Here is a 142969-nt window from a genome sequence, read left to right on the forward strand (position 1 = left end):
ACCAGTGACATGACTTCAATATGGACTAGAGATTCTGTATCCTATTTAAACTTGTGACTTTTCAGCTGGATAGTTTCTGTTACTTGATCCCTTTCTAATCCATGTGAGTTTTTTTTTGTTCCGTCTAATCTTTGTGTATTGCCATGTGGCCAAATGGTGTCATAGATCTCTTTCTGTGCCCCTCATGGAGTTTACATGACTTTCCAAAATAAAATCTCCAGATTTTCTCAGTCAGATCAATCATATGCTCCACATATATGGATGAATACTGTGATACTGTGGCAAGTGATGATATTTGGCGTCATTTGTATAAATTCCAGGAATGACTGGTGTTGGCATGTTATTGATTGTGCTTACTGAAACTCATGTTTTGCAGACAAGAACTGATTTGTTTCTCCAAAGTATCTCTGTGTTCCTGTGCATTGGTGTGAGTGTTGCATGTTTAGGACAGTGATGCTCAGGAATTTATGTCTTTCTGTATTTCTTTCTTCAGGAAATACAAGTTTTTGATGGAACTGGAAAGTGAGAGCTTCATTCCTTGTAGTCAGGCAACTGCAATAAGCTTATATGGTGTTTGTTTCCCATCTGCCTGGGTTAAAGCTAGCTCAGAAATGTTTGCAGTGTAATAATAGCTGCAGAGTTAGCTCTGTGTGGACCAGACACAGAGAAATAACCTCTACAGTCTAGACAGTCTGAAGAAAAACGTGGGGGTTCCTTAAATTAGAATAATGCTGTGCTCTCAGGATAAAATGTGTTCAGCTCTTGCTCCTCCCTTGTGTTACAGAGTGCTGGCCCAGCTCTCCATGGGACTGCTGAGCTGAATTCAGGTTTAAAAAAAAAAAAAGAGGAAAAAATCCAATCTCCTTTGTTCAGACTATTTGTGTGTCGGTATTACACAGTGCAGCCCCAGAAATGCTGTTCCAGCGGGAATGCAGTGAACCTGGATTCACATCCTGCATGTGGAGGTGAACAGCAGCCTGGGGAGCACATGCACACAAGACAAGGTGGAAACTTCCTGGGGGGTCCAGGAAAATGCCCTTTTATACCCTAAAGTAGCATTTTGGGGTTTAAAACAAGCACTTCAGCCCAAGCAGTGCCTGTCTTGTCCTGTTGGTGTCTGGTTTGGGGTAGGTGGGTTTGAGACATGCTCAGCCCACAGCAACTGCCTCAAAGAGAACCAGAGGTTTAGGAGATTTCTCCTCCTTTTTTTGGTGAGATTTCTCTCCCCTTTTTTGGTGAATGAGCATTTCTCCCCCTTTTTGGTGAGTGAGTATTCTCTATTTGTGAGGAGTTTCCAGGATCCAAAGCAGAGCCCAAAGGCTGCAGGATTTGGATTTTTTTTCCATCCTTGTTGCTCCAAAGATGAGGCCAAGGGCCCAATAAAGTGAATCTCCCCTAATGCCAGATATCAGGAAAAATCTGATTCCTCCCCAGTCTAAGCTATTTGTGCTGCCTCAGGGCTTACCCCTTTTGAAAATCGTATTCCCTACTGCTTGTCTTATTCACAGGAAGTTCAGAGCTTTCCAATTAGACAGGTGTAAAAGTCTTTGCAACAAGAAATTTTACATTTCCCACAGCAAGTTCACACTTTCAGAGCAGAACCCAAACTCTCCGTTTGGGGCTCTTTTTTCAAGTGAAGATTTGTGACACTGAATCCCCATCATATCACTGAGTGCTCTTGCCTTGCTTGAGACTGATCTGGCATTTTCTAGGCCAAAGAGGCAAAATATTTTTAATTACTTTGAGCATAACTTGCTCCCCAGAGTTTTGATTTTTCTGATGAGCTTTGTGGTTCTGAATTTTTATATTTTACTCCTGACTGCATGGATATTTGGAGATACCTGCTGGATTAATTTTGCTCTAGCACAGCTCTAGGGAATAAATGCACAAATTCAGACTTCCGATGTTAACATGGCATTGCCAGAACTTCATACCACTATTTGTGTTCAGTTTCACACACAGGGAAGCATCTTGGGTGGAAAGTAGTTTGTGTATGGATGGTGAGCTGCAGGCAAAATTAGGAGTTGATATCTGCTGGCTTCCTGGGAGTAAAACATGTTAGTGAAAAATATTCTTTCTGAAAGAAATTCTGACTAGCACTTTTTTTAAAAATTCTTTTTTAGCTTGTGTATAGCATACTAAGTTCTACTACACCTCTGTTCGGTTTCTTCTCCTCTGCAAACACCCTTTTAATGTTAGCCCTCGGTTAGACACTGCACAATCCCCCTTGGATTGCACTCTATTAAATATTGCAGCAGCATACTTGCTGGACTTTGCTGATGTTAAAGAAGAAAATGTTTGTTCTAGTTTGGTTTTTTTTCCCCCTGTTTATTTCTGTGGGCATTCTGCTTTAAGCACACTTTGTAGAGTTTCTGCCTGGAGCCTGCCTAGAACTGAAGCAGGTATTTCAGGGGTCAGCTGGCTGCTTGCAAAGGTGCTGAATCCTGGAGGAAGCTCCAGCAAGCAGGAGAGGAAGGAAATGATGCCTTGCTGATGTGCAAACAGCACTGAGGGACGCATTTCCCAACAGCAAACCCTCTGGGGACACTGTGGTGAGGTGTCAAAAGTGTTTACAGAATTAATTTGAGCCTCTCGTGGTGGTGAAAGGAAGAAGCCTTTCCACATCTTCACCCTCCCCTTGCCCATTATCCTGATGCAGCTCCCCTGATGTGACACGTTTGTTTATTGCAGAAGTGCTGGAGGTCACAGGGGCACTGGGATTGTACAGACACAGCACAAAACCTGTCCCAGAGGTTTTATTCATTAAGCAAGCATTATTCTCTTTCTCATCTTCTCTCAGCTTTTGGGGCCTTTGGCATTTTGGCAAGCGTGCAGTTCTCTGAACTTGCTTGCTGTCAGTCCTCTTTGAAATATTTGTATTTCAGTTTCATTTGATAATTTTATCTGTGGAATGACTGAGTTTTTAATATATATATGCAACAGGATAACTTCAGAGATAGTTTTAATGAGAGAAGTCTTTGCTCAGAACACAGTTTGGGACGGGGTCACGGATCCAATCCCTTTGTAAAAGGAAAATGAGCAATGGTCTGATTGTGACATGCTCACAGCACAAGTGCAGATTGCTATCTCACTTGGATCATGTTGATAGGGGGCTGGGGGATGTGAAATTTAGCGACTGAATCAAGATGGCTTGGTCTCCAAAAATTTGCTAAAATATATGTGAGTGCTCAGAGTTTCCATTTTCATACCTTCTGCACATATTTCTTGCCACTCTCCCCCCTAAACTGATAAATGCTTTGTGTCAGACAGACTGGGAATCCATCAGGATCTGTTTCAATCCCTCAGGTAAATCCTGAGGAGAACTTTTTTCCCCAACACCCCTCCTAGGCCAGATGAAATTAGGCAATGTGATCTGTCTGTTTCTCTGGACGCTATCATCAGCTGCCCTGGTATTTTTGTAACTTCAAGGGTTTGGCTGGAGGTTTGCAAGGTTTTGGTGTTTGTTTTTTTTTCATTATTAAACACTACTGGGGTTTGTCTTACTGGCACGCAAAGGTTGAGGCTCAGCTGATTGAGGGGAGAAGCTGCTTAAAAATTAAATTACTCTTGTACCACTGTTGAAATCAATAGGGCAGTCTCAGCCTGCAGCACATCAAAGTTTTTCCTTACGGTTAAAAAAAGGTAGGGAGTAATAATTATTTCAAAATAAATCAGTTTCTGTTTCCAGCTAACAAAGGTGGCTTTTTAAAAAAACATTCCTTGTACTGCTCTGAATTGGTGACTGCAATACCACATGGAAACCTGAATTTAAATGTTATTTAGATAATAATTGCTAAAACCATTTCTATCTCTATCTCATTTCTGTGAATAAAACATCTTCATTTTTAATGAAATGCTGTCTACACACACTAATTTACACCCAAATATTCCTTATTTTTCACAATTATTAAGACAAAAGAGTACATATGTGACATTATTAAAGCATCATCAACAAATTAGTTACCTTATCTGTTCTCTATCTGCATAATCCCCATACCCCTGTCACCATGTTTACAAATCCAAATGAATATTATGCAGCCCAGATCTAATTAATTTTGGATTAGTCTCCCAGACACATGTAGTCCTGATCAAAATAATCTGTATTCTCTCTTTTTTTGACCCCTGGAGTGTTCTGTTTGTCGGGGGATGTGCTGGAACACGAATATCAACAAGCAGGTTAATCCTTGGGCTGTCACTTTCTCCCAGATCTGCAGCATCCTGTGTTTTGTTGCTGGAAACCTCAGAGAATCCAGGGGATGTCAGGGAGCAAAATGAGTGTCGTGTGGGGCTTAGGGCAGATTGAGATCTGACTAGACATTTAAGCAATCCAGCATGGTGTGTAATGAAAATAGTCTGCTGCAATGGGTTTTCAAAAAGATCTGGCATCCTGTCATGCTGCTCTTGAAGGGAAAGAGCCAACTGGAAGATATATTTGAAAGGAAAGCTGAGCAGCTATAAATTTCAAAATGGGCAATGAGAAATTTAGGTGATGGTGATTGGGTGATTTATTTGGCTTTGTGCATCCTCTGACAGGGCAGCTATCTGGGACTTCTGTTCCATGTTCATGGCACAATCAAAAGGTTTAAAGGGAAAAATTAGATTCTCCTATCCAAGCTTTCATGGTGACTGAAGGGAAAAAAGTGTAGATATTGTGCATTCTAATAATTAAATGCATTCATTAAATCTAGCAATTATTTACTCTAACATCAGGTTATAGACGGTCTGCAGAGAACTTCCTTTGGAAAGCTGTTATTCAAAACAGGAACTCAATTCCTTTTTCCTTTTCCCAGCAATGTTTGTAACCAAAGCAAGGAGAGAAAAGCTCAATAATGACTATTTTTCAGTGAGTGCAGATAAAATCTGGTTGGGTTTTCCTTTCTGATTTCCCCCCAAACCAGACTCATTGTCACCCTTCATGCTCCCTCAGAGGGCAGAGCCCTTTGGCTTGGGGTCACCCAATGGGTCAGAGCTGCTGGCACGAGCTTGGTGCCAGCTCATGGAGAGCCAATGTCAGTGATTAAATGGCCTTTCCTTCCTCTGTGCCCCGAGGTACCAAGTTTCTGGATCAATGTCAGGCTTTAAACCATTGTCCCAGTTGCACAGAATCTGCTATGACAAGGCAGCTTTATTTATGTATCACTGCAAACACCATTGAGCTGCCTTTTCTTCCGTGCCTCCTTTTAATGAGTTATTCTCCAAGGCTGGAGACTGACTGATTGAGCTGGTGTTACAGAGAGCTTTGATTGGAGATATGCCAGAGCCTCTGTCAAGTGAGACAGTGCAGATCTTTCTCTCTATGCTTCAGTCAGGCTCAGCTTTTGGTAAATATATAGAGGCACCTGGTAGCTGAGATGTTTTACCATCCTGAAATAAAAATCATACACCTTTCCTACAAGGAGAGTTGGAGTTGCTGCAGCAACTTTTTGGTAAATGCATATAAATCTGCATCTACTTAAAGGCTGCCAAAAATGAGGATGGAACAGAGATGCTGAAATAAAGTTTTGGTGAAAACTTGACTCTAAGGCCCAGCTGCTGCAAGTGCTTAAGAACGGGTTTAATTCTGTGTGTGTGATCAGCATTACTGTGAGTTTAACAGAGGTGTTAGCATAAGGAGAAGTGAAAATTGTGTAAATTTTGCTGAGAGAGGGGTTTAATTAATAAAAACTTAAATTCAGCATAAATAGGATAAACCTGGTAATACACTAAAGAATGTGTGCCTCAGAGTTGTTACATGATGAAGTTGGGCTTAGATTATTTTCTTTAGAGCGAAATCTAGAATCAGTCTCTGAAGAGCAACAGTTAGAAAGGACAGGGGGAAACAGTCTTCAAAGTCAGTCTAGAAAACAAAAAGTGAAAAAAAATTATATTGTATATATAATATATAATATATCTAATATATTTAGTATGTAATATATTCTATATAATATATAAATTATATAATATATATATTATATTGTTAATATTATGTTATACTAATGTCTTTAGCGTTCATTTCTTGTTCTGCCTGCCTGACCAGTTATCATTGGAATGAATGGCAGAAAAAATTAGGACTGCGGTAGTTTTATGTATTGCCTTCTGCTGCTCCCTGATGTCAAATGTTCAAAACCAGCCATTTCTTAGGGTCTTTGATGCAAAGCAAGGTGTGCTGATATTTGAATGAATGTGATGATACTTGGACTTCCTGGTGTTCAGATTCTTGGTGGTCTTTAAGAGCAACTTGTCAAGAGTCAGATCTGTTGTGCTAGACACCATATGGTTGCTTTGCTCTGTGATTTTCCATTTCTCACTTAAAAACTGTGAAAAATGCCTTTTACCCCACTGAACTGAGTGCATCAATACAGCTATCTGATTAAAGCTTAAGTTTAGGAAGAAAAATAACAAAAACATGAGGGAAATTAATGAGAGGAATTAACATTAAGTGTTAACTGGCAAATATGCACAAAAGGCAGAACAGGAAGGGAAAAAAGGCAGCAGATATTGATGTTATGACAACTCCTCTTTTAGATTGAAAAAACAACCCCTAGAAAAGATTAATTACATTGTTAAGTAGTGCAACTTTTAGTAGCTAAAAAACCCAGAGGGCTCAATTCATCTTTGTATTTTGTCTTCAGAAGTGAGTGTCAAATGATGATGCAAGATAGGAAACACTGATGGATGGGATTGAGTCCTGTTTCTGAATTATTATGGTGCTGTGACTCTGTGCTGTTCTCCTGACCTTGGGGTAACATCAGCTGGTGGCAGCTGAGAATTTGGTCCCTTGTTGAAGCTGAACTTACACAACCTTTCTCAAGAGAGCAATCAGCATTATTTTGTGTAGGAAAATGAAGAAAAATCTGAAATCCAGACAGGGAGGTAAATGAAATCTCTTGTGTAGAGAACAGAAAGATAAACTAATGTTTCCTGATGGGAAGAAACATGTGCTGCTTTATGTACAAAAGAGGAGTCACATTCCCCCACAAACCAGAATGTGTATTTAACCAGTCTTTTGACAGACATTAACAGAAGAATTTACCTAATTTGGCTTAGATTTTTTTACAGGAATGTACATAACTCCAGGTCAAATACTGCTTGAGTCAGGGAAGACTGAACTGGTGGTGATGGACATGGTGTAGCTTTATTTCTGAGTGGGATGGAGGCCTGTACCCTCAGAAAGAGGGACCTTCTGAATTTACAAAAACTTGCAAAGAGCCTGATGGGTCATGATTTAATCATGGTTAAATAATCAACTCATCTCTGTTGGGTGACAACCACTATTCAGCTTCCTTAAGAGTGTCCAAAACAGAATTGGAGGGATGCTTGGGAGAAGGCTTCTTTCACATTTTTCCATAACATGTAAACTTAAATAACACTTTTTAATATTATAGGAGCTTGAGTAGCTGTTTTGCACAAGGGAGGACAAGTCTTTTTGAGTGGTCCTGTGAGAATATAACTCGTTCTTCCTGTCTAACCAGAGCAGGATGAAAAGACAGAAACATCAAAATATTCCAGTCCCTGATGAATCTCTGTCACTGGTTATACCAGACAGATACTTTATTTTGCAGTAATAATAAAATGTGCTGGGATTGCAGAAGGCTTACAGCTGCTGCTGTCTCAGGAACGACTTTGGGCTCCTTTGAAGCAGTTCATCACCACACCAGAGGAGGTTCCTCCTCCCCTGCGCTGCTGCGTTCCTGTCACAGTGTTCTACAAAGGCTGTGCCTCTCTCCCCTTCCTCTGAGCTGCACGGGGACATTAGCATGAAAACGAGGACTTTGTTCCTTAAGTGTTCATCCATTCCTCCAGCTCATCCTCCCACCTGAAGTTCTCATCTGTGCCATCAATGAGTTTCCCTGGAAATTGGTTTGATGAGGCTGCTTAAGTGCAATCCACTTACGTATTATATGCAATAATCTCTCTGTAATTATAGACCTCCCTTTATTATTATGACATCTTTTAACACTTTTGAAGTTCCCTCAGTCTCATAATTCAGCTTCATTGACCAGAAAACAAAGAAACCCACCAGCTGCAGAGTTAAAATCGTGATGCTGTTGGCTTTAATCTCTCTTTAATCATTAAAATATAAATTAGCGCTTGTACTCGTTACTTCCCAAGCAGCTTTCTCTTCTGGATTTCTTTCATCCTCTGCTCACAACTGCCACCTGCCTTGTACCAGGGAGAAGATTCCTTCCCAGGGTTTGGCAAGAACAAGGCTCAGGGGCCTTAACAGCAAAAAAATCATAGTACAGGAGAGGAGTTGAACAAGTGCAGAAGAGTAGGTCAAGGCTGTGGACATCTCTGCCACAAGGACACTCCTTTAGTACATCCATTTTTAGCTGGGGTGTCTCTCGAGGTAGGAAATTTCTGACACTTCTTTGGGTCAGTGCTGAAGTTTTTAGCCAAAACTGGATGCGTGGCACACACCATTTGTGCTAAATTTCCTTGCAAATCCTCTGGTGGGGCTCAAGGTTGTTTTTGTTTTATAGAAGTACTCTCTAAATTCAGAAGTCTTCTCTGCTTTATTTCTAATGCAGTGAAGTGTGTAAACACTCACTGCTTGCCCACAGTTAGTTGTTGCCTGAGATCCTACACCAGGAGTAGATTTTCTGCCCATTGCTGCATCTCCACCCCAGCCAAGAGCAGCTCTGGAGGAAAGGATGTGTTATCTTGTAATGGGATATTTCAAACATCAGGGTTTGGTACACAGCTCTTAAGGCTGTGTGTCAAAGAGTTTTAGTGTTACATACACAGCTCTGGGTAAAAAGAATTATTTGCTGAGCTGTGAGAAAGGCTGAAGTAATGGAAAAATCATGCAGCACGTCTGATTTAATTGTGTCCCTTATGGGATACCTAAATGATGTGCAAAGGGATGATCCTAATTAAGAAAGGCTCAACCTGTTGGTTAAATCTTAGACAATTTCTGTTCTTCCTTATTATGTGAGCTGCTTTCTACATTTCTTAAATGTACAAGATGAAATTTAAAGCTTAAATCAGGGACAGATATACTGTGTCTGGATTTTGTGTATTCATGATATTTTCCACAAACTTTGAACATGATATGGTTTGGTCCATGGCCAATTCTTAAAACAAAGCCCTTTCTATTATTATTATTTTTTTTTTTTTAAAAAAAAAGAAGTCTATCTTCTATGCTATTGCTCAGGCTATATTAATTGGACATGTGAAGCTGAGGCTCCATTGAAACCAGATTTTTTTCTCTAATAAATGCTGAGGAAGCAGTTTTGTTCTCTGCCAGAATGAGATAGTTATAACATCTCTGAAAATAATCTTCCTAATTCTGACAATACAACGAAAATCCTGGTTTGTTTTACCACTCATAAAAACTGGCTGTACATAATTTGTGATGTCTTAAAAGGATATCCAGGGCTCTATTTATCTTTCACTTCAATAAGCAGAGAATTGGAAAAGAACAACAGAAAGAAGCAACAGATGTGCTTGGGTATTTGAGCATAACCCCATTTAGGAAGACTCAGTGTGGTTTATTGAAATTTCAGTCCTGTAAATCCAAGCACATGTGACTTTGTGGGGACCCCCAAATTTGTCTGATACAACAGGAACATCACTCAAAGTGCCACAGCTCTGTGCCTGGCAGCAAAATGTTCTGTCAAAGGCAAGCAAAAAGTACAAGGAGTAGGTGGAGGCAGAAGGGCCCTGAGCAAAAACCACACAACTGTAGGATTGTGCTTGGAGTTCCACAGCACTGAGAAAGGCCCAGCTCCATTTTATTTGCACCCTCCTGTCAGACATTTATTCACATTGATATTTCTCTGTGCTTAGCAATCCTCCCCAATAACCAAAATTTGGGGTCTGAAGCAGAAAGCAATGTTGCGATGATCAGCCCTACTGTCATTTCTGCTCTCAGCCCACCCTCCCATAAAGGGAGTTCATGCCACACTAGAAAAATTGTTCTGCAAGAGCAGCACACCTGCTTAGTTCTACTTGGTGAATGGTTTTCCTTTCTTTTCTTTTCTTGAGGCACTGCAGGTATTGTTTCAGACAGTGGGATGTTGGAACACTTCCCAGTAACATCTAAAAATATTGAATTGCCAAGACCGTGGTGGTGCCTTTGAAAGAAACAAGTGGAAATGGGTTTGGCTATTGCCAAAGGTTTCAGTGACATTTGGTCAGGTGTGGATTCTTGTATTCCAGACAGCTTTTGTGTAGGTGTTTCAAATAAGTCATCATAAATAAACCCTAAACATCCCCCCCAAATAAACAAAAGACAAGTTAACCAAACAAAAAAATCAAATTGAAGAGTAAATGCAGAGACTTCCTTGTACACAGGCTCATATTTCAGTTGAAATCAATTTTATTTCACACTTTATATTCTTTTGTTTTCAATGTTAATTTTTCTTTGTCCTTTAAATAGTTTGTCTATAAATACTAAATAAGAGGGATGCTGCATGCTGCCACGTGGGACAGTTTCACAGTTACTTGAGTCAAATATAGCATTTTTGTACTGCATTTGTTGAGAATAAATGAGGTGTCACTGAGGTTTGTGTTCTACATGTTTAGTAAAAGCTGCATCATGCAAATAGGGAAGTCTCTAAGAAATGGTAAATAAATAGGATATTACTATTTGAAAATACCAGGGCATGTTTTGAATTTGAAGCTTAACTTGAATGGCTTTCAGTGTGTTATGAAATTGCTGGTTACGTGGGCTTTTTAATAACTTAATTCAGTTAATTCAGTGAATAGTGAGCAATTGGTGAATAACTTCTGTGTTCAGTCAGTTTTCCACAGTAAAATGAGGATGCAGCAGAGGAAATTAGGCACTGACAGCAGGTGGGTGGATATCATTCCCTGAATTCAACATTGACTCCTACAGAGAAAGGGATGTTCCTATCTAACTCCAAGAATTAAAATGTTCCCATTCAGCTCTAATCAGTTTTGACAAGTATCTGTAAACCTTTTTTCTACCACAGAAGTATGGAGGAGAGAATTTTTAAACAACTGACAGCCAATCTTTTGAATCTGAATGGAACTATCAAGTGGGTGTATTTGTTGTGTGTGAATGTGTGATTTATACCTAAAATATGAATTAACACACACAGGCTTGGGTAAGATGGAGGGACTTTTCAAAGCATTTTGTGGGGATTTCGTGTTTAACAAGAAATTCGTTTACCATTCTGCATTTCTTCCAGCTGCCTGTAGTAAGTGATTTATAAGAAAGGATTGTTAAGGTTTGATTTAAAGCAAAGACAGGTGATGAAATAAATTCAGTTTATGGCAGATATTTCTCTTAGCATTGAGGAGAACTCTGCAATAACAGATCTCCATGCCCACCTAGATCTGTTGGAACCTGCTTAAAGACTCTCAAGCAAAATCCCAGGCTCTGATTCCCTTTTATATTCTGCCTTTCCAGCCTTACAAGAGGGAAAATGAGGTACAAGAGGGAGCAGGTGGTGCAGGATTCAGCAGCAAATTAACCATAAACTTGTGGAGAACAATGTAGGTAGAAGCAATTAATTCCATATATTGAAGAAGGCTATTCCTTCCACTAATCTACTCAGGTCTCACTATGAATAAGAATAGAAAGATGATGGGCAGATATTTGTAATGCCAAGAAAAAATACACCTGGTTTACAATTTAAATTGTCTTGTGATAAAGGGTAAAGCCATCTGAATTCCAGCTTTAGGAAAGTATTAACTGTTCTCCGTTAGAAAGTATGTTAATATATAAAATATATCCCTTGTTAGAGGTCTTGGGGACTGGCTCTGGATTTGATTATCAATTCAAGGCGATATTACATTCATGATCTTTTTTTTTCATTTTTTTACTCTTTGAGTTCTGGAACTGAACTGTGTGAAATAAGGGTTCCTACTATTTATTTCAGTGACTTTTATGTCCATCATAATGGTTACAGTGGTTGTTAAATCAGATAGGGAAACAGGGAGGGTTTAGAGCAAATTTTTCTCTGTTACATCACTTAAATAAGGACCAGTTTTGCTGTCTGTTTATTATGGGAGCAGAGAGGTGAAGTTTTTATTCGCATACAGGATTGTTAGAGTCCTTTTGTGTCAGTACTGTGTCCTCACCAGAGCTCACCTCAGTTTTCTGAAGCAGGGCTGGAAGCAAAGGAGTCCCCTTACAACACTAAAAAAAAAATCACCCTTGTGATGAATAAGCAGTGGTGAAATGTGCATTTTTTGGAGTATTTTAGACCATGTTTGGGTGTCCCCTGAGAGAACAGGGGAAGGAGAGCAACTCCTAATTCAATTGTGAGTTTATGGACTGTGAGCAGAAAGTCCTGCATGGAACGGTGTGCTGTGTATTCCAGAGGGGTGGGATTACTCAGGGATCATTTTCAGTCCTCAAGGCTCTTAAAAATCAGTGCAAGTTGAAGACTTTGTGTAACGAGGGAGAATTTCACCCAAGAGTGAGTGAGAGGGGAGTGAGGTCATGGGGCTCACCAAAAGGCCACGAGACAAAAACTCCAAATCACTATGGAGAAAGGAGTGTGTGCTTGCCCCGACTGTTTATGTGGAAATCCTTTGCCTTGGATCAAATATTTCTCTTGGAACCACTCGACCCCCAGAGGCAGCCTCCAAGAAATAAGGTTGGAAGGATTACATCCACTTGGCCTGCCAAAGCTGCTTGAGTCAGACGTTTGGGTTTGTCACTCCCCTCTCTTATATAAAGTCTGGGATGCTCGCTGGGGTTTGCTGGCCAGACTGGGGAGGTTGGTGGTGCTGAGCTCCCTTTCCTGGCTGCTCTGGAGGGGATCTGGTGCTCAGGGTAAGCACAGCAGGCTCCAGCTCCCAGACAATGAGCTGGAAGGAAAATGGATAATGTCCCTGGAAGATGCTGATGTTGGATGACGGAATGCGCAATAACTGTGTAGACCAAACCCAACAGGGAACAAAAGATGAAATTAATAATTTCAAGCTTTGCTGGGCCACTCTAGTTCCCACCAATTTTATCTTGGTTTTTGCTTTTTATGTATTTTTTCTCTACCTCACGTAATAGAATGCAATAAGCTTTTCCATCAGGGTTACCCATTTTGTCCAAACAATAGCCCAGGTGTTACCAAAAAAAAAAAAAGAAGCATCAACATAATAATCCAGGAAAACTTGAAATTACTAAATATGAATCAAAATGGAATTTTTATCCATTTGTTATCTTGTATATTTTTTTATCTTTTACATCATACTGTCTTGTAGTATTTTCCACCCTCTTCAAAGATCTTGCTGTACTTAACCTGTCTTGAGAAAGACCTTTTTCCAATTAGAAAGGCTCTTGTAAAATACAGAACTCAGTTGCAGTTTTGATTGTTTTTGAAGAGAAATATATTCATTTAGCCCAGCCTTTTTGGAAAACAATTGATGTAAACTTCCATAGGTGACCCAACTAACTCCAGCATTGGCCAGACAGGTATTTCAAAATCATCCATGATGTTTAAGCACTAGATTACTTGATGTCCTAGAAAATGTTGATACTTATTTTCTTGCCTTTCTCCGGGTCTTTTGGACTGCATTTGAGCATGAAAGCTGAAACTGTAATATTTTCAAAAAGCCTTATTCTAATCTTTGCCCACCAGAAAGAGGGGGCTTTCAAATAACGTTGGCCATGGAAGCATTGCTAGCCAGGGTGATGGGTGACAAAGCAGCTGCCCCAAGTTGTCTAATTAAAAGGCGTTTTCCTAGCTCTCACACAGGACCTCCCAGAGCTGAATGCAGTGGCAGCATGGAACAGGGCAGGGATAAATCCCTCCTGTTTATGTCTGGCCATTAAACCTGAGCCTAAGCTTATGTGCAGCATGAGATTTACCTCATTTCCTCTTCTGAGAGGATACAGTTGTGGAGATTTGCATGGCGGTTTCTTAAGCTTTGGCCTTCATGTGGGTGGTTTTTAGGGTCAGCTGAGGCCCCCACCTGAGTGGCACTGTGTGGGGCTCTGTCCCTTCCATGCACAAGAGAGAAGCCCCTGACAATTTAGGGAGTGAAGAATGCAGCAGGAGCCAAGGCTACAGCAGTGATTTGTGCAGCTCAACATCTGCTTTCACCCCTTCCCTCTCTCATCTACTGTAATAGCAACTTATTGCTGCCTGTGTTGGGTATTAGCTTCAATTATCAAATTAGTTATCAAAGTAATGCAATTCAGCTAAAGTGGGAGCTGAGACAGCCCTCACTGCCACTCTGATGCTGTAGCATTCCAAGCTCACTGCCAGCTGCCTGGCAAATCAGGCCAGCAGGTCCACACCAGCCTAATGTGTGCTAATTTTGCACATATGCAGGAGGGTGCTCGTGCACAGAAACTGCACAGCTCTGCCCAGAACCACCCAGAGAGGCTGAAATAGTGGAGCCTCAGCATTGGAACAGCTCTGTGTGCTGCTAGACCTCAGCATGTTGTTATACCCAGGAGAAGGCAACTTTAATTTTCATATTGAATAGCAATGCTCGAAGCTCAACATATTGCTTTGAATCTAAGCAGCCCAAACTTGAAAGCATTTATAAAGTGGAAACAGGTGTAGTCAGCTGTTTAAATACTTTGCAAGTTGTTTGACACATTACCACAGTAGTTTGATTCACATTTGAAAGTTAGGCATTTGCATAAGCAGAGTGAGATCATAAATCATTTTGGACAGCGTATTATTATTGTGTTAGTTCCTGGGGATTGATGGAAACAAGTAGCTGGAACAAAGCAATGCAAGCCTGTTCTGAACATATATATACATGTTTATGATTAGCATTAAAGCAAAGTAAGTAATAGAAAATAATTTCTCATAAATAATAAAAATCAGATGAGGGTTGGTTTTTTTTTATTCAGCTGCATTATTGTTGTGCCTCCTTTTAGTAAGATTGGAGTTGCTGAGTGGAAGTAGCTCAAATGACTGTTTAAATAAAATGTCAATCAGGCACCTAAATTCCATGTAAAAGGGAGCTCAGGCGTTGTATTTGCAGGATGGAACTCCAGATACTTCAGAGCACTCCAGATCATGTGCTATCTGCTGTTCCTTCTTGTCTTCTGAATAATTGTTGCATGCCACGACCCGTGATCTTTGTTTCCCTAGAAATTCCTACTACTCCATATTTTATGACATGTTGCAAAATGGATGAAAATATTAATCTTCTAAAAAGAAGTTCATTTAATAGAGGAAGAAGGGAGAGAGCCAGGCTTTATGTTACACTTGTTTGATGAATGTTCTATATTTCATCCTCATGCACTGGAGCCAAGAGAGAGTAACTTGTCTCTTTGCATAAACATATGGTGGCTTTGTTTGGAGGCAGATTTGTGACAGCAGAGAGTGAGTGACTTCCCAGGCTCTGACAGTTGTCATATTCCGGGGTAGCAGAGCTGCCAAAGAGCATGAATATTAACACAGCAATTCAAATTCCCTGTAACACCAGAGCGCTGGATTCACAAACTGCTTCTCCTAAGAAGTTGAGTGTCACTACATTTGTGTGCTCAGGGAGGGGGCTCTAATCGTTTGTTTGGGGCTTTTTGCTTGTTATTTTTGCAGTTTTTGGAAGTCTTTATTTTGGAGCCAGCATATACAATAGAAGCTGATTGCCTTTGATCCAAAGTAGTCAAAGATGCTGGATTTCAGTCTCTTTCTGGGGAGTAGATCTGTTTGTGTTGTTTGTTGATGGGAAGTGACTGGTGTATCTCCTCAACAGACAATAAATATGGGACACTGTGAAATGGAAAGCAAAAGGAACATCATTTCTGTCCTCCCCTTGACAAAGGCCATCTGACAGATGCACTCTTGCTTCCTGAAAATATGTAAAAGAAAATAGTGAAGAAAACAGTCCTGAACAACGAGTTCATACTAAGGATTTTATGGATAAGGCAGAATGTAGATAAGACACTAAAAAGGAACATGGCGTGCTGTGTTGAGAAACATTTATCCAAGCACATTAAAGGAAAACCAGAATGTTTTATTATTAAACAATTCGTGCTTTGTAGCCAATAAAACAATCAGGCAATTGAGGTCAGATCTTAAGAAAGCCAACTCCTCCATTTCTTGAAATCCATCAAAAATCTTCAAAGTAAAACACCATCAGGATCAGAGCAACTTTATTATACAGAAAAGGAAGAGGGGAAAGGGCACAGGGATAAAAATTTGTCTTTCTGTGCTCAGTTGAGTTCTCTGCTTGGCATTGGAGATGGCACGAGCCAGAGAGACACAGCAACTCAAACTTGATTATTACTCTCAAACTTGCTAGTTAGATTTCAAAATAGATGATTTCCCAGGAAAGTGGAGAGTAAAACAATGAAAGCCAATTCAACAGCTAACTCTTATATGTGTTAACTATTTGTAAGTGTTATTTGCTGAAATTTTGATGCTGCCTACTCCAAATCCCACTTTATTCCAAAAGGCTTTACATCCACAATTGGATGTGAGGGGCAAAATTCTCAGCTTCTAACCTCCATGCATCAAATCTTATTTAAATGCAAATAGTAACCTTAAATTCTTTCTCCCAATTTAGTTTTGCAATCTGAGAACACCAAAAGGTCTCGCTGAAGTGATTTTTTTCTATCAGTCTGACATTTGTAGAACCAGATCCAAATCAACTGTGTAATAAACAATAAACTGAGCATTTTTGTGTAATATAAATATCATTGAACATATAAATTAGCAAGCTGGTAGAGAAGCCAAATGTGATAGCAAGAGGTGGCAAAAAGCTCTGTTGTCATATTTCAGATTATTTTGCTCCCAATGTGATGAGGTTATTATAACCCAAAGCTGACAATGAAGCTGTCCAAGCAAAGCACAAAAAGATCATGTTTTGTGTTATATAAATATGTAGATGCTGAGTCAAAAGTAGAAGGAGCAGTCAGTGACAAAGTTTTAATTTCTGGATGCACTTCAACAAACTCTTCAAGTCCTTGATGTATTTAGAGAGCAGCCAACTGTTAATACCTAAATTTACAGGGAGAAAGTGCCCTGTGGAAAACAAAACAAAAATATAATTCTTATTTTTGATACAGCAAGCCACTTAAGCACGTGTTCCATCTCATAATGTGGTTAGCAAAGCGTTGAGGCATTTATTTCAGTGTTCCCTATAGTACTACTTAAAAATTAATTCAACAAGCTGTTGAGAAATCTTGCTTCATCCAGTAAAACACTCAAGCATGAGAAAAGTAAAATTCTGTTACAGATTTTTATTGTCCAAGTCATTTTTCCCAGCCCATTTTATGCATAAATTTGCTCTTTGCTTGGCATCATAGGATGGACTTGCTTTTGTATTAATTGCAAACTTTATCCTGCAATATGGAGTGAAATGATCACAAAGAATCACATGTGAAATAGCAGCAGAAGTGATTAAGTTTTTTATTTCAGGTAAAATTAGGACTGATATTCAGACTGATGAGATCAGCTCTGCAGTTCATAGCTTTCTTCTTAATACAACCATAAAGAATATTGCTCTGGTTTCTTGAGTCTTTGCTTTGCCTATAGTGCATATTTTTGATCTATTATCCATTTTTTCTGATGAGGATTTGGGGTTGAATATAGGGACATACACTAAATTATGGGAGTACAGTCCTTTGGATAGCACTGGATACTTGCAAATTTTCCTGCCACTAAACAAAAATAACATTGCTGAATGGAAATTCACTTCATCTTATCAGGATGTTTTGGAGGCCAACAACATAAATAGGATCAAAAAAGGATTAGGCAAGCCCCCAAAGGAGTCATGAGCTATTAAACACAACCAGGTTGTTGAGAGGAATTCGTGATCTGCTCTTTGAGGATGAGATAAGGAACACTACCTTTGCTTTGATTATTCAATATTTCCTTTAAAGACTCACTGATCATCATTGTGACAGGCAAGATGGGTTGCTGTGTTGCATCTCTTCTCCTGATACACTCTGATGCTTTCATAGGAAAACCTGGCAGATATCAGCAATGGAAAAGCAATTTGTTTTCTTTCCACTTGTGATTGTGGAGAAATAATTTGCCAGCGGTAAGAGGAGGGAGAAGTCCACTTGAAAAATCCAGAGAAGACAAAGAAATGTTCTCTAGAGAATGTTCTGATCCTGTTCTTCTCATCCAAAACATTTTGCTTAAACTTTTGGATCTACTACTTTTGATTTTTCTCAGCCAGTTCCCCCAACTGGCTGCTCCAATAGAGTTATGCCTCCACAGGTGATACCTGAAAAGGGTAATGTGCATTTCAGTCTGTTATTTCTTCTGGAGGAAATTGTTCTGCTTATAGGCAAATATATCCTTTATTTTAATTAATGGTTTCCCAAACAATTGAAGAAAATAGAGATCCAGGAATAAATAAGAGAGTCTGGTTTAGATGTTTCTTCCTCTTAGCCAATGGTCAAATGTGTTTATGAACTTGGGACCACAGATAAGTCCCAAGAAGTATTATTGATGATTGTGAATTTCACATTAGAAAATAACTTCTAGTTTTCTTTCTAAAGAAAAGGAGAAGGAAGGGGTCCTCCTTCTGCAGCCACAGCCAGACAAATACAGTCATTAAGATCTTATTTTGAGCATTGATAAGAATTACCTTCTTTTCCCTGCAAATCTCTTTCATAGTGAAAAAACAGAGCAAGATTCAGCTGAACCTTACAGTTTTTCATTTACAATATTGATACTGGCAGTGTGTGATTTGATTCAGGTTGGGTTTGTTGACTGACCCTTACACAGACAGGAATTACAATCACTGGGCAGTAACTCCCTGGCAATTATGTCCTGTGCTGTGTGAGCTGAGTTGTGCCATCTGAGACAGAATATCCACAGAATTTCCAGGGAAGGTTCTGCTTTCCACGACGTCCGTCAGGCATTTCACGGGCATGAAGATTTGAGAGGTTGTAGGCACTCTGCACCAGGAATTTAAACACTCGGGGTCTGGTGGAAAAAATATCTCTTTTAACATCTTAAATTTGATTGACCCTCTACAAGGGACTGTCTTGCTATCACAAAAGTTATCCACAGCTCTTTGAGGGCTGGAGGAGGAGAAGGTTGGTCTCTCTAAAGCAATGCTTCTAATCATCTCCAGTTTGTGGGAAGAGTTATCCCTGTTCCTTTGAGAAGTTCAATTATGCGAAGATTACAGAAGTAGCTGTTGGATTTATTCTCAAGTGTCTTTGGTAATAATTCAAGGAGGAATGAGTGAAAAAAATAATTTGAAGTCTGACATTAATCTTTGAATTTGTAGAAGAGCAATCGTTAGAAAATTCCCTACTGGTTTATTTTCCCAGTTCAATTCAGAATAGTTTTGAACAGGAGGTTATTCAGCACAGAGTTAGTACTTCTTTTCTGTACAGCTGGCATAAAATATTGCTGTCAAGAGTCAATTTGTGTTGGTAAATATTATTCTCCTGCAGTCTTCCAGTATGTTTTTAAATTCGACAGAGCAGGCTGAAAAGCTGAATCTTGGTAAAAGAACTCTTCCATGGACTTTGATTAACATCACTTGGTTGATGGATCAAAACCAGAATCTGAAATCAAACTTTTTTTTCTTTAATACAGTGAAGCTAAGCGTTAAGTCTGTTCATCATGTTTTTTGACTTTAAAATGAGAATGTTATATTCCATCTGTGTTTGCTAAAAGCCTTATGAAAGAAACTCAGTTTACAACAATTTTCTTCAGATCAAGATCATCAAATTCCATCTGTATGGCCTGATCTCATCAGAATTATCCTATTTTATGTTTCTATCGATGTGACAATAGCATTCAGATCTAGTGCTGAACCTGACCCAAAACTAACCTATATCCTTAGGCAATCTCAGATTGTGAGCATTAAATCTTTCCTAACTGCAAATTGTATTTCTTCCATTAATTTCTAGAATTTCCCAAGTTATCAATTACACAAAGCCAAACGTTCAGTGTTGGAAAAGCCCAGTAGATTTGGATTTTAATTTCTCTTAGCTCTTTATCATTGTTCAGAGATAGTGCATGTGATTTACAGATGCTTCAAAATCCCAGGGAACTCTCAGGATTCAGGGAATCACTCCTCCACAGTTTGCATGAAAGGCAAGGTGAGCACTAGGCTGAAACAGATCTGTGCTTGACTCTGGCCAAGGCAGGCAGCAACAGCTCAGGATAATACAAGAAGTGTATTTTTCTCTGCTTTTCCAGATTACATGAGTCTGTGTGTCTGAGCTGGGACAAAGAGGTTCCTTTAGTTCAGCTGCTTTTAATGTTAAGCAGTTGCCATACTGTGGTGTGCAGCAATGGGGAAAACCAGATTTGTACTTCCAATTACAAAATAAGAGGCAAAAGGGCAGGCACACACAAAGCCTGGCTAGGACACACAGCAGAATATCACATGCCTTGCTCTTAAACCCTTGTTCCTAACGAGGGTTCCCATCAGAACCAAGATCTCTTTGAAGACTTGGAAAATTTCCTGTTAGGTTTGATGAAAAACAGAGCTTTGCATGAGTTATTTTCACAAGCAGAGCACAGGGCAGGAGTCAAATTATTGGGCTCCCCTGGGGATGCTGAGACACTTGGGTTGCTGGATTCAGGGTGTCCTGAAGAGTGTGGGGAGGGCTCAGGCTGAGCTTGCTGATGCCACTGTCCTGTCCCCATGGAGTTTTTGGCTTTTCCCTCTGGAGCGTAAATGAAGGGGACAGTTATAAATCTCACTGTGTTTGCTATTTGACATTTGAGCATGAAAATTTAAACAGAAAGGCAGAGTTATTGCTACCTATGTCTTGGCAAAATGTTTGAGCTCCACTGAGTTCGTACAGAGGGTGCAAATGACTGTGGTGCCCTTTTTGTGCCTTCAGCCTTTGGATCAGGACTCTTTCAGCGTTGGGAAGGTGTTCTTGGCACAGGAAAGGAGGCACAAGGTCACTCCTTGTACCTGTGTGGCTAAATGCAAACCAAGGCTGCACACTGTCTGTCAGGATGCCCTGCCTTAACATTTTTCCATGTTTTCTGGTTTTAATTACTTCCCCTTTGGGATGCATAGGCTGCTTAGCACAAGTGGTTTCCATTAGGAGGCATTTTACCAGGAGTGCCCACACAGGTGCTTTTTAATAACAGATAAGGGATCTCTGCAGAGAACCCTGCAGACCTTCAAACTTGCCAGAGCATTATGGCAACAAATACTGGGAACCTAAATAAAAGCTTTAGTCACATTAGGGGAAAAAAGTAGGGATTTATTCTGGAGTCTTGAGCAAAGTTCAGATGTTCATTTCCATGGTTTTACTGGGGTAGAAGGGTCAGGTTTGCTTTTTACCTAGAGTTTACTTTTTACATAGTGATTTTTACCAGGTTTGCTTTTTACCTACTGCTTGCAACCACTTGTATATACAAGTAACCAGCGATATTTGCACAATCCTTTCTGTGTGTATTTATGAATATAATTTTCATGGTGAGATGACACAGAATAGCCTCTGATCTGCCCATGCTAAGTAACATTCTACTTGACTAATAGCCCTACTGAACTCTGAGGGAAAAAGTTGATTCAATACTAAGGTTTTGGAATCTGACCATAAATAAATGGTGACTTTTTTTTTTAATTTTTATTGCTTCCAATTTCTTATCTCTGAAGTTTCCTGAGGTAGATTCAAGATGTCCAGAATTAAGATCACTGCTCCTCAGTGTAAATTAAAAGCAAAATTAATTATGTCTGAATTTATTTCCCACAACTTTAATGCTTTCAAGATGGTTTGCTCCGCCTCACCCTGAGCTTCACCAAAGTCAGTGGAATCAGGCCAGTGGTAAATATTGTCTAAGATTCCAAGAGGGAAACTTCCTGCACAGAAGATGACTGCTGCAGTTTTTAATTTAAGCTGCAGTTTTTCAAGACAGGGAGATATTTAGAGAGTCAAAGGCACATCTGGGAATATTTTATAAACCCCAGTATTCTCCCAATGAAAATGTAAAGCTTGTCTTAGGTTATATCCAAAATTTCATCTTAATTAGGGTTTGCATTCCCTACATGCAGCTATATTTTATGTTTGTTTTGACATCAGAGACATGCCATTAATTAAATGCCAGGAAAAGTAAAGGTGGTGGAGAAAGAGAGTGACATAAAATATGTACGTATGAAAATATGTATATGTATGTGTGTGCAAGTGAAGCTCAAGAGTTTATTTTGCTCTAGGAGTCAGCATCGAGGTCATTGCTGAGATTTTATTCCTTCCTAGATTTCAGTGGGGAAACAGTACCTTGGGAGTTTAATGGAAGGGCAGATGAGATGAACTGATGGGAACTGATGTTGTTTTTTTTTACTCAGCCCCTGGTAACCAACTTTTCAGTTTTTATTCTGAAGGTGCACTCTGATCACTCCTGCTGTTTGTAGTATAAAGGCCTACTGGGATGTCTTCATGCTTGTTTGGTTTGATGGGGGGTTGTTTTTGCGGTATTTATTTATTTATTTATTATTAGCTTCAGTTATGCTTAACCCAACTGTCAGAAACACAAGAACAAGATGCTGCAGAGAGTTCTTGTTGTGGTTTTAGATAAGTGTGGCCTGAAGCTCACACATACAGCCCCTCCAAGCTTCTCAGCTACAGCTAAATCTGAGTTACAAGTCAGGAATGGGAGCAATAATTGGCTCTTCTCAACCATCCATTGAGTATGGTTTATAATAATGAAGTGACAGGACACAGTCACCATCTCTGCAAATGTTTATCAGATTCTTGGGGATGTCTTCACTTCCCAACAGAGAATGCTGGCTGTGCACTGAAGCCCATGTGGACATTGTGTGTGAAGGCTCCTCTGGATCCCTCCTGTCCTGCAAGGGTCACACAGAGGGAGCCAAACTCATTTCCAGAATCCTGGGCCAGAACACTGGAGCCAATGGAGCTTCTCACACTTGTCCATGTATGGCTTCTTGTTTATCCTTTTATTGCCAATATGTTGGCCCAAGTTATGCCCCAAAGTGTGAAGAGCATAATTTTCCATGTCCTCTGGCATTACAGACTCCTCTGACAGCAAATCTACTCCTCCTCCCCAATGCATACTTGTTTCCTTATACCAGCTTGCAGATTAAGTGAGTAAAAATTCCCTTTTGGAGAGGGAAAACAGTGTCCCACTTGTCCAGCCATGTTATCATCTGCTAAGTTATTCAATACTCCACACGTTAATTTTATGCCATTAATCACTGAATCTGGATGACATATAGATTTTTAAGGTAGGGAAAACATCCTGCCAGAATCAAGCCACAGGGTTTTTATAGAAGTTTTTTTTTTTTTTTTTTTTTTTTGCCTGTGTCTGTATCCTGAGAAGGGAGAGAGGCAAGTTCACTGCAGTATTTCAAATAATCTGATCTTTAGAATGCAAAAAATCACAACAGACATCACATTCAGCACCAGATAAAATCTGAGTGAAAAATTGAATTTAGGAAGGGGGGTTCCTGTTCCAAAGCCTCCTGGAGGCTGCTCCTGGATACCTGAGGAGCTGCTTCCCTCTACAGGAACGTGCCTGACCATGACAGCTGTGCAATAACAGAAAGACTGGAGGAATGATTTTTTCAATTCCTTCAATGGAAGAATGCATGTTGTATTCAAATTATATTGGTGTTTTGCAATTCTCTTATTTAGATGTCTGTCCTGGAGTAAATCTCTGTGTAACAATCCATGGTACTCCTTTGAGAAACCTGTTTGTAATTTTCAAAATTTGTCCCCTCAAAGAAAATTTTCTCAGCTCCTCACGCTCTCTTGCTTGCCTGTAGGTGGAATTGAACTGTAAAATAATTGTATTAAGAGCAGGGTATGAAGTGCTTTTAGGAAAGAATGCTATCTTCAGTTTAAAAATGGGGATAATGTGATGTCATTGGGGTCTGAAAAAAGTTCTTTTGCCTGTAAACTTCATAGTGCTTTGCAATACAGTAATGAGACCAATAAAAGAGTGGAATTTATAAAATAACTTTTGATTAAGTGGTGGATGGTTAACTCTTGCTTAGCTGAAATTTCAGAGGTTAATAAATAGCAGAGTACCCATTTGAGAGGGTGAGGCAAACTTCAGCAGGCTAAATGATGTGAAGTTTGGATTAATATTTGACATTCTGATATTGGATGAGCCAGAATGTCTCTGATTATCCCAGAGTTGTGATCCACATGAGACTGTAGGGCTTCAAGAAGAATCTTATCTCCATAATCTTACATCTGAAATCAATATGTGGAAAGAAAGAGTTGCTGAAGTCTAACTCAGAATATGTGTACTAAAATAGGCAAGAAAAGGCTTTTCAGCTACATAAATAAAGGAGATAGTTTTAAGCTCCAGTCTCAGCATGCGTGTTGCTTTTAAAAAAAAGTCCCAAAAGAAAACAAAAAACCCACAACATTTTGTCTTGATTCCCCCCACTCCCAAAATATAAAAGAGATATTTTAAATGGACAGAGAAAAATGACTCATGTATTTATATACATTGATAGCACTGAAGGATCAAAAAAAATATTGAAGTAAGCATGAAACACATTGGAATAAATAGAAAATGTCTTTTGTTATAGCACAGCTGTAGATCAAATGAGATTAGTCACTCTGATAAATTCATACAGACATGCATCCTTTGTCTAGCACAATGCATCAGCTTGATATTCACACATTTCAGTCATGAAAATGAGTAAAAAATTGGAAAAGGCATGTTTAATATGAGAATTGCAAGAATTTAATGTAAATGAACCATAAACAGATGATATAATGACAGGCACTGATGAAAAGTGGATTACAGTGCAGATTAGAGATGAACTCTGGATTAATTTGGGGATGAATCTTGTTTGCTGTTTTGACAGGAGCTATTCTGGCTGTCTATTATTTCATTTGCTTTAAAACCCTGAGGGGAAAAGGCTCTGTAGGGTGAAAGATCAATGCGCTAAAAGGAATAGACAAAAACTGTCCATAATTATATTTTGACTGAAAACTATAAAAGCAGTGAAATTATGCAGAACCTTCCAGCAGAAGTACTGAGACCAAAGCAGAGATGTATTACTGCTAAAATAAATAAATGTCTGCATCAATAGACTTGCTCTTTTAATCTCTAATTGGCTTTAATGAAGGACAGAGGGCTTTTTTTAAAATATAAATAGACTGAAAGAAGAATTTAAACTGCATGCAATGAAAGCAATGCAGGACTATGTTCGAAACAGCAAGGATACAGGAAAATATCAAATATTCAATCCTCAAAGACACCTTTGGCCTGTGCAATCATATGGGTGGTGTACTATTAGGGGAGAAAATTGAGTATATAATTACAGACTGTATCATAATGCAAATATTGGGAGGTGGAGGGGGGTGATTCAACATTTCAAAGGGCAGCTGTAATTCAGATATTTTGCTTTTAGTTTTAATGCTGTAATGGTAGGTTTGGGTTTTAGGTTTGTTTTTTTTTTTAACATGCCTGCATGTTCAATTCCTATCTGCACTAAGACAGAACACCCAGCAGTGCTTTGATAAAACGCTTAATAATTACTACAGGTTGAAAGTGTTAATTCTAGGATTATCCATCCAAAACAGTACAAGTGATATAAATTCCACCATTCTTTTTTCTTGTTTCTTTTCTTTTTTTCCTTTTCTTTTTTTTTTTTCTTTTTTTCCCCAAGCTGGCAAATATTAGCTTTCTAAGTCAAAAATCACCAAGCAAGTTTCCAAGCATTCCTCAATCTGTCCACACTCCCCGAGTTCCAGGAAACAGAAAGGCTGATACAGCTGCTCGTAGCACTTGGAAAATGCTGAAATCTCTTTCAGTAGCACAAAAAGGATCTTGGACCAGAAGTTTTTCACAGGAAAAAAAATGTTATCAATGTAGAAGTTTCAGCTCCCTTTAAAGGACAAAGTGGCAGAAGTTTTTAGTCCTTAGGAAGGACATAGAAAGCATCCAATTATTTATAAATTTTTAAATGCATGCTTTTGTGAAATGGATGTTAAAGAACAGCTAGACAAGAAATGCTCTGCAATGAAAGGATTAACATTAATTTCTGTCATTTACCCTAGTGGAATTTTTTATGATTATGGAGCCCGTTGCTGGCAGAAACTGCTGCAGCAAAGTCATCTTCAGTAAATTTCAAATAGGAAAAATAATCAGGAAGCACTTGTCCCCCATTAAGCCACTAAAAATAAATTAGAGAAAATACAAGCTTCAGAATTCATAATCTCAATGCATCTCTCATGTTTTCTCATATATATTTGGCAATAGGTATTATGGAGTTGTTTGGCTTTTTCAATTCTGCTGTCTGAAAATTCCTACAGACATGGAAAGTATTTGCAGATTAAAGCCACCAGTTTTCCTACTGGATTTCCAAATTGTCACTTAACCACCCTAATTTCACTTGGGCTTGAAAAGCTGCTCATAATCTCCTCTGACAGTGACTCCCCAAGAGACCTCTTGCAATTAAAACCAGAAGAATTCTGCACTTTTCAGTTAAAAATTTGAATTTATGCTGTTTTCTTGTTGGGAAGCCAGCAAAACAAACAAATCTCAGAAGGGAGCTCTTCCAACGTGCTGGAAATAATTGAAATCAGGCTGTGGCTACTACAGAAACAGAAATGTTCTTTATTTGATGAATGACAACTTCACAAAATCATCAGCTTCTCAGTAAATCTCTGAGGGACTTTATTTTATGCTGAAATCTGTACAACAGTAACAAACAAACAGTTTTGTGCTCCTTGCTTGGTCCCCCTGCTGTCCCCAGGGTTTGTACATCATAAAAATTAATTTAGCAATGCCTCCTCTGTTTTGCCAGAAATTACATTTTTATTGCATTGTGAGCTTGGCTCACAACTCTCCTAATTAAAAAGGGGAAAAAAGAGCGTTCCTGATTCTTCATTTTTAATCCCAGCATAGGTCCACTAGCCCAGACCATAAGGAAGCAAATGTTTGCTGTCAGAAGTGATGTTCTTAAAGATAACAAGGAAAATGCCTTGCTCTATCTAAGGGAAACCTGATCACTTCAAGATATATTTTCTTTTATTTTCATTTTCACCTTGCATCCTCCTAATTTATCACCTTCCTTGCTGAAGCTCCCAGATACTAATTTTGCCTGTTTCGAGATATTTGTTTGCCAGACACCCCAAAATGGTGCATGAGAGGTCTCCCTAAATTTAAAGATTGACTTTGTCACTTGCAAGAGTCAAAAATGTGCAAAACTTTTTTTTTTTTATCTAGGAGCTCAGTGCAAAATAGGTCCTTGAAAGGGTTCCAATTAAAATATAGTTACAATGTCATAATTAAGAAATAGATGCAAGACAGAGCTAAGCATTTTTATTTAGTTCAAGATTTCTAAAAAAAGCAAACAGGATTAAAAGGGTATCATGGGGAGAATTTTTTTTTTTCATGAATGGTTGGAAACTGCTAAAAAATGCTGGAACACCATAATATTGTATCTACTTAAAGTGTTGTCAATGGATAAAAAAATAAAATAGATGGGGAGAAAAATGCACAAAAATCCTCAAAGCATCAAGTGATGCATTCAGGTGATGGCAACCTCTTATCTTAGAGATAAGAGATAAGCAAGCCAGAAGCAGTTTATATTTTCCCATCAGGAAAATCAGTGCAGATTTCCCATCCCATCTATGCAGATTAATTAACAAGAAGGAATTTCTTACTGTGAGGGTGTTGAGACTCTGGAGCAGAAGTTGTGGATGTCCCATCCCTGGAAGTGCTCAAGACCAGGTTGGATTGGGCTTGGAGCAACCTGGGCAAGAGGAAAATGTCCCTGCCTGTGATAGTGAGGCTGGAACTAAATCTTTAAAGTCCCTTCCAACCCAAATAATTTAGGATTGTATCTATTTTTCTGATGAGGATGCTAATAAATCTTCCCTTCTATGTGTTTAATTAAATTTACTACTGTGTTATGCACTTTTGGCATTGCCTTTAGGTTTTTCCCTGTATCCCTGGCACAGCTTGATGGAACTGTCTGGTGGATGCTAAAAGCACTGAACAAATGCTTGGCTTAAAACAAACCATACAGCAGAGGAAACTTAACATGATTTAGTCATGGGATAAGCCTTGGCTGAAGCTCACAATGTGCTCTTAAGCCTTAGAACCAGAGGAATTTTAGGTTACAGACAGAAAAGTTTATGAATAGCATTTGCTATCAAAGGGACTTAGTTAAAAACATCTTTAGTTCATCAGAAACAGAAAAAAATACATGGTTAAACTTTCTTTTTAAAAAAATCACCTTTGGGGGAGTTTTTTCTCTGTTTCTTGCTTTTCAGTGCATCCAGAAACAGCAGGGCAGGGAGACCCACACAGTTTCTGGTATATTTTGCTGTTTCCAAATTCCTCTCTTCTCCTTCCACCTTTGCTATCCTTCCTTTCTCCCACAAGTAGCTTTTAGAACCCCCTACCCTCTCTTCTTGAGCCTGGTACCTCTGGGCATGGATTTCTAGGGCTGTGATGGTGGAAAATAATTTTCATACTGTACAGGGAGCCTGGGGAAGATGATGCCTTGCAGAAGCTGTTCCATAGGATGCTGTGTTGAGTTTTAGGCAGTAGGCAGGAACTGTTCACCCTATAAAGGTGGACAGTCCAGAATTGATGAGCACAGTCTTCCAGCCCAGTGATGTTTCTTGTTTCAAAGCTGAAGGGGATGTGGATGAATGAAATGAGTAATTCCTGAGAGAATCCTGTAAAGTTCTCCATGTATGATTAGAAATGTAAACATGTTGGGAAGGGGTTTGGGGGTCCAAGATTTGGAGGTGTGTCACAGACATCTTTTATGGAAAACCCTTTCCTTAGGATTTTTCCTCCTGGGAATCTGAGAGGCCTCAGGAACAAAATGTAAACAATGGTTATCTGCTGCTGTGGAATAGAACAGGTGCATCTGTGATTGGTCTCATGTGGTTGTTTCTAATTAATGGCCAATCACAGTCAGCTGGCTCGAGCTCTCTGAGCCACAAACCTTTGTTATCATTCCTTCCCATTCTATTCTTAGCTGGAATAGAATGAAGACCTTCTGATGAAATCCTTTCTTCTATTCTTGTAGTATAGTTTTAATGTAATATATATGATAAAATAATAAATCAGCCTTCTGAAACATGGAGTCAGATCCTCATCTCTTCCCTCAGTCTAAGACCCCTGCGAACACGGTCACAGAAGTGTGAGGATATACTTCAGCCTGTTCATAAATCTGAAAAAGTTTAAAATAAAAGCTAAATAAACTAGCTGTAGGTGTAACTGCTTGGTTAGGGATTTTTATTTTAGGGTTTTTTGGCTGGTTGCAGAAACTGCTGGTTCTCCCAGCCTCCTTCTGGAAGAGCAAGGCAGATCAGCAAACAAACTCCTTCCATGAGGCCACAGCTCAGGCAGCAGATGGCAGCTTTGGCCAGCCTCCCACCGGGCTGGCTGGAGTCAGAGATGAGCCCCAGCCCCTTCCAAGTGAGCACAACGCTGGGCTGAGCTGGGGATTGGATCATGTCTAAACATTGTGTCTGGGCTCAGGATGCAGCAGAGCTTTGCTGTACCTGCTCCAAGGGCTCGGCTCCAGCCAAGTTCTAATTAGGGCTCCTACCTTAACAGAGAAATGCCCTGTGTGCTGCCAGCAGCAGCTCTGTGTTACCTGTCTGCTCTGCTGAGGTTTTAGGGCTTTTATAAACTGTCTCCAGGGCACAGCTGGTCTCTGAGGGCTGCTCAAAGCAGTCTGGTTTAACACCTGAAGAGCAAAAAAACACCCAACTTGTTATCTGCTTTGGTAATTTTTTTCATTTTCAGCTGGATTTAGGAGACACATCTATGAATATCCTCCTAAAACATGAAAGCCAGGTAACCTCTGAAGTTATCAGCAGTTTTAAGGAGTTTTCAAATCAGGAACAACTTGCACTTTCCCAACGTAGTGTGTAGATGAGAAGAGGCAATAACTTGAAAATGAACTTCAGAACAGCAAAAGGCAAAGCCTGGAAAACAATTTTGTGGGCAGTTGTTAATAATGTGGATGACAAAAACCAGAGGAGCCTCTCTAATTGGTTTTCTGAGCCCCTCATTCTCAGGCTGGCTGGTTGGAGTTGTGCTGCCTAATGTTACTTTCCACTCTGTAATCCCTTGCTGTGCAGAGAAGGGGAGAAAGTGTTGTGGGGCTGCAGCAAAGGCAGCCCTGTTTTCTCCTCCCTGGCAGCCCATGTGCTCTGTGATAGTGGCTGAGGTTTATTAAATGGCTCTAGTGTCTGCATCCCCTTGTCGGCAATCCCTCTTCACGTGGCTCCTTGTGTGGAGCTGATCTCAGCTGCAGAAGGATCTCAGCACCTCATTCTTTTTAGAGCTCACCCTACCAAAGCCCTGCAGCAGGAACAGAGGTGAGGTTCTGCCTGGCCAGCAGCATGCAAAGAGGCTGCTGATTATATATAATAATTAAATAAATATATGATTATATTATATACAAACCCAGAAAGGCTGGGTCTGTGCACTACACTCAGGGTAACGTGAATCTACTCTTATGTAGCTATGTGTTGTCTCCCTCTTCAATTTTTTTCTTTTTTTAATTTTTTTTTCTTCAAGAAACTATTGTTTCATAGAAAAAAAAAAACAAACAGTTTTATTCAGTGCATATGATCATAACTTATATTACAAGCTAAGAGGAGGTGGAGATCTGATGCTGTGGATTGTTTTGTGATAAGTGCTGTTGGATTTATTTGTACAAGGGCCAGGTCTCAGCCACAGCTCCCCAGCCTGCCCTGGGAAGGGGATTCTGTCTGCCCCAGCTCCCTGTGCTGGGGAAATCACTCTGGGGGAGGCTGAAGGGCAGAATCAAATCTTCCTCATCCCCATCTTATCCAGAGGGAAGCCAAACCCCACAAGGGCTGTGGGTCCTGACTTTCTGCCCGTGAGGCCAAAGGAACAATCTCACATTTACTGCAAATTTAGGGGTTAATATCTTGAAAGTCTGGCATAGCAAAGGCCGTGCAATACTTCAGGCTGCTTTAGCATGCACATCTTGTTAACATGCCAGCCTAATTCCACTCTCTTGCTTCACAGACAAGCACCACTTTATTAGCCCCAAATCCATTATCTTCTCATTTGAAAGGCTCTGAATAGCTTATGGCAACACTCTGCTTTTGTAATACAACAAGTCTTTTCACATCGGTTAAAAATACTTTAAGAAATGAAAAATAAAAATTCAACAGTGACAGACATTCCAGTCGTGCCTTTCATCCTCCCTGTGTGAGCCAGCAGGTGCAACTTGACATTCTTTAAACAAACCTTCCCCCTGCTTTGTGGCTGAATAAAGGCTTTGACAAATGCTTATCCTTTGATATGATGTGTACTTGACAAAATTCACAGGGAGATCTGAACTGCTGCTTTGAAGCAAATACTTATTAGAACACTGGAGCACTAAAGTGCACTGTGATTTGGCTCGCTTGCTAGTAAGACATCAAGTAAAATGTGCCCATTATGTCAATTCAAAGCCAAATCTAAACACTGACTTCTGAGAAATCTGAAGAGAATTTGGGGCTGTGCAGCTCTCCTGCTTTATTGCTTATCTAATTTGCATTTCCTTCTCTGTCTGTCAGCTCCCCTCTGCATTTCGAGCTGAGCAGTTGGTGAATCATCTGGAATTCATTAAATATTTTCCATTACTTTCTTTTGCCTTCCACTTTCAAGCCTTCTCCCCCAAAACGCAATGCACTTCTAGCTGAACAGGAAAGGGGATGGAGACTTCTCCCTCTCTCACAGCTTCAGGGCTGTTGTTCCAGATTTGTGTTTCATCTATGCAGGTATTCAGTGTGGAATATTTGGTCTAGATTACTTGGAAAGGTGCCACAAAGAATGGAACAGCAAGGGTCAAAGAAAGATTCAAGTTGTAGCCCAGGAAAGATTTGTAGGTGAAATGAAATGAATTCATCTCTTTCTGCCCAGAAAAAAAAAAAAAAAAAAAGACTTCTAGAACACCTTTCATCCTTTCTCTCTATTAATGTCTTGAACATTGCTGTGAAATGTCACAGTTCATTGCAAAATCTTCTTTCTTTGTTGCAAGTTAGTAACCCCCAGCCTGCTTTTATCTGTCTGGGCACAAGCAGGCAGCTTCAGACATGATTCCCCAGGTCTAGAGAGCACTCAGAAAATGCCTGAGCTGCCTCTCCCACAGCAGATGGCAGGTGATGCCATCCTGGTAGAGCATCTCTCCTCTGATCCTAGCAAGCTGTCTCATTCAGCAGAGGTATTTCAAGATGCAGTTTCAGGGAGCTTAGGAAATTCAGGTTCAAATTTGAAATTTGGTTTAATTTTTAAATACTGACTGTAAGTAACTACCAGGACAGCCTCCCTGGGTGTGTCATTTACTCAGTTTACCTTGACATATTTATGGCAAGCCTTGAAAACTTTTTGACAGATTTTCTGTAGTCTAATAACCTCTAGAAGAACTGTTTTCTTGCAGTTTGGGGTGAATAAATAAATACATCAAATAACAGCAAGCAAGTAAGGAGAAAGGTGCTCCAGGTATTTGTTTCCCCTGCTGTCACAGAAAAAGTGCTTGGAATTCTTGATTTGTTGATGTGTTCAAGTGGGAAATGACTTGTTTCTTGTTTCTTTTTCTGAAGAACTACCATGTAAACACAACAAATTTTATGTTTTGCTTTGAACATACAGGTTACATCCTAAACATTGCACCTTACAGCACATGTAAACACAGGTATAAATACACAAAAAAAAAATCCACTTGCAAGGTTTGCTGCCTGGGGAATGGTTTTGGAGCATGTGGGTGAGGAGTCAAGGGGGTTTTCCATGGTTTGATGAGCTTGGGCCATTCAGACATGGCACTGGACTGGCCTCAGGTGTGCTCAGCCTCAAGAGGAGCTAATTTTAGAAGAGCTGTAGGTAACTTTGAGGTAATCCTGCTGCAGAGAGTGCTGTGCAGGCTGAGGTTCTCACACAGGGTTTATTTCTATTTTTCTACCTAAACAAACCTAAGGGCTGAATCCCTTGGAAGCAGTGAGGGCTGAAAACAGCAGCTTCTAGCAGACCTGGGCAGGGCAGGTGCCACTCAGTGCCTGGGTTGGCAGGGTTTGTTGTTTGTTCACCTCCTGCCATCACACACATGCTCAGCAAGAAGCCAGGAGCATTTTGCTGGAGCTCAGCAGGACCAGAATGCTGAGCCAGGAGCCGGGCAGGGCTTTGTTAGTCCTGGTTCTGGCACCAGGCGCTAAGGGTGCAGACTGGCTGATGCTGCTGCTCTCGGATTTTGGCTCCTGGACACTGGAGATGCCGAGGCTGTGATATCACAGCACCTAAAGGCTTGGCATCACCTCCTGCAGCCAGAGCTGCCCTGCTGATCACCCCGGGGCTCAGCAGAGGAGCTGTTCGTTAGTGGTGCTAAGCCAGAGCCCTGCTCAATTCACATCGGGGCCAGCCCTCAGAGGGCTTTGCCTCTGTGAAAGAGATTAATGGGAAATGCAGAAAGTGCAAGCCTGCTGCTGCATCTCTGCTCTGGCTGCACCCCTCAGTCCTCCATGTGACAGTGTAAGGGCTGTCATCCCTCTGTCTGAGACGGAAGGAGTCTGCTTTGTCCTTTTTGTACACAGACTTTTTCAGAGGATGTCTTCTTGCATCTGAAATAGATGCAGCTCCTGAATTTGTGTGAGGCATGGGGCACAGGAGCATCCAGGGAAAAGAGTGCATGAGGCTAAATCTAGAATCCCTCAGAGAAATTCACTGTCAGGTTGGAGTAAAAGAAATAAAAATAAGAGCTATCCTTTCCATGTTTGAGTAGTTTTTATGTATGCCAGTGAGACTCCTATTTTCTTCCATGGGAAATACTGGGAAAACCCAAACTGAAATATGATTATGTTCCTCAAACTAGCTATTTGTAAGTAAAATGTACTTCATCTTCTCCAATAGAAACCAGGGGAGTAGGTAAGGTGATTTCTTTCCCTGCCATTTTCCACAAGTTTCAGTCTCTTCCCACGTCTGGTAAATGTTTCTATGAGTCTGTAAAAAGACATCTGGGAGGCTCCCAGACTCCCAATATTCAATTAGCATTTAGTACTACACTCTTCTCTTTGCAAATTAAAAACTATGCAGTTCCCATAGCAACCTAAACAAGATAAGAATCTGAGTGAAGACAAGCTGATTTAAGTGAAGATAAACAGACAGCAGTGTAGATATTTTAAATGACTCTGGGACTTTCTTGATTGGCTGTGGTTTTTGTTTGTTTCTGAGGGGGTTTGTTGGTTGTTTTTTGTGGGGTTTTTTGGTTTTTTTGCCTTTCCTTATCTCAAAGTGTATTTGGAATAATAAACTGTAATCCTCATTTGAAGGATCTCTGGAAATGACTGGGCAAGAGACCCTGGTTTTGCTACAGAAAATACACCCAGCACAAAACCATGGTTTTTCACAAAGTTCCTTGAGCTCTGCTTTTAAAGCTGGTTTTGTTTAGACAACAAGAAGTAGGTGTAGTCATCTCTTTGTTTTGTTTTTTGTTGGGTTTTTTTAATTAGGGGATGAGACTTGGTGTGGCCAAGGAGTGCTGAGTTTTGTTAGGCAAGCAGGAGGGTTTATGCAATGTGACATTTAAATTGCAGTCTAACATCTTTGCACAGAGCTCAGATCAATGGATGTCCCTTTGGACATGGGCAGATCATGATTAACATTTGGTTGTTTGTGCATATGCAGCTGCAGAGTTACAAAAGCACATTAGTTCTGTATTGACTTTGTGAAGATTAACCACAGGTATGAACCTGAACTTAGAGAAATTTCCCCCAGAATGCTCCCCTTTGTCAGGGTGGTGAATGGGACATTTCTAATCCACAGAAAAACCCTGAACAGTCCATAGAAAACCTCTGGCCTTTAGGAACAGTTTTTCTCATGGTTTCTAAGCCATTTTGTTTCAAAATGAGGGTGAGGAGCTAATTCCAAGCTCCCATCCTTCCATCCTGCAGGGTTTGCCTGCTCTGTGCTCCTCCACATAACCCTGTGGTTAAAGCTGAACCTTTAGGGTCTGAGCACTGGCTCTTCTCTGCCAAACATCCTGCTCCCTGTTGCTGTTTAGTGAGAGTTTAACCCCATGATTGGATCCCCTCACCAAGATTTTGGCCAAGTCAGGGCATGTGCAGCTCGCTGAACTTACCCAGAGCTCAGGAAAATGTCATTTATGTGTGACATTTTGTGTCAGTGCAGCACAAAAGCACCTGTAAGAGGTGACTCTCTGCCCTGAAACAGGTTGATCGAGGCAGTTTTTTGTTGCTGTGACCACAATAAAAATGAAGGCAAAATATATTGCAATAGTTAATGTACATTTGTGTTGCCCTGATACCTCTGCGACAGCGTTCTGTGTGAGATTCTATATGGTGTGGATAATAAGACAAATTAGGTATTCCAGCTGCAAAAACACAGTGTGCAGGGAGGGATGTGCAATTCAGCTGCAAAAATAGAGCATTTTTGTGACATTATGTTCAGGCTTCTTCCCCTGAGATGTCTCCTTCCAGGTCAGTGTGGACAAGGCAGCCATTGCCAGCACCATGGAGTCTGTTTGCTTGGCAAGCAGGAATTCTGCCTTTCTGCCAGTTTTGTGCTTCTAGCAAATATCAAAGTCAAATGAAGAAAATTGGACTGTCAGAATCTCTGTTAGCAGAGATATACACAGTTTGATTGGGGTGGGGAGGATTTTGTTAGAGAGAGAATAAAAATATATATGTTTTGAACATTTTGTTTCCATTAAAGAGGCAATTTCACGGCTTAGAACATTTCAATAAGGGTCTTTCCATTTCTGTCTCTTTCAAGTTCAAGTCTATCTTCTATTTGGCTTTATTTATTTCCATAATTGTCATCACCATTTCCACTTTTGATCCTGGTAGATTCACTGAATTGTCCCTGCCAGAGAACTTCATTGATCCAACCCTAATTTTTCAGGTGTTTGTATATATAAAACTGTGCCTTACACACTTGCACCTCTTAGGGATAAGCAGAAACTCAAAATTCCTTGGGAACCACCTCTTGGATTTCCTTTTCTTATGTTCCTGTCCTCATTTCATAGGTGGCTGGATGCTTTAACAACTTTAAACATGGGAGCTCATAAGTGACAGGAAAATCCATGAATTGCCTAAATTCTGTGTTCAATCAAGGTTTATGAGATTTTAAATTCTTCTTATATAATTATAAAAACAGCTTTAAGGATGCACGCTCAGAAAGTCTCAGCTGGTAGGATTAGAGGGAAAAAAGTCCTTTTGCAGCAAATCTACTCAAAGAAACAGCAGAGAAAGAAACAGTTTTTGTGTAGTCTAAGTTTTCTCTAATCCAATACATCCTGTATTCCATGCAAAGCATCACTTCACAGTGTGACTCTCAGCTAGTGTGCCTAATTCATTCACTAATGCAAATTGAATGGCCCAGGAAATAGCTCTTCTTTAAGAAAAAATAAATTAAAAAAATAAAAAGAAAATAAAATCCTCTTGTAGGAAAATGAAAATTTCTTTGCTGAACAGTGAAATTCAGAGCTTTGTACTTTCTGAACTTACATGCGCATCAGCCTATTGCAAACACCTTAGTGGTATTTTATAGCCTAAATTTGAGGTGATTAGGAAAAATCCCAAACTGGACGAAACTGCAAACTGGATTTGCTAAGAGATCCCTCAAGAGCTGATTTTGGTTGTGGCCCACGTGCCAGTGGGACAGGCAGAAGGCTGTGCTCCATTCAGAAATTCAGATTTTTGAGAGTCCCAAATCACAGTGATTTGATACTGAGTCTTGGAGGGATGAGGGAAGTTGATGTATCTGTCAGCTGTAAATATTGAGGCAAAAAGCTTGTTTTTAAGAGGTTGAAAAATGGTGTGGATTGTGCCATCCTTAATGCTGGATGTGGCAGCATCGATGAGATTCGTGTTTGTTTTTTGGTTTGTTTTGTTGTGTTTTTCATTCCCCCCCTTACAGCGGGTCTGTTGCAGCCGCAATAGTTCATGAAGTGCTGGAAATGGAGTTGTTATCCAGCACAGGGGGAAGAGCCTTGCCTCTGCAGGAGTGCCTGGGATGCCTCAAGGGGGGACAGGGCTGGGAGCTGGGCAAACAAACATCTGGGCAAACAAACATCTGGGCAAACAAACATCTGGGCAGCTGCATCCCACCCAGCCTGGGAGGGAGGATGAGCTCAGGGCTGTGCCTGCAGCTCCCCTGAGCTCCTGCCTTTCCTCTGCAGCAAGAGGGGCTGCAAGCACTCTGCTGCAGGCAAAAAGGACCCTCAGTTTAGGGTAAAGCCCTTTGTTTTGGGTTTGTCAGCCGAGGTGTTGACGTTTGGCTTCTTTTGGTTTATTTCATGTAAGGCTCAGCCACAGACATTCTCACAAATAAACAGACATGTAAGACTTTTGCTAGCATATTTACTTTGCCAGTGTGAAGCTAATGAGTGACATATTTCTTTAGCAGCTGCCTCGGTTGTGCAGCCCCTTCCTGCAAAGATCATGCCCTGAGAATGAGGAAAAAAATTAAAAAAAGGAAAGAGTTCAAAACCTGCTAGAATGATAGCAAACATATAAGTATAGCTGAACAATTAATTGAAATAATAAATGACTCACTTCAGCAAGACCCTGAGTGAATCCCAGTCCTGGACTTCCTGTGCTATGTGAAGAGCCCTGATGGTGTTTATTTAAATGGGAAACATTCTCTGCAAGGAAATGGGTAAATAGGGACCTCAGAAGTTCAAAGCTAAGGTCCTGCAGAAGAAATGCCAAAGCTCAGGGCCATGTTCTTAATTTCTGTGCAGCATTGGTCACAATTCATGTCAATCAAAGGTCTGTCTCTCAGTGCTTGTTCACATTATTTGGTCTTATTGAGCTTGCAGGAATTGATCTTGTTTGATTTTAGCCTATAGAAGAGTCTGTCTCTTCCAGCTTTAATGGCAGATGAAGGTAACATCAGATTTACCTGATTTGGACAGTGGCTGTGACTGGTTTTGGTTCTGTATTGAAAAAAAAAAAAAGGAGATGTATGTATTTAAGCATAGAAGAAATTATCAAAGCAGTTACAGTTATTTGAAACCACTTGTCTCATATTCTGGAAGGCTCAGAAGAGACAATTATCCAAAGACATTTTCTGGCTGCAGCAATCAGTGGAGGTCAACCCTTTTATTTGCCAATACCTTCTGCATTGTTTATGTGAGTTAAGTAACATTAATTTCCTTCCGCATGGATGTTTCCAGCATGTGTGAGACAATTTTTGCCAAATAGATGAAAGAGGAAGACGTCTCCAAAATGTGCAAGGGAGGCACAGCATCACATTTACAGCAGGGACAGCTTGTCAATAGAATTGCTCCTCTCCCAGCAGTGTCTGCTGGAGCTGCAGACAGAAAATCCCAAAGAAGTGTCAGAGGTGCCTAAAATAACGATAAAGTTATTTTCAAGTTATTTTCTGAGGAGGTATCTCCTTCTGCCATGGCCTGACAATGAAGCTGTCAGAGATTTGAGCAGGCAGTTGGCCCCAGAGCAGACCTGAGTGTTTGCATAAGGCAGACCCAGGAGTTGTAGCACAAATATCTCTGAGAACAGCTGAAGTGGTCTGCTGTGTTCATCACAGACTGAGTGATGCAGGAAGTACTAAACACAGTGATCAATTCAACTTTCTACTGAAATTCCTGACTTGATCATTGCTTGGACCACCCCCTGTGGGATTCCTGGACCCCACAACACACTGGGATGTATCTAGAGCTGCTCTGGGAGGGTGTGACAGGGTCTGTGCTTAAGGGCCATCCACTAAAACGCTTGGCTTTAACTCTGCAACAGTGTGGATAACTTCAGAGGGCATTGCATTATTGATTTATTTCTGTTATCGGTGGAGTGAGCCCAGGGGGACCCTTTAGACCTGAGTGCAATTCAGTTTTTCTCCTGTCAGTTCATGCTTGGTACCTCTCTTTCAAAATCATGTAATTCCAGAATGTAACAGCAAGCAGTCTGGGTAGGTTTTATTTTGTTGAAAGTGTATGTGTGTGTGTGTGTGGTTTTTGTTGTTATTCTTTCATAGGGTTGCTTGCTTTGTTGGTTTTTTTTTTCTTCTTGTTGTTTGGATTTTTTCCCACTATTTTTAACAGGAGAGTTATTTGTCATCCTCTATTTGTGGAAATGTCTGGGGAAATGGACCACCACACAGACATGGTAAAATTACTTCTATTTAGTGATAATACAGCACCAGATTCTGGCTGTTTATAACAATTCCCAAGGGGTTTTCAGTCCTACTTTCCCCTGCTTTAAACCCAGCCCCTGTTAACCACATCCATGGGACATCCGTTCCCATCAGGAAGTTTGCATTACCTGTACTGGTTTTACAGGGCCTGTCTAAAGTGCCTGGTTAGGTATTGTTTGACAGGACAAAATAGGCATTAAAAATAAAAAAAAAAGAGGGAGGCAAAAGCCTGTGAAAAACAATATGTTGCTTACACTAGCATGAAAGTTACTCAAAGGCACCACTGGTGCTCTTTTGCAGTGCTGAGACAATTTTAGCCCTTGACAAATTTAGAGCCTTGAAAGGGACACAGTAAATGTTAACCAAAGTGCCTCCAGGGTATTGATTTTAAACACCTCAGCTTCACTTTGGTTTTCCATTTTTAGGCAGGAAGTTTGTCAGAAAGGAAAAATAGACACTGCAGGAAAGGAGAGGCCACTGGTAGTTTCCAAGTCAGCATTTACGTGACTCAGGTTCATTTGGAGGAGAATAATTTATGGTGGTGTGAATAAATAATAGCTGTGAGTTCTGACTGTCCAAACATGATGCATAATACCCTGGGAAAGCTTCCTTTGCTGTGTGCTAATGACTGATTGTTGGCTTTTATGTTATGAGTGAGTGTGGCAAGTAAATCATTGGAAAATATCTGACGTGCTCAGGTTTGCTGAAGCAGCACTTGTCAAACTGCATCTCCAATCCAAGTGAGACATGAGTGCAGCCCAGTGCTGCAATCACTGTGGTCTCTGTGCCTGCATTTGTTAGCAACCATGCAAAATCAGCTGCTGAACTTAAAATATCAATGGTTTGGTGTGATTTGCTTTGCATGGAATTGCTGTTGTTATCAGCATCCCTCCTTGAGGAAATAAATTTGTCGAGACATCACGTAAGTGACCATCTCATCTGGGGACATCATCTGTCAGCTAATCCTAAAAGCAGCACAAAAATGTATTCTCTCATGTGTGCATTTTGTGTGTGGAGAAGCATTTTCAAGCTGTTGTTAATCTCACCATGTTGGCTGCTTTTATCAGCATCCACAGTGGGTAACACTTCCTTTTTTTCTTATTGCAGCTTTACTGAAATGGCCCTTTTTCTATTATTTTTTTAAATCATCAAAGAGAAGAGTGTTGCATGCTTTTCTCCCTGCCTGACACTGCTTCTTGACAGAGAACCTTGAAACTTTGTCATGAAAGGAAACTATCTAAAATGTTGCTTTGATTTTCAGTTGCATCTCTTTGTTGTTTCTATTGAGGGACCTTTTAAAAGGCAAAGGGGTTTTTTTTCTCTCTTGCAGAGGAAATAAAATTTTTGGATAAGGAGATAACTGGACAATTCCAGTTTTTTCCCTGCATGTTGAAGCCTACATTTATTGTGCTTTCTACATAAGCAGTTTTCTAAGTTGGGGAGAAAAAATTAGCAAACAGATATAGTGCAAACAGTAGACTCACACCTTACAGGAGCAATAAAAATTTCTGTCTGTTCTGCCACCTCTCTTATCCCAGGTGACAACACATTCATGGAATTTCTCCTTGTAATATCCAGGCACTGAGGTTCACTGTTAGAGCTGTGCAGGAGGGAAGTCTTGGCCTTCTTAATCTCAGGCTTCCGACAAGGACACAATTGCTCTCCATGTCACAAATGAGATTTAGGTTTTTTTCATGTCTTCCAGCCCTCTGAGAGTGCAGGTTTGGGTTTTTAATTGCTTGATATGAACAACAGATCTTAATTGGATTAGGAACATAAAGGCAGGAGGATACCAAGACCTCATCCATGCATTGTGATGCCCGTGGGTCACCATGGGTTTGAAGCCAGTCTTAGGGTGGTGACATGGATTGCAAAGCTTTCATCTCTTATTTAGAGTTCATTGAGCCTGCCAGTTCTACTGCTCAGCAGTCATCTTAGTCAAATCAGCTCTTCTGGCCTTTTTTCTTCTCTTTTTCTCTCTTTTTCATGGCAAGATAAACCTGCCCAGTGATGGATAGGGTGAAACTACCCTACTGACAGTGAATATCAGTGGTTGTACCAATGAGCATGGTTTTCTCTGCTTTAATTTCTCACAAAATATCTGTATTATTTTTAACAGGTTTTGCACTGGGGGCAAGTTGTTCCCTGCCTGCATTTGTGCTCTGTTCTGTTTACTTTGGATCCAGTGCACTCATCTGAATTTAGCATTCAGTGAGCAATTCTCTGTGGCAGTCATATGCATAACTTCTCACCATCTGGCATCACTATGGCTACTACTGGCCCAGTGCAGTTGCCATGGCAGTCAATGGAAATTTCTGAGGGTGACTTCACAAATCCAACACAGGAAAGAAAACCTGTCACTCCAGAAAAGAGCTCAGCACTGAGGCATACCCTTATCCTTTTCCTTTGGCCTATTTTTGTTGTGTGGAAATGAATTCCCCATCTGACAGGTGAGGACCACTGTCTCCTTATTCATCCAGTATTTCTGAAGGGGTGGAGGTGTAAAAACTGATCCAAGAATTGTAAAAATAGATCTTCCAAGCACCAGGTGAGCAGCCTAACTCTGGTGCCATCCTTGAGAAAACAGCTGTGGCATGAAAGCATAAAGGTAGGGGGAAAATCAGCTGTCACAGCATCACATTCACAGATCTGGAAACAGATCTTAGCTGTTACCAAGAAAAAAATCCCTCTAAATCCTTCTATGGCTAAGTTTGTTTTAACAAAGGTATGAGTGTGTTTGATGCCTGATTAATGCAAGTCCTACATTGTTGCTCTGGCTTACTCAGGAATCAGAGAATTAAAAGGTTACATTGAACAAGGTTCTTAAATTAGTTGAATGACTGTAATCAAGGGCAGGATTTGGCCTGGTATCTTGGTTTTATTGATGTCATCTACTTTATGTGTCTCTAATACAATGGAAATACGAGAGTAGTTTCAGTCTCCGTGACCTTCTTATGAGTGAGACCAGAACCTCACTAGGAAAAAGAGAACTACAATATTTCAGAGTTATTTTCATGCAGACTTTCTCACTATTATCTTTTTCCTCTCTCTTCAGTGTATTCTTTTCCTATGTATTATAAACCACTTTCCCTCCTCTGGAGAGATTTTCTCTATCCCATGCCCTCTCTACTCCCAGCTTCCTTGACCCTCTTTTTACCTTTCTTTTCACACGATACACAATTTGGGTTGTTTTCAAACAAACGTGAACTTTTGCTTTGTTCTGATTTTATTTGTGGCCTGAAAAACAAAGCACATTAACTTGAAACAGACTCTGAGTTGCCTATGGGGGTAACTTTGCAAAGTACTGATGCTTGGAGAGCTCCCAAAAGAAAACAAAGCCCAGCAGTCCTGCCTTGTTTGTAGAGCTGATGGAGATCATTGACTCCTAAACCTTTGCCATCTCCTCCCAAGCAGCCCCCTAAAATAACAAATACATGGGTTATGTCAAACAGTTGTGGTCTCCTGAGCCAGGAGTGAGAGTGACACGGAGGCTGTTGCTGCTCATAAACACGAGCAGCTCATTTTGGGGGCAGCTCTGTCGCGCACAGCCAGGCTGGGCTGTTTGCTCCCACTGGGAATCTGGCCTGGCATCCCTGGGAGAGCAATCCGAGGGATGGAGGCAGAGCACAAAGCTCCCTGCCCGTGGCGTGATGTGTCTCTGCAGGGCTTTTGTTTGTGGGGTCCCCATGATGGGCTCGGGGCTCTGCAAGCACAGAAGTCGGTGCTGGATGCCCCAAATCCAACTCAGACAGCAAAGCTGACAGGGAATGGTCCAGGCAGGGAAACACAAAACCAAACTAAAGTGAGATTTTGTGGCTGTGGTCTGCTCACACCTCAGTGGCTCGTAGCACTGAGTGGGATGTGAATCAGCTTGTGGGGCAGTCATGACACATCAGCCTTCATTCAGCTGAGTTCAATATTTTTCTGTGTCTGTGTAAAAATAAGAGAATTAACACAGGCAGGTGCTGTAGTATCAGTGTTATTTAAGAGAGCTTGGAATAAAGCAGCTGCTCACTCAAAATTAAAAAATTCTAAACTTCATTGCTAAAGATGCTTAGCATTTTACACATATCGTAGAAAAGTGTAATTATTTATTGATGTTCATATAGTTCCAAAGTTTTAATAAGGGAAACTTTGCAGCCTTAAGCATGGACCCCATCTAGAACTTGCACACAGAAAGAGAGAAGGAAGAGGACACTTCTAAACACAACTTTGTCTAAAGGCACAAAGGTGAGAGTTATTCTCCTGCTCAGATGGAACCAAAAAAAAGGGCTGTTTTAAGAAATGGCATTTGTTTCTGCTTCTGTTTTGGAAACAGCAGTAGTGTTTGCAAAGCTGCTGCTGGTAAAATGCAGAGGCACAGCTTCTGCCTTTGCAGGGCTCCCAAAACAAAAAAAAGGAGAGAGTGATAGTATGGATTCTTGCTGCTTCCAGTAGGATTTGACACAGGCTAGATGTGTGTTTGCTTCTCAGGCTTGGTGGCCTCACCTTGATCCATGAGAGTGATTCCTGCTCATCCCAGAGCTCTGCAGCCAGAGTGTGCTGTGCCCCAGGGCTGAGCCCTGGAAAGGCAAAGGCTCCCCTGCAAAGGTTGCCATGTGTTTGAGGGGCTGCACGCCACACTTACAGGGCACATTAACGTAATCAGTCTGTGAATTAATGGGAATATTGATCACAGAATACTTTTCTTATTGATTTCCCCCTCATATTTTCCTGTTTCCTCTTTTTGCTTGGGTTTCCTTATCCTTCTTTCTTTCTCCACCCCTTTTACTTTCCTGTGTTTTGGACATGATAAGTTCAACTATATCCAACAAAACCAGCATGTGATAGACAGGCCTACTGAAAGAATTGTGTTATTATCTCTCACTCTTTGTCCACAACAGATGACTTTGGTAAGGAGTGGGGTGCTGAAAACCTCATTTCTCTCTCTCATGGCTCTCTGGAGTGACTCCAGAGCAGGCAATGGACTCACCCTCCTGTAAACACTGATGGGAGGCACCAGCCCTGAGAATTTCCTCTCGCAGCACTCCCTCTTCCAGTGCATTATGCAAATATATTACTTGTGTTCACTGCTCCCAGCATTTCTTTTTCAGGCCCCATTTAGGCAGAATTACTGAAGTCATCTAGGTAATAAGGTGAAAGAAAATAGACTCATTCAGTGACAGATTTTGAAATTGCAACTGGCCCTTGAAAAAGTGGGTGAAGTCAGGGACAGGTAACAGATGGTGGTGGTGGCTAATCTTTCAGCCTATTATTTTACCACATGGGGTTCTGAGCCACAGATTTTCATGCTGAAAATAAAGGAGAAATTAATCACTGTATGACAATACATTGGTTAAATAGTGCAGTGATATTTGCCTCCATCCAGAAACCATATGCAAAGGAAATAGGCTCCCAAACAAGAGTTAGGCTGTTTTTTGTGGTGGCAGATATCACATGACTTCAGAGGAAAGAGCTTCACCATGTAATTTACACAGAGAAAATGAATTTTCTGGCTATGCTAAGGAGTCTGTGAAAGGAAACCTGCATGCAAACAGCCCCATGGACTCTAATAGGAAATTATAGTTTCTCTGTGCAATTGAACTGGGAATTACATCACATGCATAGGACTCTCTAGGATGGTTAAAACCAGAAATTATTTCATTCTGTGTTATTTGACAGTCTCTTAGCTGGCCTTTCATTGCTGAAGGTAGAAATGCTTTGGTTACTGCAGGCCTTTATAAGTAAATTCTATTCAACTATAGTAAACTTCTACAAATATGTGTATTAAATGCTTATTACACTTTGTAAGGTCTTTCTACAAAACAAACACACAAAGAGCACTTCTGTCTATTATATTTCTCTGTGAATGCCTCCTTAAAATGCTGTCCAGGTGAGATATTTTTTCCATTGGTCATCCAGAGCTAGGGTACAAAAATTCCAGTTAACTTTGCTGCTATCCTCATTGTTGTTAACTGTGGTGAGGAGAAGCACCAGCTCCAAAACACTCCTGTCTCTATCTAACTATCAGAATGTGTTCCAGAGCACAATTTAGATGAAGACGACTTGATTTTGAAAACAGATGTTGGGAAATACAGGTTCATGGCTAGAGAGAAGGTGGAGTTAACTTGAGCCTGCAGCAAATCCCACAGCCCTGCCCGTGCATTGGCATGCAGAGAAACTCTGAGAAGAGGTCAGGACTTGGTGCAGTGCTCTATAAATATAAATAACTTTCATTAGTGGCTTTTGGAGGTGCATGGAGTATGGGAGTAGGAGCAATAAGACAGCTGGAGGTGAAAAGCAAGCCATGGAATTTTGAGAGGCTAAAGAAAAGCAGAGGTGAAAGCTGCATCTCTGAAAAAGTTTCCCTTTGTACTTTCCCCAACTCCATCTGTGCAGAAAGGGCCTTTTCCTCTGTGTGTGTGTGTAGCAGGAAATAAACATGCACAATTTGGCGATGTATTTCACACATGAAGTGCTGACAGAATTATTGGAAGTATGTATCACAATTTACCATGCCTCAGTGAACAGGTCCCCTAGAACTTCTCCTGTGTCTCTACATCCAAAGAATATAAATAACCACTAAAAAATGAGAAAATTAGATAATTCTTACAAAATTGTTGCTCAGATTAGCCTGATGTTGTGGTTAGTGGTTGAAACAGCCCTGGTTATACCTTCTTCTCATTTAACTTCCATTTAACACTGACCCCAGTGTAACCCAGGGTGTTTGATCAGATTTTTTTGTTACTAATGAAGCTGTAGAACAGGCCTCTGACACTGTCTTTCAAACCAAGGGGTGCAAGTGAGTTGAACCTTAAAATGACTCCAATTTAAATAGTTTGTAGCAGAAATCCTAAGATTAATCTGAAGAGTTTTTTAGGGTTTCTTTTGTTTTTTCTTGCATCCTCCAGATTAATGTTTTCCTCATTTGGCATTTCTTGAACTTCTCTGTTACCTCTGGTCCTTTTCAAGCATCAGTAGAAACTTTACTCTGTGAATTCAGGTAGTGAGGTAAGTATTTTGTATCTTTTAATACTAAAGAAGCCCCAGTCTTGATAGAGAAACATGAAATAACAAGCTTTAGTTTAAAAAAATATTGTAGCTACAAGACATCATCTTTTCAGTAGTCATCAATCAGATTTTATGGACAGACAGTTCACTGCTTCAATGCATAATATGAAACAGAGAGTCTGATCTGCTCATTACACTGGTGATGTTTTTCCTTTCCCAATGGAGCACTCACATGGTGATGTGAACAATTTCCTTGGATTTTTTAAAAGGCTTGATTGTGCAAACTTGAAAGTGTCCCCACCAAACCTTCCCCCTGGTTCCTAGAGAGCAGGAAGGAAGGATGGAATGTGTTCCCTCAACAGAAGAGTCATGTTTTGCTCACATTTCAGTGTGAGCCTGCCTATTGTGTTTGTGAAACACACTGAGGAGGCAAAAGCTGAAATTACAGTTTATCATCCAGCCAGACTGATTCATGGTTTATCTGCAGCTAATTGCTCACTACTTAACCTACTTTTAGCTGCATCCCCATATGCAGCCTTTTTCAGTCTTTAAATGCCTTCAAGTCAGTTGAGGAATATTAATTTGTTCCTCAGCCCAGAAGGGTGCCCAATTGTTGGGTCAGCTGTTAAGAAAGGGAAAATAGTCATTAGCACCAGGCAACTTGCTTTTCTTCCATTTGATCAGATTACAAATTATTTAATCAGATCTAAAGACTTCCCACAAGCAGGCAGTTCCATGTTTGAGGAGAGTCCACACTGCCCATGCCTTTTGTGAGGCACCATTTGTCATTATTTTGTATAATTTGTCCAGTAGCAGCCCCTGGATGAATTAACTTACACTCTGCTTTAACTGGTGTAGTTCAAACAGGAACACACAGCCCCTGTGTTATTTAGGCAAGGAAAGTTTATTACTTCACATTTATAGAGCCCTGACTCTCCTGTGCCTTATAATCACAGAGCTCCTTTACTAGCACGACCAGGAAATGAACTCACATCCATTTCTTCTGAAGAAATTGAGACTTACAGATTGAACATGAAATCACAGCTTCTGCAGCTCTGTGAGAATATATTGTGACTTACTTTCATCCTGTTGCTCTACAGTGCACTTTAAAGCTGTTCTGGACAGTTTGACAGCTGTTAAAAACCAGTGTATCACTCTCAAAGCCAAATGAGCTTCACTTGTTCACAGTGTGCCAAGGACAAGTGCAAAAGAGCCTGGTCCCTTCCAATTTCTGCAAAGCAAGAAATTCAATGTGCTCCATGATTTTGGAGCTGCCTAAGGTCGCAAATGTGTGCTCCTGAGGTTCTCAGTCCATTTGAAACTCTCAGCTTCTGAATCAAAAATAGATAAAGGAAATTAATGAGCCAGGTTGTGCTTTTTATTATGGCCAAAGTAGAATTATCGCATTGCCAATATTGGATGGATTATAGTGACATTTAGAGAACAGGCCCTTACAGGTGGCTTGGTTGCTCTATAAGGAATCTCTGTGCTTGGAAATTCAGGTTTTCCGTCTCCAGTTACTCCCCACCACTGAGACTCCTCCATCTTGATGCTTCCCTTGATTGCAGCTCTCTGGGAAACTTTGCTTAGTTAAAAGTTCAAATACCTCTTAAGAATTCCACCTGGGCAGGCAATATGCAAATTCTCTGTCATGGGGGCAAAGGTTTAAGGAGAATTTTCTTGCCTGCATCCTCCTCCCCAGTGACTGTGCATGGGTACAATGAGCACTTGTCCCTAATGAGGCTGGAGCTGGGCTGGAGAGAGGGATCCTGCTGGGTGCAAAGCCCAGCATCAGCACCCCCAGAGAGCCCTGGAGCTGCCTTTGCACATCCCCACCCTCCACAGAGGGTGTTTGGAAAGCCCCCAGCCCTTCAGGGCTTCTGAAGCCAGGCACTGTGAAAAGGAAAGGTGAATTTTCTGTCCGCAGAGGGGCAGCTCCGCAGTGCTGTGAGCAGCTGCTCCAGTAAATCAGAATGGTTTCCAAGGGTCTCCAGCTGTGTCACAGCCCTGCTGCTGCTGCTCCTGCAATACAACCACAGGGAAAAGCAGCAACTCACACAAGGGCTGTGATCCTGTAGGTGCTGCAGCTCAGAATGCACCTACATGGAAGAACTTTTTGAGAGAAATAAATTTGGTTTCTGCATCAGTAACCAAAATCTCCAGCTCTCTCTGGGCTGGCTTCACCTGATGTAGAAGATGGGAAGAATGAAGGCTTCACTGCAGGCTGGTGAAGAAATCTGGCTTCTGAGAAGTTCTGGCTGGCCACACAGCTCTTGCTGTCATCCACACATTGCGTCACATTGCCTTGTGCATTCATGGCTTCATGAATTGCATAATATGGGCTGAAATCTGCTTTGCACCTGAGTTGTCTTGGAAAAGAGTTTTTCGCCTCCCATGGATTTTGAAATAAGTGAATTTTATGAACTGTGAGTGCATTGGGAAAATTAAAATCTTAAGCATTTATTGATTTTAGGTTTACTTTTTAGCATGTCTCAGGAACTTTGAGCCTGGACATATAGATGAGGGTTTTTAAAATCCTTTGAGGTGATGGTGGCACATCTTTGGAACTCCTGATACATCACTGAGGAAAAAGCAGGACATGATCCTGCCCTTTGCTTGTGTCTTTTGTTATCTGGAGCCATACTGTGGAAGTAAAAGGGATTTCTTGCGACAAACAGGAGGTGTTCTGCTGGCTTCTGGGTTTGGGAGAGAGTTTCTAAACTCAAATTTCCTTTCTGTCAGCTCATGTAACCATAATTACCAGGCACTGGTCCTTCTTATCCCAATTCCCTGTCTGACATCTGTGCAGAACTCTGAAATCCCAAACATATTGGTGTGAATCTGTGGGAGTACTCTGGTTGTGGGAATTTTATTCTTTTTCCTTTTTTAATTTGAGGGATTTATTTCTCTTTTTCTGATCAGGTGCTCAGCACACTCCTGGTTCCCACACCAGAGAGGAAGCAGCTTCTTGCTGCACACTCTCCTGGGCAGTAATTACAATTTCTCAGGAACTAAGTTTAGTTTGTAATTCAACATTTCCCCATAGCACAATTGTGTAGCACCTATACAAATATTTGTGCCTGTTAAATGCTTGGGGAAAAAAACCCCAACATTATAGCAGAAGTCAGAATAGGTGTAAAGCAGTCACAGGAACAAAACCTTTAATTTCCCTGCCCTTAAATCTTGTACAACATTCACTAAAATTGTTGTAATACTTCCCTTGACTTCTGTAAGAATAATCCCTAAATATCTGTAGCTCCTGGTGGATTCTAGATTGATGTCCTTTAATCTATTTATATATTCATTTGGCATTGTAGAGGCACAACACAACTGTCATCCTTGCCCAGGTATAAATCTTAAGGAGCAGCAGCTGAGCACCAGCAGGGACCCCAATTCTTGTGCTCCTCCAGTCCTGGAGGATTACAGGTCTGATAAAACAATGAAAGTAATTTTTTTCTGGTTAACTTTGTGCTCAATCTTCTTCTGGTGTCAGCCTAGTACAGGTTATACCATCTTTTATTCTGTGTCAAACAGTCACACAGGAGAGGATGACAGGACAGATAAAGCCTCGTGGCTACCACTTTTTGGTCTTTTTTTAAGTCCTTAAGGATGAGCATTTAGAGAATGAGATCTGGAGGTTGCCACACAGGATTTCTTGTGATTATTGAATAGTTTTAGTATTATGCAAGTCCATAGCAAAAGAGATAGAAAATGTAGAAAATGGGAATGTAAAGCAAGCAACTATGAATTTTCCCACATTTTTATTTTAATTTTATATGGAAGGAAAAAAGGCCAGGATAAAAAATATTTTAGAAAAATTTTTTTCTAATTGAATATTCATAGCCTGCTGGTGAGAAATACTGGGTTTATTAAAATATGTGTTTCTCTCATGTGGAAATAAGGCCATCAGATGTCTGTCCCCATCACAAAGAAATGCAATTGAAATGCCTGTCAAAGTATTTACTTAGTGCTGGCTCTTATTTAAGCTGTCACCCTTAACACCCTGCAGCAGCACCCCTCTCTCCCTGCATCAGGGTGCCCCCAAACAGGCAGAGGTGTGGACTCAAAAAAGATTTTTTAAAAAGCAAACTTTCATGGGGGCTGTGGAAGTATGAAAGTTTTATTTTTTAAGAGGGTCTCCTTTATATTTTCCCCATGTGGAGTGAGAGGCCAGGTTAGCTATCCAGATGAAGTGATAGAATGGTGTTATCTTGTTGTGTAGAATGGCAAGAGCAATGAATTCATGATCACAGAGCCATAGAATGGCTTTGGTTGGAAGGGATCTTAAAGCTCATCCAGTGCCACCCCTGCCATGGCAGGGACACTTTCCATTATCCCAGGGTGCTCCAAGCCCTGTCCAGCCTGGCCTTGGGCACTGCCAGGGATCCAGGGGCAGCCACAGCTGCTCTGGGCACCTGTGCCAGGGCCTCACCACCCTTACAGACAAGAATTTCTTCCTAAAATCCAAACAAAACCCATTTTCTTTCCATTTGCAGCCATTCCCCCTTGTCCTGTCACTATGTGATCCTTCCTCTGGTTGACGTCTGAACCAAAGATTGTCCACGGGGTTCCAAGTAAAACAAAAATTGAGACTCGTTTTGGCTTTTTACAATGCAGCTGCAGCTTGATGCTTTTGTGTCCAAAGAGGCCTTAAAGGTAATGGCATGTGAAATTGCTCCTCTGCTCCTCTTTGGGTCCGTGAGAGATGAAGCCACGATCCTTTATCTGTGTCTGTGCACACAGGGCTTGCAGCAAGAAGAAGAAATTAGATTTAGAAAGGTAAGTTTTGGTTAACCTTAACTGGAAAAAGAAGTAACTAAAAATACCATTCTCAAGTGCTCAAAAAAAAAAATTAGTCACAAAAAGTTAGGAAATCAAAGCCAAATCAGAAGTCTTACTGAAATAAAAAGAAGTGCTCTCAGTTTGAATTCCAGTACTAAGCTATTAAGCAGCACGTTTCCAAGTATTGCAACAACCCTGAGGGCGATATGGCAAATACATGTATTTTTTACTATGCTCTGATGGTAATTGTATTTCTGCAAAAGAGATTTGTTCTAGGTTATCTGTTGAAACCCAGCCAGGTCTTTGGTGGAAAAACCCCTGCCTTTTGTCTACATTTCACTTCTGCAGCATCAGCCAGACTGTTTCCATATAAAAGACGTGACTGGAATTTGCAGGTATGTCAGTTATTGGTGATTTCACACCTGCTGAGAAGCCAGACCTTTGACAGCTATAAACAGATGCCTCTGTAACACATTTGGTTCTGCTCAGAAAGTGGAAATGTTGTTTTAGTCTCTATTAAAATAATAATAGTGGAGCCATAGCTTTCCCTGAGTAGTAAAACTTATGCATTCACAGTCAAGAAAAAAAACTCTTCATGATATAACTATTCATATATTCATTCTGAAGAATTATTTTTTGCCCAAATTAATTTTTTAACCTCACTTTATCTGGTGCAAATATTGAGCAGAAGCAAAGTTGGACTGAGGATGTTGAATCTGTGATTATTCATCAAGCATGATCTTCACCTGAGTTTCAGGGCAAATCCAGTGGCTCTGCAGGAAAATATTGCATTACCTGAGAAATATTGCTTTTCCATCCTTTAGGTGTGAAAAAAGAGGTCAGATATTCCATGTAATAACCCCTGGTTAGAAAATTTTAGCTTCTGAGAATTGTTGTGCTGTAGCAATCCAGAATAGAGACACAGATGAGCTTCCAAATTGGAAATGACCCAGACATAGCCCATGAGGCCTCAGTTAACTGCAATCTTAATTAAAGCCTGACTGTGGGCAGAAAAACCAAACAATAAAGTTCTTAAAAAATGCTTAGAGGTTGTTACAGTGGTTGGTAATGCTTTGCAATAATGTGTGTGCCTTTTCAGTAATAAATGGATTGCATAAATGATAGATGTAGAAGCTCCCATAACCTGATGAGTTCATTATGGAATTAGATCTTTAACTCACGTGCAAGACTAATGAGAGAGGAAGAATGTTCATGCTGAAGCTGGTTGAATAGAATGGTAACTTAAAAAGCTTTAGAAGACATCAAAAATCTTTAAAAATCAAGTTACACAGGTAAGAAGACCAGAATGTGCAGAGAAATCTGAGTTTTGATTTATTTATTTTTAATTAGTGAGTGCTCTGTGTAGTGCAGTGAAACAAACCATGTTTGCCAGTGTTTCCCCACTTAATGTACTTTGTGAGAAAAGTCCACGTCCTGAAACATTTAAATCTAATTGCCTCTGACATGCCTGTGTCTATTTTTGTATTTTTTAATTCTATTTTATGTATTTCTCTTCTTGGCATCCAGTTCTTCCTCCATCTCTGTTCTTCCTCACTTTCATGTGACCTTTCTTACTGTTTCAGCTTCCTTTTCCTTTCAGCAGTGGGGATTTCAGTAGGGGGGCACTAAAACCTGCACAGCCTCCTTTGGTGGGATCTTATGCTGTGCTGGCGTTTCGGGAAACCTGAAAGCTAGAAGACACTGCTTTAGGAAAAAGGCAAATCCTCTGCTCTCAGCTGCACAGGTATTTGCACACCTTCCCACCCTGTGTAAATCCTGCAGCAGCTTCCCCTCTCCTGCACTCTCTGTGCTGGGCGAGCTTTGGGTTGAGATCTGGATTCACACTTCACATGAGCGTGGAGATTAATTAAGTGAGGGGTGGATACCCAAGACATTTATAATTACCGCCCTAAGTAAGTCATAAAGCAGGACTCCAAAGATGAAAGCTCCCTGCCTGACTGATTTGCTAAATCACACATTCCCTCTTGACCACTGTTTGAAGGGTCTGCACAGCCTCTGCCAGCCCTGTGCACGTGCTCTGAGAATTACTCACTTCAGAGCTCCCTGCACTATCAACAGCTCAGGGCTTTTTCCAAGGAATGTTAAATCCTTTGAACCTGCATGGCTTCATGAGATCTGATTAAACCTTTCAGACCTGCCAGTGGATATTTTGCATATTGAAGGACTTCATCTCACCCTGAAGTCTTGCTGGCTAATGTGGCTCCCCACATGAAAGGTGTTCTCCCTCAGCTTTGCAGATTCTTCTGTTTTCATCCTGGAAAACTGTGATGACTTTAAGGGGGAGTCTAAGAGGGAGAAAGTTTGAACCTTATTCTCTGCTACAGGGTGAGGACAATTTTCAGTTTCACTGAAAAATCACTATAAAAATAAATAATAATTCTGGCCTCTTTCAAGGAGTTGCATTCTTTTTCATTTCAGAGTGTGTGTTTGGAGTTTATTCCAACACTCCTGAAATCTAAGAGACAAGAAAGGGACAAGAAAGACTGGAAAGGAGCATGGCTAAAAGCAAACTAAGGAGGTTATTAGAAGTATAAAAGACACCCTTCAATAAGTGGAGTCCAAATGGAGATTGCAGAAAAGATAATAAGCCTTCTGGCAAGCTAAACATGAAGCAATAATAAAGCTGGCCAAAAATGATTTTGAGGAGGAAGGGTTCAAAATTTAGCAATAAAACCTTTTTTTTTTTGGATACATCAAAAGCAGGAAGTTTGCCAGCAAGTTGATGGGGACAATATATTACTGAAATGTAGAAAGACCATTCTAGAAGGACAAGTCCATAACAGAGAAGCTGGAAAGTATCACAAGGGGGAATGCTCATTAAGGAGGGTTTCTCTGTTGAAGCTGATTGTTGGGTATTGTCCTGAGGAGCTGCTGGTCCTGGGGCAGTTCGATAGTAAAGCGGATTTGAATAAATCAACACAGAAAAAGGGGTAAGGGCCACATCATTATGATGCAATTTGTGCAAAATTTCTAATAAAACTGAAGGAGCAGCCACCTCTTATGGCACCTTGCCCCTTCAGTCAGCCTTAGTTAAGAGTTTTATGATATTCTGTGTCTGACTCTACTTTTCCAAAATACTTCAGGACAACCAGGCAATGACAAATGTGTGTCTGACTTTCATATTTCCAAAATGATCTAATATTCCTTTGTTACAGTCAAAACAGCAACAAAAAAACCCAACCCAAGCCTCTGCTTACTGCAGAGCAAAGCAGCTCAAATTTACAGCCTCAGTTCTTTTGCATGAATAATTGTTCCAAATCCAGTTGAAAGGTAATATTGAGGTTATATCTTTGCTTGATTTTGACAGGAGACTACTTTCTGTTCCAGCTTGAAGTCCTTTGGTCTGATTCAGATTCATGCACTGCCCAGCTGGAGTGGAGAGGAAGAAACAATTGCACCCAGAAATCAAACAGTGTCTGAGAGGCATTTGGTGGTTTATATTTATGGGAAAAAAAGCTGGTGTTCCCACTTCCATGAGCATCAGTGTGGCTGGTTTGAAGGGCTGGCCTCAGCTCTGTTCCCTGTCCCCAGTGCTCAGGGGGAAGGTAAGGATTAAGTGATATTTTTGGTTAAGAATACAAGAGCCACCTGGTCCCTGCCTGATCACCAGCATAAGCCAGAACAGCCAGCTCATATCCAATTTCCTCTGGTCCCTCTGGAGCTCTGGAAAGCAAGGGAAAAGCCCAGAGCTCTGCACTTCATCTCTTTCCCTCAGCACTCCCATTCCTTGGTACAAAAGCTGCCATCTGCCTGGAGGACTGAAGTACATTTGAGGATAAAAATCCCTTTTGCCCACCTTGTACCTGGCTGAGCTTCTGCACAGAAAATGACTTCATCTGGCCCTTTTTTGCCCTCTGTTTTTACAGTCAGTGCCATAAACAGGCTGTACACACACACTCCCAGGAGCTGTGAGCAGGTAAGGTCTGTGTGGCAGGGCTGTGCTCAGTAACAGCACAAAGCTCCCAATTCTGTGCAGTAAAACCCTTCCTGCCTGTGTGGAACAGGGCTGGGACATTCTGTGTGTGGAGATGATCCCCCAATGCCTGTTGATACAAACCAGATGGGCTCATTGCATCCCAGTGCTTCCTAAATACAGAGAATGTTGGTGGTGGTGGTGTGTGGGCTTGCTACTTTCAGTTTAGGTCAAGGTTTAATTTTACTTTCAAAAAACAGGGTGGTCGTTCCTAGCTGGAAAAGTGTGACCAACTTATCTGAGCAAAAAGATGAGCTTTACCAAAAAGGGGGCATATGAACCCTGTTGTATTTAAAAAGATCTTAAATACTGACTTCTGATCCCTAAACACATCTTACTTGTTTGTTTGTTTGTTGTTTTATTTGAAGTTTTGTTTTGGCTTTACTCTTGCCATGAATGGCACATGGAGAGAGTAACTGTAAATGAGCATCTCCAGGTGGTTGTTGCATTTATTATAATTTGCTCTCCTGCTTTAGGTCCTCTTTACTGTCAGACACAAAACTTCTTGGGTGATGTGGTGCTGGAATTGCCTGCAAAACCTTCAGGAATGAGCAGACTTTTCAGAGAGACTGGAACACATAGCTGGAAAGGATCACTTGCTTACCTGAGAATGCCTTCAGAGTATATTGATGATACTTTTTTGTGAAATATTTTGGGTTTGCTAAAAGAGAAAAGTAAGTAGTTTCTCTCTAATATACTTCAAATATATTATTTTTTTATTTATCATAATCATAGCTGTCTGTACTCATGATTTTTTGCTTTTATCTTTGTTTGCAATTCATAGGGTGAGGTTTTTTCCCCAATTTTATGAAACTAGCATACTTATAAATTTTGTAATTTTTCAAACTGAGAAGACAGAACCATCTTAACTCCCTTTAGTTCACAGACTGTGGAAGGGAGGATGAATTTACTGAGATTTACTTCAGATGTGCCACAGTTACTTCATGAAATCTTCACGTGCCATTTCAGATGTTTGTCTAAACTAAATCTCTACCTTTTACATTGGTGGGGGGAAATCCTCTTTGCCCATCAACTGAAATAAAATTTAAAAAATTATGTCTGTATTTACAGAAATGGCAAATGGCAGGACTTGGTTCATTTGTACCACAGCTATTTTCAAGGATCACTTTATGTTCAGTTTTTCCCAGCAGTGTTTCTGCCAAAAAAAAAAAAATCTTGAAAAAAGCAGAAATTAGCATTTTTGCACTGGTCATTTTCTTGCTTAAAATGCCATGGAGTTGTAGCTGCCCTGGGGGCTGTGGGGGAGGAGGATGAGTAGGAGAATGAGGATGGGGAGGAGGGTTGGGAAGGAGAAGGAAAAGGAGGGTGAGGATGAGAATGAGGATGGGGAGGAAAAGGAAAAGGAGGATGAAGATGTGGATGAGGAGGAGGATGAGAATGAGGAGGACAGTTAGGGTGAGGATGAAGGATGAGGATGCAGATGAATATGAGGATAAAGATGCAGATGAAGATTTGGATGAGGATATGGATGAAGATGAGGATGCAGATGAAGACAAGGATGAGGATGCGGATGAGGATGCATCTGAAGATGAGGATGCAGATGAGGATGAAGATAAGGATTAGTCTGCAGATGAGGATGCAGATGAAGATGAGGATGAGTCTGCAGATGAGGATGAGGATACAGATAAAGATGAGGATGTGGATGAGGGTGCAGATGAGGATGAGGATGCAGATGAAGACGAAGATGAGGATGCGGATGAGGACACAGATGAGGATGAGGATGCAGAGAAGGATGCAGATGAGGATGAGGATGCAGGTGAGGATGAGGATGAAGATGAGAAGGAGGATGAGGATACAGATAAAGATGAAGAGTGGATGAGAACACAGATGAGGATGAAGATGGGGATGAGGATGCAGACGAGGCTGCAGATGCAGATGAGGATACAGATGAAGAGGAGGATGCAGACGAGGACGAGGATGCAGATGAAGATAAGGAAGAGGATGAAGCTGTAGATGAGGATAAAGATGCAGATGAGGATGCAGACGAGGATGAGGATGCAGACGAGGATGAGGACGCAGATAAGGATGAGGATGCGGTCTCTCCCGGTGCCGCAGCGCCACCGCGCGTCCCCGCGCCGCTCGCGCATCCCCGGGAGCATCCCCGGGATCTCGGCATTCCCAGCCCGCGGGGAGCGGGGACACAAACGCTTTGGAACGCCTGAAGAGGCTCGGAGGGGGGCCGGAGCCGGCTTTGACACCAGTTTTGAGCAGCTCTCGGATGCAGAAGCTGTGCTCTCTCCCCCGCTGCCCGCCCTGCTGACGGGCTGCTCCCTTCCCTCCTACAGCTGGAGCTGCCTGGGGATGTCCGGGGAAAAAAAATATAAATCATCACTGGGGAGCATGAGGAAAGATCACCAAACTCCAAGTTGATGTTACTGGACTGGTAACATTATTAGCAAATATTTTACATAAGCCTTGTTGTGTATTTCCAGGTAACTGTGCTAGTTTAACAGCTCACATAAACATAACAAGGTCTGATGTATCACATTCTATCAAAGCCCAGAGTGAGAAACTGGCAATTGCTCATCCAAAATAACGCAGTTTGACATGAAGGGATTTTTGCCAGCCAAAGTAGAAATTCCCCACTGGGAGGGGATGCTGTGTTTTGTCCCTAAAATGTGGGATTCTCCACAAACACAGGCTCCACTTCAGTAGTCAGCCATGTGAGAAGCATCCCTTTCTCGTTGGTTTTGGTATCCTAATTAAACAGATTTGCCCAGGGAGAAGAAGTGGAGTGTCTGAGGGGTCACCTCACCGTGGCTGATCTCAGCAGACACATGGCACACACTCCATCCCCTCTTGTGCTGTGAGCAGGAGCTCCCCTGCCCCACAATCCAGAGTGCTTTGTATGGGATTTTTTTCTTTGTGCTGTCTCAAACATCAAGTGTTTGTGTTCCTTTTCGGATGAACTTTGGTTCTGACCCTGCTGAGGGTGCATTGCTTGTTTTGGAAACACTTGCAATATCCCTGGACTGTTTGTTTTCCACCCCAATATGCTGCTACATTCCTGCAAGCTTTCTCTGGTTGTAATGCAATGTTTGGCCAGGAAACAGAGAATACAAATGGAAAACAGTGCCCCAGTCTTAGGGAAATGTAGTGAAACTGTGACAGAAAGTGTTTTGTTGGAAACAAGACAAAGATTTCCAGAGAATTAATAAACAAGCAGCTGCTCAGCATCTCTGCAAGACCATCAACTCCAGATGTTTATTTCCTGGAAGGATCAGAGTATTTTGTTTAACTCTCTTCCTCTGTCCTCAGCAGGTAGGAGAAACAGAGGTCAGGTCTGGTGCTTGTGTTCCAAAGGAGATAATTAGATATTTAATAAGTGTAGCAACTATACTATTTGCATGACCAGCTACGCATCTACAGATTTTTTTCCAGTGATAGATCCAAACCACTGAGTTTCTCCAGGTATTTGCTGAAGACCAGCACTTAACAGCACATAAAGAAGAGTCAGGCTGCAGAGGGGCAGCAGCAGGAGAACACTTCTCCCCTGCAGAGCTGAGCAGGATCTGTCTCATGTCAATGCTGGGTCTCTTTTGCCAGGGCAGTGGGGTTTTGGGAGGGTCAGGACCTGTCTTTTCAGAAACAAGGGCCCAACTCCTCCACAAAGAAATAGCAGTTTTAAAAACAGTTATGGAGAACATGAAAGCAGACCTTGGTCCCCAGGAAGTCACAGCACCATCAATTTGTACTAGGAGAGGTGGAAGTTCAGCTCCTGAGGTGAGCCCAGGTACTGAATTCACCAGCAGCTGGTTAGGTCACCTCAGAGGGCCAGAGAGGAGTTCTGCTGCTAAAAACGCAGGTTCTCCATGGTAGCTAACACCTTTCCCTTCAAACCTACACCCCAGAGGGATAGAACATCTCAGTACAACCCTGGAAGTGGACATTGCCAGTGGAATGGAGACCACAGGCTGGCCCAGGGGAGCAGCAAGGGAGTCTGTTCTCCCAGAAGTACAACCTGAAGAGCTATTGAACCAAAGCATTAAGACCAAAATATTGTTGGGTGTCACCAGATGCTTTGAATCCCAACAACAGAAGCAGAAGAATAAGTGTGAGGCAAATCAGAGAAGGAGGCTCAGGTAGGCACTGCCTCATCCAGAAGCATGAGGAGACTTGGAGATCTTGGAGCTGAGAAAAACTGAGTGAAAGAGATGAGATTTCACAAAAGTTGAGAAATAGGTAAAGTCCTAAATGACCACCCCAGTTTCTTTCCTGGTTTTTGGAACAGCAAGGGAATTGATAATTCAATAGCAGTGGTGGGCTCTGCAGTACAGATGTGGCTGAGCCTGGCAGAGCCCAGCATGCCTTCTCCACTGCAAACCAAGCTCTTTTATTGCTAAGCTAAGCAGCTCAGGCACAGACGCTCACAGGGATCTCAAAATGCTTCCTTTGCACCCAGGAGAATTTCTTTGGGAGCACTCAGAGAGCAGGAGGACATCCAGGAATCTGCTTTCTCTGGAGCAGATGATGAATGGGTCATCTTGTACATGAAAGGAGGGGACTAACAGAGAGAATTACCCTCAGGGCAGTGTTTGGACAAAATTTTTCTTACAAAGTCAGGAGGCAGGATTGGCTTTTGCCCTGTGAGGTGGGGTAACAAAACTGGCATTGCATTCAGTGAAAAAGTGAACCTTGTGGCCAGCACAAAGGCTTTGAGCAGACAAAGCCTTGCAGGTAATGTGAATTTCTGTAAATACAATTGCAGATGATCACATGAGCATTGCAGTGTCTGTGTAAACAAGGGACAGGACAGCTCCAGGGCCACCTGGGCCTTCTCTCCCTGTAACAAATCAGCACAAATGGGCTGGCAGTGGCAAATAATCCCAGCTGCAGTTTGCAAGAGGCACTGGTGTCATTGCAACTTCCTCCATCCTTAGGAACTGCAAGCCTGGAGGGAAAGTTCCTAGTGGGAGATTAAACTTGGTATTGCTGCAGAAAGCCAGCATGGCTTATGTTCAACACTTTAAAAGGGTTTATGCTGTGCATTTATATATAGCAAAATGTACAGCAGACATGGGAAGTCATCAGATTTCTGCCTTGTCTGGAAAGTTGCTTTCTCACTCTCTGTATACACCACACAGCAGGGACAGCTTAAAGCTGGTGGCCCCATGCAGGATTGCCACAAACATGCTTTATTTTTGTTTGAAGTCAGAGACTCTTTGGACTTACTGCCTTTCTCCTCTGACTGCAAACATAAACCTCTGCAATTGCATCCAGACAGATCTTTGTTCTGGTGAAGAACAGCATATATCCTAAATTTTGGCTTTGAGATCCTCAGTGTAACAAGACAGAATTCCAGAAGCATGAAGGGTGGTTGGGTGGTTGACTTGCTACAGCAAAGGGATGCCTAAATTCCTTCTGTACCCTTCGAGATCATTGCTTTGTATACTGTTCTGCCACTTGCCTAGAAAAGCAGTTTCTGCAATTTAGGCGTTAAACCCAACATTAGCAGCAGAAAAATCTGTGCACATAAGGAAGAAAACCCATTTGGTTCTGGGCAGAGGCACAAAGAGCTTTGGGGCTCTGTTTATTATTCACTGTGCAAACTTCTGAGAAATTAATGCCCACTCTTTTAGTTTCACTGGTTGCATTTTGTTTGTTTGGGGTTTTTTTGGGTTTTGGGTGGGGTGGAGGGATGGAGAATTCTTTTCATATCAAGACCTACAACAGGGTGTAGAGTAAAACTGATTAAATCCATTTCATCCTTCATTAGCAATGAAGGATGATCTCTCTGGGCTTCTGGTAGTAGCTCGACATTTCAAAAACTGGCAAAGTTTGTTCTTACATTCTTACCTTACATTGTTCTTTCTTACATTGTAGATGAACTAAACTACATTTTCACCCCTTGAGATCACAGATCACAGCTCTGCTTCACCAGCTCCAGCTAAGGCTATCACTGACACCCAAAACAGAGCAAGGAACAGCTAAATCCATCCACTGCTAATACTGCTAGTGGTGAGGAACCTGGGACTCCTGGGATCTGCACTTTTTGATGTAAGTCCAAAGCCAATTGAGAAGAAAGGATGCTACAGAGTGCGAAAAGGTGAGAGAGTAACCTTTGAAGTTACCTGCTTTACAGTAGCTCTAAAAACCATTTTATTTTCTGTAGGACAAAATATGGAAAGGTGACTCACATTCACATCAGTGCTTGGGCTTTTCAGTGATGTGTAAAGAGCCCACCAATCCCTCTTAACCCAAATTATTGTTATGAGATTCTGTTCACTTGTCTGAAAAAAAAAAAATCAGCCTGTGTTTCAAATTCTTGTCAGGCTCTTTGTTGAAAGTCTTTTGTGTGTAAATAAAGTTCAGGAAAGTGCAAGGCTTAAAAGAGACTGGCAGTGTGCTTGCCTTCTGTGAAGTGTTTGTTTTTATAGGTTGTGTATTTAAAGAGGAAGACTTTTTTTAAAACAGAGCATGCTTGGAAATGCTGTTCATTTACCTTTGTCTAAAATGCTGAGTGGCTGCAAGAGCTGTGGGGACAGGACACCAGTCCCTCCCCGGACTGTGACCCAGGCTGATTTAATTTCTCCTGTGGGGACAGGACACCAGTCCCTCTCTGGACAGACCCAGACTGATCCCATTCCCCCTGCAGAGAAGGGCACCCCAAGCCCTGGGTTTGAACCCACCCCAGCAGATGCAGGGGCAGTTTGGGGCAGAGCCTGGTGTCAGTTTGGTTCCCATCTGTGGGAAACAGCAAATGCAGCAAAAAATGACTTCACTGGGAGTGTTTTGTGAAGTGGCCAATGGATTACTTAGGAAATTTTGGAAGACTCTGAGAGTTTAAACCTCCAGCAAGACACAAACTCCAGTTCATCTGTACGGCCTGGGTAATGCCTCTGTTGCCCATAGTGCTTGTATAAAGTCAGGAATTACAAGGTGATGGGGTTTGCCTGCTCCAGGCAAATGGATTTGTTAAATCCACACGACCTCCTGTCCTAGGAAAAAAAACCTGTAAGAAAAAGGCTGGATTTTACCCAGGTTTAGAAGAGCAGATTGCTTTTCCATGGGCTGAGTTAGCAGGAATCTGTCACCAGCTGGTGGCAATGATCAGGCACTTTGTGATAGGCCAGGAAAGAGTAAAGCCTTGCTTTAATGACAGCTGTGGCTTGGTGAGGTGTTCTGTGAGCTGAGTTCTGGTTGATGGAAATCAAGAAGGGGGGAAAAAAACATTGCTGGAAAGGTAAGATATTGCTGAGGGGTAGTGAGAAATATTGTTTTATAGGTAAACTGCTCTTTCTTGGAGCATATTTTAAGCAAAGCCACTTTTATTTGGTATTGTAAGTTACCCAAAACTTAAAACAATTCGCGTGTAGCTTAGCATCTGTCTTATGTCCTACTAATGAAGATTTTTAATATTTTAAATATTGAAATATTTAAATATCAAGAATTGTAGATGATGAATCTGATGAATTCTAGAACTATTCCTCCCCAGTTCTGTAGCCCTCACACGTGCTCAGTTTCCTCATGCAGGGTGGTGATGTTGCTGGTGCTTTTTATTGTGTGTTTTGGTTTGGGGGGAGATTGTTTCAAGTTTAGTGTTATTTTTGAATGGTCATTTTGGCTCCTTGTGTGTGTCCCTCCCCTCAGTGCTCAGCTAGAGTGGACAGAAGCCAGTGCACTGAGGTGGGTTGTGTTTCTGACTTTTTTCTTTATGTGTTGAGATACTAGAAATTCCTGGGGAAATAAAAAGCCATAAAAACTTTTTTTTTTCTTAAGTCACGTAATTAAGTGCCGAGTTGCATCAATTTGCACCCACTTAGTAGATCTAAGTGCCTGTAAGCAACACACCCTTACAATTTAGCTGCTTATTCACATATTCCAACTGAAATTTAGCTGCCCTTTGAGCAGAAGGATGTGCCCAGTGTAATAAGGAGGGTACAGTTGTTTTGTGGACTGAAAGCATTTTTCAGAAGCATGAAGATCTCAGTATCTTGGTTCTCTTACTCAGAAAGTGGTGCGTTACTTACTTATCCATTGGGTATTAGCTGTTATGGTTTTCCTTGTATTTTTTTGTTTGTTTAGGGGGCGGGGAGGGATACATAACTTCTATTTCTGGCAGGTGAAATGCAAAATTGTGCCAAAATCAGGGTGGTAATTTTGATATAAAAAGGTTTCTGAGGCAATAAAACACTAAGTGTGTATGTATGATAAATGACATTAAAGGACCAGTATCACCACTGAGTGACAGGCAGGACTAAAATGACAAAAGTGAGTGTGTCCTCCATTTCTTTGAAGATGATCTAGAGCCCATCTTGAGCATCAAGAGCCCCCACTCCACCAGAAAACATGCAGGCATTAAAGCATGTAAACTAAACTGCTGTAGTGTAATTGAGGAGCAATGTCAGGACTGGGTTTCACTTTGAAGGAAATTGGGACATGTGGAGTTGTAGCACAAGTGCACAGGAGCTGAAAATGCAGAGCAGCTCCAGCTGTTCTGAATAAACCCTGAATGGCCCTTGCTGAAATGATTATGCCTTAAAATACAATGAAATACATCTGATGAAGGAGAAAATGCAGGAATTGGTAACTTGCCCTCATCTTCTTTGTTTCCACATGCAGTTTTAAGCAAAGTCTAATTTCCTCAGGTACTATTAAACAATTAATTAACTTAATTATCTAGAGAGTATGGATGTATATTTGGATAGCATGTTAATTGGAGCCAGTTCTTTTCTTTGATGCTGAAGGTGATCACAATCTCCTGAGTAAGGCATTAGACCACTAGAACAAGCCTTGCACAGCAAAAATGAACAAAAATATGCAAATACAACTTCAAATGAAAAGAAACTTGCAAATGCTGCTTTATTTAATTCTTACAATAGGGAGGCACTTTTACATTAAAAAAGAAGTGCAGAGGTTTCATTATTAACTACAAAACCTGGAAGTATTATTCCATGAAAACAAAGAGAAATAGTGTCTGTGTGACAAAGTGATTGGTTTTTCCTTTCATTTCTATACAATTTATTACATTTAAACAAACAAAACCTAAGAAAATCTTTAGAAAACAACAGCAAAAAACCTTTTCTTCTGTTCCTGCAGGCCAGAAGCATTTGGAACATTGATGACACTTTGCTTTTGTGTTCCTCATCTCTTACTTTCTGTGCTTGTTGTATGAGGCAGAGTCTGACCCAGGGGCTTTCCAAGATTAATGGGTGCCACAGAGATATCATAAATAAAGTGATCATGTGTTTATATGATGTCAAAAGTCTCAATTCAGCTCTGCCTTGCATGCCAAACCTGCTTGTTTCAGTCAAGTTATTCTCCAACTAACACCTGCAGGCAGAGTGTGTGTGCTGGTATGGTGGAAGAGCAGGGAAGGGTGACTGCAGGAAAGGATTTCCCCTCCTTGGAGTCAGAATTCCAAGCTTGTTTTCCATGCCATCTCAGAAAAATGGCCTTGTATTAAATGGCAATGAGCCCCTGGGTGTCAGCTTCTTGCTGGGCTGTGCTGGGTGGAAGCTGGGAGCAAATCCTGCATTGCACTACCCAAGTGGGAAGTGAAGTTAGCAATAAGTTCAGCCAAAGCAATAATAACACTGAGAGAGGGCTCAGATCTGCACTGACCCCTGCATTTAACACTGAAAAACCTCTCTGATGTCACTCAGAATATCCCTGGAGAAAGGCAGTCCTCCAAATGAATATTGTCACAATCCATCCTTCTGGACTTCCACTTCAGTGTCTGAAGTGAGGACAGCAGAGCTGGGGTCAGCAATGCTGGCAGATAAATGTCCATGCTTGATGGATGAGAGGATATATTTGTACCTCACAGCAATTCTCTTGCAATTTATTTGGTTTGGGGTTAACAAAACCACCAGGTGAGCTGCACAGGGAGGCTTCTGGTGCTGTGAAAATGAGCTTGGAAGTGGAAAGAACACTCAAAGGATGTTAAAGGAATATTGGAAATGCTCGAAATCAGCACACCTGAGGAAAGCAATACTTTTCTAATTACCTGTTGGTTTATTAAAGTTGGCTGAGCAGAATATGGCTTTACATTCTGAGGTTACTGGCAAAATTCAGGCTTTCAGTGGCAGCAGGGCTCACAAATAAATCTGTTCTGGAGCTCTCTGAAGGCAAGGTTACCCTAAATAAAGGGAATATGATGGATCATCAGACTGTGCTTATGTTGAACAGTGCTAGGTTTGATGGAAGAAGTATTTGCTGCAATTCCTTGGTTTTACTCAGCAAATTCCAGATTGATGTCCTGTGATGCAGAGCTCCTTCCTTCAAGCCATTTCCTCTGTTTTTCAAAATTGCCTAGGGTGTTTTTTAGCCCACTTTGAAAGTAAATGACCTGACCTGATCCAGAACTCTTTTCAAACTCTAAAGCTAGGTTCTAAAGATAGAAAAATTAAAGCTGGTCCAGTATTACCAAAACTGTTTTCAAAAACTGAGCTACTTAAAGAAACACCTCCATTTTGAAGTTGCTTTACCACCATAGATACAACCTGTAAACATATTCACAGAGAGTTTGGGCTATAGATTCCAGGATATTTTTTCCTTTACCAAAAGCACATATTACAAAACCTGTAGGGATTTTTCTTTGCATGTTATGCTTGAAAAAGTTAAGTAAGTCTGGTTTCATTTAGATTCTAATACATTATAATTATTTGCAACTTGTATCTTTGTGCTGATATATGAAATAGAAGATGTAAAATTCTTTCTAAACAGAAATTCCTAAACTTTCTGTCCAAGCTAAATATGTCAAAGGACATAGCATGAACACGAAAGATAAATCTAGCTTTAAGATTTCCCACTGATATAGAAAAGAATGTTTTACAAAATTTTGATCTTGATTGTCTCTTTCCAGCTGAACAGGGACAGTTTTTTCCCTCCATTCTATATTGAAAGGGAGAAAACCACACTGCTGCTTATTTCCCTGGCACATCTTGCATGGAACAATGCAAGCTCCATTATGGCATGAGACTAATTACACAAATTACATCTGAAAGAGAAAAAAGTTAAATTAAGATCTGAACAGTTACTGCATGATCAGTGGGCACGAGTGAGATCTGATGTCGTTGTGTTTGGAAATGGCTTCATCCAGATCCAGCTGTCTGTTGTTGACCTTCACCTCCATGCAGCCATTATAGAAAGCAGTCACTGGTGTAGCACCCAGAGGAACATCTGCACAGAAACACATGCAGGTCATTAGGCCAAGGCATGCAAGTTCCTATGGATTCTTCAGGTCAGTCAAAACATGGGGAATACTCCACTCCCCATCCATTATTCAGTCATGGGAGAAAAGGAGCAGTTTGGCAGGAAACACTTGAGTTCTTCTCCCTTAAGATCAAGATCAAGTCAGCAAAGCTGAGAAAGGCCAGAAAAATGTTAAATATGCATCCAGAAAATGGACTCCAGGAATGTTTTCCATAGTAGCTTTTCCTGTATTAACAAGAGTTTGTTTCCTGGAGCCCACTGTTCCTGCCCTGAGCTACAAACAGCTGTTTCTGGGCTTAGAGGTCACACAAAGAACTGTCCTGCTTCTGCCAGGAAGCTACTCTAGATTTAAATCTGCAGCTTCTCACTTGGGCACCCCTGGGAACTTCACACATTTTCCTGCTTCCTCACTGCTGCTTCCAAGTGAATTCTCTGTGAAAGACTCACTTTATCTGCTGCTCATTTAGGTATTGTTTGGCTTAGGGCAGCATCAGATCATGGATATGTTTGCAGGAAACAATATGTTAAGCACAAGTCTTAGGGTACAAGTGGCTTCTTACAAGGTAGACCTAAGGGATGCAAGAACCTTCAGCAATTAGAATGAGGATGACTACGAGCTGATCTCAAAAGCACCCTCTGTTTTTTCAGGTTAATCACCCTATCCCTCCTTAGGAGATAGATGTTGTTACCTTAGGAACAAGAAACGCTGTTTTCTCCTGATTTTTATTTTGCTGTAAGCTGAGGTATTGTGGAGTCCTGTAGAATTGTTCCCTTCTGCTTTTTTCCCCCAGTGAGGAAAACACTGCTGTCACAGAACCATGGAAGTTTCATTTAACCTGCACTGGTTGTGCTGAAATAACAGGGGAATACTCCCACCACTGTTACTAGTTTGTAGAAAGGGGTATTAAAAACAGGGACTTATGGTCTTCATAAAATGCAGGGGGTTTTGAATACAGAGGCTTGTTTTTTGGAGGGTTTTGTTTGTTTGTTTTATTGTGCTAATTTGCATGTTTAAAATAGCTTTTAAAACTTAAAAACAGAGATGACAGAAAACTGAGATTAAGGAGCAGCAAGTAACCAACACTTGCTTCTTCTTTGAGATGCCTGAATAATGCAAAGCTCTTCATTCTCAAGATGTTGATTTCTCTGTGGCTGGCAGTACTAAAAAAGAATCATTTAAGCATCACAAAGATGAAGAGGTCCAAGAAATGACTGGAATCTTAGTTACTGTGGCTCTGTTAAACTGCTGACTCACCACTACTAAGTAAATACTGACTCATTCCTTGTCAATTCAAGACATGTCAGTCAAATTTGTAGCATTTTCTTAGAAATTGTGGTTCATTCACCATGAAATAATAACAGGATATAGAAAAGCTCTACAAGTAGCAATACTGTAACCATGGCACCTTTCCTCTAGCAATTGTCAAGCTTTAATTCAGGTTTTGACTATTTCTCACCTGGGGCAATGCTCTTTTTCTTCTTGATTCAGCCTGAAGTAAAATTATTTATACAGAAGTATGTGCACACTTCCTGGGCAAAATAATCCTTGTGATAAGGACATAATGTTGACATTATGTTTCAATAATGTTAACTTGAAGCTTGCTTTGAACTAAGCATTTGGTGTTTCAACACATTCTCTGTCTCATAAAGATTACCTGTCATCTCTGCTCTGAGTTTAATTGTTGAAACCATATTCCTGACTTCCTCTTCTGCACTTCTGACACTTGGATTATTTACAAATGCCTGCTTTTCTTACATTTTTGATGCAGTTCCTCAGCTGTGCCAGATGGTGGCATTTCAGAAACGTGCAATGCTCACCCAACTCAAAAATCAAGATATTTTCCAAATTGAAACCTCTAGAGAGCCATGTCTTAATGTCCAAATAATGCTACTATTAAAAAGCTGGCTGCCTCCAAAGCTGGAATGACTGGAGGAGACAAGAGACACTTGAGGGGAAAAAACCTTTTTTTTTTTTTTTTAAATAATTGTAGACTTTAACTAGCATGGGTAAGGCTGAATACAACCAGGCTTGTAGAAATAATGACATTAATGAATAGAAACAGGTCTCACCTGGCAGGCCACCCAGGTAGGTGACAACATTTGCCATCATTGCTTGATGCAGAGTTGAGAGATGCTCAGAGTTGCTTCTGTCAGTGTGTGAATCAACAGCCAGTTCAAGCTCCTGTTTGGTCACTAGAAGTCCAACCTGTACTCTTCTGGGGGTGCATAATTTCTTTGATTCCAGCTGTGCAACAACGCTGTTCCCAATGGTCACAGTGATTTTCTAGATGGAAGAGTGGTAGATCACCAAAGATGTCACATGCAACTTTAATAAATCATTATACTTGGTTTTAGTGCACTTTGTATTTGCAAGTAGAAGAAAATATTAAATACTGATACCTTCAGCTGGAAAAGCTGATGTGTAACCATCACTTCTGATGATGAATGCCATTCTTAAATTTGTACATGAGAATCTTTTACAGGGAACAACTTTGGCTACAGTTCTGAGGTGAAATCCTGTTTCACCTACAGTTTTGAAGGTACCCAAGTGTTCACTACAGGTTTTTATTTGGAGGAAAAAAAATGGATTAACCATGGTGTATAGTTATGCTCTAGCTTGGGATGGCAGATGTAGAGGGATATAAATGGAAACTTAAGGACAACAAAATCAGTTTATAATTTGGAACTAAGATAATGATCTTACTGGATACACTGCTGTCATAGTTCCCTTTCTGCTTTGTGCATTTGGAAGGAAAAGTTAAGGAAAACATGATGGGATGGATCTGAGCTCAGACTGCATAATGTAATCTCCCTGGCATGAGTGATTAGTGCTTAGTCACTGCTGCAGCAATCATTAATAGACAGATATTTTCTGCACATTATTACACAATCTAATTTTCACAATACTGAGGCTACCAGCTGCACTGCAAGTGTGTGAGTAGCTTTTTTTTTAGCTTGATTTTCCACCTGGCAGCTGCTAGGAGAATTGTAAGATCACCTGTGAGTCAGAGGAGTTAGAGTCCACTATGGACAAGGCAAGAGGCACTGTTTCATTAGAAACCAAGGCAAACATAACGCCAGTGTCTGTGGATGGGCGAATACTCAGAGTCACATTTATTAGCCAATCTTCAGCACTGTCAAGATTATCTGTTTTAAAGAGAACAATTGAAATTAGTAAATCCACCTGCTGATGAAAAATTAATATGGGGTTAAAAATTAGTATTTAAATCTCCTCCCTACTGTGGAAAAATTAGTACTAAATTTTTAAACTTATGGAAAGAACTGTAATTCTAAAGAAATGCAAGCAGATAAAAAAATAACCAACCCAACTAACTTTTAATCCTGGATCTTCAATAGAGGCCAACCTTGGCAAATAAACTGCTGAATGTAAAGCACTCCAGAAACTGAACAGATGACACTACTGTGATCAAAATCCTCATTCAAGCAGACTCATAACAGAAGTTAAGGGGATCACTGGTGAAAGCAGAAGTGTATAGCTTAGTTTGTGTGCCTTTTTTATTTTTTTTCTTTTAAATTTTCATCACTCAGTCCAACAAAAAACACAGGAATAGAAAAATACTTACTATAGTTTATCTGGAATGCTGCCATTCCAGTGCCAGGGTAGAAGGATCCTCTCCCCACTGATACTAAACAGTGTTTGCTTTGTTTTTCTTGAATAACTTCATTTACTCCTGAATGTCCCTGGTTCATCAAGTTCCAAGCCCGGATACAACCATCTAGACGAGGGTTTATCTACAGCAGAATGACAGCATTGGGGGTTTGAGCCCAAAGTTTGGTATAAAAAGTCAATAATGAGGCATTATGTTTCATATTAGCTTATTTCCATGTAGGCAATACCAATGTTAACAATGCTATAGGTTACAGCAGTGATGCTGGGAGAAAACCAAGTGGCAGGCATTTGGTACCTCAGCCTTTAAAAGGTATTTATGGTTTAGCTTTTCCCACTTTGCTGCCAGGGATCTGGACAACAAGAGATTGCTAGTGATCATTTTCTTTCAGCTACAGAAAATCTGCTGCCTTTTTGTCTAGGTCACAACACAAGCTTTAAAAGTAGAAGCAATGTTCCTTGTCCAAAGCTTTATACCAAAGTACAAAGAAATGTCTGGAATTGTTTTCTATTGGATAAAGGGATGCTATTGCATTGTTCCATGGTTTTTTCTCTGCTTTGCTTTTGAGCAAAATTGATTTTTTTTAATTTTTTTTTTTTTTTAAATCTAAACTCTCTGTTGAGATTGCCAATTAGTTTGAAGGCTCCAGGACTGTAAAGAAGACAGTTGCAACTATTAGACTGTAGCCATTCTGGAGGCTGGGAGACTGAAAGAATCATGGGCCTTGTCCAGCCTGGGCTGCTGTAAAACCTTGTAAAAATGAAAGCTCGCTGTGCTGCCTGCACACTGAATGCTGCACTCATTTAGAGCTTAGCAAAAGCCAGGAGCAGGACATGAATCACCCTGAAATGCACTCTCAGCAGCAGCAGTGGTGTGATTTAGGGAATCTTAAAGCCATATTAGGAAACAGGCTACAGAATCTTCAAAGATTAGACCAGAAGTGCTGTGTTTTTACAAGTGAAGCCTTACTGAAGGCAGACTGAAAAGCTTCACATATGTTTATTTTCAAAACAGTGGTTTAATAACCACATTTTCATTTTCTAAATGGGTTCCATGCCAGGCTTGCTTCTTCTGTGCCTTCCAGGAGTAAACAACTGAACAGAGCATGATCAATCAAAATTAGTCTCATTATTTAATTACCTGTTTAACAAGAGCACCGCCCACCCTGCGAGGCAATCCTGCAATGTACACCTTGGTTTCCAAGAAACCCTGGGATTGTTTAAACAGAGTTCCTGGGCTGTTAATACTCATCACAGCCTCTTTAGCTATTTTTACACTGATGCTGTGTTCTAATTCTTCAACTGATACCTGGAATAAAATGCAAATAATTACATATACACACATATGGAAATGTAGACTATATTAAAATTTTAAAATATAGTTTTTAATAATTACATAAGCCCTATGAAGCATGACTAATTTTTCTTCAAACCTTGTAAAATACTTTTAGTACAGTCACTATTTAAATTGTATTTAAAGTTGATGCAGGACAGCTGCCCATATCTAGGGACATATACAGGAGGGTAACAAACAAAATCTAACTGACATTACAAATTTGATGTGCTCTATAGATTGTGTGAGAAAGGCTTTTCATCTCAGGTATAAAAGGCTTGAAAAGCAAGATGAATTTTTGGTCTAGAAGATGTAAAACTTGCTCTAAACACAGAGTATCTAATAACTGTGCACTTGACCATGCAATCACAGTTTTGAATATCCTGCCACTTTCCTTTTTATGTTTAAAATTAATAATTGCTATGTTGATAGCTAGAGGTAATTATCTTCTCTTTGATTGTTAAAAGGTAGCAGAATTTCCTGATGCAAGGCATGCCTGTGCATTTCTTGGCTGGTTTTTAAACCTGGGGTTTGAGTGCACCATTTTAAGCCTTTTAGTAGTTTAGTTTAGCTCAGTTTCTCCCTCCTTTATTTATCAGCATCCTCCCACAGTGAGTAAAAGGAAGTGAGTGGGAGAAGGAAATCGAACTTACTATATGCCACAGTCCATCATTAATGGCCTTGCCTCCACTGGTGACTTTTGTTCCAAACTCATTCTTGAATTGGATCTCAATCTTTCCATCCCTAAGAGCAAGCAAGATCCACGCTGAGCTGTCCAGGGATTCTGCATACAGGATCACCCCCTCTGCGTCGTACGTCCGGAAATCAAACTCTGCTGTAAATCTGAGTTGTGAAGAAGGAATCTCAATAAGAACACAGGAAAGGTGAAATATTGTACAGCCTAGGATAACTCATTAGTAGGGTTAGAGAAAGGTTCAGAGATAATAACTTTTGGTGTTTCTATATCTGAGCAGTTGTGATTTTTTTGCACAGGTAGTCAAAAGCAGGATGGAACATAAGCCTTGTTCACTCAAATCCAGTGGGAAGTTTCCAGGTTAACACCTTGACCTGGGACTTGAAACAACCTTGGTGCAGCTCCCAAATTCACTCTGACCTTCACTTGTGAAGGATATCCCAGTCCCCTGAGCAAGAAGAGAGATGTAATATCCCTATTGCATTTTTTATGGATGTGATGCAGACAAAATAGAAGATTTATGATGTGCTTCAGTACAGCTGGGTTGCCAAGTGTTGTCCTGAAAGAATTATAACCTAGAAATTTGCTCATTCTCTCATTTGAGGATTTGTTGGCTGGATCTAGGTTGAGTCTTTGTGTGTAGCAAAGTTAGGATTTACTGTGCAGTAGAGGAAAGTAGAAGTAGAGTAAAAACCGGTTTCTGGGACTAGACAAAACAGATTAAGGGTGAAAGCAAAGCATTTGGAAGGTGGGGTTTGCCAAGGCCGCTCTAACTCAGAACTGGGTCGCTGTCCCTCGCAGTGCTGCTCTGTGTCCCCTAGATGGGGCTGTCCCTCGCCAGACGCACCCAAAGCCGCTCTGTATTATCTTCAAACATTTATCATCTCTGAAAGCTCTTCCAGGGCAGCATCAGTGCCCGGTCAACTTGGAACAGCGGCAGAGGGCAGAGTGCTCAGTATTTATGTCCATCTGTAGGGTTCTGAGGCTCTGGGGATCACCAGCTCCACAGCTGCTGCTGCTGTTACCTTCCAGCTGCTTGGTCACTAAGTCAGGGAACGCTGCAATTTCTGCTGCTGCAGCAAAGAGGTCCAAGAGCAATAAAGGGGTCAGTGCCAAGGGCAATCGCTCTGACAGCTGTAAAGAAAATCATCCAGCTGGTGCCAGACAAGGTACTGGGCTCTGTGAGTGTCCTTGGGACACTCTGTGCGTGAGAGGAAGCCCAGAGAGGGGCAGGGGGCAATGGCCTGACTTTGTGGCCATTCCCATATAAAACTGGAAGCCATACTGTAACTATTTTAATTTAACTTCTGAATTTTATGTTGATAATTCTAAATGCCTTCCTGTTTATTCATTCATCCATGATGTAAAGGTATCTTATCCGAGGGGGAGATGGTGATATAATTTAAGCATGCAATGCATTCTTCCTAAACCCTCAGAAAATTAACGGAAACAAATGTCTGTCATTCCAATGCATACTTTTATCAATAGCAAATGCTTACCTTGTGACATTTGGCAGTTTGAACTTTAAGTAGAGAACAGGAATTCCTATAAATTGCTCTGCCAGGTAAAGCAGTTGATAATTCTTTTCAAGATTCAGTGGGATACACTCAGTAACAGACTGAAAATAGTAAAGAAAAAAAAGCTGTAATGCATTGTGATAGCTTATGAAGCAACTCCTGTTGTTGTCTGCTAGCCTTTTTTATTTTTAAAGTAATAGCTAACCTCTGGGTTTGGGTTTTTTTTTAACTTGAATACCTATGTACAAATGAAATGGTGTGGTTCTGCTTTTGCTTGAAACATCCCTTATTTAAACTGCTGGAGGATAATCCAGGTTGACGCACAGTTCTGGTGGATTGAAACTAATATTTAAATACTTAGTTTTTGAATTAAGAATTCCAATCTTCCATCAAGCACTTTTCTTTCACCAGGGATATAAGACACCCACCTTCTAGGGAGCTACCAAGCTCTGTTATTAAAGTTCTGCAGAACATAAACCTGCTCAGGTGTTAGAAGGGAACAGACAAGAGCTGTACCTGACTTTGTTAAAGAGAAATTACAGAATCACGGTGCTTATGGACAAGTAGAAGCCTCAAAGCCTCTTTGATCAAATTTGAATCCCTCAAAACACTCCATGACTGTCTTCTATTCTGACTTTGCTACGCCTGATGCAGCAGTTCCATTAAATGTACAGGTGCTCTCCTTGAATTTTATGGCTACTCCATTTTATGGCTGCTGGCGTCACTAGTCTTTGGATTGAATGTATTTTCAGCTGACTGAACTTTTTTCCCCAATTAAAAGGCATGAAACTAACTTTCAGATAGAGAATTAATCACTGCTGAACAACAGTAGTGAAAATAAGAGCATCTTCCAGCCTCATTGCATCTCACCATTTCAAGGATGAGCAGAATAAAATAGATTAACTGCCAAGTGCTGTTCATTAAATTTCAGGAAGTAGAAACAAGCCCTAATACACAGATCCTGTAACTTGTGTCAGATCTTGTTCCTGCAGTTTAAGCCAAATTTTGTTATACTCTGTTGGAAGTGTTTTATTGTTGTTAGAAGTGTTTTATTGTTGGCAGTTATCTGAGCTCACTTCATATGACATCTCAGACTGCCTGAACTTTTCAAAGTATACAGAGAGCCACTTACAAAAAAAATCCTTGGACTTCAATCCTTGAATCCCAGTTCTCTGGAGTTTCAAACTTTCTGCTCCTAAGAAGTGTAAGTTTTGAAACTGATCAAGAGCAGCCCATTTTGGCTGCAAGATGTTCTCCAACTGGCAAGTATTACTGAGTGCTTTTCCTTAAGCTGTGGCAGATGAGAACTGTGGAAAACAATCCAGGGTTTTTCAATCCAAACAGAATAATTCTGAAACAGTGAGTGAAAACTTTTGCACAGCCTAAGGAAAACTTGGGAACATATGGACAAAAGGAACATTCTGTCTCTGAGTGGGCTGAGCAGGAATTAGTTGTTTGATAGGAGAAAGCTGAGGCTTATTTTGGAAGCAGCAGGGAATAAAGATGCCTGGCTAAAGCAAGCTGCTTTTGACAGGACTCCTGTAAATGAGCATGCATGAACGGAATGGCATCCAAATCCCTGCTGCTTTGTGAGCCAAACCATAGATCAGAATCCCCAATTTTCTCAGGAATTTTTAATCAGTTCTCAAATAGCTTCCTATTTTCCTTAATCTAAGTTATCATCTCATCAAGAAATACCAAACTTTGTGATTTTCCACATGGAATTTTACATAGCACACTTTTACCTCACAATTCTTCATGTCCTTAGAGAGCTTGAACCCTTTCTTGCCATCACAATAGCAGCTGTAACTTCCTGGTGAGTTCACACAGAGTTGAGCACAAATATTTTCAGCACATTCATCAATATCTAGGGGGAATCAAAGCAGACAGAAGATTTTTTTTTTTTCCATGGCACAGACTGAAAACTAACACAAATTAGTAGACTAACAGATAAGAGAGGTTCTCTGGAATAATATTAATCCAAAAGGTGATTTAGTAATCTGATAGAGGCCTGGAGGGCAGAGCTGGAGACAATTTGGTCTGATTTCTGAGGCACAAGGTGGCTGAACAGTGAGAGATATCATAAATTGCTACCACAGATGGTAACAAATCCCATTCTGGGTCAGATCTTCTGCTTTCCTTGTAAGACATGATAAGAGCTCAGATTATTAAAAGTATATAGGGAAAACATGTGAAGAAAGAATGTGCTTTATTACTATAAACCCCAAATAATCTCAGGGCAAAATACCTTTTAAAATAACATAGAATAATCTCATAATGCCTAAGGTTCAGATAGCATCTACTTGTGGAGAAGAACAGTGTGATTTGAGCTGATTTAAGCTAAATCAATAAAAGAATTTCATTTTTTTATTTAGTAGGTTGTGTAAAATAAGCAATTTAGAAATAAAAGGCTGTTAAAAACAGCCAATGTAAATTTTACATTTCTAATATAGAAACAAAATCTCTCCTTGACAAGAGTCCTCAATGAGGGTGATTTGGGTTTCAGATTACAGCAACTGCAACATTTATTCTGAAACCAATATTTTTTCTAGTGGGAAGAAAAAATTTTGTACCAATGCATGCATTTAAATATGGAGGTTTTGAGGACTAAAATACTTTTTTTTTTTGGCAGTTGCTCGGAGGTAGAGAGGTAATGAAAAATGTAACAAACCCTGTTCTGTTCTTCAGTCTAATAGTATTTGCCATCATAGAGATAGCTGTGCATAAATGTATGTAAATTCAATTTTCCTAATAAGCATAATTGAGTTTAGCCACCTACAAGCAATATGACAATGAAAAGCTCATGTCACTTAGTATTTCTGTGAGGCTACATTCCTGTCAGGCTGCACAATCCTGTCCTTAGACAGGATTTGGTGACTCATTTAATGTGGTTACAACAAGGTCTAACAGCTTAGCAGCATAATCCTCCTGCTAGGGAGGTAAGACTTTCCCTGTTGGAATGTTGTCATCTTGCAACCTCCTGAATCCATGTCCCAGTAGAAACACAACACTTACATGGGCTGCATCAAATTGGATTAATCTGAAGGAAACCCTAAGAGGAGTAAAAATTAATTACTGTGAAGTTTTGCTCACTTTGGTGCATGCAGGAACAGAAAATTGTCAGTAGTGATTTAATCCCATGGTAACTGGACAAAGAGCTGACACCTGGAGATGTAAACACTGCCACTGTGCAGAGCTTTGGCACAAAAGACCTGCAGGAAAAGCCATGGAGCAAAAGATTCGTGGCCATCAGGCAGCTGCCTTTGTGTCCTTCTGACCAGCAATATAAGGCAGCTTTTAAAATTAAAAAAAAAGTGTCACTGATAAGATTTTCCTTAAACTGACAGTGTAGAAGATTCCTCTTCATTGCAGAAATCTAAGAGCTTTTATATCTGTTTACAACTGAAATTTAACTTCTGATGTGCAGTAAACAGCAGCTTTAACAAGCACAAAGAAATAGAACATATTCTAAGACAAATATGCAAACACTTTCAATGCTGTAGAAGTTATGGTCTTTATATGAGTGTCTTCTTGCTACTTCACTGCAAGCTATCAATACTTCTCAGCTTTGCTATAATTGTTACAGAACTTTGTAATTTTTTTTTTCCAGATTGTCAGTTCAGGAAAAAAATCTTTTGGAGCAGCTCCTTTTTTTCACAGTTCTTTCTCTGGGTATTTAGGAATAGTTTTATTTGACATTTGAGATCTTTATAAAAAAAATTAAAAAAAAAACTTTAGAGAACTGCCATGCTGTCATGGAATACAGCTTGACAACAATTAATTTAATAAAGAATATGAAGATTCGGAAATGCACTGCTAGATGAGGAGCTGAGTTTGGTATAGAAGTGGATTAAAAAAGGAAGAGGGAAGGGGAAGATGAAAGATATGAAAAAGGGGGAGCTGGAGCAAAGACCCACCTTCACAGTTCTTGGAAGTTGAATTATATGTGTAGCCTTCTGGACATTCACACTCATATTTCCCCTGGGTGTTTTTACAGGTGGCTGTCCCACAGATGTTTGGATGTAGCACACATTCATTTATATCTAGAAACACAAACAAGTTATTAAAAAACAACTCCCACTCTTGCACACCATTTTTCTTCCCAACCTTATCCAACACTGTGCGAACTGCGTGAGGTTGGCAAAATTTCTTGGTAGCTCTACTATGCTGTCACAGCAGACTAGAGCTACAGCCAGAAAGATTTCCAGAGGGCTGTAAAAAACACTTCTGCATGCCCCCAGTGAAAAAATTGTCTGCCTGCTTATCTTTCCCATCCCTTCATGCCTTCTGTGAGTAACAGGGAAAGAGATGCAGGGCTAGGAAAGCAGAGAGAGAAACAGGCTACAGATTTCCCATAACCTAAACCAGACTGCATAGGAAAATTCCATCTTAGAAAGATACACCCAGAAAGACAAGAGATAATGCAATCAGAGGTTCTTCCATGCTACAATCAGTTCATGTCAGTTTTCTTTTAACTGGCTATTCTGAGAGGTGTTCAAGTCCCTCACTGTCTCTCTCTATCCCTCAAACCATTTTAGTGTCTATCTTCTGTCTTGTTTTCAATTTGTCAATGTCATTTTCCCAATGCAGATGTGACAGTGGGATTCAGGGTATAGTATCAATCTTACTAAGTGTCTTTGAGACAGAAAAATATCAGATCCCTGGCAGCACTTCACTCCCACTCATGGATGCAGGGATAATTCTGGTTTCTCTGTAGTTTTGTAGCAGTTGTGGAAATGGTGCTGAAGAGGGGATTCTGCCACTGGTTTTCCTGGAGTCCTGGAACTGTAGTAAGTCAAAGCTGCCCTGAATTCAGACTACTCTTCTATAGTTAATAAGTGTATTCCAAATTCCTGGTTGTTTAACTCTGTAGTTGCATGTAATAAAATACTTGAGTGCAGTTTATCAAATGATTAAACTAACACTGAAGGCACTAAGGTATATTAGTCTATTTTTATCTTTGATAACTTTTTAACCTGATTTTCCAAGAATTACAGAAGTTCTAACCAATTTATCTGCTTGCCATTTTTCATAAACCCACAGACTTCTGTCATTCTGGCATGTCTTTGGACAAAAGAAAAATCTGACATCATCCAAAACTGTTGTTCCATTAAAATGGAACGAAGTTGTAATTTTTTCTAAAAATGCAGTAAGAACTGCTAATTATGTCAATACACAGTATTTATTTGGAATGGAATGAAGCACGTAGACTGTGGCCAACAGTAGACACAAGCATGCACAGAAAAAATTATGCTGGGTGAATCAAAGAAAAATCTTTCTCTCCATTAAGAGATTTTTTGGATTCATTAATAGTTTCTTCCCCAATGAACTTCAAACTGCAGAAAGAGCAGCATGGCTAATTAGGAGTGATTTAGCCTAAATCGAATTTACCAGAGAGAATTTCTACAGTAACAATATCAGCTATTTGTATCACTTGAGATTTCTGTTTCAGGGCACTTAAAGGATATGTGAAACTGGTGTGAGACCAAAATGAGCTTTATGGAGCTCCAGTAATGAAGCAGAATCTCATCTATAGCCATTCCCCCTTTCTTTCCTTGCTTCTTAATCTGGTTCATTATTTGGCTGCCCAAATGCCTGCAGTGTGTAAGGAATAAGCAGCCAAACCAAACCAGGGCTGGATTTTTCAGAGGCAAGGCAAGAGCATTTATAGAACTATTGGATCAAACCTTTCCCTCTCTCAGGTCACCAGGCACTGTGGTGGCATGGAAAGATGTTCTCCTGAGGTCTCCCTACCTCCACAATCCCTTTTGTTGGAATGCATGAAGTAGCCATCTTCACACAGGCAACGGAAGCTCCCAGGGAAATTGGAACAGCGCTGGCTGCAGCCTCCATTGAAGTCTTCACATTCATTTATGTCTATAAAGAAAAGGGAATCAAACTCTCTGCTGACAGGAGGGCATCAACTGACCAGCTGCAAATACTATTCAACAGTAGAAATGTAGTTGTGCTTCTGAGAACCAGCATGCCATGAAATTGAAGACTGTACCTTCCTCACAGTTCTCTCCTCTCCACCCTGCTTTACAGACACAGGTATACTTGGCTTGTCCATCTATGCAATCCTTATATCCATCCTTATGGCATGGCAGGGGGCTGCACTGGTTTGAAATTTCTGTGGGATGGAAAACATGGAAAATCCTTGTTATTTGGGGTTCTTTCTCCTCAAGAATCACTTTAGTATTTCTTCTTTCTTCTCTTCCTACAGGTCTTGAAATAGGAAAAGTCTTGATGTATAACATGAAGCATCCCCACAACAATCTTGCAACTCATTCTGTCAGCAAAAATTTTTAAGTGAGTGAGAACATACAAAGCCACCAGTACTTCTTCTTTTTCAGGCAGAAAATAACTAGAAGACAAATTACTTGTTAAGGTAATCCCTGCAAGATATGACCAGACTTTTTACTATTATATTTAAAATATGTATTTCAGTTTTTAAAGAACTGTGCTCTGCCCCCATCATACTACCACAAATTTTACTAGAAAGATCAAAGTTTCAAGAATTCAAGATTAGAGAGTTGAATTTCTCTGTTCAAGAGTGGTCAGACGGAGAAACTGGTAATTTATTGCATGATTACAAACTGATCTGGAAAACATATTCAGCCCATGACCATGTGCAGTGTAATTATTAAGGATTTTTTTGCCTTCCATTGCTTTCAATGATAAAAACAGTGTCAGATGGTTAGGGATAAGTATTCTTATTCAACTGAAAGTTGCTTTGATATAACCAGGCTGTAGGAGGTTTAGAGAGATGTTTAAACTGTGACAGTAGGAAATAAGGTAAAAATGTCTTCCTATGAATTTACCAGAAAGAACATAATTCACGCTGGACCAGTGAATGCATAGGCATAAAAACCAAACATTTCAGAAACATCCCAAGTTTCATGCTTTGTGACCTTTTATTGGAGTCAATTACTGTGTTCCAAATAATATTTGGATGATTTTTTTGTTTTGTTTTCTTAAATTTTGAAATTTACAGCTGGTAATGTAACTACAGGCCAAAGAGCAGAGGTAGAAATGGCAATTATCAAGAGACGCTCTTCCTCTGCTTGACAGAACATGACTTGCTAGAGGCAAAGGGTTTGGCATAACTGTTAAATATGTGGTAGAGAACAGAGGACACACTGGGGAATATTGCTGGGTTGGTGTAGGACAATTCTGTTTGCAGAAGAACTCTGCCTTCCGTGTTGCAGTCAATTGCGTTCCTTTATCTTTATAAAGTTAAAAGCAGTCACTTAAACTGCTTTCTCTGGAAATGCCCTGTCTCCCCTCACATTTTTTGGTCAATTTCTGGTTTTGATTATTGAGTTTGCCTGTGTTAAACCGTTTTTTGTCTCTTTTTGTGTCTCTGTGAACTGCTTTTTAGCCACTGTGTGTTCCAACATCAGCACTTACCCTTGACACAAGCCCTCAGGTCAGCTGGAGAGTCTGGAGTGACTGCAGCCACCCTGAACACCCCTGCTCGATGGGAGGCAAGGCAGCCTGCAAATGCAAAGCCACACAATCAGCTCAGGGTCCAAACAACTCATTTGCACTGAAATTACACCACTTGCTGCATGGCATCTTCAAAGAGCCTGTTCTCACAGCCTGAATTGCAAAACTGGTCTGGGCATGTTAAGGACAGCTGATGACAGCCCAACCTTCAGTGCCTCTGTGAGGATCTCAGCACACAGGACATTGTCTGCACTATAATCAGCATGGAAATCATCCCAGTGCTAGGGGCAGAAAAACTAAACCAGTATTACCCAAAGGAGAGCATCACTGACTCATACACTACAGTTGTTTAGGGGTATTTTTGGTACTTACTTAAATATTTGGGATAAAAATATTCCTGCAGAAAGAAAAGAAAAAGAAAGGCTAAGAAAAATTTCAGGTAGATAAAATGACAGCAAAATACATCACTGAATATATTCTGAAGTATACTGGTATTATAACTGCAGAAGAAGAAAAAGTTACTTTGAGTCACAGAATATAAGCCTGGTTTTCTGTATGCCTGTAGTTTGGGCTAAAGCAGATTATTTAATACACACAAAACTCAGTGGAGAGATTAAAATACTGCACTGAGTTGGACACTTGCAAAATGAAGGCAATGCAAATGAATTGAGTGTCAAAACTACTTTGAAAATTGTCTCTTTAAATGGGAGGATCTTGCCCAGTGTTGTTATTGGGAACTGTGAATTCCATGTGCTTCTGTCTTTCCCTCTGCAAAGAACTGCTATCTATATCATAGATACTCATGAAATACTTACAGTTTCAGGATTATTTTCAAAGATTTCCCTGGCTTCTTCCCTATTGCATAATTCTTCAATGCATTCTCTCTCTAGATTTCCCTTCTTACTTTCTTCCATGAAAGAGTTTGCCCGGCGTTTCCTCAGCAGGAACTGAGATGCATACTGCTGGGGTAAAACTTGGGAGAAACAAAGCAAATCGGTTATTATTTATCTCTTTTTGCAACAGCTGAAAAATGCTGTGAACACTGAGCAGATGTGAGAACTTAACACAAAATTCTGAATTAAATGCTTAGTCAGGAGTTGATGCTTGCTGTTGTTTTGAAAAATGCGAGCATGACATTCTAGGATTCTGTATGTGGGGGAGCTGTTTCTGATTTTAAAAAATCTTTAATCTGTGCTATTTATCCCTAATAGCATCCATGCCTGAAGCATAATTTACATGTCATACTCAGGACAAGATTCGTTTTTCTAGATTATGGTTATTACAAAGTGAGATACGTAAGCAACAATTAGATAAAAAAGCTGATTATATTACCAGTTTCAGTGATCTGCAAGTAAATATTCTGACCGTATTAAATTTATGTGGGAACAAAATTATGTCTTAGAAAGTTAGACTACCTGTTATATGTAATTAACATAAATGTCATTTTATTTTTCAGAACAGTGAAGACCAAGACAAAGGTGAGAGTGCTATCCTGGGAATATCAAGGCAGACCATCTATAAATACATCCACATTTTACAAGGTAAAACAATCCTAGCCAGCTTTTATGTTTCAGACCCAGCATGAGTCATTACTTAATATTCATGTATCTGGTTATTGTCATTTTAGTGACTTTTAACAAGTGGTGACCATTGAGAAGTGACACTAAAAATGAAAAGATGTCTGCTTCAATGTTCTCTGCAGAGCACACAACACTCCAGGAACAGCCTCTAAATTAGACTGCCTGGTTTCATTTTTGGAATATAGCTTGTGATCAAGAGAAAAATGGATGAGCACAGCTGGAAGAAGTCCAGCTGACTGGGTGAAAGAGTGCAGATGACAGATGTTGACTGGAGAGCACCACACTTTGCTTTCCTCAGCCTGTGCTCAACTTGACCTGTCAGAGCTGCCCAGCTGTGTGCGGGCTGACACCTGCAGCGCACACCAGCTCTGGTGGCCGTGCATATTCATCCCAGCGCCACAGAAATGAGCCACTCAAGCACACACAGTCCATCCAGCACTGCCTGTGACAATTCCTCAAAACCAGAGGAATAACCAAGTGCCAGAGAAGAGCTCCCAGCTTCGCTGCACTAACAGGAAAGAAAAAACTCAAAGAAGCTGACTAGAAAGAGCAGCTAATGAGGCCCAGAGCATCAGAGGAGACAGATTTAACATTTAACTAAAACCACAGCATCCCAAACACATTAAAGGCCTCTACTGAGTGACAGGGAACATTCTGAAGCGCTTCAACGTTGGGCAATGACCTGAAGAAACCTTTGTGTTACAGCCTCCTGAGTGAATCTGACATGGGCTGAGCTTGTAACTACAAACTAATCTATTTGCTTTCATTCTGGTAAAACTAATCATCCTGGTAAGGCTGTAAATAAGATTTCCTGAGCATAAGGTGGAGGTACAGCTCACCTCCAAGGTTTTACAGCACACCTCTACCTCAGAGAGAAACAAACAAGATGCTTAGAAATGAAATAAGTTCAATTAATTAGACTAAATGCTTTATTTCTCACTGATAAAAAAGATGCAGAAAGACCATGTGTCCTGAGGCAAAAGGAGTGACAACAGAAATAGGAGAATTGTGTATTATAGCTGCTGGGTTTATTTCCATGGGAGATCTCTACCCCCCACAAAGATGTTGACCTTTAGCTACATCATTGTCATTTTCACACAGTTTTACAGTAAATAAAAGACAAGAAATTTTCAGTTGTGTACAAACAGATGTAACACTTTCTACTTCATGTTTTCAGTACAGTGGAGCAATGGGAACAAGTATTTTTCCCTACATCAGAGCAGTTCATCCTTCTCCCAAGCTGATTTCCTGTAACTTCTGACTTTAAATAAAACACGTAACTCAGAGCAAATTCCATGTTTTTTCAGTGCAAATATTTCAATCCCCATGCACAGAATTAGCAGTGTATTTATTCATGTGTGTTTTCATTACAAAGATTATGATAGGACCTTTATTAAAAACAAAAAATCCTGACTGCTGCCAGTCTGATTACAGGAAACTCCAGCCCCTTTCTGACCCTGCCAAACCAAGTTAACCCTTAATGCACTCGGGCTGCTTCATGCGGTGATCACTGAAACCTTGTGCAACTCCAGAGCCTAACAATTTCCAGAGGTGGTGCACAGCCACTGTGTAGTGAATGCTTACCAAGCATCTAAAAGTGATGCTGCTAAAAAAGAAAAAATAAATTGTGGGAGAGGATGAGATTCAGTGGTTTCTTACAGCTGTTCTGTCATGCAGATGTCACCATAAACCTGCTTAAAGTGGGCCACTTAAACATAACTTAGAGCTGCTTACCTAAAACCTCAGCCAAGGAAAGCACTTGAATAAAACTGAATGAAAATCTTGTTTGCACAGCTCTGTAATTTCAGTGACAAGACTATCCTGAAAAGCTCCTCAGTGACATTGTGCAGCCAACAAAATAAAATTGGCCACTAATATTTACCTGCACCTTTTCCAAAATATGTCCCTGACCTGATGTCTGACCAAACCCACCTGCACGGAGGCTTGCAGAGACAACTTTATGGTTATTGAACAGTATGAGCTGCATTTTTAAGCTGTTTTCTCTTCTTCCCCCTCTTCTCCCTTGCCATTCCAGAAATCCCTGGCACTGTTCAGAGCCAGGGACAGGAAACTGGAAATATGGACCACAGAAATTTTGGATGAGCAGGACAGCTCATTTCCTGCTCTTAAGGAAAATGACAAGGTACACAGTGGAGAAGATAAATGGAACCAAAAACGTGATAAAAACAGAAGAAAAGATCATTATGAAATATTTATTAGAAGGTTTATTTTAGGACCTGTTAAAAACATTACAAAATGAACTTTCATCTTTTGATACTGCTGCCTTCCCAAGCCAGATACCCCAGCACCCTGCAGAATAGTAAACATTCAGTTTCTGTTCTGCCAGTTTAATCATTAGTAAAACAGGTCAGAAACAGGCTTACTTTGAGCTGCAATTCTGCTGCTTTCAGCTACACTGTCTTCTTCCACTATTACGCTCAAAGTCTTTTTTGTCAAAGACGGAATACTTTATTTTGTTCCTTTTTTATCTGTATGTGAGAGCACGTAGCTCATAGCCTGAGAGGTCTGAATTTAGAAGCAGGGTGAGCGCGGCTTGCCAGACTGCACACTAAAGCCACTCTTCCGAGCACACCGCGATCTCCCGAGGGCTGTCCTTGCAAGGGAGCCGAGCTCCCTGTGCCGACACCTTCCCGTGGGCGGCTGAGCCGAGATCAGCCCGGAGCCCCGGCTCGGCCGGCCCGCAGGAACCGCTGCGGGGAGCGCCGAACCCCACACACGGCCCGAGCCCCGGGAGAACCGAGGGGCTGCAGGCACCGAGCGCCCCTCGCCCCGCACCCGGCCCCGCGTCCCCCGCCCCGCCTCACTCACAGGTCGCCGCCTGGGCCAGGGCGATGGCGAGCGCCAGCAGCGGGAGGCACCGCGGCCCCATCGCTCCCGGGGGCGGCCGGCACTGCGCGGCTGCGGCTCTGCGGGGCCGGGCGAGGCTGCGGGGGCGGGAGGGAGGGGCGGCGGCGCGGCGGGGGGAGGCTGGGCCGGGGCCGGGCAGCGCTGCCCTCCCTGCGGGAGCGTCACCAGGGCGCCGGGGACAGCGCCGCGGGGGCGCGGGCGGGTCGCGCCTGGCCCGCCCCGCGGAGGCGGCGGCCGCACACGGCGGGCTCGGTGGGCATCCCCGGCGGGAGCGGAGGGCGCTCGGCGGGAGCGGAGCGGGGCAGGACGGGGCGGGCATCGCCCATTGCCCCCCGTGGCTGCGGGGCCGCCCCGGCTACGGTGTTTACTCCCGGACAGCCCGGGGGGGCCGAGGCGCGCATCCTCGCCGCTGATTGGCTAATCCTCCGCCAGCACCGGGCGAACCGCCCCCTCCTATTGGTCGGCAGCGGCACCGCCTCCTAGCGTCTGCGTGCGCGCCATTAAGCGTGTCCCGCGCCGGCCGCCGTCGGCCGTCTCCCGGGGTGACGGGCTTGGTGCGGCGTCCCCGCGGCCGCCGAGTTCCCGGCGCGGCCCCGCCTGAGCAGCGCCTCACCGGGAGCGGCCCAGCGCAGCCCGGAGCTCACGCCGGTCCCCGCCTCACCGGCAGCGGCCCGGAGCTCACCGGGAGCGGCCCAGCCCAGCCCGGAGCTCACGCCGGTCCCCACCGGGAGCCGCCGCCGCGGCGGGGCCGGGCCGAGCGTGGCGGAGCGCTCCGGGCTGCGCGCAGCCGTTGAGCTGCGGGGCCTCGGCGGAGGCAGCGGTGAGCGGGGCGGGGAAGGGCCCGGGGGCTCGGCAGCCTCAGGGCTGGCTCTGTGCTTCGCAGAGAGCGCGTTTTGTACAAAGCCTTGGGTTTATAAACTAAAAAAGTGCCGCCGCAGCGGGAGAGAGGAGCGAGTGACACGGGCGGGGTTTTTGAGTTGCTGTTCTCTTGGAACTAGAAAAGGAATGGTGGGAACGCGGGCGGAAAGTGCAATGAACTGCTGGACTTGCAGTAACAACTCTTTACAGGAAATGTGGCGGTCCTAAAGCTGTTCCGCACAAAGATTTGAGTGCTTCAGGCTTTCAGGACTCACAGTTGTTGCAGCTTATTTAGCTCTCAACTAAGTTTTGGCAGAGAGGATGGTGGTCACAAAGTTGTGCTGAATATGCCCGCTTTCCTGTTCAGTCGCTCTATTAGATTTATTATACCAAAATATAACACAGTCAAGTGCCATTATAACTGATATTCAGACAAGGAACATTACAGCAGGAAGTTAAATAATTAAATTATGTGAGCAGAGTCAGCTCTAAATGATTTGTTTAGCTGTGTTTCCAAGAACGTGAAAGCTTGATGTGGCTGAAATAAGTTCTCTATTGTAGAAGTCTCTAGTGAAGGTGATGTGCTGAATGTACTCCACTGAATGGTGTGCAGGCTTCGCTGATAAGTTTGACACGTTTCTGGGCTTGTTGGTTTTGTTTGACCTCAGCAAGCTGACAGATGTAATATCTGGAACAGGTTTGGGATGTTGTTAGGGCACCCTATTATAGTAGGAGTCCTAGTAAAATCTATGTATTGTATAAGTGGCCTTGCCCCAATCCTGGTTGTTCTAGATGGGCTGCAGCTGTGAAGGCCTTAATTGGGCTGCAGCTGTGGCTAATGAAGATAACTGGGATAAAAGGGGGTGGGCTTGGCCAAGCAGGGAGAGCCTTGGAGAAGAAGCAGGAATAACAGTGCTGTGAAGAGCTGCTTGTGAGAAAACCAGCCAGATGGTATGGGACTCTAGAAATATGATAGCAACAATATGTTAACAACATCCTATAAAACAGCTGATGTATGTTCTGTGCATATTTCAGACGTCCAGTCTCTCCAAACTGGCATAGCAGAATGGGATTTGCCTCCCTACCATAACATGTTCAGCAGTGTTGAATGTCCTTTCCTCCTAGAGTGGTTTGTTTCTGCAAATTTTTGTTAAATTTGTCACTTCCTACCCAACCCTTTAATGGTTTTGTATTTAAGCAAGACTCTTGTGCTAGGGCTTAGCTGCTCTCTGCTTTTCACTCTTGAATAAGTTCTGTTCATCTCATGAATCCCATCTGAGTGCTCTGGGCCATATATGGGCTCAAGAGCAATTTTGTGGCAGTTTGCAAAGATACTCTTTATATAATGGGATGGGAATTGCTCTGTGGAGGTGTTCAGGCACCGAAAGTGTTACATTTATGTCATTTGACACAATTAGAATGGCACATTTGTTCACTGAGCTGTTACATTTTGCTTTCTAGAAATTTGTGTGGCTCTGTTCTCAAAGTGAGCTTTGTTCAGAGTTCCTCATGGGTTGAGGCACTGCAGCCCACTGCATGTGGGCTTTTGTTTTTTTTTTTAGTAGGGATTTTGTGTTCTTCAGAGCTTGATTTAAGACTTGTAACATTTTCAATCATCTTGCTCTTTTTAGAAACTCTCTACTCTTCATGCACTCAGCTCTCCATTGGAGAAGCTGTTCTCAGGTTCTTGAGGATAATGGAATATAAATGTTTAAAGAGTAGCTGTTGTCTCTGCTTTGGATGAAACCTGACCTGTTTCTGACACTGAATGACAGCAGACCCATGCAAAGGCATCCTTGAAAATGAGCTTCATAAGATCAGGAGGAGTTCAGTTCCTACCTCTATAAATTATCTAAGCCATCACAGTTGAGCAGGATTGCTATGACCTTTAATTATTCACTTTTTGCCATCATTTAAAATTACCTTAGTTTGAGGGCAGCTATAATTTAAAATATGAAGGGAAGTTTGAGATACAAGCTTTGGGAGACCTGTTAATGCAATTCTCAAAAAGAGGAATATTCTGTTTCTTTTTGCTTGAAGAGTGGAATGATGGAAGTACTTGGTACTTCTATTTAAATTAGTGACATTTACTAGATATCATTGCCAGTTCCTCAGAATACTCGCTAGAGAGCCCCAGCTTCCTTGCTCTGGGATCTTCTTGTGCAAAAGAAATTGACACTTAAATGAACACACTTAGCAGGGATGTTCTTTGTTTGCTTTTAATGCCTTATCCTGTTATATTCTTGTAAGTTTTACTCATGCTTGAAATTGGTCCTTATTCCCTGTCAGTCAGCAGGGCTGTGGCACTGAAATTGTGTAGCTGGATGTGTCTTGTTCCTCTTAGTTTCCTTCTGTGCTGTGGCCTGGCGCTATTATTTGGGATGAGCAGTGTGGTGGCTGCCCAGATCTGTAAGAGGGGGGTGGATAAAGTGTGTGAGGATGGAAAAGGGAAAGATAACAAGACTGAACATAACACACTGAGCAGGAGGCTGCTGCCTTCTTTCTACAGACTGCCTAACTAATTTTTTTTGTCCTTTTTTTCCTTTCTAGGAGTGACAAGAAAGACCTTGGCTCTGCAGTCTCTCTGCCAGTCTCCTTGGGTTGCTCTGGCCTGCCCACATCGTTCCTGCAGCTCTGGTGGCTCTGGATGGCTGCTGAAGAGGGATGTTCAATCTAATGGCCAATTGCTGCAACTGGTTGAAACGGTGGAGGGAACCTGTCAGGTAAACATGGAAAGTATTTTACATTTCTCACCATCCCAAACAGTGTTTTATTCATTGTTTCATATTTCATCATGTCCAGCCTCTCACCCACCAGCACCCCCAAGTTCTTTCTCCCCAGGGCTCTTCTCCATGTGCTGATAGCCTGACCCAGGGTATCAGCACATGGAGAAGAGCTATCTACCTGCTACTCTATCCACTGAACAAACTCATGATAAACAATATCTGTAATCCTTCCTTTGACCTCTGCTCTGGTCACTCCATCACAGAAAGCTTCTAAGCTGCCCAAAGTAAAGTTTGTTTGGTTCTTGCCTTACTCTTCCAGCTTCTGCGTTTTGAGATTCTAAAGAACAATTTAATTTTTGAGTTCTTTTCTCAGAGGTTTCTTGCTCTTCTGAAAAAACTTGTATAAATTATACTTCATGTTTGTTACTATTACAGTTTCAAGTCTGCAAATAACAATGTTTTTTAGAATTACACTTAAACAGGCATAAAATTGAGCAAATTGATTTGATCACTGAGTCTTTGTGAACAGGAGGAAGAACTGTGGTATACACACATAAATAAGGTTTTCCTGTGCCTTTTAAAATCCTATCCTGGGAAAATATTAACCTGTATACAAGTTTGCTAATAAATTGTGCATTTCTAGCACCACTGGTTTGCACACTTACAGTCTAGAAACAAAGGCATGTTAAGTCCCACATATTTCCAGCACAACACAGGTGTTGTTCAGACACACTGATGGAGACAAAAATAATTATCTAATACAGGAAAAACTCTGAGGCAGAGAGATGGTAAAAATACAGGGGAATGGAACTGCAATAACAGAAACTGCTAAAGGGACCATGACCACACCAAATAAAATTTACAGTACTGTGAAATTAAATTGCAGCAGGCAAGTATCAAGTTGAAAGCAATCATTGTCTCACATGAAACTTAGACCATGACAGGAGACTTTTCATTTCCTCCCTTCTACTGCTGTTCTGTCTAATCAGATGATTGGACATATTAAACACCAGACACACAATAGTAACAGTGCCTTGGTATTTTGCAACCTCTTCTTTCTTTTATTTGATGGTAAATTTGCTGTGCATGTGTTTAAAAAGAGAGAGTAAATGATGTGTAGCTAGAGGAAAAAAAAAATAAATATCTTTGTTTTCTTTTCTCCTTATGGAGGAAGGTGACACTAATAATGGTGGGTCTTGATAATGCTGGGAAAACTGCTACAGTCCGAGGAATTCAGGGAGGTAAGTCATTAATTTATCATCCAAGTGCAGCACTGAGAATATCATTCTGTTATTTAAATCTGAAAATATTGCTTCATCTCTTAATGCATCTTTCCTTCCCATCTTGTCGAAAGAAAATCTTGGTGGTTGTACCATCCAAATCCCATATTTATCACATCTTAATAAAAACTCTACAATGGACAATACAATCAGTGGACTTCATTTTTTTTTCTCATTTTTCCTTGTGTGCATGTGCTAAAGTTGCTTTCAGGTGACCATTCCACTAATGTGCATACAGCAGTAAACTTTATGTAAAAATCTGTGTTGTAAGTAAGTATATACTAAGGTCTAAAAAAAGGAAATTGGTATGTATAACATTAAGGTTCTAGTGTTACATATTGTTTATCATTATTTATAATAAAAAAATGATGATAAATAAAATTGCCACTAAAAGACCACTTGATTTTGAAGGGTACTTTCCCTGGCACATGCAAGCAGGATATAATTTGAGATAAAACTTATGAAAACAAAAATTCTGTATTTTCTTTCCTCTACTTGTGGGATTGTCTTTCTAAACAACTTTCATCTTGTGCAAGAACAAGAGTTTACTTAGTAGTGTTTTGGCAGACTTGGAGACTCCACCTTGAGTTTGTTTACTTGTGTTATGTAAGTTCACAGACTTGCTAAAGCACAGATAAAATAATGAATATTCTCTCCTATTCCTCCATCTTTCCCCTGAAAAAAGGAGTGTTTCATTATTTAGCCTTCCATTCTATTTGAAAATTAACTTTGCCATCTTTACCATCTGAATGTAAAAGTTATTTCTAAAATTCCTATTCTTCAGGGGGAAAAAAGAGATGAAGATATGTATTTCTAAAGGGAAACTCAAGGAAAAGATAGTTCTGATTTCCTTGAGTGTTCCCCAGGGTTTAAATGTCCTGAATGCCCATCTTGGCTCTCTGAAGGCTGGTGGGGACTCAGTTTTTGCACTGCTCTTCAGAGCTCAGTGCTTTTAGCCAGGCCTTCATTTTTTTCCTCTCAACAAGCTGAATTTTCCATGTTTTTCCTGCCTTGTGCTCCCCAGTGCCTAAAACAGAGATCCAATTATCTCAGCCCTGCAGGCACAGCTTAGTGGTGTGAGATTTGTCCAGGCTTTCTTGGCCCTCAGGAAAGGGAGGCAGCAAGCAAAAGTATTAAATAGAAATCTGTCATGTTTTAGCATATTGCATGGCAAATTAGAAAAAAACAGCAAATAAAATAAAGCAAACAAACAAAGGCTAAAACCTGACCTTAAATAAAGGGAATCAAATAATTTACATCTCAGAAGATGGTTTCAGTCATTTCACCTCAGCCCTCAGTTTGAACTTCTGAAGCTGTTTTGGCAGCCATGAAGGATAAAATATAAATTTGGCAGAGCACAAGGCTTCCCAGGTCATAGTGCATTAACTGGTTTGGTTGTTTTCCTTCTCAAAGTTTAATTACTGTCATGGAAATGAGTGGAAGTGGAAATGCAGTACAGTAACCACCACTGCAATGGAACTGGTGTGAAATATTAACATCTGCCTTTAGGGCCCCTCTCTTTTCTTCCCCCTTCCCACTCCCCCAGTGCTCCTATCTAAATTAATGTAAAGTATCTAGTTGAGAGACTAATTATTTAAAAATTCCCTGAGGAGAGAGGAAATCTTCATGTAAGCAAAAATGTGGTCAGCAATATTTACCAAAGCAGTTTCGCTCCCTGTTTTTAAAATCTGAATTTTGCTACTACACAAATCCCACTCTAAAATCCTTTTTAAACTGAAGGATTTCTTCTTTGACAGAGTCTCCTGAAGATGTGGCTCCAACAGTTGGGTTTTCCAAAATTAATCTTAAACAGGGACGCTTTGAAGTCACCATCTTTGATTTAGGAGGTGGAAAACGGATCCGGAATATCTGGAGGAATTATTATGCTGAGTCCTACGGTGTCATATTTGTGGTGGATTCCAGTGACATTGAAAGAATGGAAGAAACAAAACAAGCCATGACAGAAGTGTTAAAAAGCCCGAAGATATCGGGAAAACCTGTGTTAGTGTAAGTAGCTTAATAAATGTTCTCCTAATAATCTGATATTGGGTGAATTTAGACCTAAAGAACTATTTCTGTAACTAATACTGCTGGAACTTTAGCACTAACCAATATTGCAGTTAGTTTTATGGTTTTATGTTTTGTTTTATCCTTCTCAGAGATATTTATTTCTCTCCTTTTTCATTAGCCATAGAAAAATAACAAGGTGAAATTTTTTTTAACACTTGAAAATTCTAATATTACTTGAAATACTAGGTTAAAAGGCTTTATAAATTTGGCATGGCAACATGATGCAAAAATATTGTTGCTACTTATGCCTACATCAATTAATTAAATGGTAAGTGGTTGATTATACTCAGCAATAGGGTGATCTCTCAGCAATAAATGTCTTATTTACTTAATACATGGTGCTGCTGATATATGATCAACAAAATCTCATTAAAGGAGGCTTGCTTTAATTATTTTGGGCACTCTTGTTAATAGAGTTTGTAAAAATATTGGAAAGAACATATTTTTTTTTAATTCCACACCAAAAATATTCACTAACAAATATGCTTTTGAAGTTAAAATATAAACTATTAAAATTTAAAATGGTTTGTCAAGTCAGTATCTGCATATCTGGTGAGCATAAGACCTCCATAATGCAGAAATTGCACAACATCCCCGTGATATGATAAAGAATCTGTTCAGGTAAGAGCAGAGACCTCTTATTTTTAAGAAATAGTGATGCTCTGCTGGTTTGAAGCTGAGCCTGGCTAATTGTGTTGATGAAGTGCAGGGTAGTTCAGCCAAGTAATGGTGTCTATGTTGAAAATAGATTAGATTTTACCTTTCACTGCTCTGCATGTTACTGGCACAGGCAAGGCAATAAAGCCAGCTTAGTTTAACTCAAATGAAAATGCAGCTGGGACTGTGGGAAGCTGTGCTGTGTTCTTTAATTAAATACAACTTTATGGAGGGGTTTTGGTTGTATTTTCATTTTGTTGGTGGTTTTTTTTTGGGTAGAAATCTCTATAATCCTATAATGGAATTATATTTGTGTGGCTGAGTGGAGCTGCAGAGACTTTATTCACTTCCCTGGATCTTGATATTGCTTTTTGATCCTTATCAGTAGCTAATCAGAAGGCAGAGTGTATTTATTAAGTGCTCTAATCAAGTTTGTTGATGTTACTACTTTTTATTAGATTAAACTTCAAGCCTTTGATCAGAATTTGCTTTTGCAGTAGCCCAATTCTGTGGAGGGATCCAGAAGTTCTTTGGTTTATGCTCCTGTGTGACTCTGCCTCTTGAGTTAAGAACTCTCTCCTGTATTGCCAGATTTCCTAATTTATGCTGAAAATTAGCTTTTTAAAATATAAATTTTAATGTTCAGATTTTGTTTGTGGGCTTTTTGGTTTTGTTGGGTTTTTTTTAAAGACATACTTCTACCCATGAAGCAAGAAGTTCCCCAATATCTTGCTACATTTTTTAATTGGTGTATTTTAATCCATGCAGAATAGGCTGAATTGCACAATGTGGACATAAAATTGGTGCTAAATACTCTACCTTACAGAAATATGGAATATGAGAAATCTGATGTTTAGTGTGGTGTTTTCTACAAATTTTAATTGCTGCTCTCCCATGTTGTTATTTATTGCTGCCCATGGAGGTGTCACAGAAGCATTTTAAGACAATTTTCCTCAAATGTGATAGTATTGTCTTTTACTGTTTCTTAGTATAGATTACACAGAGATGTTAAACTTGTCATTTGGGTTTTTTTACTGTTCAGTGTTATCACCTAATTTATGTTTATGGGTAAATTCTTCTGGCAGCATCCTCAAGACTTGTGTACAAGTTTAAATTTTCTTCACTTAGGATTATTTTTATTCTTTCTTTTATCAGAAAGGACCACACAGACATCATATTATGCAGGCAAATCCTGGGTTTTTTTGGGATTAGTTGTGTTTGTTTGGAGTCTTTGTTTTTGTTTAGTTTTTTTTTTTTTAATTTAAGTTGACATGAAGCATGTACAAGAGAAAATGCAAGTCCATGTGCTGTGACTGATATTTTATACCAAGGAGATTTTTGGGCAGGTGTTTTGCTAGGAGAAAGCTACTTTCTACCTGTTATTTTGGTGATAAGGGATTATAGCTATTAATGTTTCACTTCTCTTCATAGAACCCTTGCAGCTGGGCTTTAATTTGTTTGGTTTTCTGTATATTTATGTAACTACTGAAAACACTGGGAAGTTACTTTAGTGATTATTGCAAATTTCAGCTGCTAATCATTTTGAATGCTCAATATCAAATTAAATGTAAACTGTACCTCATACTATTATTTCATGCTATTTATTTTCAGTTAATAGTACCCCCTTACCAAGGAGAAGTTTTCCACAAGTCTTTCTCACTTCCCAGTTCTCCTTCAGTGTGTTTTATCTGTTTTGCCTGTTTCTAACCAATTTACATCTGGAAATTACTTAATCAGGCAGCTCTTTTCCTAAGCATTAAAACTTGAATTTTGAGAACTTGAGTTTTATTCCACTACTGGAAGTACAGCCTGTTTATTGGCTAATTTCTACTGTGCCCTTGGAACATTAAGGCATTTTTAATAGATACATTTAAGAGGAGAGTATTTAATGAAATAGTTTCAGTGATGTCATCATCTAAGTTTATTTTTTGTTGCTACTGTGTAAATAGTATTTTTTACTTTAAGGTTGAGACCTTTGATTATATTTTGATAACCGTTAATTTCAGTTGGAGTTTTACTCTGGGATGGAAGGAATCCAACTATTTCTAAATACCACAATGTGAAAATTACTTTGATAGTAGATTTTTTTTTTCCTGCTACGTGCAACTACAGGCATCCAGTTCACTTGGTGTCTTGCTGAATTGCAGTGCAGTTTTAATCCCTTCTCTGACTATCCAAATAAAAGTGTCTTTGCACAGCACAAAGCAGTTCAGGAATACGTTTCTGGTTTGCTGTTTGGTTTTAATGTGGAAACTTTTTTTTTATTTCTTCCTGGAAAGAACTTTTTTGTCTCAGTTACATTGCTATTGTCTGTTAAATTGCATGGAGAGCTATTTCTCACTCAGTTCCCAAAGGAGTTGGTGGCAGGAGGTTTCTTCCAACCTAAATCATTCTCTGGTTCTAGATTATGGGGGAGGAGTAGGGGGTGTAAGGATGGAATTCTATTTTTTATTGTATTTTTTCATTAATTTTTGTGTTAGCAAGAGTGAGACTGTAAATGTGACTGTGTATTTAGGCAGCATTAAGAATGTGCCTTATGAGAGTGTAATTAAGGATCATATTCCCCTATCCTGGAAGGGCTCTGCCTGTGGAGCTGAATAATATAAGTATCTCTGCATCAATTTATGAAAAGTTTATGAACTTTTCCTATAGATGTAGTATTGAAACATTCCTGGTAAGTTTTCTGACCTCTTGTTTGGTTTAGGCATCCCATTCTGGATTGTTACTAATGGTGTCTGCTTCATGTGTGGAGATTTGTTTTGTAGAATTTTAGACTCCTGAAAAAAACATTTAGAATTTAAGCAAATAAATATACATGGTAAAAAACCACAAGGCAATTAAAAATACTTATTATTAATTTTTGAAAAGTAAGTAAAAGATTTTTATGAATCCTGTCTTTGAGATTAACACTATTTTCAATGCCTCCCAACAGCACAGGGAGTGTGTTGCCACACTGTTTTAGTTTGAAGAACCAAACTAAGCTTTAGAATTTCTAAACTTTGAAGAAGTTTATAAGAACACAAAAAAAGTCACTTTTATCCTTTGATCCTTTCCTGTAGTTCATGTGTTTCTGTGAAAACCATAAAATTCTTTACTCTGTCTTGAAAAACAGATGCAGTTTTTCCTGAGAGCTCTGCTGAAGGGAAATTGGGTAGAAAAGTGAAGCAGTTGAGGGATGCCAAGAGTGCTTTCCAAGATCAGTTTGGTGGGGAGGAACCACTGCTATTTCAAGCAGTTCATTTCTGGTGTCATCTGCAGCACGGACAACACCAGCAGCAAATTGCTTTGCAAGGGTTTCTTCTTTTATACCTGACTGCAAGCCCAAACTTTTCTTTAGATGCTTGAGTATATTCTTGAGCGTTGTTCATGTAGATTTCTATGTTGTTGATCATCTGCCCTTGCTCCTCGACCAGAAGTGAGATCTGGATAAAGAGTTCTTTCACATCTTTGATCTGGTTCTCCAGATTGACCAGTTCTTTGTGTCTCTGCTCAATCTCTGACAGCTGAGCTTTAGTAATCTTGACTTCAGTGAGCAGATTTTCATTGAAAATCTCCCATTTTCCTTGCTGGAGCATGTCATTGACCTCGTCCTCAGCCAGCTCTTTGCCAGCCACCTCGAGCTGGCGGAGGATGAAGGTCCTGCACTTGTCCTGCTTGGCGGTGATGGCCTCGTTGTAGGCGAGCATGGCGTGCAGGTAGCGGTGGGACAGGAAGGCGTGCTGGGCCGCCAGGATCCTCACCGCGGCTCGCGCTGGCCCCTGCTCGCTCTCAGCTCTCCTCACTGCTTTGGCCAGCTCATCCAAACCTCTGCGCACGTGCTCTGCCTGCACTTTGATTTCCCTGGCTATGTTCGACTCCTTTTTGAGAACGCTGAACCTTCTCATGGAGGACACGAGGCTTTTTTGTTGTTGGCTGAATTTATTGACTTCTTCCACCAGGTTATTAATTTCGTTCTGAAGCTTCTGGATTTCGTGCAAGTGCCTTTCAGTGATGGGCTCTTTTTCATAAATAATGGCCTGCTGTTCAAACTCCTCCTGCTCCTCTTCTTGGACAGTTGCACCATTGTTTTCTCCTCCCATCTGTAGTTCCTTAGCCCTCAGTCTGAGCTCTTGCAGACGGTCTCTCATGGTTTTTGTGGTCAGGATTCTTTGCTGCTTTTTTCTTCTCCCCTCTTGCAACACAGGAAGTTAATTCCAGTATCTTTTTTGTTTGGTTTGTTTCATTGCACTGTAATCAAAATGTAACAACAATCAGTGTTAGTGGTTATACATATATATGAAAAGTAGTTTTGGGATCAGAGCTACTTCTCTCTGCACCAAAGTAGCAATGAGTTGGAACGGGGGGTACTCTGAACAAGTTGTGATTTGTAGCCCAAGGCCATTTTTGAGGTATATTTGTGAACTGAGACTGGAGAAGTGTGGAGGGGTAGAATGTTAGAAAATAAAGATAGTGCAGAAGTACCCCGATCATCTCACCCCTGATGAGCTGCAGCTGTAGTAGTTGCTAAAGATTAGGAACAGGCCACAGCTGTAAGGATGAGTGCTGTAAAGGAGTGGGTTAGCTGGAAGAAGAGCTGGAGTTTGTTGGTTGTGCTGTGAAGAGCTGCCTGTGAGACATCACCAAGAAGGTATGGAACTTTTGAAATAAGATAACAACAGAGAAGACTTTTATTTTGGGGAGGAAGAGAGAAGTCACTCCAATTACTTTACTGTTATTCTTTACTTGGTGAAAACGAATCAACTTATAAATCTTTCTGGAAGTAGAAGTGAGTGTGGCTGTGCCATTTTTGGATTCTCAGTAGGAAATATTTCAGTTTTTGAGATTATGAGACAGGGTTTGTAACAAATCAGCATTCTGGCATGAATTAAGATTATTAATTTGGCCACACTCAAAAACCTTTCTCCATTTTCCTTGCCTGGGGAGTTAGATAGTAACTGAAGCAGTTAGCTACAACAAAACAGAAAAACAGATCCCTCATCATTTCAGAACTCTAATTTAGCATGAAAACAAATTAATTTTTTATGTTTGAGCTTTTATGGAGTTGAATCCATATCACTGATGTTGCAGCATGAAGATTTTCTAAGCCTTTTTGAATTATTGTTATCTATGCTTACACTGTCATTTACTTTCTTCATAAAATTGATGCAAATGTGCATTGTGAACCACAGTGAGCCGTAAGTCAGTGCTGCTTCTTATTTAACAGAAAGCACATTTAGTTTTGTTTTGTTCCCTAGCTGTTGTGCAAGCTTTACTGGAGAGATAATTAAGAGCAAGCTATTTTCTAAAACACGCCCAATGGAAACTAAGTTCAGCTATTTTTAATCATAGGGAAGAAGGTATTTCTCTCAAACTCCACAGAAATGATTTCCTTGGACTGTGATCACGAATGGAAGATTTCAGTAAGAAGTAACATGTTCAGGACTAGAAGATTATGGGATTTTTATTTAAGGTCTTCTGGTTCAATCAGATGTGTGGCTTTCAAAGGGCTGTTAAGCATAAAGGTTAAACAGCACAGTAGTGTCTTTTGGCTGTTTCAGAGCTTTTAGGGCTGTTTTCTGAAATAGTAGCATTAAATAGGTAAATCATTTAAATCTTATTAAACCCTGATTCTACAGATTTCATTTTTTCTTAGCAAGCAAATGTAGGATTTCTTAACAGTATCCAAAAGATGCATTTTTAGAAACTGCAAAGGGTTTATCCAGTAACCTGTCAATATGCAAATGATTCTCTTCTATTTGAACAGTTCCAAATGATACTGCTGTGCTGTCTCTGCTCTCCCATGCATATTTCAACTCTCTAAATAGATTTTTCTGCAAGTCATGGAGTTGTGCAGTGTGGACAGGTCTTCACAGACTTAAATCTGACTTTTTGCAGAAGGATTAGCTGAAAAACAAAACTTGAAATGCTTCAGAGGTCAGTCGTGAGAAAGAATGTTGATATTCTACCCTTGTGTGAATTTTCTTTACTGCTTTTTTTTCCCCCAAATGCCTTAATATTTGAATTTAGTGTTTGTTGATTCACATCAAGAGAAGACTTGTGATCAGAATTTACAAGTTATTTATTGGGGAGTGTTATTCTCAGGTGAGGAAAATGCAAAATGTGTTCATTTCATGACAGTACTGCTTCTGCACTGCTGAATTTTTCAGTGGATGTCCCCATGGCAGAAGCAGGCAGTTTCTGCCTGATAACATTCTTCAGGAATGTCCCAGAGCTGCTTGGCACCACCAACAGGGAAAGTTCAGCCTGGGGCATGTGAAAGGACCCAGGGCTGCTAAACAGGGCTTCAGAGAAGTGACCTGAAAATCTGTTCTAGTCCAGCCTCACACATCTGCTGACCCATGCTAATTTAGCAGGGCTGGGCAAACCTGGGATTACAAGCAAGTTCTAAGGGCACCATTAATGCTTATGCTGTGAGGTGACAAGAATTTCTTGTATCCAAGGGAATTGGTGCATTGCTCTTGAAATAGCTGTGCTCCTTGGAGTTGGAGGGAGGAACCTCACAGAACTGCAAAACAAATCTGCAAATATTGTTAAATATCAGAGAAGTGAGCAGAAAATACTGGAGATTTTTTTTTCTTGTTTAAAGATCAGTCTCACAAAAGACTGGAATGCAAGCAATTGAATCTTGGTTTCATATCTTCTCTACTGTTGGGCTTGCCTTCAAAGCCTGCCACTGAACAGGCTTGCCAATAATTGTGCTTGATTATAGTGGCAATTGGAACACATGCTGGTTTCAAAGAAATGAGGATGTCTTCATGACAGAGATAACCTTGGAAATAGTTGGCTTGGCTCCTTGAGTGTTCCACAACAAGCTCTGTTCTTTTACTGAGTCCTTGTTTTGTCCTGTGTTTGTATATAGGGGCACATCCTGTTGTTCTTTTGATTGAGATGAAAGCACTTCACTTTCCTTGAAGTTTTTGTCAGTAAAGGGAGAATATGCCCATTCTTTAGAGTGGAGTAAATGGAATATGTGGACTGAAAGCACTCCAGTGACTTAGTGTGGCCCCTACATTCACTGCCCAGTGCAGTTGTTATCATGCAAAACCCTTGGTAATTAAGTTTGTTCTTCTTGAAGCACCTTTATCTATAGCCATATATAGTTGGCAGGTTCAAAAATGCATTTTTCACATCCTTGTCAAATATATTTTAAGGGTATTGCAAGAGTCTTTGCCTTCTGATAACCTGTGTTGCTTCTCAGAAACAGGGTTGTGTGAATCTCACAATTTAAATGCCAAGTGTGACTGGGGAAGTCTTGATAAATACAATTACCTCAGCACGCTGACTAGGGGAATCATAGATCCTGGTAGCTGGACCACCATTAGAATCTGTCATCATGATAAAATATGTCTAGAACTCAAAGATAATGAGTTTGACAGAAATGAAATTTTTTATATTATCTTCTGCATTTGGAAAAGAAGGTAAGTTGAAATAACCACTTGCTTTATTGCAAAGCAGCCACATAGAATGTTCTTCCACTTGTCTGATAAATTTATCAGTAGACTCAGGAAACATGGAGCCTACATCCAAAAATAAGATTTGGCCTACATTAAGTTAAAAGACATAATTAGGTATGTGAAATAGGAAAGTTAATTATATGGAATTCCCTTGTTTCTGGTTGTACTTGGGTTTATTGTCTTCTAATTTGGCTCTTTTGGATTGTTTTATTTCTTCCCCAGTCCCCAAATTACCAAAGCCTCCTGTTCATTTTAATTTCTTTAATTTTGATTACTATTTCTTAGTTATTCAGCACTTTGATTAAAATGCCTGTCAGCAAAGGCTCTGTTTCTATTTGATCTTTGATACAATTTGGCACCTCACCTTGGTTTTAGTGTATTCTAGAGAAGAGGACTTGCAGGCAATCAAGGAACAGAATCCTCTCTTTAAGAGCTCCTTGATATCTGTGTTCTGGCTCATGCTGCCTTCTTTACCTCTGCTGAAACTGCTGGGTTTTTGTTTGTTAGTGGCTCTTTTTTGGGGGGGAGGGTTTTTTGGTTTGGTTTTTTTTAAATGACTGCCCCAAAAATAAGGGTAGGCTTGTTTTCCCAACCCTTAGCTATGAGTCAGTTAAGGGCACTGGGTAGGCTTTCAGGCAGTGTGTCCCAAGGGAACTTCATGTTACATGTAATCCTAAACATTTTTAAAATTATTATTTCTTATTCATTTCCAAGCTTCAGTGGAATTGCATTACAGCCCTGTCATGTGGTGCCAAGAAACCCATCTAACTTTTTTCTGAGCACAATGGCAATGAGGAAATCTTGGAGTCATACTCTGGAGCTTGATTTCTGCATAAATGTCTTAAGTTAGCAACAAGAAATTAGTGAGACACATATTATTAAAATGGTTCTAGTTTAAAATCCTTACAGTAGTCTTTGGGGAAAGCTGGTGTTTCGAGTTGAAATTCAGTTTGTGCTCTCTCATGTTCTCACAAGGAAAGAAGGCACTTGTTGGGTGGTGTTTTGAAATCCTGCCCTGTTACTCAAAGATGTATCTGAAGTTACTAAAGTAGGACATCTTGTTATAAGTTAGATTTAGTTTCTCCTTTGTTTGTAAAGTTTCCTTTAACTTAAATACCTTGTAAACAAACCTACTTAAACCAAGGATTAAAAGACAAAAGGTGGTTGGATGAAAATATGCTCTTAAGCATCTCTGGTGTAAGATAAGTCCTTGGAAAAACATACTTAAAAATAGTTGTATGTTCAGGTTTCTGTTTGTGGAAAGTGTGGGAGTGGTTTAACAAGAAAATACCAAAGGCAGAGAGCTTTCCCTGCCTAAAAATATGCCACAGATGAGATGATAGTGCACAATCAGTAACAGTTTGAGCAAAGGGGATGATCACAACTCCTCTCTGGGCAACCTCTGCCAGAGCCTCCCCACCCTCACAGTAAAGAATTTTGTCCTAATGTGATGTAAATCTTTTCTCTTGCATATAAAACACTTTTGCCTTGTCCTATCACTGTGTAAAAACTGCCACAAGACTTCCCCAGGGAAACCAAAATTATCAGAACGTGCAAGAATAGAAATGCTGCATCTGAAGCAAGGTAGCTTGGAATTGTCTAATTATTGTGAAATGGATTGTGGGAGGTGGAGAAATGTGGATATTGAGTAAAACCAAGAAATTCAAATACAGTGAAGCAGACGTGAGTATTCAAAGAATTTAGAAGGTGGGGAAGAATTAGGCCAAAGTTCCTGTCCAAGTGTAGCTAAATCATGCTGTTCTGGAGTGAGTTTTCCAAGAGACATGGAGAGAGGGAGAAGAGACTCAAGATGTTCTTGGACCTTTAACCACAAATCTGTAACACAGACTGTTGGAGGAGATATATCTGTCTTGCATTGGTGTTTTGCTATTTTTGAAGTATTCGGTTCAAAAATACCAAAAGTGAATCAGCTGCAAATCTGAGCTTGTTCCTTGGAGTTTTGACATCTTTGTTATGATTGTGTGGCTGCAGATGTAGACTTGGGGAAAAGCATCTGCCAGCATTTCCATGTCTGCAGTCATTCCTGCTGATACTTTGGGTAGTAGAAGGTGAGGAGTTCATGCTTTGGCACTGACATAATTTCCAGTGAGAGTGATGGACACTGCACCTCACTGACAAAACAATGATCTCACTCTGCAAGTCACTTAGTCTGCAGCTAATTCTCTGTAATTGGTAAGAACTTCATGTTTTGATGGTGATTTTTTTCACCTGTTTAACCAGAGATCTGCTGTCAGTGGTGTTCTTTAAGAATCCTCACAAACCTAGAGGTCACAGAAACCTAGAAAGTCATGATCTCCTCTGCCCAAAGATCACTTCATTAAGGTCCAAATATTGATATATTTTAAAGCAGTATTTGCAAGTAAAATAGGAACAAGAGAAAGGGCTGCAGCAGGATAGAGTACAGGTGGGATTGTTTCCATTTAATAGGATATGTAGTTTGAATTCATGCTTAACAGCTTTGTATTGCTCTAAGTGGTGTGAGAGATTTGTCTTCCTGACAGTAGAAATGCAGACTCAGAATCTGTGCTGTGCACCATCCCACCTGCTTTACATTCCCATTTCATCTCTGTCAGACCACAGAGCTGCCTATCACAGCCTTGGAACTCGCCTGAAATAAATGTAAGGCAGTTTTTAAAAAAAAAAAAAACATAGAGGCAATTTTACTATACTTAGTTTGCCTATGGCTTGATATATCAGGGTGAAATAAGAGTATAAGAAATCAATTCACTTCTTTTTTTTTAATCTTGTCCAAAAATATATTGTTATATCACTTACTCATAACAAATATGTTGTTTTGGAATTACACATCTGGAAGCTGAACATAACTTGCTTTAGGTGAGCTCAGCCATCGTTGGCTGCAGCCTGTTTGACTAAGAGGTGGGATTGAACTGATAGCAGAGCAGTGTGTCACCAAACATTTTCAGTAAATAGGAACATGATTCAGACCTGTGGTGAGAATGAGGCCACTTAAGAAAATGAAACTAATTATAATTGCTGTTCTTATGACCAGTTCAAAAGCTAATAGGAGACTAAAGTTGCCTAGAGATATTGTAAACAGGAGTTGTTTAGAATCTTAGTTTTAACTGTTCTCTTATTTAAAAGTGACCTGGAGGAACTGTCTAGGGAAAATGTTGACTTATTGAAATGTCTCCTACAGCTCCCTGAAGTTGCATGAAAGCAGGCCAACAACCTTGTAGCACTTTAATCACCTTTTTCTCATTACAGTTTACCATAATATTCAAAGTATTGTTTTGCATGAGAATTGAAGGCATGAATTGAAATTAAGTCCTTTAATTTGAGAGAGAGCCACGTGTTAACAGTCAAAATTTACTGATAGGCTTCTCATTGTCAGCAACCCAGAAGGAGCAGGGGCTTGAAATGCTAAAGAAGAATGTGCTTGAGGATTCTGTCAACAATTCCATTTGGAAGGCAATCTGCAAAAAATCATCTGATAGAGCAGGCTCAGAATTTCATCAAGAGTGCCTTCCGTGGGCCACTCGAAACTCTTGGTCTGTTCTTCTATTGGTTTGTTAAAAGTATGAAGAATTATATTTTCCATGACTTCCTCAAAAACCTCGTGAACTGCCAATAAATGAAGAAGGAACAAGCAAAACAAGCAGGCACTTATTTTTGCCTGTGTGTGGGTCAGGAGTTTGACTTTCATGGAAGTTAACATAAGCAAAGCATAAAAAGGAAGTTTTTCAGGCTGCATCTGCTGAGGGCTCGCTTCTTTGGAATAAAGCATCCTTGTGATGGCTGTCCACAGGATTGCTCAAGATAAAGGTTAATGGATGAGAGATAAAAATTCCAAAGGGAAAAAGGGTAGAGTGGCATTTTTAAATAGAAGATTCACTGTAGAGTGAAGAATATGGCATTGTTCTTTTCCCGTGTTTAGACTGCTGTTAATTTCAAAGGTTCTGGCTTTGTTTTCCCAGCTAATTCCATCCCTTAAAGCTAGGACTTCTTGAAGTAGCCTTAAAGTCTGATCTTGATCGTAGGTAAACCATTCTCATCAAGTTCATTTTCCTATAGTTGCTCTCAATCGTGGAGGTTGTTCTGATGCTGTAATATTTTGACCTTAGAGATGCTTTGCTCTTCATAAATTTTGATGGACACTCTGCAGATCTGACACAAAATTTTGGGGTTGTGATCACTGCTTCTAAATAAATATAACCCCTAAAGTAGCATATCTGAGACATTTTTACAGATTTTGTATTGCCAAGTAAACTTTTAATACTGCTTTGGTTTCTATTGGGGTTTTTTTCCTCTGTTTGTGCAGTAATTGAGATTTTTATAGGCAGGTACTTCCATAGCATTCAGACTTTGTTTTTCTCTAGCAGAAGTGGCTTCTAAGAGAAATATTGTCACTGAGCTGTAGATGCCAGTTGTGCCAATGCACACATAACACTCCCTTTCCACATTGTTTCCCGTGACTCTTAAAGTTGAAAAGCTCTCCAGTTGCTCAGAAAAATCCCACTTGATCTAAAAGCAGTAGGTGCCAACTTTCTCTTTATTTCTTGCATGAGGTCTGTTTGTTACACTAAGACAATTCATACATACTGTATGTGAAACTGAAATAAGCCAAGCATGATTTTATAGATGAAAGCTTCTTACTGAGCAAACTTAATATGATAAACTAACAGCCACTCGGCTGTGCTTTCAAGTATGTTTTGATATATACCTCCTACAGGTTTTTAAACATGAAAAATTGCTACATATGAAGTTGAGCTGACTTGGAAAATTAAAATCAAGGTCTGTCTTTTAAGATAACTGATATATTCCCTACAGAAGGGGTTTGTTTTGCATAAAACTTGCCTCAAACCCTGGTATTCCTGTGAAAGAGCAACAGAGCTGTGAGTCCATGTTCACCCAGAGAAATACCGAACTCTTTGCAAGGCAGACATGCATTATTTTTATGTCTTGACACTTAGGCACATTTCCATTCTAAATCCCTCTACAAAGACTTTTTCTGGTGTTTGTAAATTTATAAACATTAAATAAGAGAAGAGTGTTTACCTCTGAATCTTGTGCTGGTGGCTTTTACCCTTTACACAGGAACTCCTGAGGTTAAGCTTCAGTATAATCCCAAAAAACATTTTTCCAGAATATTCCCTAGGCAACTTGGCTTGAGTAACATTCCATGAAGTATTTTCTTCATTCCTCCTAATTCTTCTGTCGCCGTCCAAGCGTGATCATCCTCAGGAGCGCTAGGTAGAGTGAGAGAGAAACTGCCTTTTGCAACTGCAGGACAGGCAAATGGATTACTTGGTGCCTGGGGAATCTGGTCGTGCCTGTTTGAAAGCCAGCCCTGCTGGAGGCGGATCCCTCGCAGTGCCAGGAGCAGGAAGTGCCTTGGAGCAGATCCCTTTAGGAGCTGTGAGTGGAGCACTGCTTTCCTTGGAAGCTCCAGTGTCACTGCAGGCTTTGCTTTCTTCTGCACCAAAGCGTGGAGGGAAAAGGAATTACTGAGGGTAGGTGCATCTGTTCATGGGGACAAAAATAGCCCCTACAGATAATGCATTTTACTGCAAAATACTTGAAGTCTGTTTAGAAGTTTGACCTAAAGTCTGAAGTGAGCAGAGGGGTCCATCAGTAGATGGACCTCAGCAAAACCACTTCACTTTCTGGGGAGAATAGGCAGAGAGCTGCTTTTCCAGGTACAGCACCTCAGCCATGGTTTTGTTAGTATTGCTGCAGAGAAAGTGGAAGCTAATTGACCAGAAAGACAAACATGACACCTTTGAAGGTGTTAGAGGTTAAAAATCAGCAGCTACTGCGAGCTGTGGGATGTTAGTGTCAAACTGCCACTGAGCTATGCAGCTTACCAGCATTTCATTCTGCTTCAGCTGTGCTTTGTAGGCTGTGCAGAGCAAACATAGTGCAAATAGTGCAGTTATTTAATCTTCAGGTGAGAGAGGAATAGGCTATGGCAACAAACACTGCTCAGAAATATGTCCTTCAATTAGCTCTAGATGAATTGACAGCACTGCTGAGGAATGCTTTTTGAGTCTAAGAGGCAGCACAGTAGGATTTTCAGACTGGAACAAAAATAGGTTATGTGGGGGAGAAAAAAGTGGAGGTAACTTTTTTCCAGTCTTTAATTACTTTTTTTTTGCATTGCATCTCAGTTTTCCCCTGGTTTAGCTTTGGTTTCATAGCTGAGAGGACAAGTCTTATTCTAGCTGGTTGGTAAAAAGAAGCAGTGCCAGAGTATTATAAACATGCTGAAAGTATCACAGGTTCTGTATCTGCATTGAGCAGCAGTTGGGAAATCCCTGCACTACATCATACAAAGCCCTGCAGAAGTTCTATCTTTAAGAAATGGGAATTCATTATCAAGGAAGGGCAGGGAAGAGCTTTATGCTCTTATCAGCTCTGCAGGCCAAACCATCAAAGTTCTAATTATCATTAAGATGTAGGGATTTTTATCTCCAGGATGATGATAAATAAGTGAATGGTTTGGACCGCAAATAGTTAAGAACGGTGAAGATTGAGAGAGCCTGGACATTTGAGAAGCTGCTTTTCTATGGTCTCCTTCATAAACAAATTCTTCTTGAAAAGGAAGATGAAAGATTAGATAATGAATCGTAGCTCATGAGGGTAATGGTGACAAGGAATGTGGAGTTTTGGGCTGTAGATGCAACACAGCTTTTTTCTAATGTTTTTGATGCTGAGAAATCTCTTGGGAGTGAAACAATTAAGAATTGAAGCTCTCATACTGGGATTCTGGAGAATAGAGACAAGTAAGGTCTTCGATCACATTCAAGTGCTGACAAGTTCTGGTAACTGTGGAGTGAGTTCTTACCACTGTTCCTTCCCAGCAAGGAATTAACATAAATTTGAAGTACAAGCTTTGGCCTAAGTTCCCTAAAAGCCATTTCAGTTAATAAAAATGACTTAAGATTTCAGGAGGAAGGCTATGATGTCTGGTTCCAAGACCTTCTGCCCCTGAGCTCATGGATGCCAAATATTTATTTTCCTATCCAGAAAATGTCGCTAAATTTCAGAGGAACATTATTTTAGTGGAATTCCTTTATTAGAGAGAAGCAAGTACAAATTTTGTATTTTCTAATAGTGCTATGCAGAACTCTAGTTTGGATTATTAATGTTATAAAAAGTGCAAAATAAGGATTGTAAATTGTAAATTAATGTCTGTCTTCTAGAGTACTGTTTCCTATCATATATAATTGACAGGACACTGATCTTCATCTTACAGAATACTTATTTTGTGAGTTACATGGGAGTCTTGCTTTCCTCCATTTAATAAAATATAGTTTTTAGAGCCCTTCATGCAAGCTCTTCCCTCTACACTTTAAGTTTTACTCAGGAAGAGCAAATTCAAAACATTGTTAAGCATCAGAGAGAAATGCTGGGTAGCAGGAAGAGCTGAGATGATCCTGAAGCACTTTTAAACAGGGAAATGCTCACAGTTTGGGAAGTTGCAAAACTGTGAGCTTTCCTCCAGAGACTCCAAGATGTAAAGCAGGATGGTCTTTTATGTCCATTTTCTTAACTGTAAATATAATTGCTTTCTCTAGAAATAATATTAATTTATTACTAAGCAGCTTGGTGATTGTCTAACAGGATCTGATTAAAATGGTGCATAGGCTAACATGCTTATTGAGTAGAAGAAATGATTAAAGCTGAAACAAGGAATTTCATCTTCTCTTTCTCAGTCTTCTTCCTAGTTTTGTCACCAGCTCAGCTTTTGGAGATGTGAGAGCCTCTCTTGTAGCAGGATGCTGAGTGTTTGTTTTGATGTTCCCTCCAGGCTGGCAAATAAGCAGGACAGAGAAGGAGCTCTGTCAGAAGCAGATGTGATCGAGTCCTTATCTCTGGAAAGGCTGGTTAATGAACACAAGTGTCTCTGTCAAATTGTAAGTAGATTTTAAGATACTCTATTTTCTCATATCTGTGTAAAGCTTCCATTAAGGTAGGAAATTAGGCTCCATGGCATAAAACTGAAATTTAGATGTAGTATTCATTGTCCTGTTAAGAAAAAACCTAGCAGGAAGTCATTGTGGGGGGAGCCAAAACCAGGAGTCTTTATGAAAGCTGCTTAATATTGGTCAATATTTCAGATAATATATCCAAATTAGTAGTCCCTGAAGTTTTGCTTTAGGCCTTTGTTTTAATCTCCCAGTGTCTTAGATAGGGCTTTACTTCCACAATCTTTTCCTGACGGCAATAAAAAACATTTTGAAAGATAATGAGGGTTATGGTGTTATTAACCAAGATAAGAAGGCAGTTTTGCAGAACCATTTAAGCTTTGGATTTTAAAATTAAAAAATAATTTTAATTCATTAGGGAGATTTGCAAAATTCATAGAGCACTACATACTGCTATTATTTTCTCTAATAGCTGAGTTAGAGCAGGGCATAGCTCTGTTTATTATGTCATGATTATCTGAGTGTTTTTCTTCTGTTAGGGAGCTTTGCACTATGCACATATAGCAATCATAAAAATTAAATTTGCAAGTTCATCCTTGTTTTTTTTTCCAAGGACCTTCTGTGCCAAAAAATGTTTTCTTGAAAAATATTCAGTAAAAGATGACCTGGAAGATACTAGTGTATTCCAATACATCTGAATTGTTTAATTTCTGACATGCTGTTCTTGTTCTTTATTTATATTTTATGTGTAATTAGGAAAGACACCAGATCACACACTCTTAGGAGTGTTTCATACTCTAATGGACACCTTCTTTACCAGGCTCTTCCAAGATAAACATGGTCCCAAATTCCTTCAGTAGGAGAGCTCCTGGGGTCAGTTTAAACAGAGGCATTGGGAAACAAGATGGAAAGTTAGGCAATGACCAAAAAACCTTTTGTTTCTTCTTGTAGTTAGTTTTCCACTGGATCTTTAAATTTCACCACAAAGTATGAAAGCAAAAGGAAAGAGTAATTTGTCTTGCTGTTGGACAGTGTCAATGAAAATGACCTTCTTCTTTTTCTTATTTAATATGTCTGTATATTCCATTTTTCTGAATTTTTATATTTTGTAACCAAACTGCAGCAACAAAAATTTTGGTGCAAACTGAGAAGAGCATTGCCCCAGTGCTGGCCAGTATTTGATCTCAGTTTTCTGAGAGAAACAAGTTGTATACATCTTCTATACATGTCCTTCCTGAGTAGGTTCTGCTAGAGGGTATTGCAGGGTTCCACAGTGAAAAGGACTCATATTTGAGCCTTAATTTAAACATAACTGGTCAGTTGGTTTTTTTCTGTTCTAAATTGTACATTTCATATCTGACTGTGGTGCCATTTAAATCCTTGTCAGATGGAGAAAGCACTGAGGGTTTTTCAGATGTTGGCATTGGAGAGGCTCTTTTAATCTTCATAAACACAAATCCTGAACACGATCAGTGTGAAATATCATCTCTACATGTCACACACAGTGCTGGTTCTATTCAGTTGTTACTCAGAGAATGTTTTAAAAGACACATACAGTGTTCCAAAACAATCTGGAAAACAGCTCTCAGGAGATTCTGAGAGAGTATTGTTTCCATGTTCCAAGCTTGAGTCAAGTCCTGCCTCTTTTCTCCCAATTAAAGCCTATTTTACTTGTCCTCCTGACATGAAAAATTAAGAGGAAATTATTTTTTTCCTATTTGCAGTTTCACCTTATGTTTTTGAAGGCTATTGTCCTATCTCCCTGAAGTGCTTTAATCTCAAGAGAGGCACTCTTGGTCCTTCAATGTTTTCTTACCAGATGTGTTCTCAGAACAATTTCAGAACTATTTTCTCAATGAGGTTTGTATTTCTCTTTCAACAGATTTGCCTAGATCATGTTTCTCTCACTTGCTACTGAGAGTATAATGACAAAAAGCATTACTCCAATTGAATTGCAGTGCCTGTTCTGATGTAAAAAATTGGTTTGACAACTTTTCTGTCAAATTCACAGGAGATTTTATTTACCCCCGAGGTGCTTATGAACATGTTGAATTTTTTTTCATGAACTGAAGCAAAGCTGATTCTCTTTGATCTCAGATTTTTCCATTTTGATTGATAAATCTAGCATGGACTATTCATAACCCATAATTCAAACCCCAAGTGTTTTACAAGCTTCACAGTCAACAGTCATTGTTCAGCTAATTTCTTGTTTCCAGTCAAGGAATGTGTTCTGAAGTGCAAATGTTTCCCTCCTTTTCCATATATTTACAGGAGCCTTGCTCAGCGATCATGGGCTGTGGGAAAAAAATTGACAAATCAATCAAAAAGGGATTATTTTGGCTTCTCCATATCATAGCAAAAGATTTTGATGCCTTAAGTGAGCGTATCCAGAGAGACACTACAGAGCAGAAGGCACTTGAGGAGCAGAAGAAACTGGAACGAGCTGAGCGAGTCAGGAGGATACGGGAGCAGAGGTATTTCCTGTGATCCCCACTCCATCCCTTCCTCCCTTCTCTGAGATATCTGGGTTGTTCCTGTGCATGGATCTTATGGGAAACAGGCTGTCCAGGATTTAAAGCTCACAAGCTTGAAGTTTTTGCCTCTTCATCCCCTTTATTTGATTTGCTGCATGCTGGAAGTGTACTTTGAGAGTTGTGGGATAAATTTGGCCTTACTAATGTAACTTCACAGAAGGCTAACCTAAAAAATAATTCCTGTGGTTTAATCTGAAGTTATCTTCTAAAATAAAGTATTAAGTTTGACTCTCTAACCCATATGTGAATATCAAAGACTAGATATGAAAATTTATTCAATACTATGGTTAGTAAACTTCAGGATATCCAACAGGTGAGGCATGAAGGAACTAAAGATGATGCAGTGAGGGAAAGCAGGATAACTGATTTATTACTCCCCTTCAAATCCCTTTCTGGTCTTTAGCAGCCTGCTGTGGTGCCTGTGAAGAGGTGATGTGAATAATTTACTGGGGCATTCTTAAAATATTTGCTGAGCACCCCTGTCCTCTCCTCTGCCTTATGTAGGCAGAGAATTTGAGGCTCCGTTACTGTGAGAAGTAGCTGGGAAGTATTTGGCTGTTTTGGTTTGAATAAGCAAGTAAATTACTAAAGTACATTTTAAACAGCTGCAACTTGACATGGTCTTCATATAGATTTCACAAATTTCTAAAAAAATGGTGGGCTCCTAATCTGCCACACACAAAGCCTCCTGACCATGTTGGATTGTGTTGGGTTTATGCCACACTGAGAGATGTAGTGGGGAGGGCAGACATTGTTCTCTATAAAATTTATAGCTTATTCATAATTATTTATTCATTCTCTCTCTTTCCCCTCCCATTGCCCCCAAAAAACACCCCCAAAACCAAACACCAAAACCACTGAAACAACACAAACCCAACAACAATGCTAAAGGGAAAAAGAGGAAGGAAATGCACCTGAGGAGGAAGACCCTGAGCCTGGGAAATGTGGAAACCCCTTCCAGCCTATATCTGCTGTAATCTCTGAGGTAGGAGAAATTGTTGAAATCTGGATCTGGTTAGAACTACCACTAGCAAATGTCTGAGAGGCAATGAGAAAAAGGAGAGAGTTGTTCTAAGTCTGTCTGCACAGCCCTTTTTTAATTCTTGCTTTAATCTTGGCAGCCTTGTTTTCTGTGCATTGAATCAATGTTTTAGTGATAAGAAAACCTCTATTATTGATTAGGGAACAAAAGTTTTGTAGACACAGTAAAATAAATGTAAACACATGACTGAAAACATTTCCTAATTAAACTCCTGGGATTCAGACGTGGAAAATATTCAAGGTCTATTAGTTTCTTCTGAGGTGTTTTAGTGATGTGGTTGAGTCATATCAAATCTTCCTGACTTCTTAATTTATTCAGATTTGTGAGCATAACCTCTTTTCAGTTGAAAATACGCTCTTGAGAATTTTTTATTAATTTTGAAATATGAAAATCACATTCATATTAATGTTTCCTTAACCTACATTTCTGAGTTCATATTTTTTTTTATTCAGTTGCCTGGAGATAACACAATCTAAAGAAACACGTAAACTTTTCCAGGAAGTAATTCAAACATTTGCTTTTTTCCAAGACAAAAGCACCCATATCCACAGAACATGTCAGGGCAGCTACATGCACAGTAATCCATTTAGTAATAACATCAAAAGCAAGAAAATAAAGGTACAGGTGGGAATATTGCAGAGATGGTGATTTAGTGATACAGAATTATGAACCAGCCAGTTGCCACAATAGATATTTATCCAAACTAGGATAGCATTTTCTGGTGTCTTAAGCTCTCTGTATCTGTATTTTTTTTAACTAACACATTAAAAAAAAAAAAAATCTAGTTGAGGAGGAAGAAAGTAGAAGGTTGTTTTGGCTTTTTTTTAATAGGATCAAAAATAAAACAAGAAAACAGGCAATAAATCTAAAGATCCTTTTGTTTTATAATTCTTCCTCTGGATAGGACATTGGAAACCTAATTTCTTCATCTATTTGAAAATAAATTCTATGCTAAATGCATAGAATTTTTGGATATTCTGAGAATATTTTCATTTTTAATAACTTTTCTCTCCTACTAGTCAGTTTACAGCATTAGAAGTCATTTTAAAAAATTCTCGTCCTTTTTTTTGTTAGAATGAAAAACAGCTGGAAAAGGAAAAGAAGAGACAAAAGTTGGAGACTGAAAAGGCTACGATTGTCTTGAAATCCCAAGCAGAGCAGGACCGCTTATCAAGCAGCAGTAGCCAAAACACAAATGACAGCAGGCTAGAAAGGTCCAACTCTACAACTGCCCAGCTTTTGCAGCATGCAGAGGAGAGTGACCAACAAGCCTCAGAATGCCTTGACTCAGGTAAAACTGCTGCCTTTTAAATCATTTCGTGGGATTTTTCACATCCTTCTTCCTTCTGTCCATGTTATTTGTCATGATACCACAGACCCATGGTGTCATCTATTGGAAACATAAAAACACCAGGAGTAGGTTATCTAAGTTGAATTTCTTTATGGAAACATAGATTTTGCATATACTTTATGCCCACAGTTTATTTTCTATAGCAAAATGTTGTGTGATTTACATTTCCCATAATTTTATGTCTAAGTCTGGACTGAAAGCTCTGATGTATCTCCCCAACAATTGTATTAGAATCTTATGTAGGATATTACCTGAATATAACTGTAGGATATATAATGTTTGGGGTTTTGTTTTTTTTTCTGTTGGATGTAGATAACAATAAGAAAAAAAGTAAAAAACCAAAATTAAAAAGGGGTCACAGAGTAGAACCTGTTAATGCAGAGGACTCTCTTCCCAAGAATCCTACACCACCAGCAGCCCTTCCACCAGGTAAGTGTAAAAACAGTAATTCATGTCTCAATTTGTAGTTGGTAATCCTTTAAAAGTCTCATTTGTGAAGGATGAAATGGGACTGATTTTCATACAGAGAGGAGCTACTAAACCTTCCTCTCTAGAAAATCTTTAATGCAGTTTCCCACTTTATGATGTGAACTTCCAGCAGTATTGATTTGGCCTGTTCCATGGAGAAAACATCATTTTCCCAAAAGAAGAGCCAGCAACTTGATTAGTCACTGAAGTGATTAAAAATAGCAATATTTTTAAGATGAAGCATTTTATTTTTTGAAGTATTTCATTGTTCTTCACCATGGATGCAATGTAGTGCATAGCTTGGGCATTTCTAAATGCTTTGAATTCTCCCAGGGAGATGTGGGGTCTGTACAGCTCAGAATAATCCAGAATGCTCTGACAGTTTCTGTTTTCCTGTAGTTGGATGGGGAACTCCCAAACTTAATAGACTTGGAAAACTTGAGCCTCTTGGTGAAACACATCATCCTGGTAATTGAAAGTATTTGGAGCTTTGTACCTTTTTAAACCATTCTCCATTGTCCATTCACTTCTACATTCGTTCTTTGTCTGTTTTTCATTTCTAAATTCCAATTTTCATTGACCAAAAGCTTTCCCTTTCGCTTAGTAGAAAGCATCTTTTTGATTTTTTCAAGTCTGATTTTTTTTATTAGGAAAAACAATGAGTTCTCTCCAATTTCCTCATGAAGTTTCAAGTGGTATGGGATATTAGAAGTTGTCAATAATCTGAAGTTATTTGCACCTAAAAAGTATCAAGTGACACATTGCCAAGAGTAATGGTGCCAGTTACTTGAGTCCAAACGCATACTGCATTTAAAATGATAATTTTTAACTGGAAATACCAAGGTGCAGTAAGCAGTCTTGATTTCTTGCTTTAATAATTACTATTTTCTATTTTTGGAAGATTGTGGAAGACTTTTTCATATGTTGATAGTACATTTTTGAGATGATAGCTTCTTCATTTTTCTTACATTTTTATTCTTCAAATTTTGAAAAGTGAATTTGGAGACATCTGGAACACAAGAACAAGGAGCTTTTCTGCCAGAGAACCAAAAAATGCCTGAAGGGGAAATAAGATTTCTAAACCCAAAATATTTATTTCTCACAGGAAGGAAATTCATGTGCTTAAAATGTGATTTGTAATGTTGATCCTAAACCCATCTTGCTCTTTTTTTTAAAGGCAAATAGAGAGAAGGTGACAAGAAATGAAAGCCAGATGAAGAGGTAGGGAGGGGAAGAAAAGGAACTCAATTTTTATCTGTGCCTAATGGAGGTGTTGCATTCTGTAGGAAGAGCGTGGGTGGGACAAAGAGGAAAGAACCTGCTTAAGCTAGGTGTTAATTTGTAAAATAAGTACAATTATTAAATAATTTTGGAAGCTGAAAATGGCAAATATGTTGGTAGGGAAATTATCTCTTGACTAGAGGTGTAAGAGCAAACTTGAAGTACTCAGAATTTATAGCTAAATTTAAGGCATTGCCTACTCTCTGGGAGATGTTTTCTTATTTCTGGGAATTTTGAACCACTCACAAGATTCACACTTGGAAATCCTAGCAAGAAAACTGCTATTAGGAAAGTGCTATTTATAAATGAGCAAAGTTCTTCACATTCATAGCCCAGCACTGTCACACCTTTAGTTAGGTCCTGATTTCCAAAAACAACATTTATTTATTTATTTCACTTGCTTAAATCAACTGTGGGGTTTTAACTCTGTCAGTTTGAGATCTATAGAATCAGAGAAATATTGAGATTGGAAAGGACCCTTAAGATCCTTGAGTTCCACTGTGAATCCAGCACTGCCAAGTCCATCTTGCACTGAATTAATTTCCTACCTGGCCTTGCCCATTTTCTCTCACACAACAGTGTTTTTCAATGAATTCTTACATATTTTGCACACTGAGAATCTGCTCCTCACTGGAAACTCAAAGTTTCCCTAAGACCAGCGGAGCCTACCTTGGATTCTTTTTTTATAATAATCCCTAAATTACATCTTTCTGAAAATCAACTTATTTTTGGTTGTCCCTTCAGCAAAGAAGTAAATCAGTGTTGATTTTTTTTTTTTGTTCCCCCACCTTTGCCCAAATTAAAGGTGGGTTTAAAAGCTTTTTCAGACATTCAAACTTTGTAATTACACTGAAGATGGCAATTTTTCCAGTCCTGCCAATAATTTTGGCACAACATGAGGTGATGAGTGCCTGCTTATTGTCATTGAGGAGGATACATTTGCAAGAATGTTAAACCTCTTTCATTATAGGAGGCAAAATTCTTTTCCAGTCCTGAAGTGCTCTGCTAGACCTCAAAAAATGGATGAATAAAACCATCCAGTGGACAGATTTTCATTGACCTTTGAATCATTTGTTACAGTTTTCTTGCAGCTGTAATTAGTGCTATTGAAATCGAAATATTTATGACAATAACATAAAAGTGTTCTTATTTTGCTGACCAAATGTAAAGATAATTAAAATCTCAGTCCTACAGACAGCTCCACTTATTCTTGAAGTGGTATAGGCCAGTTTGTTTGCTTTTGTTAATCTTTACAATTCTAACAGAAGTTATTGCATCTGTAGGACAAGTGGGATATATTCTTCTTGCAAAATGATGATTTATTCAAGCTGAATTTTGTGTTGGCAGGCCATCAAGGCTTTCTTGGGGAAGAGGTGGTCTGTATAAACAGAATTGAGATTTGAATGCTTCAAAAAGCTGCTTTTTTTTTCTTGATTTCTGCCTCTTTCCTCTTACCATCTTGCATATTTTTTTGTTTGTGAAGTGCTTTGCATGTTCCAGTCTGCATGGTTTTTTGACTCTACATCCATTACAAATGTTTGAGAACACTTGTTACTGTCTTCTGATGTACTTATGAACTTTGTCTTGTACAATTTTACCACTTTGAATTCCTTTATTGACTAAAGGAAATGCTGCAATTTTATCTACAACTTCTGAAATAGTTATTTTAGAGAGTTATTTTGGCTTGGAAGAAAAATGCTATGCATAAATGGTTCCAAAATTTTCAATTCTGCTCAGTATTACTGTCATTTAAAACTATGTAGTAATGCAGTCTAATATGGAAACATACTAAGTTCAGTGTTTCATTTTTCAGTGTTATTGTACACTTTGAATTTCTCCTTTCCTATTTTTAGGGATGTTTACAGATCCCCTTTGGGCTTGATTTTGCAAATGCTGATGCATGTATAACAAAATGTAATTAAACCCTCATTTGGCCAATCCATCTCTAGACATTAATTAGCACTAGGTTTGAAAGTTTGCTTGGAGGAATTAGCTCTAAACTCATAGAATACCTGGCTTTCATTAAGGAAGTAATGTAGTAAACATTGTTTGAGCCAGAAAGGGGATAGGTGACAGATTGATGTGTTTTTCTGCTCTGGAATTTCTTCCACAGATTTCTATGGCAAGCCTCTGCCTCCGCTGACTCTACGCCAAAGACCCAACAGTGATACCCATGATGTCATTGCTTGACTGGAGCACAGAGAGAATTTTAAAAAAACATAAATTAAAAATCCTTTTTTTTTTTTTTTACCCTTGAAGGAAAATTTTTTATGTGACATTTGATCAGTATGTGGCAACTAAACATGGAGTTCATCCTGTTGTGCTTAATGGTCAGACTTTATCATTTATTTTTCACATCACCAGCTCTTCTTCAGGATTTATTTGGTTTACTTGTGAAAAGACATGGCTGTAAACCTGAAGAAAAACACCTTCAAGATCCCATAATACTGGATTGTACATTCCCACCGAGACCTTTCTCCAGGTGCTGTGCAGGTGTTGGTATTTTTTCAGGGAATAAATTATTCTAAAGCATTTTGTAAGATTCCTGTATGATAGGATGAATATAGAAAGGTTAAACAAATATTGAATATATTTTTCTACCTTTTTATAAAACAAGTTGAAAGTTTGAGTGGAGCTCAGTTCCTGCTACCAAGGGAATGATACCTAGGGAGCATTATAAAGCTGATAGTCAAGTGCATAAAAATAAAGTGTGTTTGACTCTTATATTTCTTTTACAGTACCAATACCTTTTCTTAGGTATTACACTACATATTTAATATTTCTGACAATCTGAAGCAGAGGGTACGATAGAAAAATGAAAATAAATATATTTTATACAAAATAATGCTATTTGAACTATCCGGAGGTTTTCTTACCTGTTGTTTTATTTGTTTTGTTAACTGAGTTTGACATAGGTAATAAATTCTGTGGAAAAATATAGAGTGAATGCTGTATTGTCTACTACAACAAACAGGAAAATTCACATAGAGGGAAATGTGCACTAATCAAATCATCAATTTTGACAGGAAACTGAATCAACCAGTATGCAGATGACCTCCCTCAGTTTTTAATCTCAATAATACTAAAATATCATCTTGCAAACTGAAGAAACTCTGTGTTTTTAAGGATTTCTTTAACACTTCCATGTCATGTGTTGAAAATCACATACCAGTTATACCTAAACAAGAAGGGTTACAATTTGTTATATTCCTGTTTAAATGTTTTTACTGTTTCATGAGAGACAACCAGTGGTGTATTTGTAAAGGTTCATTGTTCTGCCACTTAATGACAGACAGGAGGAAGCCCCCATTTGGGGGTTTTTTGGAGAAGCAGTATTTGGTAATTTTCTATTATGGTCTGTCATCAATAATGTGGTTTTACCAAAGGAGTTTAGATGTTGAAACAATGTGATGTGTTACGTGTTCAGCACTTTGATATTGGAAATCCTCACCGTGCACCCCTTGCAGCAAGGAGTTGCACAAACATCTGCCATATTAAAATGAAATAATGAAGAGTTTTAAAGAGTAAAGTGGAATCAGTCTTAAGGATACTAAGTTTGGAATAGATGGAGAGGTTTATTCCTCTATGTTTGCTAGTGTAGAGAAAGAAGGAAACAATTTCTATGTGACTACCAGCATGAGAATACTTCTGTTGTATTCTAATAGTGGAACATGATTCAGTGGAATTATTCTCAGGATTTGGTCTTTTTCCTTTCAGACAACACAATACGAAGTGGAGGGGAGGTTGCACAAAAATTTATATGTGCAATCTCCACTTTACTAACACTAGTTTTGTTACCACTTAAGTTTTTGGCTTAAAGGCTCTACTTTTGCAGACTTACTTTTTACAGCTTCAATTTCTAGGAATGTATTACAGTTTTGTTTTCCTTCTTTCCTACAATAAATCATGGAAGTCTGTATTAAAAATAAAGCTAAATACTGCTGTGGTAACAAATTTGAGAAACTAAAATGTTGATGCTTATATATGAACTGTGTGTTGTGTGTGTGGACACATGTATCATTTTTGATTTTTGCTTTTAAAAAAAATTTTACCAGTATGTGACCAATGTACTCAAAAAGGTTTTATAAGTTTTTGTTTTATTAATATGCTTTGTAATTATTTACTATGCTGGGGGTTTTTTCAGTAATTTATACTGCTATGACTTTTTATTTGCTCAAGATGACATGTATAGAATAAAACTAATGCAAAGCCTCAACATGTTTCCTGTGTTTACTATTTTGTGGGAGTAAGTCTAGTCTATAAATATTTAAGGGCTACAAGTCTCATGTTCCTAAAATGTATGAAATAGAGTCCTTATAGACAGAATCTTTGCATATTTTTGCAGGAGAAATGTGATCACATTTAGAATATACTGATAGATTGGCAATAAGTTGAGTGTATATGTATACCTATAAAAAGCTTTGATAGTGCACTTAATATTTGAGAGATAAAAATTGTGCAGCTGCAAATTAAAAGCACAAATTAGATTTTGCCAGATATTGTCATCCATAGCATGACTTTCAAAATGTATCAATGCATGCAGCTAAGAGTATTTGTGTTTAAATAGAGGAGTGTTAAGAACACAGAAATTCACTATTTAAGCAGAACATTTTGTATTATCTGCATCTAATGTCTTGAATACATTTTAGACAAAATATTTTAAAGGTAAGTTAAAAAGTATCTTCTAAGAAGGAATAGTAATGTTCATTAACTGAATTAATGTGAGAGACTCAGTGCTTTAAAATAAGTTGTTCAGTTGTCTTCCCTTTTAGTCACATCCTAGAATCCAGAGAAAGACCTTACTCATCGATTTCAAGATTTTTAAATCAAAATTATTAAAAATATACATATTTGGTATCCATTAGGTCTCTGGTGTGAGATTGGAAAGGATTGATGGACCGTAACAAGTTAAACAACACTGATTCTTTTTTTCCCCCTTTAAATAAGATTCAAGCAATATTGTTTCCAGTAATATATTCCAGTATTTTAGTGGGAAGTTTAGTAGTGTAACTTCAGGATGCTTGCCCGATAACTTTGCCATCATGTTAGCTTCTTGGCTCCTGAGATTCATTCAATTTTGAAATAGAACATACCCACTGTATTTCATTTGTAAATGGAATAACTAATGGAGCCTGTTGGAAGTGTAATTTGAAGTAAGTTTATTTGCAGTAGCACATAAGAGAGATACAAGATGCATTTTTGCTGTTTGCAGTTTGGCTGTGATGGTGCTGATGAACTGGAGTCCTCTCTGTGGTGGAAGTCTGGTGTCCATGGCACCATCTATCATACATAGCCATAGATTTAGGGGAAGGTGATTCATTCTGCAGACCTTTTTTTGTACTGTTACAGTGAAGTTCCATTCCTGTGTACATTTTCTGGTGTGGTACTGCCTTGGCAGAATTACAACCACAGAGAACTACTTTTTATACCAGTTTTGTTCTGTGTCTGTCAGAAAAACTCACTTATCAAAAAGCCTTTCAGGTTGTCTTCACATTTGATATGCAAGAGATGTCTATTTTGCCTCCAGGCCTTTTGTCACAACTCTGATAGAAGCATTTTAAATCAACTTTCAAGCTAATCTGCATGAGGTGAGCAAAACCGCTTAGTCTTTATTAGCTGGTGCCTGAAACTCAAATATTTATCCATACAACAGCACTCCTGCCTTTACCTTTGCACCCCTTTCCAGTCTGGATTTCCAGGCTGGGTTCAGCCTGCAGAAGCTTTAATTAAAACCACTCTTAAACAAGTTTGCTGCTTCCACAAGGCTTGATCTTAGCAAGAGAGTTGGCAAATGGGCACAAAAGGGTTTGTTTTTGTTTTGCTAGGACACAGTGATTGCTGGATGCCCTTCCTTGGAGGAGCAGTTTGCAGGTCTCAGTTCTGTCCAGACGAAGGGATCAGATGAGAGCAGCCTCCGATTTTAGTGCTGCTAAACCAGGTACAGCTGAACTGGGGTACAGTGGTCCTCCTGATTCCTGCCCCCAGGGAATGTTTGATCTGAAAGTGTGTGACAGAAATTTCTGTGAATAATTAATTCTCAAGCCTCCAGCAGTTTTTCATAGCAGTAGCAGTGGGTTAAGCTGGAGCTGATCTCCAGTGTGGTTCAGATGAGCTGAGTAGCACTTCTAAAGCCTTGGGCAGATAGGAAAAAAGATCTGGTGAGGCACAAGCAGAGAGCTGATGTTTGGGGGGTGTGGGTGCCATCAGACCCTCCAGCAGGCGCTGGGATGAGGATTTCTTTTGTAAATTGATTTAGGTGAGAGCCCAGCTGCTGTCTAATCCTGTTTGGCTATTGGTGAGGCAGAGGAGTTGGGATGGCAAGTCAGGCTGTCACAGTAAAGAAGAAAAAAAAAAAGAAAAGGCAGCTAAAAATTACGAAGTTTGTTTTGTTTTGTGTTTTGTTTTGCTTTTTTAGTGTAAGAGTAGGAACGAGGTTCCCAGGGAAGTTGTAGGATGCCTCAATCGTGGCAGCGTTCAAAGCCAGGTTCGATGGGGCTTGAGCATCCTCCAGGGGATTGTGTCCGCACCCCTGGCCGAGGGGTTGGGACCAGCTGATCTTTCCGGTCTATTCCTGCCCCTCTACGTTCCGTGGCGCTGTGAAGAGCTCCGATTCCCGGCAGCGGCGGCTCCGAGCGCGGGGGCCGGCCCGCCCCGCCCCGGGCAGTGGGGCCATGCGGGGCCCGGCGCTGCCGCTCGCCCGCCGAGCCGGGGCCGGGCTGGGGCTGGGGCTGGGCCGGGCGGCCGGGCAGGACCCGGGGCAGGTGAGAAGGGACTGGGACTGGGACTGGGACTGGGACTGGAGGCAGAGCCAGGCCGGGAGCGCCGGGGCCGGAAGCGCGGAGGGAGGGCCCGGCCGCTTCCTGCGCGGGCCGTGCGAGCAATAGACAGCAGAGAGCCCGCCCGTCCCGTGTGTGTTGCCCGTGTTTCTCCTCCGCAGCGCCGAGTGTGCTCTGCGTTTCTGTGCCCGCGGCCGGCAGCTGCTCCGGCACTGACAGAGCTTTTCCTGGTGCCCCAGCTCCGTCCCGGTGCTGTTTTGGGAAGGAGCGCCCTGGGACGGGACGGGAGGGCTGCTGGGTGCCCCGAGGGAGGGAAATTCAGCGTTTGCCCTCGGGGTTTGCTTAGACACCAAAAGCTCTTTCCCTTCCTTCGTAGGGTAATCTCTGTCAGAGTGCCAGCCGGCACTGGGTTATCAGCACAGTGGGTATGGAGGGTACTTATTAACCAGCCGAGCTGGGAGGAAGAGTGTGCTGTAGCTTAACTCCTTTGCTCTCTGAAATGTCTATTACATCTTCATCACATAAAGATGTGATATTTAAGCATTGCAATATCACTGATGCTAATATCTAAGCATTCCAATAACACTGATGCTAAATTGATGTAATTAGCAAGATGTTTTTTAATAATTCTAGTGAGAACTAGAGAGGGTTTAATTTGGCTTTACTCCTTTTCTTTTTTTCTTGCTTTCTCTGAAGCTGGAGAAGAAGGCGAAAGGGAAGCTCCAGAAGCAGATCTGCCAGGTGGTTCTGGATCACTTCGAGAAGCAGTACACGGCAGAGCTGGGAGATGCATGGAGCACTGTCAGGTCTGTGGCTTTGGGGACATGGAAGGGAAGGGAGAGATAAGGAATTGAATTAGTAATGACATGGATGGCAAAGGCTGTCACTGAATTTGGGTCTTGATCACACAGCTGCTAAAGAACTTCATTATTAAAAAACAAAAAGTATCCACCCATAGCATTAGTTTAATTGATTCAACTTAAGAGCTCTTCGATTGGATCAATGTGTTTTTCTGCTTTAGACAGTGAATACTTCTGAGAAATATATTTTTTTAAATTTTTTTTTTTGAGATTAAATGAAAAATTGCTAGTAGGAATTCAAACAGATAGGGGGGGAAATCCGTGTAAGAAAGAGCAAACTGAAATACAAACAAGCATGTTTCTATCACATACCACTGCTGTCTTCCAAAAATATCTGTTAAGTTTTGCTGGCCCAGTGTTTGCAGGACACAAAATGTAAAAAAGAAAACTTGTAAAAATGGCATTTTAGTGTTGGCTGGAATGAGCATTGTAAAGCTAATGTCTGTGTGATTATTTTTGTTGTTTACAGCTAATACTACAGTTATTCTTTGTCCCCAGGGGAGTACTTTATAGTCAGGAAAACCATTATGCTTCATCATTTATATCTCCTACATTAAAAAAATGGAGACAGTCTTGTTTCAGAAGAAATTGGTGCTTTAATTGCAATCATTAGAAACAACAGTGGCTTGATTTCCTATTAAAATTATTTTCCTGTGTACTTTTCTAACCAAAATGGTTAATTTCACTCTCAAAACAATGAATTCCTGATGACACCAGAATTATCCAATAGTGAGATTGTATGTAAAGTTTGATGAGTTATTGAATGGCTTTTCCTTTTTCCACCCTAGAGACGTGCTGACCTCGCCGTGGTGCTGGCAGCACGCCGTGCTGCTGAACAGGTTTGTGAAAAAGAGAATGCAGTTTGTAGAATTTTTTAAAGTTTAATAATAATAGGACAAAGAAGGACAGTATTTCTAGCACTGGGGTGCTCCTGGCCAACAGCCAGAGAAACTTCTGTGTATACAAACAGTGTTATCTTTATACTCTTAAATCACTGAGGTACATGCATATTCATGTGTTTCATATATTATTCAAACATTCTTGCTAATTTTCTGATGTTTTGCAACTCCTTTATTTGATTTCTTCACACACTGCCTCGTCTGCATGGCATCCTGGGTGTCAGGTCAATATCTTTTATTTCTTCTTGTGTCTCCATCCTGCTGTTTCACATCCTCTGATAAGGATTTAGTATGTCCTCCTTAAATTTAATGTGGTATCTCTAATTGTCCTCTGGTGCTCTGGTTTGTGTCATGGTTGTTTTATCACTTAGGTTGGTCAGTGGATGGCCTTACACTGTTTTTGGTTACACAAAAGCCTTTTTCACATCTTATGTTTTGCTGAGGTCTATAGTACAATACATTAATCACACTGTTGTTTCCATAAGTGATACATGGATATTCTATTCATTACAGTATTATTTCTGTGAGCAAGAGTGCATACTTAAACTGATAGATTCTATGATATTAAAAGCAGCTAAAAAGAGATATAGTTGATACTATTTCTAAACACTTATACTAATAACTAACTTATCACTAACAACATGCATAAGCTAGTACATAAATGAGAAAGCCAATATTATCTGCTCATTTTTCACAGGTTCAGCCAGAGCCCTGGCCTGGAGAGCAGCCTGGCTGAGCAGGGATACCGTCCTGCCTTCCCAGCAGCCCTGCCCTACCTCCCTGCAGCCTTCAGGTGTTACAGCAGGGCAGCTCCTGGCAGATTCCCTGCCCAGAAGCACCAGCCTGGCAGGCTGAAGGAGTATTACCTGCTCAACGCTGCCTCGCTGCTGCCCGTGCTGGCCTTGGAGGTGAAGGATGGGGAGCGTGTTCTGGATCTCTGTGCTGCACCAGGGGGCAAATCTGTAGCTATGCTGCAGTGTGCCTGCCCAGGTAATGGAGCCAGGTGCTGGTGGAGGGGGAAAAACCAAACAACAGTTTGTGTTCCGCCTAGTGCTGTGCTGTTTCATAAGGATTTTATGAAATCTTTGTTTGCCTTTGAAGCATTAAAAATGCAGTCGTTACTTTAACGTATGTTAGTGCAGAATGACAGGCAACAGTGGGGTAGCTCTGTGGATTTTTTCTCAACTATTACCTCTCCAGAAGTTACTTAAAGCCATATCAATTTGTTGGCACAGGGATGTAAGTAATCTGCAATCTTGTTCTTGTCCTATTTTACTTTTTTTCCTTCTCCTCTGTTACCTCTTTTTTCAATACTGTGCAAACACTACAGGTAAATTTAAGTGTGCTGATGTAAAGCAGAGTTTAAGAAATTATGCAAGATGCAGTCTTTTAATGTGCAAGATCTGGGCAAAGGGAGAAGGTTTATGGTAAGGAATTGGTTGGAGGAGGATTCTGAGATGATCAGGGTGTTTAGAAGGCAGCAGCAAGCAGCAGCTTGGGCCAAGGACTTAAAGCAAGCAGAGATTGCTGTTTCCCAGTTTATTTGTTTGAAAATGCTCACAGCACCTTGTGCTCCTCCTGGTGAGACCATTACTATAACCACTTGCAGCAGCTGATTACAGCTGGTTTCCCTCCTTCCCTCTTCTAGAGGAATGGGGTGATGTTAATGAAGTAATTTAAATAGCAATTGTCCTTTCAGAAGGTTTAGAGAAAAAAAAAAGCAACACTTTACCTTGTGTCTGCTTCTGAAGAGACCAAATTGTTGCTGTATGGGAGATGTGAAGAATTTTATTCTTAATATACCTCAGTGAATGCTAGGATGTTCCTCAAGATAGACAAAATTGATGCTTTATTTATTTAAAAGGCCATTTAATAATGTGGGGCATGCACTTAATTTAGATAGTGGCTGAAGGAGCCCAGGAAGGCACTAAGTATTTGGATATGATTAAAGGGGTTTTGGGTCATGATTAAAGTTTGTTTTACTGTGGAAGTCTGTTGCTACAGCAGGATTTGCTAGTAAATATTTAGGGTTTGCTCTGTAGGAGCATGTTGAAATTTATTTAGGTTTATAAAAATTCAACAGTATTCTAAAAAGTGCAATAACCCAGGCACATAAGGTGTAAACTCCATGGTAGTCATGGCAGTGCAGTGAAACTTCCAAAATGGGTCTAACTCCTCACATTTGTGAAAAAAAAACCCAGAAAAAATATATGGAGACTTATCTTTGGTGTTTACTTTTCTTTGTTTTTCCTTAATTTTCTAAGGTTATTTTCACTGTAATGAATATGATGATTTGAGGTCAAGATGGTTGGAGCAGACAATAGAATCCTTCATCCCAGATCCTGTCATTAACTTGATAACAGTCTCTAAACTGGATGGTAGACAGATTGGAGATCTTCAGCCTGAATTTTATGACAAGGTAACATTATTATTGGAAATTATATTTCTGCATCCTGATTCTTCTTCTTGCTATGCTGCTGTCTTTTTCATTTTCTTTTTTAAATTTTTTTTCTGGTCTCCCACAAAAATACCTGACCTATCAAGGGGAATAAAGTCATGTACAGGATTTGTAGAGCCTTAGGAAACACTTCATGAAATTTGTGGTGCATTTATTCCTGTGTTGGATGATGTTGGGAGTGAATTCTGAAGACCTGGTAACTGTAATTTTTGCATGATGTGTAATTAGGAAGGGGAGGACAACAAGAGGGAGCTGCTCAGATAAATCTTACTTTCAGAGCACTAATTTTTTAATTTTCCCAACTGCTAACCCCATAAAAGCATCTAATATAGTAATGGGATCATTTCACCCCCCAAAATGGAAAATAAAATTTTCTTCATATTGGCGAAAGAAAATTTAATATATTTTGGTGTTCAAAAAGTGACCATCTTTGTTGATTTTTTTAAAAATAATGGTTATTTTATTAATGGTTTAGGTCCTGGTTGATGCTCCTTGTTCAAATGACAGAAGCTGGCTCTTCTCTGCTGACCCTCAGCAAGCTGTGCTCAGGCTCATGCAAAGGAAGGAGCTGTCCTCCCTGCAATTCCAGCTTCTAAGGTGAGAATTGTGCAAAAAGCTAAAGGAACTTCCTGTAATTAATTAATAAAAATTACATGGGAGCAAGATTTTATAAACCAACCCAGGATTCTCCCTCTGGAAATAATGCCAGGAGTATGTGGTTTAGAGTAACCAGTGGGTCAGAGATAACGAGGATGTGGAAATTTGGGTAGGTGATACCAACAGTGAGCCCTTGGTCCTCTTACTTGCAGGAATGTCCATTTGGAGATGACTCACAAGAGCCTGATGTAAAATCAAAATAATTGAGGTATACACAGTTAAAATGGGTTTAGATATATTCCATATTGATTGATTGTAGCACAGAAAGGCTCCCAGTCCTAAGTGGCAGGGTAAAAAAGTAAAACAATGTGAGGTTTGGTGGGGGAAAGAGAGGATTGTTTGTTTTTGAGAACATGCCCCCAGTAATCCAAGGCCAGGCTCTCGTGCATTACACATTTTAATGTTACCAGCTCTGGGCTGATATTTGTGAAGCATTTCAAACTGCACAGTTTTTCTCATGAGGGAAAAAAAAAAAGAGTAAATTTTCAATAAAACCTTCTAAAATAAAACCTTGAATGTTATTTGTGGGGTAACAGTCATGCCTGAAGTCCATCTGTCAAAGCAAATTGAGGGAAAAATAACGTATTATTAAAAAAAAAGGAAAATTTTTATGGAAAGTTCCCATTGCAGTTCAGGATAGTTTAGCAAGACTTCCAGTTGAAAAAGGCCTGGCAGAAGCCTGTGATTTATAGCAGAAATATGAGGATCTTATTGCAGTAATGCATCATGTCATCCATTTCCTTTGAAGAAATCAATCACATTTAAAACACTGACCTGTTCCAGTTTTCCCTTTTCAATATCTGACATGGAAAATCCAATTTGTGAACCTGTAGCAAAAGGAAGCATACATCATGCAGAGAAATTTTGAGAATTTGCATAAATCATTCCACATTGTAATCCTGGAGAACTCATGGCAGCAGAAACCTTGATTAAAAAAAAAAAAAAAATTCCTGTCAGCCCAAATCAGATTTAATTGAATTATTCCTAAATAGAGAGAGAACTTTGTGTTGAAAATGTTCTTTACCTTAGCAACAGTAATAAGAATTTGTAAAGACAAAATACCTTTGCTATATAAATTAGTAAAATACCTTTGCTATATAAATTGTAGTACAAGGATGGTTACTTTCAAGAGTTAGAGTTTATAAGGGTTATTGGTAAAGTACATATGGCCTTTTGATTGGGCTATTTGTGTTATTGGGTAAAATATTTAAAGGATAGCTGTCCACTGACTGGTTATTGTTCTATTCACCTGATCACTTCAGAATGAATTCCCAGTTCTAAAGACATCTCAGATCCCATGTGAAAGGGGAAAAAGGAAATGATAAAGCAAGATCACAAAAGAGTGAATGGATTGTGACAAGTGCATTAGAACTAAAATTCTGGAATGCTTCCCTATGCAAGCCTCTGTTTAATGACTGGAGTGCGTAATTATAAATAAAAAGTGGAGTTTGAATCCCTTCTCTAGTACTTGCAGTAATATTCAGGAGGGCTGAGCCTCCATGAATATTACTGTAAAAAAAAAAAAGGAAAGCTTTTCTGCTTTTTACACAGCCAGCTCATGCAGGGCTCTCTCTGGTTCATTGATTCAGGTTACCTGGTGCTTGATGCTCCCAGGTGTTCCTGACCTTGGTTCTGTATCTGTAACCAAAAACAAGTGTAAGGCTGAATCCCAGCAGTTTCATTGAGGGTAGTGTAAGAAATACATTATAAGAGCATGGAGTGACAGCACCAGGGGAATGGCTTCAAACTGAGAAGGAGTGGGTTTAGATGGGACAAGAGGAAAAAATTGTTTGCTGTCAGAGGGCTGAGGCCCTGGCACAGGTGCCCAGAGGAGCTGCCCCTGGATCCCTGGCAGTGTCCAAGGCCGGGTTGGACAGGGCTTGGAGCAGTTTGGGATAGTTTGGGGGTTGGACTGGAAATGGATGATCATTGGGTCCCTTCCAACCCCAACCATCCTGTGATTTGAAAGTGAAGCTTGAGGGACCAAGCATTATTTCAGTTTAGCAGGAGGATGAAGTGTAACAAAAAAATAAGAGTGAAATGCAGAGTGGAGTTGTATTTTTATGTCTGTCAAGCAACAGCTAAAATTTGAGATTCCCTCCTTTTTAATGAAGGAAGTGCTTCACCTCTAATTTGTTTTTATGGATCTGTTTCTGAGGGAAGCTGGGGTCATCAGAGAGGGAAGTTAAGGAAGGAAAAGTAGGGTTTGCAGTACAATGTAATTAATTAAGTACATAGAGGCTTCAGAGAACGAAGATCTGGAAGGAGCTGATGCAACAATTTTCTCCCTGCAGCCTGCATAAAATCTGAAATGTAAATAAGTGATATAAATGCTGAACTGCAAATGTTCTAAGCAATGAGGGCACTGCTGATTTGAAGGGAATTGAGATTGTAATGATTGTTCATACCCAAACCAAAGCATCCCTGCTGAGTGCTCTAATCCAAGAACACACTGCAAATCTTGTTAGTATTTGGAGTGCTCATGCAGAAAACAAATTGCAAAGTTAAAAAAAAAGAAATATTCAATTCCTGATGCTAAATGCTAACACAAAATACAGTGGTTCCCAAAAGCAAATTTACCAATGTTAGCAGTTCTCAGAGAGAAATTAAATTTTGGGCTAAGCTTGAATGCCCAATTACATAGTGGTTAAACTGTTATGGATGTTGTAATTATTCTTAGACTGGTTTCTGCAGCTGAAAGGAACTTGTGTTAGGGCTCAGCAGAACAGAAATCCAGCAGAATACAATTTAGAAAACTCAGCAGAGGCATTCAGACTGCTGGAACTCTTCTATACACAGCATCTCTGAGTAATTAAACAGCTCTGTATTCTCACTGAATTGTGGAGTTTTCCGCAGGAGAGGAATTGTGTGCTCTTAGCTGGGCTTTTTTGTGGTTATAGAGAGAATGCAAAAATTGTGTTTATAAATATCATCTATTTAGCATATGTGCCATTTCTGCTGTATGGAGTAAATTGTGCTGGAAATTGCTTCATCCCATCTTCAGCTCTTTCCCCTGGAATTTTTCCTTCTGCTCCTCTGTAGCTGCCCAGTTAATCCTTTTATTGTCCAAAACCATCTTCTCAATTAGGTCCACTGGGAATTTTTGAGAATTCCAGCTGTTGGACCAGCAAATCTGCTGTGGATTGTGTGGATGGCAGGAGTCTTTAGCCACTTTCTATCCTGCAAAAGCTGAATATTTTGTGTGTGTTTGTGCTGTGCCATTCCCCAAAGCACTTATGATTGGGTTATTGGAGGTTTTACATGGTTGCTTGGAATTTCTTCACAAAATGTGAGTGCTGTGGCCGCTGCTGTGGCTCCTGGTATTCCATCAGGTGTTCCATCATGTTTTATCTTAAAATAATTAGTTTCTGGTTTTAAGTGTGGCAGCACCCTGTGAATAACTTATGGATCAAGTCCCTCAGGATAAGTTGCAAAGTCAGGTCTATTGAATATATAAATAACTGTATGGCTGAACAAATAAGCTACTCAGCAGCTTTTGGGGATCACATATTTGAGTTCAGGCACAAATTTTGCTTTAATTCCACCTTCAGTGCTTTCTCTGTGTGTTTTGTGAGCTGTGAGGATAACCACTAACCCTGAAGTTCTCTTTAGTGGGCTTCAAAGGTCTTTCTTTCTCCTTCCTGGGCTGTCTCATATCCCTCTTTTAACAGTATGAATATTCCAGAAGTCACCATGCATTAAAGGAAAAAGATCAATAATTCTAGCTGGTTTTTTGCCTTTCCTTTAGAATAATTTAGAATTATTTGCAATGGAAATGTTGCTTATCAGGAGTTTGGAGACAAATCTTGTCTAGGGTGAAACAGGCTTGGGTTTTTGAGATTTGTGGATTTTCGTTGTTTAGTTGAGAGGGATTTGATGCTTGTATCTCCTGTTATTTATAATCCAGTTTAATGTTGAAAAAGGCAGTGGATTTTCATGATTCTCCTGTTATTCTGAGCTACAGTGTTTCTCCACAGGAGCAAATTTTATTTAGAGAGGAGCAGAGGGAGTGCTTGAACTACTGTCACTGCCCATCACAAAGTATTAAAAAAAATTGGTATTTTGACACTGAAGGATTTCCTTTATCATTTTGTCCAGGTTCAAAGAAATAAAAGCAAAACCTTTAACATGCAGGTCATATTGCCACAAAGTATCTGGACTCTTGTGAGAGGCAAAAGGTAATGTGGATATTTTAAGTCAATAAAAAGAATAGAATTGGCATTTTTTATTCTGATGAGACATTATCTTGCCTATTGAGCAGAAATACATAGCAGTTGCCAAAAGATGGCACTGTTGAAGTGTTTTGTTAGTTTAGAATTGCCCTAAAATTGTGTCATCTTTAGACTTTAATACAGAAAATGGTCGGATTATTAACATAATTAATGCTGCCCCTTCCCATGGCATGCAACATAAACCCACGTGCCAGAGGATAGGCTGGACATGCAGGTGCTACCTATAGTGTGAAATATATATTTTTGTTACTGTCCAATTTTAAAAGGATATTTGAGACACCAAGACTTTCCTCTGTCAGTGGGAAAAGTCCTTTTTAAGCCCTGGCTAACTGCATATTAGCTGCATGGAAGAGTTTTTCTGGGTTTGTCATGTGGTTCCAGCATGATCAATTTTTTTTCCCCTGAAATACTAAACAGTAATGCTGTTTTGTTTTCTCTTTTTTAGTAAATCTTGAGAAATAAACTAAAATTTTAAAAAAAAGCTTTGAAATAATGTATTCTTTCCTAAGTCTTTTTTGGTGCTCCTGTAATACAGGGAGTTAGGATAGATTAATGCATCTGTTGTATCTCTGACTTCCACAGTACAATATGAACCTATACCTGGAGACACACCCTGCAAAAATATAAATATAAAATATTTATATATTATATATTAAATATAAATATATAATATCTTTACTTGTTTTTTGTTAGTGCTGTAAAGTCTCATTTAGAAAGAGAAAAGGAGCAATCTTCATATGTTAATTTGTTTTACAGAACTTGTGGAATGAGATGAACAGAGAAAGGCTCTAGAAAAAGTTTCCAGGGCTCTTAATGTGTGTTCTGATGTTTCTTCATGTGAAGCATGAAACCTTGCAGTAGTAGTGCCTGTAAGCTTATAAAATTCATTACAGGAAATATATGTACCTGAAATAGCATTAGGATATTAACTAGATGTTTATAGCAGCTGAAAGTTTTAGCTCTTTAATAAATAAATGTAATGTGTGCTGCTAAGAGAAAAAGAATTGCAGATTAACTACTTTTAAATAATGTGGGGTTTTTAACATTGTAATAAGAGGAAGGTGGAAAAATATTTTGGCATCTTCATCGCTCTAGATTTGACTTCCCATTTTTGGGAGTCACAAAGTAACAGATAGTGAATTCCTTCAGCTAAGAGCAGATAATTAAGATCCCCAATCAAAGAGAAATCTTAATTCCTAGATGGTGGAGTTAAGAACTAAGTTGTGCTTCATCTCCAGCCTAGCCCTTGGATGAGCCGGTTTCCCTCCAGTGGTTTGAGAGGAGTTTGGTTAAATACATTTGCACAAATTCCCTGATGCTCAGGTCCTGTCCTGAGTGAATTCTCTGTGCTGCTGATGAGGAGAGGACCAAACTCGCTGGCTCTGCTGGCCCAGCTCTGTCACCCCGTGTGACTTTGAGCACAGGCACTGCAACAGCTGTTGCTGCTCTTGACAGGATGGATAGATACATTGATTAACCTTGCTGCCTGCAGTAATTCTCCTCAGATATTTTAATTCCTGCTGCAGGTTGGAAATAAAGAGAGCTGTGCTGAGCAGGCTGACCTTTTTGGGTCATGGGCCAGTGAAGATTCACAAGTTGAGGTTTAGACACAAGGGGGTTTTGAGGTGAGATTTTCAAGTTTTCTTTCAGAGACCTGTGCTGCTCTTTCCTCTGATGGACTCAGTTGAAGCAGCATGGTGCCCTTGAAAATGTTGTCATGAATGGGAAGAAAAGGACATTGAGCAAGTGTCCAGGCTTTTAACCTGTAACCTGTAGCTACATCTGTTTTTTCATCTTTTACCTTTCCCACTTTTGCATGGTAAAGCATTTTCTCTCTCGTCTAAGTGCAGTCTTAGAGGAGGGAAAGTTGTTGCCGTTATCTGCTTCTCTGAGTAAAATTCTCAGGTTTGCTAAAAGTATATCTCAATTGTCACATTGAAGCGTTCCCAGGCTCACTGGCTGCCCTCAGGGCTTGGCACTCCTGCATGCATGGAAAAGGTGTAGCTGGCAGGGGAAAGGCTGTCAAAAATGAGTTATGTGGGTGGATTCTGATAAAAATCTGAAGATCAGCTCGACTTCATGAGAGCCCATTTAGATTTCACCTCTGTTCTCTTTGAGTTCTAATGTGAAAGTTAAAAAGCAAAATCCAATATATGGGGGGAAAAAGTGATTTTAATTTCCCCAGATGGGAGTGGGGCCAAGAGAGAGTGCATCAGGCTTTCTTGCTGGTTTGGTGTCCATGAGAAGGCAAGGTTGCACATCCCTGCTTTGCTTGAATTTAGCAGGTAAGTCCACATATGTGGGTGCACTGTGGTTGTTAATATATACTTGGCTCACTGGTTATCATAATCAAGACTCTTAAAAGAATGGAGCATTTCATGTGTGAAACAGGTTTGATGTAATTCTCAGGAGTTTTCACCTGGTCTTATCATTGTCTGAAGCAATGTCCTGGTGTTCCCATATTGTTTTGGACAGGACTTTCAGAGCAGCTTTGAAAGCTGGGATCAGCTTTGGTCCCCCTTGTGCTAAAGCTTTTATTTATTGATTATTTTCCCAAAAAGTTACAATTCTGTGAAATGGCTTATCTTTTCTCCCCCTTGTATTTTCTTCTTTCCTTTCTCAACTGTTTTTGGTCAGCTGTCACCCTTGGGAAGTCCTCAGCATGTTTCTAGAGGAATTGCTATTTCCATTGTCTTTGTTTATCTGGACTTGGAATCAGACTTTCTGCATTTGGGGACTGCTCACCTCATCTGGTTTGAGGAGATGTTTGTTACTTTTCTTCTTTTTATTTGTCCCAGGATATTTTTTCCCCTGGGGTTTGGGCACAGTTTTGTCAGCAACATCTACAAGTCTCTGATTATTCAGTGTCATTTACACCATTCACATGTTCTGGTTTTCTTGGTATTAAAGAAATCTTATTAAGGGAACAAACGTATTTAATGTATTATTTTCCTGTCGTAGCTGTTTGTATACCAGCTTACAATGCAGTCTTTGACCCAAAAATGGCTCAAAAACGTATGATTTAGTGGGATTTATATTCAGACAGTGTTTTAAATGCAAAATTAATCTTTTGTGTAGCTTCTTTTAGAAATGTGGTGGTACCAGGTTTGAAGAATACTTCTGTGGTGCAAGATTTTTGAGTTTTCTCCTTACTCTTTTAATTTGGAGTAGGTGAATACAACTTGCATATCTCATTTCTGTATGTTGTGTTTCATGTGTCTGAATAAGGACTTGGCAGATCTTGTAGTGGGAAATAAGCAGTTTATTTAAATTCACTTTCAGTGGTAAAGAGCCTCTGTTCCCTCCACCCAACAGTAGTTGTGAAGCTTTCAGGCATTAAGCCACTATTTTACCTTTGTTTAGTTAAAATTTGTCAGCAGGTTTATAAGCGAAGGGCACATAAATATATGATCCTTAAAAAATGAGGTTTTTAAGGCCTTAGTGACACCCCCAAATCCTCTTACCTGCTGAATGAGTTGCAGAATCAGCAGGAATGTTTCTAAATTAACAGCCCAGTCATTAATTCAGGTGTTACTGCAGGTTCACACAAGCATCTTGCCAAGTGTCTAACAGGCCCTTTTGATGTGGGGTAACCCATTCTGTGTGCAATTGCAGCATTTTCACAGCAGTGCTGAGCACAGGGGTGCCTGATGTATATTCTGAATGGATGCTGCTTTGTACTTGTCACTGTGGTGTAAAAAATACCTTCAGCTAACTGAGAATGCAGCAATAAATGAAAAGCAAAATTGTGTTGTGGGTGGTTTCCTGAACCTAAAGTTAAGACATTTTTGTAATGTTATTTTTGTCATATTTATTTCTACTCTGGATTTATAAGTGTACACATTCTCCCACTAGCAGTATGTCACTTTTGATGTTGATTTTTTCCCCTTTTTCCTGTTGTTCTCTGCAGGTCTGCTGTCGAAGCCCTGCGTCCTGGTGGCTCCTTGGTCTATTCCACGTGCACCCTCTCCAGGGCAGAAAACAGTGATGTGATCAATCTCATCCTGAGCTCCTGCAGCAATGTGGTGCCTGTGGACATAAGTGGGATGGCCAGAGGTGTTTCCCAGGAATTCACTTTCCTCAGTGGAATGCAGCAGCATGAACTGCTGGTTCTCCCAGAGAAAGGGAGAGCGTGGGGTCCCATGTACGTGGCTAAATTAAAGAAAGTGTCCTCCAGCTGATGCCTGTTGGTTATGAGCAGTATATGATAAATTAATATTGATTTAAATACAATATGTGTATGTGAACACACCCAAGGCAACTGAATTTAGAGCATTGCAGTTTCCTGATCAAAAGGAAGCAAGAAATTTAGCATACTTTAACTTAAAATGATAAACGTGCCTTCGAGCATGGGCTTGTGAGCTTCTGAGAAGTCCTTAGGAAATTTGTATTGTTTTCAAGGTGATGCTTTTAAAGACATTTGGATTCTAGAATAGGGGCTTAATGTGGTAGAGTTTTGCACTGGTTTTGGTTTATTTATTTACTAGCTTGGTTCTAATACAGTATGTTTTGAAATAAATTGTTTTCAGTGGTCTGAAGTCATGGAAATCCTGCATTCTCTCTAAACACATTTAGAAATCTCTGTTTCTGCAAGAACTGATTTGTATGGACAGGGTCATCTTCAAGCACTGGCAGAACAGGTTTCATATTTGCTAAGTTGTTTGCTTAAAAAACAAAGGTGTCTTTTGTTTACAGACGAAAAGGTCAGCAGTTAGATCAACACCAACTTTTTTTTAAAATTTATTAATACTCTTCTATTTTGAGCTTGCAAAAATATGAATTGAAAGAGTAATGTTGTGTATATTCCAGCCTATGCTTGTCTTGAAGCAAGTGGAACCCTTTCATCCCCAAGGGTTCTTTCTCAGATGGAAGGTGATAATCACTGGTTTTAAAAACTTTGTTTTAAGGAACAGAGGTAGAAGAGTTACTCATGTGGAAATGGGGGTCTGTGACATTGTACATTTATTAATTTCACAGAATCACAGAATGGTTTGGGTTGGAAGGGACCTTAAAGATTATTAAGTTTCAACTTCCTTGCTGTGCATAGGGGCACCTTCTAGTAGACCAGGTTGTCAAGTCTCATCCAACCTTGAATTAAACAATTCCATGGATGGGACCCTCTCTGGGCAGCCTGTTCCAGTGTCTTAATATTCTCACTGTAAAGAATTTATTTTTAATATCAAATCCAAATCTGCCTTGCTTCAGTTTGCAAACATTTAGTATATTTTATGTGTGTATCACACAGTTTGCCCTCAGAACACTGCTGTACCTTCTGCTGAGGCAAACAAATGCATCAGAGGCTCTGAAACCTCACCCTTTGCTGTGTGAGCTTTCACAGTTATCCTTTCCCCTGCTTTGGGATGAAAAATGTTTGAGGTGGCCCTGCAGTGTTAAATTGTCAGCAATGTCTCTGAAAACTTGAGAGGCTGTAGAGTTGATGCAGTTTGAGTATGCAGAGGATACTGTGAAAAGGCCTGACAGCATCTGTCCCAGGAACATTAAATGTAATATCCAGATTTGGAGTCATGTCAGGCTGCTGGGAAAATAACCATACCTTTGGCAGAATGCTTCCCATCAGTTTCGTTTGCCCTGTGGAAATTGAAATGGAAAGGCAAGAATGTAACTTGCTCAGGGATGGAATTGAAATATGTGCTGGAATTGGATGGTTGAGGAGGACGTGGACTGAGTAATCACAGGAAGAACAAAGAGACCCCTGAAAGCTGAACTCAGTCTCAGCAGATGGGCAAATCCCTGTGAGCTGTTTTAGACCTGTGTCTAAAAGCTGCACTGAGTTCTGCTTTACCTTTTGCTGATCTCCTGGAGTCCCTTTCCAGTCCCAACCAGTCTAAAAATGCACCAACAAGAGAGGTGAAAACAAGGTAAATTCATAAGTGATACTTATTTTTGTTTGTACTTGATTAATTCTTGGTTTATACTCTATTGCAGAGTGCTGTGGAGTTGGTTTTTTTCTTCTGTTCTGGCTGGTGACAGGAATTTGGTGAGCACATGTGGCGTGAGAAGGGAAAAGCAGAAAGGATGGAGGCAGGCCCTGTAGAGGTGAGGGGCAAAATTTGCACATGTCGGCAAGTACTGTCCCCTCAAAGGCACTTCTTGAAAAGGCTTCTTGTCCATTCAGGTATCTCTTGGATACTTCTGACTTCTGCTCCCCTTCATTACAAGGCTGCAATATTTTTCCTTTTTTCACCTATTTTTTTTTCTCAGGTAATTGTAATTTAATTCCTTGCCATGTCCTTCCTCCTCTTTCCTGAGCAATGCTGATGGAGATGGGATGGAAAACAAATCAACCTTTCTATCATAGAAGAAATTGCAGCCCCAGGCAAGTTGAGGGCAGGAAAAGGACCAATTTTTGTTGCATTGGGGAGTCCCAGAGAAATCTTCATGATCTCTAATGAAGATTAGAGATCCACAGTTGTATGTGTAGCACACACCAGAGCAGCACCGTAGAGGCAACAGAGAGCTCTGGAGTTCAGCTGCTCCTTTTCTGCCATTCCCTTTTCCAGCATCCAAAAAGTCACTTCCCTGTGTCAGGAGGGTTGGCACAATAAGAAACTGGAAAGCCTTATCTAAAGGCAATTTCAGTATTTACCAAATTTTATCCTTTATTCAGTGGCGTCTGACGCAGTTCAATTATGGCTTGTCAAAAGCATTCTCCACTGTGGAGTGGAGTGGAAAAACAGATTACACAGTGTGTGTGGGCTGGTGCAGTGACCAGGGGACTCATGAGCTCTTGGCTGTCTCAGTAAGGTGTGGGAAGGGAAGGGTGAAGGAGGGGCAGAATGAAAAGATCAGGACTACAGCAGTGGGTGAAAAATGTGAAATACTGTGGCTTTTAGCATGGAAGAGCAGCAGTGGCTGCAGCCTGTTCAGGAAAAGCTCTGTGAGTGGAGAGGGGAGAGAGCCACAGGTGCTGGGCTGGGAGGATCCCCTCATTTCATTTGACTGCCTTAGAATGAGAATTGAGGACATCACTTGTGAAAACTGCAGTGGGATCGCTTTAAATTTGCAGGATCTGTAACCCACCTATAAGCATTTAAATCAAGCATGTCTACCTGCTTCTTGCCAGGCAAACAGCTGTATTGGTAGATGTTCCTGTCAGAAAAATTAATTTGGTGAGTGGGAGGAAAATTTCAGAATCAGGCCTTGCTGTATTAGAATTTGGTGTACTTCTAAGCTGATGTAACTTTATGCAGTATTGGCTATAAATGAGATTCTTTGCTCTGGGGGAAATTGGAACAGCACCTGCTGGTAGTCTCTTAACTTCCAGGGAAAAGTGAAATTTGGAGTTTTCTGTTTGCCAAACCTGGCTCAGAGCGCACAGGGCACACAGTCACTGGTCACAGCTTTTAGATGTCACCCCACCACGTGATTCCTGACTAAAGACTGGTGTTTATCACTTGTCAGAAAATGTTTTCCTTCTCTGATCTTCCTGTCTGCATCCTATGACTTGAGGTCAAGGTCTCCTGACCTTGGAAGTTTTTATTTTCTTGGTAGTTTTACATAGTTTTCAGCAGGGTCAAGGATCATGCACCTTCCACAGCTCCATCTCAAAAATGTTTTGTGTGCCACCAAAACAAAATGCCTGGATCAAAAAGTCGCAGCTGCTCTTGGGAGGGAGAGATGGAACTTAAACCTGGGCCCGTGTTTTGTACTCCACTGAGGAATTTCTGCTCCCTACAGCTGTGTCCAAGGTGGTTCTTCCCATCAGTGTTTTTTGCTGTTTATCTCTGAGATGGTCACCATGGTGGTGTGGTGATGTGAGCCTTCGTGGGCTCAGAGGAAAAAGAAATGGATCTGCTGCCCTAAACCCTAAACAGGTAATAATCCTATAGTGACAGGTGCTGCAAATGTTGCTGCAGAACTATTTTTTAAAAGATGATAAAGGCATTAGGTGGCAGCACAGCAATCCAAATTTAAATGGAGCCAGCACTTCAGCTGGTCAGTGACATTCTCACTTTGTTCTTTCCAAAATGATTCTTCCCTGACACGAGGCTTTCATCTTTAAGGACCACAAGCATTTGGCCTGACCTCACCTCTGACAAGGCAAGTCAAATAAAGCAGTCAGAGCAGACAAGGGGCTTGTTTGCATGCAGTGTCAGAGCAGATCTTGCAGCATCCACAGCAGATTTGGGTTGATGCTGCTGTGTCTCAGTCCCCTGTGCTGCTCTGGGGTAATTCTTGTACAGCAGCATCTGTGTTGGGGATGGGCCTGACACAATTCCTGCTGATTCTTCCCCTGTCTCCAGTAAATTCCTTTGTGCTGCTGAGATCTTTAGAGTCACATATCTTCAGTGAGAATCTGGGAATGGCTTTCAAACCACCTTTTGATGTCATTTGGCCAAACTTCTGTTTCAGAATAAGTGGTGTGGTAACATTTATTGTAACCTGCTCAAGGTCCCTTTATCTGAGGGTACCTCAAAATGTAGCACATCTTTTAGATCTACTTTTTCCTCCTTAATGTACTGGGTCCTTATTGAACATCCTACCCTAAAAAATATAGGGGAGACTGAGTGCTCTCTACCCTAACCAAATCAGAGTAAAGCCCAGAAGTGTGATGAGGCAGTAGGGAGAAAGTGGGAGAGGAGCAAATAAGAGTAGAAAAGAAAGGTGGCTTCCTTTTTTAATGATTTCAACCCTATGGAGAACCATCCTACTACTAACGAATGAGCAGCTCCTTCTGCCTGCATTTGCATGTGGTGGGCCATGAAAAGCAGGGAAAAATGTCACTGATAAAATTCTTGAAAAGTCTTTTTTAATTGTCCCAAAGTGGAATAAAATGCTAAGAGTAAATTCAGATATATATATATATATATATATTTCTTTTTATTTTGCTTTATTGGTTTACTCTAGGAAAAAATCTATCTGGTCTGAATGTGTGAATAAGTAGCTGATGGAATAATTCTTTACAGGGAGGAGAACATGCCAGAACATTTGAGTGGTGTAAAACAGGGCTGCAGAGAGGATCAGAAAAGGTACGAGGAGGAGTAATTTTGTATTGGTGGGAAGTAGACTTAATAGTACTTTTTTATCTGTAATTTTTATGATTCTGTGGCTAACCAGGGAAATGTTTAATGTTCCTTGTACAGCAAGTGAAGGTAGAAGAAGGCAAATTGACGTCCCCAGCACTGTTATAATTCATTCCATTACTTCAACAGGGCTTTTATATTGTCACGCCCATAAAGCGCCAGTGTGCACGCTCAGAGCCAATCCATCTTTATATACTGCTGCTGATCCCATTGAAGGCACTGGCAAAACTCCCATCAATTTTAATGGCACTGGGATATGGCCCATTTTGTAGATATACAATGGATATTTCCTGCACACACCATTTTTTGTGTGTAACGTGCTCCTCAGCCGAGGTTCAGAGAGTGTTTTATAAAGTGGTGAAGTCACGACCATTGATGTAGTCTGCAGCTGATGAGATAATGTGGTCTGCCTCCAAAACAGGATTGAAAGGTTGGCATTTATTTATCTACCTGTTTTTTAATTTGTTTGGGGCACAGGATGCATGCAGAATGTCTCCATGTGTAGAGTATTGCCTTTGAAAAATTTGCCCAGATAAATTGCAGGAGGTAACTGTTTTAGAAATAGAGGCTGCACTTGCAAGGTTAACATTCTGCTACAGCACTTAAAAACTAGAAAGCATCAAAGAAAATTGAAGGCAGTATGGATCAGTGGGTTAGTACATAACACAGCAGTCTGCAGCAGCAGAGGCTAAGAAAGGTCCCTTTTGAAAAGCAGCTGTTTGGATAGCGACTCACTCAATCAGCAAGGTACAAACAAACAACAACAACAATTAATTGGATGAGTACATTAACTCATGCTCTAATTGGGAAATGTTTTGAATGGAGGCAAGGTGCCTGTTACCTGCAGAACCCATCATCCTTGACCCTCTTTAAAGAAGATGCACAGTGCATGAGCCGTATTTCAGTGGCTGTGAGCCTTGTTGGCCATGCACTGAAAGCTCTGGATTCAGAGCAGCTTTCAGCGTGTGCACAGTGGAAATGGGATGAGCTGCCAGGCTGATGCTCTCACTCAGCTTCCTCTCCTCTCCATAAAGGATGCTGGAGAGCAGCACACGCCCAGTTCAGTGCAGGAGCAGGGTTTGCAGAAGAATCAAACAAGAAGTTTGCAGTGTAACTAAAACTTGTAGGAGGTACCTGTGAGTACATAATTCAGCAGGCCTGAATTGCCTTTAGTATTTTTTGCAGAATACAAAATGCTTTAGCTTCTGAACTCAGCTTTGTTTTAGTCTAAGACATAAGCTGCTTTCTAAAGTTATTGATGCTTGACCCATGAAATAGAAAATTACATGTAAAATGGATTTTGAGCCCAGATTTCCCATGCTGGAACCAAAATACTGTAGAGTGCAACAGCTATCTAGCAGATCTAGTAAAAAGAAAAGTAAGGTAATTATAGTAATGGCTGGAACACCGGTTTTTCAGTTATTTCCAGGTGTTTTCAAGTGGCAGAAAACGTTGAAAAAAGAGTCTTAAGAGTGTTGGGAACAGAACTCTGAACTTGTGGGTTTGTCCCTTTTCAGTGGTCAGATTTGCATAAATTTGTAGCTGTGGAGCTCCTAACAATATGCAAGCAGCACGTTCTTAACCATTAAAACTTGGGTATGTTTTGTTTTGTCTGTTTGATTGAACATGTTTGATTATTGGTTCTTCTTCATAGACTTTGAATAAGAGGAATATCTGGAAAGAAACAAACCCATGCTATGGAGAAGTATCTTAAAATTCTTAAATCTAAAGTTTCTTCTTTTTCTTTCTTTTCTTGAGGAAAAGAAAGCAGGAAATGTGCTGTTTCTGAAATAGCCTGTAAAAAGGATCATATAAAAACTTCCCAGGAAAACATATCCTCTGTTGAATTAAAAGGAAAATGGGATTTCCCTTTCCATATTCCCTTTAGTCTGTCTGCAGGGTTAACGGTGCCTAAGTGACCCTGAAAAAGTTTTTTTCCTTTTCACTTCCTTGGGCCTTCAAAATAATTTCATCACTTCGAAAATGTTAAATTTAATGTTCCAAACGGACAAAGTTTCAGTTCTGTAAGACAGGTCCTCAGGTACACAACTGCTGGTGGAGGAAAGTCCTGTTGATCTGCTGTGGGAGATTTTAATCAAAATTTTGTGTAGACTTGTGTGGGAAAAGCAAAGGTAAAGTTTTGTTGGAATACCTGCAACTGGTATACACTATTTAATGGATTATTCCTGTAATGAACGAAGCAGGATCAGGCCTGAAAAGGCGTGGATTTCATGAAAACATGAAATTTTGCAGTCCTTCCTACCCATCCTATCCCAGCTAATATTTTCTGGCTTTCTTCTCAGAATGGAAGAGACTTTTATGGTCTCTGCCTGGTGAAAACTGCTGTTCAAAATTTATGCAGGGCTTGCAAACAAGTAAAAGTTTTCTGTCTAATCCTATTTGAATTCCTGCAGCTGTAAACTTTTAGTGTCTGGAACGGTAATAAGTTCAATATATATATATAAATATATATATAGAGAGAGATGTATATTGGTATGTATATTCATGGGAGACTGTATTGTAATGTAATGACACAAATGTAATTTTCATTTCAATTTTGGAGAATAAAGCAAAGCCATCTTCTGTGGGTCATAGTTCTCCCACACTGCCTGCCTCAGAGAATGGGACTTGAATTTTTCCAATGAAATTAGAATGTCATGGCCTTGACCTGAATAGAAACAAATGTTAAAAAAATATTTACACAGAAGATGCAAGTGTAATCCATGGGATTTCTCTGGCTGTTAATTTGTGAGCATTGTTAATTCAGTAGCAATAACCTATATTAGTGCAGCTGAGTGTCAATATTCTCACATGCCATTATATGCATTAAAAATGCTCCATTTGCCTTTTTTTTAACTCCTCCTAACATGCACAATCAGTTTCAAGTGTAACACTCTCAAATTTGTATTATATTCAGCCAATCCAGGTCTCATTATGTTGGACAAACGCTGTACAGGAGGAAAGTGGATCACATAAATGCTCCTAATATTATTCATGGATTTTCCTACTGCAGTGCTTTCCAAATATGCTACAAATATTCTCCTATAAATTACTTTGTTTAAGTTCTGGTATTGTATTTCTGTGAGTTTTTTTGGTATTTTTTTGTTCATTACTATTTAGAAGGTTTTGATTTATTGCTTCAGATAAAATTGAGTGCTTTGCTATTGCTGTTTGTTGTCTACCACTGATGGTGATGCTCATCCCACCTCTTTTTTTCATTTTTTAGTTTTTCTTAAAGCATGCTTTGAATCAGCCAAAATTTATAATTGTTAAATATTCTTTCAGCCACTGTAGGTAATGCTTTTGACTCCCTATTTTCTTCTGATGTAAAACTGTTTGCACCTGGTGGTTGCTGTTGGGTGTAAAACAGCCCAAAATATGGGACTAGAAATATAGAGATTATTTTAGTATACATAATAATAGATAATAAAAACTAACATTATATATGTGAAATATA

General features: G+C 40.1%; 4 protein-coding genes and 2 long non-coding RNA genes across 12 annotated transcripts in view; 4 read left to right on the plus strand and 2 right to left on the minus strand.

The window, feature by feature from the left end:
* Positions 1-61858: 61858 nt before the first annotated feature.
* On the plus strand, positions 61859-84080 carry LOC135455163 (uncharacterized). The gene is made up of 5 exons (XR_010442269.1): positions 61859-61912; positions 78761-79109; positions 79282-79446; positions 81964-82048; positions 82135-84080. It is a non-coding gene; the product is annotated as an uncharacterized LOC135455163 (long non-coding RNA).
* On the minus strand, positions 63526-85301 carry PROS1 (protein S). Of its 2 annotated transcripts, none has more exons than XM_064728098.1 (15): positions 84917-85301; positions 81323-81480; positions 80880-80904; positions 80469-80555; positions 79066-79188; positions 78813-78935; positions 76976-77101; positions 74804-74925; positions 73041-73159; positions 71501-71690; positions 70656-70823; positions 69471-69639; positions 68885-69033; positions 67957-68170; positions 63526-65853 (listed from the first exon to the last, which is right to left on the minus strand). In XM_064728098.1, the coding sequence occupies exons 1-15, from the start codon at positions 85272-85274 to the stop codon at positions 65708-65710; spliced, it is 2277 nt and encodes a 758-aa protein (XP_064584168.1). In that variant the 5' UTR covers positions 85275-85301; the 3' UTR covers positions 63526-65707. The 2 variants fall into 2 exon arrangements, with proteins under 2 accessions (XP_064584168.1, XP_064584178.1); XM_064728108.1 differs by lacking the exon at positions 84917-85301 and adding an exon at positions 84472-84874.
* A 218-nt stretch (positions 85302-85519) lies between these two features.
* On the plus strand, positions 85520-118790 carry ARL13B (ADP ribosylation factor like GTPase 13B). Of its 6 annotated transcripts, none has more exons than XM_064728127.1 (11): positions 85520-85775; positions 88364-88536; positions 89710-89780; positions 91577-91826; positions 107793-107898; positions 110182-110384; positions 111336-111429; positions 112561-112777; positions 113150-113266; positions 113705-113773; positions 116700-118790. In XM_064728127.1, the coding sequence occupies exons 2-11, from the start codon at positions 88478-88480 to the stop codon at positions 116774-116776; spliced, it is 1263 nt and encodes a 420-aa protein (XP_064584197.1). In that variant the 5' UTR covers positions 85520-85775; positions 88364-88477; the 3' UTR covers positions 116777-118790. The 6 variants fall into 6 exon arrangements, with proteins under 6 accessions (XP_064584197.1, XP_064584231.1, XP_064584217.1 ...); XM_064728161.1 differs by lacking the exon at positions 113705-113773 and adding an exon at positions 114483-114526; XM_064728166.1 differs by lacking the exons at positions 85520-85775; positions 113705-113773 and adding exons at positions 86697-86764; positions 114483-114526.
* Positions 95493-105366, minus strand: STX19 (syntaxin 19). The gene is made up of 2 exons (XM_064728180.1): positions 105038-105366; positions 95493-96773 (listed from the first exon to the last, which is right to left on the minus strand). Exon 2 carries the CDS (start codon positions 96671-96673, stop codon positions 95795-95797), a length of 879 nt encoding a protein of 292 aa, XP_064584250.1. The 5' UTR covers positions 96674-96773; positions 105038-105366; the 3' UTR covers positions 95493-95794.
* A 2444-nt stretch (positions 118791-121234) lies between the features above and the next one.
* Positions 121235-142285, plus strand: NSUN3 (NOP2/Sun RNA methyltransferase 3). The gene is made up of 8 exons (XM_064728194.1): positions 121235-121347; positions 122059-122168; positions 123011-123061; positions 123819-124111; positions 125386-125540; positions 126055-126176; positions 134379-134612; positions 136415-142285. The coding sequence occupies exons 1-8, from the start codon at positions 121258-121260 to the stop codon at positions 136521-136523; spliced, it is 1164 nt and encodes a 387-aa protein (XP_064584264.1). The 5' UTR covers positions 121235-121257; the 3' UTR covers positions 136524-142285.
* A 606-nt stretch (positions 142286-142891) lies between these two features.
* LOC135455205 (uncharacterized) overlaps positions 142892-142969 on the plus strand; it is a 2661-nt gene continuing 2583 nt past the window's right edge. Inside the window, exon 1 of the long non-coding RNA XR_010442283.1 lies at positions 142892-142969. This exon is cut by the window's right edge and continues 1157 nt beyond it. This is a non-coding gene — a long non-coding RNA (uncharacterized LOC135455205).

The sequence above is a fragment of the Zonotrichia leucophrys genome, chromosome 1 (assembly GCF_028769735.1).
Source record: "Zonotrichia leucophrys gambelii isolate GWCS_2022_RI chromosome 1, RI_Zleu_2.0, whole genome shotgun sequence".
NCBI classification, from domain to species: domain Eukaryota; kingdom Metazoa; phylum Chordata; class Aves; order Passeriformes; family Passerellidae; genus Zonotrichia; species Zonotrichia leucophrys.

Bases quoted from the DNA above. Each gene is read 5' to 3' on its own strand.
- NSUN3 (XM_064728194.1), top strand. From the start codon at position 121,258: ATGCGGGGCCCGGCGCTGCCGCTCGCCCGCCGAGCCGGGGCCGGGCTG. The intron at 121,348-122,058 runs GTGAGAAGGGAC...CTTTCTCTGAAG, and splicing joins CCGGGCAGGACCCGGGGCAG to CTGGAGAAGAAGGCGAAAGG. The intron at 125,541-126,054 runs GTAACATTATTA...TTAATGGTTTAG, and splicing joins AGCCTGAATTTTATGACAAG to GTCCTGGTTGATGCTCCTTG.
- STX19 (XM_064728180.1), bottom strand. From the start codon at position 96,673: ATGAGAGACCGTCTGCAAGAGCTCAGACTGAGGGCTAAGGAACTACAG.
- PROS1 (XM_064728098.1), bottom strand. From the start codon at position 85,274: ATGCCCGCCCCGTCCTGCCCCGCTCCGCTCCCGCCGAGCGCCCTCCGC. The intron at 74,926-76,975 runs GTGGGTCTTTGC...GATTCCCCCTAG, and splicing joins AACTTCCAAGAACTGTGAAG to ATATTGATGAATGTGCTGAA. The intron at 69,640-70,655 runs GTAATTAAATAA...ATTCTGCTGTAG, and splicing joins GCGGTGCTCTTGTTAAACAG to ATAAACCCTCGTCTAGATGG.
- ARL13B (XM_064728127.1), top strand. From the start codon at position 88,478: ATGTTCAATCTAATGGCCAATTGCTGCAACTGGTTGAAACGGTGGAGG. The intron at 88,537-89,709 runs GTAAACATGGAA...CTCCTTATGGAG, and splicing joins CGGTGGAGGGAACCTGTCAG to GAAGGTGACACTAATAATGG. The intron at 91,827-107,792 runs GTAAGTAGCTTA...TGTTCCCTCCAG, and splicing joins TCGGGAAAACCTGTGTTAGT to GCTGGCAAATAAGCAGGACA.